A 104,204-nucleotide genomic window follows, 5' to 3' on the forward strand; every position below is an offset into this window, starting at 1 on the left:
GGCCGATCATATGATACTCTAAACAACTACCACGGAACTCTAACTTTCGGCGGTTCTATATTCTGAAACTGGGCAATATTTTGTGATATTTGCCCTCCCTATTGATCGATTATAGGTCAACAGTTCCACTTTCTAACCCTGGCATATTATCCATTTTTTTCTTGAAGTGAATTTTTATGCCATAAAATAAAAAAAAAACTGGTCACTTTAGGTTTTGGTTGATTTGACCCTCGGAATATTGACCAATCATCATCTAAACAGCCGCTCTATGTATTTGGTCACATCCCCTTCATCCTTGCCGCTTTGTTCAGCATATAATAATTGCCTCTAGAGCGACTAGAAAATCAGACAAAATTAAAGTTTTCCGTTCATTGCACCACCTGAATGAAATCTCAATTTCACCGAAAATTATAGGCATCGTCATTGACCATAATCGGAACATCCTTTACAATTTCAAAGCTATCAGCGCGACATTTCCGTCCTCTAATGGAGTAATACTATGCACATAGTCACATTTACCTTATTATGCATAACTCCCATATCTGAGCACATCTGACAATATAATTGGTATCAATTTAAAGGTCAACCAATCCTCTAGGATATACTATCAACTTCTCGGATCTATGTCCTTCAGGGGTAAATATATACGCTATAGAATACAAATTTTCTCATTTCTCACACAAAAGTCAGGGTCCATTTGACCCGCTAAATATTAAACGATCTTTATCAAAACAGGCATGCCTGTTCTTTTGGCCCGATGGGTCGTAATTGCCACCTCTGGAGCGACCAGAAAAACCGACAAAAATTAAGTAGTTGGTCCATTTCATCCACTAATTATTAACCGATCTTTAGCAAAAACAATAGGGATCTTCATTGGCCAGAACCCATCCTACATGCAAAATTTCGTGAAGATTGGTCCATAACTGTGGCCTGTATCGTGTTTACACATTATAATGAACATACGGACGGAGGGACACACATGTCTAGATCGATTCAGCTAGTCGAGATGGGTCTAGGACCAATAATTCGCGGCATTACAAACTCTTGGGGCTGCACAAAGCTATAACACCCTGACAACATAGTTGTGTAGGGTATACTTACGTTTATTGGTGGATGGTTCACGCATTGTAAAATGTCAAATGCCTTTAAGTTTGTACTTGAATATCAATACCCTGACTCTCAACATTACCTCCCTCCCCCCGTATCTGTTGAACTTGAATATTATTTCCCCATACCCTGACTGCCAACATTACCTCCCTCCCCCCGTATCTGTGTTGTTGACAACAATAAAATCTGTTTTGAATATTACCTACAATAACGTGATAAAAAATTCAACAACAAAAAAAAACAAGAACGATGTTTTCATAAGAATCCCCTACCAGTTCTTCCACATCCACACTATGTGTGTGTGTGTGTGTGAGAGAGCGTGCGGAGATGACTAAAGGTTTTCATGTTTTTAATTTCATTTTAAGTGCCTGGAACGCCTCTAAAAATCTCAAAACATAATGGTATGGTGTGAGGCATGTTATCTTTGGAACACGTCGTCCTCGTCGAACTCTTCTGATATTGGCTTAACTCATCACAAGGTAAGTTAACAGAAACCATGAAATATAACAAAATTACACTCACTCACACACACACACACACACATATGCATTCTATCATAATACGTGTGACATACGCACTCATTAAGCGTTTAGCATACAAGATGCTACTAATGCCGCAAGTTTGTTGTCTTGGTGTTGGTGGTGGGGGTGTGGGTGTTGGTTGGGCTATAGGTAAGCATGATAAAGATATAGATTTTCTTTGGTGGTTGTAAGAAGGTCGATGAACAACGTGTGTATGACTTGACTGGAGGGGGTTGGCCACACAACACCACGCCACACACAATGTCATCAAAAGATAAGAAGAATTATTATTCAGCAAATGTTAGCAGCCAGGAAAAATAAGAAAAAAGGATATATGACATTGTCATTTACGGAAGCATTCTGTTCTGTTGTTGTTGTTGCTGCTGCTGCTGGTTGCCGCTTTGTTCAGCGGTAAGTGCCAAAAAAGGGGTTGTATGTGGTATTTGTGAGATTTGTAAGACTTATTCCATCATCAACGACGACTCACTCCATCAGTTTGTTTTTCTTCTTCTTACGTTTCTCATCAATTCGTTTTACCTGCCATCTGTAGCAGAACTTCATTCGCTTTTATTATTAAAAACGAAACGAAAAATAACATTAAGACTGTGTAGTAGCTGTGTAAACGTTGTCACAGCCAAAGGTGTCACGACTAAAGTGCTGGTGGAGGGAGTTTTCTTCTTGCATAAACGACTGGCTGTGGTGACTAAGATTAGAAGAAACGAACAAATAAGTGATGGGAAATAAAAGAAATTTTATGAAGAAAGAAAAAAAATGCTGAAGAATAGCTGATGAAAATATTGAGTTAAGCGATTGTTTGCATTTGTTATCCGTCCGTCAACGGAATGTCGTAAGAAAACCAGTAAGGAAAGTAGTAAAGTCGGATTGGGCGGACCATATGATACCCTTCTCCACTTTGGGTATATTCAACAGGTGTATTCTAACATAAGATGATCTATATATAAATATAAACCGACTTAGATCAATCCATAAACATGTCATTCTGATCTGAACTGATTTTTACGAAACTTAACACATATCATTCTAGACCAAATTGAGTACGCTATGCCAAATTTCGTACAAATCGACAGATATATAGGGACTTTAGTGCACCATTTATTTAAATCGGAAGAAAATATATATGGGAGCTATATCTAAATCTGAACCGATTTCTACGAAACTTAGCACACATCATTTTAGACTTAATTCAGTACGATGTGCCGAAATTCGTGCAAATAGAAAGATGTATAGGGACATTGGTGCACAATTTACATAAAATCGGACAAAAATATATATGGGAGCTATATCTAAATCTGAACCGATTTTTACGAAACTTAGCACACAGTATTCTAGGCTTAATTCAGAACGCTGTACCAAATTTCGTGCAAATCGAAGGATATATAGGGTCTTTGGTGCACCACTTACATGAAATCGGACGAAACTATATATGGGAGCTATATCTAAATATGGACCGATTTTCACGAAACTTGGCAAACATCATTCAAGACCTAAATGGTTAGGCTGTACCAAATTTCGTGCAAATCGAAAGATATATAGGGACCGTTTACATTAAATCGGTTAAGTATATATATGCGAGCTATATCTAAATCTGAACCGATTTTTCCCAATTTAAATCATAGGTATACTATAATCGCACTGCATATGCTAAATATTAAAACTTTATCTTAAAATATTGTGAACTATGTCGTACCCTAGCCAAAACGACATATAATTGCAAACCACACCAAACCACATGGTGAAGGTAGAAAAAATATTGTATTGAATCTTCACCTCAGGGAATATTTTTTTAAACAAATTCCTGACTTTTATTTAAATATTCCTAGCATCATTACTAAAGCTTAACGTTACTGAAATGGCACTAATTCCCACATTAACCAAAAATAAAACAACAAAAACAATAAAACTTTTTTTCTTCCACTTTCAATTCCATTACTCAATTAAAAAGCAAACTGAAATGCTTGTTCAGTTACTGGATTTAAGTGATTAATTTATGATTTTATGGTCTGTCCACAAAAGGTGACTCGTCCCCGACCTGACTACCAACCAGCCAGTCATCCAGAAAAATGTCACATAATTTTCAGCACTTAAAGGAAAAGTCCACTTAAGTGTTGGTCAGTAAAAACAAAAAAACGATGTTGATGTTGGCCCACAATTGTCTAAGCCAACATTTATGAAGAGCCGCAAAAAAATGAGGGAAAATTAAGAATACCAGCCAAACACTTATCTCCACTGTTCCAAAAACAACAGTAAAAAAAAATATCCAAAAGCTGCAAAGTCATAATCACCTGAAGCTAAAGTGAATGACTATAAGGTGAAGTGTACTTTATTATGACTGTTTTGTTTTTGTGTCTTTTTTTTTTGGTTATTATAATGAAAATGGACACAAGCAACAAAAATAACAGCAACAAAATGAGAAACAGCTTGTGAGAAAATAAAACTTTGGCAATTATCAAACCCCAAAACAAAATTCCATAGAGCCAGGCTAAGTGTAAAAGCTGATGATGATGATGATGGTGGTGTTGGAGATCCTTAAGAAAACCAAAAGTATTTTTTTCCTACCAAAATACCAAAAGAAAAGTTATATTTTTAATGGCCCAACATCTAATCTGTTCTCATATAGTACCAAAGACCATCATCAGCATTGTCATTATCATCAGCAAATTACCACTTTAGCTTGAAGGACAATGCAATCCTTACATTTATGGCGAATGGAATGTCATTTTATGAGAAAGCCAAAAAAACCCAGAAACCCCTCTCAAAAGAAAGATTTTACGGATGTCCTTGCACGGAGAGGCAGATAGAGGCAGAGAGGTGTTATCATCAACAGCGGCATTGTTTTTATTGTTTTACCAAGCTATGCACACATACATAAATACATACATACACACATTGAGGAAACTTACCAATTTCCAAATATTTCTGATGTAAGGGATCATAGTTATCCCAGGTGATGCTGCGAAAACGGCTACGTTCCTTGGAGGCTGGCAGCACAGATTCTTGGCGATGATGTTCATTTGGATTTCTGCAAGAAAAAAAATCATAGAATGACATTTTTTTAAGCGTTAAATTGTTATGGTGTGTTGTTTTTTGATGTTGTTTTTCAGTTTCTTTAGAATGATTTTCGCATTGGCTGTCATTTGGATGTGACCTTTTTTTAACCCCTTTTTGCCCATTATGTTTTCGTACTGTAATCCTAAACATTATCTCATGTTACACAAAAAAACAAATTGAAATGTTTCGTTAACGTTGGGTGGAATGTTTTAAATTTCCTGTCGGTTATTTTTTTTTTTTTTTTGGATTAGATACGAGTAATGGAAAGGGTTGTAACTGAAGGACAACCGGTTTGCCCTCATTTCTTTTTTTTCTTCTGGGGACGAGCGGATGCAATATTTGAATACAGGTTAAGTAATATGAAGTTTCGTTAAACACTGAAAGGTAACAAAAATCAACACTCTATGCCAGAAACAAATTTAAACTTTCACAGGGCCGCTCATTTTATACATTCACCATGAGGGTAGGGGGTTTTTATGGAGGCTATGCCACTTCCTTATGGCAAAACACTCAGTCCCTTCGATTGGAAAAAACGCCTAAAATCATCAAAGTACATACAAGTGTTAGAACTTGAACAATTATTGACCCATATGAATGCTTCGTTTGCGACCTGAATAATGCACACTTCTATTATTTCTTAAAAACTAATTTAAAAAATCGGCCCTTCAAAGAATTAATGAAAACATCCACGTTTCAATAAATTTATGAATTATAATTTTTATAAAATAATAATTTTAGTAAAATCCACTATTCTATTTATTCTTGAAATATAATAACAAATAAAAATTCAGTTTTAAATCAGTAAGGAAAGTAGTAAAGTCCTACGTGGCCGACTATATGACACCCTTCACCACTTGGGTATATCAAACAGATGAATCCTAACAGACGTCGAATTTTTGAAGTACCAGGGATAAAATTATGAAAATCAATTTAAAGCATATATATATATATATATACATATAAATTATAAGATATATCGAACTCTAAACCGATTTCAACAAAACTTGCCACACGTTTTGTTATAGTAACTTCAGCACGTAGTGCAAAATTCTGTGCCGATTGGACCCACTTTGGTAAAGCATTTATATCCAACATCTAGGTTATACCAACTCCAGTACGATGTGCAAATTTTGCGTCAATTTTGTGTAAAACCGGACGAAAATATATATGTAGAAGCCATATCAATATCTGAACCGACTTAAATGAGACTTGCCAGAAATTGACTTATATTAACAACCGTGCATTGTACAAAATTGCGTGGCAATGGGACAAACGTTGGATTTTTAGTGCACAATTTACATAAAATCGGAAGAAGAAATATATAGGAGCTATATATAAATCTAAACCGATTTTCACGAAACAAAACACAAATCATTCTAGACTTAATTCATTACGCTATGCCAAATTTCGTGCAAATCGAAAGATATATAGGGACTTTGGTGCACCATTTACATTAAATCGGACGAACATATATATGAGAGCTATATCTAAATCTGAACCGATTTTCAGGAAACTTAACACACATCATTCAAGACTTAATTTGCCAAATTTTGTGCAAATCGAATGATATATAGGGACTTTGGTACACCATTGACATTAAATCGGACTAAAATGTATATGGGAGCTATATCGAAATCTGAACCGATTTTCAGGAAACTTAACACACATCATTCAAGACTTAATTTATTACGCTGTGCCAAATTTCGTGCAAATCGTAGGATATATAGGGACTTTGGTGCACCATAAACATTAAATCGGACGAAAATATATATGGGAACTATATCTAAATCTGGACCGATTTTCTCGAAACGTAACTCACAACATTCTAGACGCAATTCAGTACGCTATGCCAAATTTCGTGCAAATCGAATGATATATAGGGACTTTGGTACACCATTGACATTAAATCGGACTAAAATATATATGGGAGCTACATCGAAATCGGAACCGATTTTCAGGAAACTTAACACACATCATTCTACATCTAATTCAGTACGCCGTGCCAAATTTCGTGCAAATAGAAAGATATATAGGAAATTTCGTACACCGTATACATTAAATCGGACGAAAATATATATTGGAGCTATATCTAAATTTGATCCGATTTTCAAGAAATTTTACACACATCATTCTAGTGTTAATTAGCATGCTCTGCCAAATTTCGTGCAAATCGAAAGATATATAGACACTTTGATGCACTATTTACCTAACATCGGACGAAAATATATATGGGAGCTATATCTAAATCTGAACCGATTTTTATTAAAATTTACACACATAATTTTTGACCTAATTCACTACGCCATACTAAATTTCGTTCAAATCGAAAGGTATGTAGGGACTTTGGTGCACCATTTACCTATAATCGGACGAAAATATATATGGGAGCTACATCTAAATCTGAACCGATTTTCAGGAAACTTAACACACACCATTCTAGACCTAATTCAGTTCGAATCGAAAGATATGTAGGGACTTTGGTGCTCTATTTACCTTAAATCGGACGAAAATATAAATGGGAGCTATATCTAAATCTGAACCGATTTTTCTAAATAGATGAGCTGTGCCAATTCGGATCATAAATGCGACCTTTAATTTGTTTACAATTTAACATGGACAGACGGACGGGCGGACCGACATGCATAAATTGACTTAAAAAGTGATTCTATGCATATTCTCAAAAGGAACCATGTGTCTACTTCGTTTCCTTTTGGCTGTTACAAACATATGCACAAATACAAAATACCCTGAAGGTATAAAAATTAAAACCTCAGATATGCCTTTAAAAATAATTAAAACAAAACTACGCCTGAGGTTATGCTCTGAAAAAAAAATTAAAAATCAATGTCGGGGATTATGCCTAGAAAAATATTTTCTGAGGACGGCATTGGAAATATTTGGTGTGAAATTTATTCAATGAAAAATAATTTCTTAAATATTCACGCCTGAGAAAGAGTATTAAAAATTTGCATCTAATTTAAAGAAAATCTTAAAAATCCTTGAGTATCCTCTCTTGTAAAATATATATTTTTTAAATCGATGGCTTTAATGCCCAAGCACCACTTTACCTGATTTAAGTTCATATTCAATGTTATAAATTTTCTATATTCAAATATATATATTTTTATCTTTTATGATTTATTTCTTTGCCACTCTTCAAATTCATTCACATCAACATATCTTATTTTCATTATTTAATAGTAGTGTACCGGGTTTGAAAACCCCACCTGAACATGCTGGAAAAAATCGCACACTTAAAGTTGTTAATGTTTTCCACTTGAAATGGATATGAGCAGGAAAAATTGCCACACATGTTTTCACTTCACAAAAAGAACAGCGAACATGGTGCAAAATACTGATATAAAAAAAGAAACGGAAGAACGAAAAAAATATGTGAACTGACATCAGTCCCATCAGCCTCACTCACACACTCACACCAGACACACATGCAATGGAATTAAAAAAACGAACCTATGCTCTAGGTGGGCTTCATTCGAACATGCCAAAACAAAGGCAATAATTTTCTGAAATGCTTAAACAGCCATGAAAATGAAATGAGCAAAAGAGGTGAATAATTCTATTTAAATCTAACGACACTTAAGTAGGTCATTACATGCTGTCTGAGATTGAAAACGATTTTAGAAAATGTAATTTCCAGGGCATAAAAGCAGAACATGGGCACAAAAAAGGTTCCACTAACATATACGGCCTGCTAAGCATACGAATGAAAAAAAGGGTTTTGCAACAAATCTCTACAACATGTTCTAATTCCTTTTTTTTCTATTCTCTTTTGTCAGAGAAAGTAAAAACAAGGACAAATGAGTTAAACTGCCAGTAGCTAAGGGGGAGATGGGATTTTTTATGCACACAAAAAAAAAATGGGAATATGAAAGGATAATGTCTTCATATATTTCTTTTGTTAATGTGTTAATGAAATTTTAAAAGTTTTCAAAGTAAATTAGAGAGTTTAGGGAGGGAAATTCAAGCTGAATATTTTAGGGCCAAAATAACTTTTTTTGTTACAAAAGGTGACTGGCGTTAATAAAAAAACATTTAAAAATGGATATGTGATAAAAAATAATGTTTAAAAAATCCACGCCTAAGGATATGTGATAAAAAATAATGTTTAAAAAATCCACGCCTAAGGATATGTGATAAAAAATAATGTTTAAAAAATCCACGCCTAAGGATATGTGATAAAAAATAATGTTTAAAAAATCCACGCCTAAGGATATGTGATAAAAAATAATGTTTAAAAAATCCACGCCTAAGGATTTGTGATAAAAAATAATGTTTAAAAAATCCACGCCTTGTCTATGTCCTTAAAAATAATGTTTAAAAAATCCACGCCTAAGATATGTGATAAAAAATAATGTTTAAAAAAATCCACGCCTGAGGATATGCGATTAAAAATAATATTTAAAAAATCCACGCCTAAGGATATGCGATAAAACATAATGTTTAAAAAATCCACGCCTAAGGATATGCGATAAAAAATAATGTTTAAAAAATCTACGCCTTGTCGAAGGACCCAAAAAATAATTTTTAAAAAATCTACGCCTAAGGATATGTGATAAAAAATAATGGTTAAAAAAATCCACGCCTAAGGATATGTGATAAAAAATAATGGTTAAAAAAATCCACGCCTAAGGATATGTGATAAAAAATAATGTTTAAAAAATCCACGCCTAAGGATATGCGATAAAAAATAATGTTTAAAAAATCCACGCCTATAGGGGGTATGCCTTAAAAAATAATGTTTAAAAAATCCACGCCTGATGGATATGCCCTTAAAAATAATATTTAAAAATCCACGCCTGAGGATATGCTATTAAAAAGTAATATTTAAAAAATCCACGCCTGAGGATATGCGATTACAAATAATATTTAAAAATCCACGCCTGAGGATATGCGATTACAAATAATATTTAAAAATCCACGCCTGAGGATATGCGATTACAAATAATATTTAAAAATCCACGCCTGAGGATATGCGATTACAAATAATATTTAAAAATCCACGCCTGAGGATATGCGATTACAAATAATATTTAAAAATCCACGCCTGAGGATATGCGATTACAAATAATATTTAAAAATCCACGCCTGAGGATATGCGATTACAAATAATATTTAAAAATCCACGCCTGAGGATATGCGATTACAAATAATATTTAAAAATCCACGCCTGAGGATATGCGATTACAAATAATATTTAAAAATCCACGCCTGAGGATATGCGATTACAAATAATATTTAAAAATCCACGCCTGAGGATATGCGATTACAAATAATATTTAAAAATCCACGCCTGAGGATATGCGATTACAAATAATATTTAAAAATCCACGCCTGAGGATATGCTATTAAAAAGTAATTTTTAAAAAATCCACGCCTGAGGATATGCGATTACAAATAATATTTAAAAATCCAGGCCTGAGGATATGCGATTACAAATAATATTTAAAAATCCAGGCCTGAGGATATGCGATTACAAATAATATTTAAAAATCCACACTTGAGGATATGCGATTAAAAATAATATTTAAAAATCCACGCCTGAGGATATGCGATTAAAAATAATATTTAAAAATCCACGCCTGAGGATTTGCGATTGAAAATGATATTTAAAAATCCACGCCTGATGATATGCGATTAAAAATAATATATAAAAATCCACGCCTCAGGATATGCGATTAGAAATAATATTTAAAAATCCACGCCTCAGGATATGCGATTAAAAATAATGTTTAAAAAATCCACGCCTAAGGATATGCGATAAAAAATAATGTTTAAAAATCCACGCCTGAGGATATGCGATTAAAATAATATTTAAAAATCTACGCCTCAGGATATGCGATTAAAAATAATATTTAAAAATCCACGCCTCAGGATATGCGATTTAAAATAATATTTAAAAATCCACGCCTCAGGATATGCAATTTAAAATAATATTTAAAAATCCACGCCTCAGGATATGCGATTAAAAAGTAATTTAAAAAAAAATGCACGCCTGAGGATATGCTATTAAAAATAATGCTTAAAAAATCCACGCCTGAGGATATGCGATTAAAAATAATATCTAAAAGTCCACGCCTGAGGATATGCGATTAAAAATAATATTTAAAAATCCACGCCTGAGGACATGTCTTGAAAATTATTTTTTAAATAATTCACGCCTAATGATATGCTAGGAAAAATATTTTTTCAAAAATCCACGGCTTTTATAATATTATCGACATGTACCCCTCCTTTTCTTCATAGTTTCTCTTTTTTTCTCTTCCACTTACCCCGTTCTAGCAAAATTTGTCCAAAATGTTATGACAGCTTCTGACAGAGCAATTTCCGATTTGGTATAATTTTGTGGAAAATGACTAAAGCCATCGACCAAGGGTGCCCCAAAAATATATGGCAAATCTTCACCATGCACTGTGCCCATTCGTTGTGGATAATCGCCGTCTTTTGTCTGATAATCGAAAACATAGAAATAACAACGACCCGATTGGCCAGGAAATTGTGTCGAGGCTGATGCTGTTCCGCCGCCAGACGAACTGGACATTGGTGGTGGTGAATTGGCTGCGAAAATGTCAGCCGTTCGTATGAGAGGTGCAACAAATTGGGCATCAGAGAGAGCAGCCACGGCAGTATCCCTCGTGTTGATCGGATGCTGTGAGGCACGATCCCAGTCCGTATATTCATTAACAATCTGAAAAAGCAAGCATAAATATGGATTTAATATTATAGATTTTTCCAGAGGGATTTTAAATATATTTTGAGAATGTTTATATTAATGCAGAGTTATTTTTAACCTGCCATATTTACGACCTGTGTCGAACATTGAACTCGCTTTAAATTGGTTATATTGAAAGCCATTACCATACACACATACTTAAAAGTACACAACCAAACTTCCTCATATTAATAAAACTCATTTTGTCACTTCGAGGTAAAAATTCACTTCCATGCAAGCAGTCACCCACACACGCACACACAATGTCATATTACCAAAGTTAAAAGGCATTAAGCCTGTAACAAGTTTAATGAAATATTCTTTACAAATTTTTTTTTTTTTTTTGATTATCGTAATTTGTACTTTTTTTTATTATCATCGAAGCGTATTGTTGTGGTTGTTCTCCTTGTTGGTGCTAGATAGCATATTACTTAATGCCAGCTTCAGTACATTATGTTGGTCCTGATGTTTTTGACTCACATTGTTAACCTTACAATAACAAAGGCCAACACCCAAAATAACATAACACCTTTATATGTGTGTATGTATGTGTGTCGAGATACGCATGATATATAAAATAATACGACAATATCACACCATTGTGAATTGCCGTTGTATAATATTCAGTGCAGGAATGAAATATTACTACAACTTCTATATGAAATGAATCTGGTTTTTGTTTTCTTTCATTTTTATTGTTGTTGTTGTATTTTATATACAGATATTACATACAGAAAAATACCCACGCATTGTATTTAAGAACACAAAGAGACACTTTAACACAATGAAACCAACGAAAAATTTGTGTCTTGTCATTATCATGTCACACATGGTCACATACATACTTACACATTTATGATGAGATATGGGCTTGGCAACAATAATAACTATAAAAAATAATGAGGATGGTGTGATAATGAATGAAGAAAAGTAAACATATTTTTTTTAATAACATCCATGGCCAAAAATATGCCTTGGAAAATATTTTGTTTAATCCACGCCTAAAGATATACTTTGAAAAGTACTTTTAAAAAAATAAAAGTACTTTTAAAAAATCCACGCCTGAAGATATACTTTGAAAAGTACTTTTAAAAAAATAAAAGTACTTTTAAAAAATCCACGCCTGAAGATATACTTTGAAAAGTACTTTTAGAAAATACCACGCCTGAAGATATACTTTGAAAAGTACTTTTAAAAAATCCACGCCTGTCAAGATATACTTTGAAAAGTACTTTTAAAAAATCCACGCCTGAAGATATACTTTGAAAAGTACTTTTAAAAAATCCACGCCTGAAGATATACTTTGAAAAGTACTTTTAAAAAATCCACGCCTGAAGATATACTTTGAAAAGTACTTTTAAAAAATCCACGCCTGAAGATATACTTTGAAAAGTACTTTTAAAAAATCCACGCCTGAAGATATACTTTGAAAAGTACTTTTAAAAAATCCACGCCTGAAGATATACTTTGAAAAGTACTTTTAAAAAATCCACGCCTGAAGATATACTTTGAAAAGTACTTTTAAAAAATCCACGCCTGAAGATATACTTTGAAAAGTACTTTTAAAAAATCCACGCCTGAAGATATACTTTGAAAAGTACTTTTAAAAAATCCACGCCTGAAGATATACTTTGAAAAGTACTTTTAAAAAATCCACGCCTGAAGATATACTTTGAAAAGTACTTTTAAAAAATCCACGCCTGAAGATATACTTTGAAAAGTACTTTTAAAAAAATCCACGCCTGAAGATATACTTTGAAAAGTACTTTTAAAAAATCCACGCTTGAAGATATACTTTGAAAAGTACTTTTAAAAAAATTCACGCCTGAAGATATACTTTGAAAAGTACTTTTAAAAAAATTCACGCCTGAAGACTTTGAAAAAATATTCTTAAAAAAATCCACGCCTGAAGGCCGTGAGGATTCTTTAAAAAAATCCACGCCTGAAGGCCGTGAGGATTCTTTAAAAAAATCCACGCCTGAAGATATACTTTTACTTTTAAAAAATCCACGCCTGAAGGTCTTTTGAAAAAATACTTTTAAAAAATCCACGCCTGAAGATATACTTTGAAAAGTACTTTTGAAAAATTCACGCCTGACGATGTACTTTGAAAAGTACTTTTAAAAAATCCACGCCTCAATATATGCATTAAAAAGTTCTTCTCTAAATTCCAAGCCTGAGGATATGCTTTAAATAACTACACCAGAGAATATGCCATGAAATATAAATTTGTGGAAATATGTCTTCAAAATATTTTTCAAAGAATCTTGAAAAGTACGTTTAAAACATCAGCGTCTGAGGTTATGCCTTTAAACGTATGTTTAAAAACATCAGCGCCTGAGGTTATGCCTTTAAACGTATGTTTAAAAAACATCAGCGCCTGAGGTTATGCCATGAAAATTACGTTAAAAAATCAGCAACTGCGGTTATGCCGTGAAAAGTACAATTAAAAAATTCACGCCTTAAGATATGCCCTGAAAAGTAATTTTAAGAAATTAACGCCTGATGATATGTCTTGAAAAGTACATTTCAAAATTCACGCCTGAGGATATGCCTTGAAATAACATTTTAAAAAAGTGTACGCCTGATGCTTTGAAAAATAATTTTAAAAAATTCACGCCTAGGGATATAGATTAAAAGATCATTTTTAAAAAATTCACGCCTCTTTAAAAGATTTTTTTTTTAAAGATCCACACCAAGGAATATATCTTCGAAAGAGTTTGTTTTTTTCAAATTCACACCTACCGATATGCATTGAAAAATAATTGTTATAAAATTCGCGCCTGAGGATATGCCTTTAAAAATAATTGTTAAAAAAATCAACGCCTAGGAATAGGCTTTAAAAAGGACACGCCTTGAAAATAGTTTTTATGAAATCCCCACCTGAGGATATGCCTTAATTTGTTATACCCTTCACCACACTATGGTACTGGGTATTATGTCTTTGTGCATATGTTTGTAACAGGCAAAGGAATCGAGATAGACACATGGTCCCTTTTGAGAATATGTATAGGATCAGTTTTTAAGTCGATTTATGCATGTCCGTCCGTCTGCCCGTCTGTCCATGTTAAATTGTAAACAAAGTACATGTCGCATTTATGATTCGAATTGGATGAAATTGGGACAGCTTATTTATTTGGCCCAAGGACGAACCCTATTGAAACTGGGAAAAATCTGTTGAGATTTAGCTCCAATATATATTTGCGTCCGATTTAAGGTAAATGGTGCACCAAGGTACCTATATATTATTCGATTTCCACGAAATTTGGCATAGCGCACTAAATTAAGTCTGGAATGATGTGTGTAAAGTTTCGTGAAAATCGGTTCAAATTTAGATATAGCTCCCATATATATTTTCGTCCGATTTAATGTAAATACCGCACCAAAGTCCCTATATATGCTTCGATTTCCACGAAATTTGGCATAGCGTACTGAATTAAGTCTAGAGTAATGTGTGCTAAGTTTCGTGAAAATCTCTTCAGATTTATATATGGCTCCCATATATAATTTCGTCCGATTTTACGTAAATGGTGCACCAAAGTCCCTATATATGCTTCGATTTCCACGAAATTTGGCATAGCGTACTAAATTGAATATAAAATGATGAGTAGTGAGTTTCGGGAAAATCGGCTCAGATTTAGATATAGCTCCCATATATATTTACTACTCCCACATATAGATATATATTCGTCCGACCTTACCTAAATGAAGCACCAAACTCATAATGTGTGTCCGATTAACACAAAATTTTATACAACGTATCAAAATTGAGACTTGAATGATGTTATTTAGTTTTTATTGAAATTGAAATTTTAACAGTGCGGCGTACCGAATTGCATGTATCAACTTTGCTTTAAATCGTTTTCCATAAATTTGTCCCATGGTACGCAGACTACTCTAAATCTGCCCGAATGAAATTAAATTTATCATAGGTTGCAGAAAGACATGAGTATGTTCCTTTGCAGGGAACATTGGCATGCAATTCTAAGGATACATATGTACCATATGCCCAAAGTGTTTAAGGGGTATCATATAGTCGGCCCATTCCGACTTTACTACTTTCCTTACTGATTTTAATTGACACCTTTTTATATTCATTGATAAATATTTTTTGTAACATGTAAATTTTCCATTTCCATTACATGTTTACCTACTATTTTTTCAAAGACAAGAAATTTTTAATCCGACTTCATATGACAATCCTCCTTTCCTTTTCCGTTCCCCTTACCACGTACGATTTCTTTAAATGCCATCATAAAAATGTTGCTCATCATCCATTTATTTACAGAGATTCGACAATAATGCAGACGTGTCTCATGATGTTGTGTGTGTGTGTGTGTGTGTGAGCGACAGACACGCCGACCGGCAGCGTGTGTTCTTAAGTGCGTATATATTTTTTTGATGTACCACTAATAAGCTTTTCCGCTTGCTACAATATAAAACACGTATTACTTCGGGCCAACCATCAGTGAGTGGTAATGTTTTGTGGGCGTTTGGATGGTTGGCGGGTGGTTGATGGTTGATGGCTTCAATATTTCTTCAGTTTTGCCGGTTATTATAACAATTGCGTAAATTTCGGTTTTAAGCTAAAATTATGGACGACGACGACGAATGTCGAATGTGCCGCAGAACCAAAGGTTTGTTTGCATGCATTCGCGCGACTGAGTGAGTGTGTGTGTGAAGGATTTTTTGAATTGTTTCCTAACTACAGTCTTCTGCCTAAAAGTATGCATGTTCTATATTAGTGTTGATTAGTATAAATGACTAAGTATGAGTAAGTGCCTTTATGCATACACGCTCGTATTAATTCCCCCCCCTTTCACATAAGTACCTGTTTTGTGGCTGTGTCTGTGTATAAGTTGTGTAGTGTGTAAGAAATGACTTTAGTCATCATAAAGTAGGGTATTATGTAGCATTTCCAAGGTTCTACATGAATTGTTTATGTGCTAGTGTACTATTGTACACTAACACACCATCACCATATCATCATCATTTTACACGTAAAATACTCTTTATGCGTTTACGTTACAAGGGGAAGGAGGGAGGTGGTCTTAGAGGCTTATGTGCATGCGTGTATGTATTAAAGTAGCTTAATTTTGGCAATTCATGTTAATTTCTCAACGAGTATTTATGTTGCTCGGAAAATATTGCGCGGCATATAGACACACACACATATACATGAATGTATAATAATACATACATATAAAACGGGCATGGTAATTTGAATGGAAGTCATTGCGTATGCCATACACAAAAATTTTAGTTAAGCACTCTCTCTCACACACACACACACTTTCCAAGTTAATGCATGTCTACAAAGCAAGGAACTGACACACATACAGACATACACTTCCATTCATACATATTTATTAACCAAATGCATATAAAGGCAATTAAAGTCAATTGACTGTAAATCACGGTAATACTCGTTGAACTTGTGTTGTGGGGATGAAAGCCACAACAACAACAACAGGCAAAGTTTGTCAGTTAATTTAGGAAGAGCAATATTTCGTAAAAGGAATGGAGAAAATTGTTCTATGGAAAACGAAAATATACAGAGTTTCGTCATTAAATTTTTAGAATTTGCTAAAGCATATTTCTTCAAGGACCAACACAAGGCGTGGATTTTTTAAAGGATATTGCTTCAAGGACCAACACAAGGCGTGGATTTTTTAAAGAATATTTCTTCAAGGACCAACACAAGGCGTGGATTTTTTAAAGAATATTTCTTCAAGGACCAACACAAGGCGTGGATTTTTTAAAGACTATTTCTTCAAGGACCAACACAAGGCGTGGATTTTTTAAAGACTATTTCTTCAAGGACCAACACAAGGCGTGGATTTTTTAAAGACTATTTCTTCAAGGACCAACACAAGGCGTGGATTTTTTAAAGACTATTTCTTCAAGGACCAACACAAGGCGTGGATTTTTAAAGAACATTTCTTCAAGGACCAACACAAGGCGTGGATTTTTTAAAGAATATTTCTTCAAGGACCAACACAAGGCGTGAATTTTTTAAAGAATATTTCTTCAATGACCAATTCAAGGCGTGGATTTTGTAAAGTATATTTCTTCAAGGACCAACACAAGGCGTGGATTTATTAAAGGATATCTCTTCAAGGACCAACACAAGGCGTGGATTTATTGAAGGATATCTCTTCAAGGACCAACACAGGGTGTGGAATTTTTAAAAAATTCTTCTTCAAGGACCAACACAAGGCGTGGATTTTTTAAAGACTATTTCTTCAAGGACCAACACAAGGCGTGGATTTTTTAAAGACTATTTCTTCAAGGACCAACACAAGGCGTGGATTTATTGAAGGATATCTCTTCAAGGACCAACACAGGGTGTGGAATTTTTAAAAAATTCTTCTTCAAGGACCAACACAAGGCGTGGATTTATTAAAGGATATCTCTTCAAGGACCAACACAAGGCGTGGATTTATTAATGGATATCTCTTCAAGGACTTTATAAGGCGTGGATTTTTTAAAGAATATTTCTTCAAGGACCAACACAAGGCGTGGATTTTTTAAAGAATATTTCTTCCAGGACCAACACAAGGCGGGGATTTTTTAAAGAATATTTCTTCCAGGACCAACACAAGGCGGGGATTTTTTAAAGAATATTTCTTCCAGGACCAACACAAGGCGGCGATTTTTTAAAGAATATTTCTTCCAGGACCAACACAAGGCGGGGATTTTTTAAAGAATATTTCTTCCAGGACCAACACAAGGCGGGGATTTTTTAAAGAATATTTCTTCCAGGACCAATACAAGGCGGCGATTTTTTAAAGAATATTTCTTCCAGGACCAACACAAGGCGGGGATTTTTTAAAGAATATTTCTTCCAGGACCAACACAAGGCGGGGATTTTTTAAAGAATATTTCTTCCAGAATTTCTTAAAGAATTTTTTTCAAGGACTTTTTAAGGCCTGGATTTTTTAAAGAATATTTTTTCAAGGACTTTTTAAAGATTTTTTTTCAAGGACTTTTTAAGGCCTGGATTTTTTAAAGAATTTTTTTTCAAGGACTTTTTAAGGCCTGGATTTTTTAAAGAATATTTTTTCAAGGACTTTTTAAGGCTTAGATTTTTTAAAGAATATTTTTTCAAGGACTTTTTTAAAGGCCTGGATTTTTTAAAGAATATTTTTTCAAGGACATTTTAAGTTCTGGATTCTTAAAGAATATTTTCTCAAGGACTTTTAAGGCCTGAATTTTTTGAAGAATATTTGTTCAAGGACTTTTTAAGGCCTGCATTTTTATACCCTTCACCACACTGTGGTACAGGGTATTATGTCTTTGTGCATATGTTTGTAACAGGCAAAAGGAAACGAGATAGACCCATAGTTCCTTTTGAGAATATGCATAGAATCACTTTTGAGTCGATTTATGCATGTCCGTCCGTCCGTCTGTCCGTCTGTTGGTGTTAAATTGTAAACAAAGTACAGGTCGCATTTATAATCCGATTTAGATGAAATTTGGCATAGATCACTTATTCGGCCCAAGGACGAACCCTATTGAAATTGGGAAAAATCGGTTCAGATTTAGATATAGCTCCCATATATATATTTAACCGATTTAATGTAAACGGTCCCTATATATCTTTCGATTTGCACGAAATTTGGTACAGCCTAATCAATTAGGTCTAGAATGATGTCTGCCAAGTTTCGTGAAAATTTTTTAGATATAGCTCCCATATTTATTTTCTTCTGATTTCATATTAATGGTGCTCCAAAGTCCCTATATATCTTTCGATTTGCACCAAATTTGGCATGACGTACTGAATTGAGCATAGAATTATGTCTGCCAAGTTTTTTTTAGATATAGATGTATAGTTTTCCGATTTCATGTAAATGGTGCCCCAAAGTCCCTATATATCTTTCGATTTGCACGAAATTTGACAGACATAGCCCAACGGATGACCTATTTGTATTTGTTTGAAGTCGATTTACATACTTTATGGATAGATCTAGGTAGATTCACATTTAGATAAATGTCACATATTTTATTTCATCCTATTGCATGTTAATAGTCCTGTTTAATATACCCATAGTGGTGAAGGGTATCATATAGTCGGCCCCGTCCGACTTTACTACTTTCCTTACTGGTTTAAAGAATATGTTTTTAAGGTCTGTTTAATTCCTGGATTTTTAAAGAACATTTTTTCAAGGACTTTTTAAGGCCTGGATTTATTAAAGAATATTTTATCAAGGACTTTTTAAGGCGTTGATTTTTTAAAGAACATCTTTTCAATGACTTTTAAGGCCTGGATTTTTTAACGAATATTTCTTGAAGGATTAGTACTTTGAGGATTATTAAGAATATTATTTTTGTGACAGTTTTTTGTTTTCTTGTACACTGCCTTGGTACACTGAGATTTAGTGATGGTAAAATTCCATCTATTCGCACATGGACATCCTACTGAGTCAAAAAGACACAATGAATGAACACGAATAGCATAAGTGACATAAGAAGCACAGTGTAAATATAACTGTTTCTTTTTGTTATTATTGTTTGAATATAGTTTACAATGGTGTTTGTACATTCTATGGTTTAGGATATAGCCCGATATATGTGTCTGTATGTGTGCGAATGTGTTACGAAAGCAATAAGTTTATTTAAGTGCTTTTAACTGTGCGCGTAGTATATTCCGGTTTTCTTTTTGTTTGCAATCTCTACTTAGTCTTCATATTCTCCTCCATCGCAGTCGCCGTTGTCGTCACCGCCATCATTTTCCTTTTGTATTCTTTCAACTGTCATTTCCATTTTTCAGATTTCTAACGGGTTGCCACTAATTTTTCCACAATACTTACGTGTATTTGTAATGCCTTTACTGAGCTGAGCTGTTAAGGCAGCGGCATTGCCACCAATACAACAATACGTATTTGTCTTCGACAAGGACATTGTAAATAAAAGGACTGAACAACACCAACAAAAAAACGTTGTGCTAATGTATAACAGCTTCAGCACCGAAGAAGGCCACTTAAATGAAATGAATTCGCTCATTCTGCTTTTGAAATGTGAGAATTGAAAAATTATGTTTTTCAGTTTGGCGTTTATTTGCTGGTCTATGTTTTTTTTGTTTTATTGTTTGTCGAATCTTTCGTTTATTCATTCAATAATTGGCTTGTTTGTGTTGTCCTTGCTTAGATAGAAACAACAAAAACTACAATAAAAACGACGATTTTAAGCTCAAGTGTCTCAAATGCAGTTAATTCTTTACAAAGGAAAGCTTTTAGGATCTATTGTTTTTTTTTGTTTCATCGCCATGTAGTGAGAGGAACAAAAAGAAAGACTAGGAAATAATACTTGAGGATATCTCAAAAAAAAATGTTTCTTTATACAATCCTTGATTGCCTTAGTCCTTAAAAATATCCTTTAAAAAATCTTTGCTTATCTTGGTCCTTAAAAAAATCCTTGCTTATTTTGGTCCTTAAAAATATTCTTTGAAAAATCCACGCCTGTGGATCCTTTAAAAAATATTTTTTTTAAATCCACGCACTTGCTAGTCCTTGAAAAATATTCTTACAAAATAAACGCTTGTATTCGTCCTTGAAAAATATTCTTTAAAATATCCACGGCCGTTTTAGGCCTTTGAAAAAATATTATTTAAAAAATCAACGCCTCTTTTAAGCCTTTTTAGGGCTTTGAAAAAATATTCTTTAAAAAATCAACGCCTCTTTTAAGCCTTTTTAGGGCTTTGAAAAAATATTTATAAAAAAATCCACGCATGTTTTAGGGCCTCGAAAAAATATTCTTTAATAAATCCACGCCTTGTAGAATACTTAAAAAAATAATTTTTCACAAAATTCTCGCCTTGTATATGAAACAAAAATATTTCTAACAAATCCACGCCTGTTTTGGTCCTCGGAAACATTTTCCTTTAAAATATCCACGCATGTTTTGGTCATTGGAAAATTTGGTATTTAAATCAATTCCACAACGTGTCTTAAATCCTTAAATCTTTCGCTTAAATACCACCCTGAGAGTAATGGCTTACATGTATGGTGCTGATCCCAATGTTGGTGCCACTGATGTTAATGATTTTTCATGTTGTTAACGGATTTTGTGCTGTTAAACTGATTGATTTTTCAAAATTAATTGGAAAAAAAATATCTCGAAATAAATTCCAATCATTGTTGAAAACTGAAAAAAAAATACCTCAAACACTTGAAACCTTTTAACAATAAAATTTACTTGATCAAAAAATGCATTTATACACACATGCATAAACATACAAAAGCATTTTGGATACGTTGGTTGGTGTGTGTGTGTCCGTGGTCATAAAATCGTGCACACATTAACATTTACACTGGTAAAATGGTTTTGTGTGATTCAGAGCTATTAATGTAAATGAGTACTGAATAGTTTAATCTCAGGCGGATTCGAGTATTATCCGAACAACATACAGATATAGTGGAACCTCAATAAAAAACCAGTAAGGAAAGTAGTAAAGTCGGACGGGGCCGACTATATGATACCCTTCACCACGTTGGGATGGAATCCTAACAGACGTCGCATTTTTGAAAGACCATTAACATGAAATTTTGGTCGAATTTCGAGTTGGGACAAACTTATGTAAAGCAAAATATCGAAATCTAAACCGACTTCATCGAAACTTGTCACATGTTAGGTTACACTTATTTCCGTAAGTTCTTGCATTCGGCCATATTTTGAGTTCTTCATTTACTATATACATAAAATCGGACGAATATATATATGGAACCTATATCTAAATCTGAACCGATTTTCACGAATGCAATATTTACCTAAAATTGGACGAAAATATATATGGGAGCTATAACTAAATCTGAACCGATTTTCACGAAATTTAATACACATCGTCCTAGGTTTAATTCAGAATGTTACGCTAAATTTCGTGCAAATCGAAGGATGTATAGGGACTTTGGTGCACTATTTACATAAAATCGGACGAAAATATATATGGGAGCTATAACTAAATTTGAACCGATTTTCACGAAATTTAACACACATCGTCCTAGGTTTAATTCAGAATGCTATGCCAAATTTCGAGCAAATCGAAGGATATATAGAGACTTTGGTGCACTATTTATCTAAAATCGGACGAAATTATATATGGGAGCTATATCTAAATCTGAACTGATTTTCACGAAATTTAACACACATCATTCTAGACTTAATTCAGTACGCTGTGCCAAATTTCATACAAATCGAAAGATATATAGGGACTTTGGTACACCATTTATATTAAATCGGACGAAAATATGTATGGGAGCTATATCTAAATTTGGACCGATTTCCACGAAACTTAACACACATCATTCTAGACTTAATTCACTACGCTACGCTAAATTTCGTGCAAATCGAAGGATATGTAGGGACTTTGGTACACTATTTTCCTAAAATCGGACGAATGTATATATGGGACCTATATCTAAATGTGGACCGATTTTCACGAAATTTAACAGACATTATTATATCCTTAATTCAGAATGCTATGCCAAATTTCGTGCAAATCGAAGGATATATAGGGACTTTGGGGCACTATTTACCTAAAATTGAACGAAAATATATATGGGATCTATATCTTAATCTGAACCGATTTTTACAAAATTTAACACACATCGTCCTAGGTTTAATTCAGAATGCTATGCCAAATTTCGTGCAAATCGAAGGATATATAGGGATTTTGGTGCACTATTTACCTGAAATCGGACGAAAAAATATATATGAGAGTTATATCTAAATCTGAACCGATATTTCCCAATTTCAATAGGGTTCGTCCTTGGACCAAATAAATGAAGTGTGCCAAATTTCATCCAAATCGAATCACAAATGCGACCTGTACTTTGTTAACAAAAATACAAGGACGGACAGACGGACATGCATAAATCGGCTTAAAAAGTGATTCTATGCATATTCTCATATGCATATTCTCTATCTCGTTTCCTTATGACTGTTACAAACATATACACAAAGACATAACAACCTGTACCACAGTGTTGTGAAGGTTCTAATGAACACATTAATATTGGAATGCATTTTTAAATTCATTCTCAAAAGAAATATTTACCTTTATTTCCACACAACAGAGTGGTTTTGTTTGTGTTATTATAGATGGGTTCCACTGTCCGATCCCTTGTATATACATCCACCAATTCGTATACAGGCATCAAATAATCATCATTACTTTTCTGCAAATCGGTACTGTTCAATAGTATGGAATGTTGTATACGAATGTATGTATGTATGTTTGTAATTGTATTGATGCTGTCCGCGTTCATGTATGCATAACGTAAATGTTGGTAATCCGACTGTTTGGTAGTTCTCTGTGTTTGTGTGTGAGTTTGTGTTAAAGAGTAAGTGTGAGTAGTTGGTGACATCTATATCCGTGTTAAACACAAATGTGTAGCCACACACACATACACACTATAAAACATTCACACTAGCATAGACCTTTGGTACAAACACACACACACACACACCCATAAATATCACATAAGCTTTTCACTCCATTTGCGGGCGTTTTTATTTTTTGTAGGGGTTCAAAAGCCGTGTATTTGTTAATATTTTTGCATGTTTTCGTAGTTTGTTTTGTTGTTGTAGTTGCTGTTTGCCACTGTATGCTATAGAGTATTATTTACGATCATAAATAAAAATTCGTTTATTTAATGATATAAATCTGATTTCTCTTCTCGTTTTGTTTGATTTTTTTTTCGTGGAAATAACCATTTGCTGGTATTTATTTATGCATGTATATGCAACGATTGATGCTGAAAATGTGTATATGTATGCATTTAATTATGTATGTATATGTGTGTGTGTGAATTATTTGTAGTTGTAACAATACAGCAAGTGTGATTATATGTAGGAAATTCCATCGAACCCATGTATATTTAGTTATGTATGGGTGTGTGTGCCTTTATGAGGATATGTACAAATGGTTGTAATGCAATTTATGATCAATGGATTTGATTTACTCTTTGCAATTTATTTTGTGAATTTAAGCTTGGGAAAGCCTGATTTAAATATATCCATAAAGAGATTTCAGATTTTCTGTTCTTGTTACAAGGAGATTTGTGGAAGTTATAATGGAAAGTGAGATACATGATAATTTAGGGCCTTAAACAAATTATTTGATCTTTAAGTTAAGAAAATATAAAAAATGGGCCAGTTTTATATTGTAAGGTCTTCACAAAATCATTTTAAAAATCCAATCATAAGTGGTTCTTTCTTTGAAACACACATTTTTTTTTAAATGCTCATCTATAGATGTCCCTTGAAAAGTATCATTATTTCATTTTCAAACATATTCATTATATATACAATGTTCTTTTAAATATGAACATTTCTTGGGAAGAAATATTTTCTTTGCCAAATTACAGAATTGGGCGCTATGTCAAAAATTCAGCTTAATAAAAAATGCACGCCCCTTTTGGTCTTTGAAAAAAAAATATTTTATATATTGTTCTTTGAAAAAATGTTTTTTTTTTATTTTGGTCTGTGTTAAAATATTCTATAAACCAGTAAGGAATGTAGTAATGTCGGACGGGGCCGACTATATGATACCCTTCACCACTTTGGGTATACTCAACAGATGAATCATAACCGATGTCTCATTTTTGAAGGATCATTAACATGGAATTGGATCCATAAACATGTCATTCTGCAACCTATACTAAATTTGTCATTTGGTCAGATATAGAGTTGCTTCTTACAATGGGATCAAATTACGTAAATCAATTTAAAGCAAATATCAATCGAACACCCGTTGACTATTTGGGAAAAATATCTGAGAAACATGAGGAGTTTGGTGTACCATTTACTTATATAAAAGCTATATCGAAACCTAAACCAATTTCATCGAAACTTGTCACAGGTTAGGTTATACTAATTTCAGTATGGTTTGTGCATACCGCCCACATTTTGAGTTCTTGGTGTTCATCATTTACTTAAAATCGGGAGAAAATATATATGGTAGCTCTATCCCAATTTAATCCGATTTCAACAAAACTTTCCACATGCTAGGTTATATTAACTTCAGTACGTTGTTCCAAATTTTTTTGTCAGTCGGCCTAACGTTGGACGTTTTTGTACCATTTAACTAAAGTCGGACGAAGCTATATATGGGAGCTATATCTAAATCGGAACCGATTACTACAAAAATTGGCAAAGGTTATGTAGCAAATGGCCTAACTTGGGTCTTTTGTGCATGGGAGCCTTTTACTTAAAATGGAATAAAACTATATCTAGGAGCTATATCTACACCGATTTCAATAAAACTTGCCACACGTTTTGTTATAGTATCTCCCGTATTTTGTGCCAATCGGACCCACCTGGGGAGTTTGGTGAAGAATTTATATCTAACTTCTGGCTTATACTAACTTCAGTACATTATGAAATGTTTTGTATTAATTTTGTGTAAAATCGGACGAAAAAATATATGGGAGCTTTATCTAAATCTGATCCCTTTTCAGCGAGACTTGCCAGAAATAATTAATATTAAATAATGTTCATTGTAAAAAATTGTGTCCCTTTGGACAAACTTTGAATATTTAGTTCACAATTTACATAAAATCGGACGAAAATATATATAGGAGCAATATCTAAATCTGAACCGATTTTCACGAAATTTTACACTCATCTTTCTAGATTGAATTTAGTACGCTATGCCAAGTTTCGTGCAAATTGAATGATATATAGGGACTTTGGTGCACCACTTACTTTAAATCGGATGAAAATATATATGGGAGCTATATCGACATCTGAACCGATTTTCATGAAATTTAACACACATCGTTCTAGATCTAATTCAGTACGCTATGCCAAATTTCATGCAAATCGAAGGATATGTAGGGACTTTGGTGCACTATCTACCAGAAATCGGACGAAAATTTATATGGGAGCTGCATCTAAGTCTGAACCGATTTTCACGAAATTTAACACACATCCTTCTAGACTTAATTCAGTACGCCGTGCCAAATTTCGTGCAAATCGAAGGATATGTAGGGACTTTGGTGCACCATTTACATAAAATCATACGAAAATATACATGGGAGCTATTTTTAAATATGAACCGATTTTTCCCAATTTCAATAGGGTTCGTCCTTGGGCCAAATAAATGAGCTGTGCCAAATTTCATTCAATTCGAATCAAAAATGCGACCTGTACATTGTTTACAATTTAACATGGACAGACGGACGGACGGGCATGCATAAATCGGCGAATATGAAATCCTGTAAACGTTGCTGGTATGATCCTTAAAAATATTCTTTAACAAGTCCACACCTTTTGGAGTCCTTAAAAAATATTCTTTAAAAACTGTACGCCTATGGATGGTCTATAAAAATATTCTTTTAAGTACCCTCTCCTTGTAGATTCCTTGAAATATTCTCTAAAAAATCCACGACCTGTAGAGTCATTATTATTATTTTGTTTTTTTTAATCCACTGCTTTTGGAGTCTTTGAAAAAAATTAATACTTATGTATGGTCTTCGAAAAAGCTATTTTTATACCCTACACAACTATGTTGACAGGGTATTATAGCTTTGTGCAGCCCCAAAAGTTTGTAACGCCGCGAAATATTGGTCATAGACCTACCTTTAAGTATACCGATCGTCATATCTCGACTAGCTGAGTCGATCTAGACAAGTGTGTCCGTCCGTCCGTCTGTCCATTATAATTTGTAGACACTATACAGGCCACAGTTATGGACCAATCTTCACGAAATTTTACATGTTGGATGGGTTCTGCCCAATGAAGACCCCTATTTTTGGTAAAGATCGGTTAATATCTAGGGGATGAAATGGACTAAATACTTAATTTTTATCGTTTTTTCTGGTCGCTCTAGAGGCCGCAATTATGACCCAAACATCGCGAATTTTTGCATAGAGAAGGGGATCGTGCCAAACAATAAGCATGCCTGTTTTGATAAGGATCGGTCAATATTTAGCGGGTAAAATGGACCCTGACTTTTGTGTGAAAAAATACAACATTTGTATTCTATAGCGTATAGATTCACACCTGAAGGGCATAGACCCGAAAAGTGTTTGGTATATCCAAGGGTAGTGGTTGACCTTTAAATTGATACCAATTATATGGTCGTATGTACTCAGGTGTGGGAGTTACACTTAAACATTTACAGGTGCTTATGTATTCAGATATTATTTAGTAACCCTTTACCACACTAGTGGGCGGAAATATAGCGCTGATCGCTTTGAAATGTCCCATGAGGTTCCACTTATGGTCAAGGATAACGCCTATAATTTTCGGTGATGATCAGATAATAATTTTGGGATGAAATGGACCGAAAACTTAATATTTTGTGTTTTTTCGAGTCGATCTATAGGCCGCAAGCGAAAGCCGAACATCACAACACAACCCACTGTGAAGGGAATCTGGACAAGTAATTTGAAAGGCAATACTGAATATTAGTAATATTTGTTCACTTCTAGTCGGTCAAGAGGGTGCAAATATCGCGAAATATTGACCATGCTCAGAATATATAAACACGGAAAGTTAGATTTTTGTGGAAGTTGTGTAGGGTATCATATGATCGGCCCGTCCGACTATACTGCTCCGCTCACTAGTTTACAATTTAACTGGACAGAATTAAGTATAAAGCATGCATAAATCGACCAACCCAAAAATGAATTTTTTCTTTGAAAACATTTATATTTATGTATGGTCCTTGAAAAATCTATTTTTGAATTTATAAATAGTTTAAAAATTCACGCCTCTATAGCTGTGGATAGCCTTGGAAAAAATTACCAGTAGTTGCTGCTTTTCCCGCCATCAAAAAAACTCATTGTTTATTTAACGCCAGCTAAACTCATGTGAGTGGCATGTGTGGAAAATGGTCTATAAATTTCTAACCAATGCTATTAGCACAAATTTCAAAAAAATACATCATTGTTCGAAAGCGTCAATGGATTCCCACTTTTTGTGCTTTGTTTGCAATTAAATCAGATTGTATTTAATTTTATAATTTAAATTTAACAAATCAGAAAAAACATTAAATTGTTATTTAAACTGTTTTTTTTGTTCATTTGAACAAGAAAACCAGTAAGGAAAGTAGTAAAGTCGGACGGGGCCGACTCTAGGATACCCTTCACCACTATGGGTACATTAAACAGGACTATTAACATGAAATTGGATGAAATAAAATATGTGATATTTATCTAAATGTGAATCTACCTAGATTTGTCCATAAAGTGTGTAAATCGACTTCAAACAAATATAAATAGGTCATCCGGTTGACTATGTCTGTACTTCTAGAAAACGCAACTACGTAATTCTATGCTCAATTTTGTACGTTGTGCAAAATTTGATGTCAATCTGACTAACATGAGGAGTATGATGCCCAATTTGCTTGATATCGGGCGAAAAAATATATGTAAGCTATATCCACATATTAAGCGATTTCAAACAAACTTGTCACAGGTTAGGTTATACTAACTTTAGAACGTTTTGTTCCTATTGGTTCCTTGGTGCGTCAATTACATAAAATCAATCTATAATAAAATGGAGCTATATCTAAATCTGGACCGATTTTCACGAAACAAGGCAGACATCACTCTAGGCTCAATTCAGTACGTTATGCCAAATTTCGTGCAAATCGAAAGATATATAGCGACTTTGGTGAACCATTTACATGAAATCGGACGAAACTATATGTGGGAGCTATATAGAAATATGGACCGATTTTATCGAAACTTGGCAGACATCACTCTAGGCTCAATTCTGTACGTTGTGCAAAATTTCGGGCAAATCGAAAGATATATATGGATGTTGGTGCACAATTTACATGAAATCGGACGAAACTATATATGGGAGCTATATCTAAATCTGGACTGATTTTCACGAAACTTGGCAGACATAACTCTAGGCTCAATTCAGTACGTTATGCCAAATTTCGTGCAAATCGAAAGATATATATGGATTTTGGTCACAATTTACATGAAATCGGACGAAACTATATATGGTAGCTATATCTAAATCTTGACCGATTTTCACGGAGCTTGGCAGACATCATTCTAGACCTAAATGATTAGGCTGTACCAAATTTCGTGCTAATCGAAAGATATATAGGGACTTTGGGGCCCCATTTACATTAAATCGGACGAAACTATATATGTGAGCTATATCTAAATCGGGACCGATTTTCATGAAACTTGGCAGACATCATTCTAGGCCCAATTAAGTACGTTATGCCAAATTTCGTGCAAATCGAAGGATATATAGGGACTTTGGGGCACCATTTACATGAAATCGGACGAAACTATATATGGGAGCTATATCTAAATCTGGACCGATTTTCTTGAAACTGGGCAGACATCACTCTAGGCTTAATTCAGTACGTTATGCCAAATTTCGTGCATATCAAAAGATATATAGGGACTTTGGGGCACCATTTACATGAAATCGGACGAAACTATATATGGGAGCTATATCTAAATCTGGACCGATTTTCACGAAACTTGGCAGACTTCATTCTAGACCTAAATGATTGGGCTGTACTAAATTTCATGCAAATCGAAAGTTATATAGGGACTGTTTACATTAAATCGGTTAAATATATATATGGGAGCTATATCTAAATCTGAACCGATTTTTCCCAATTTCAATAGGGTTCGTCCTTGGGCCAAATAAGTGACCTATGCCAAATTTCATCCAATTCGGATCATAAATGCGACCTGTACTTTGTTTACAATTTAACATGGACAGACGGACGGACAGACGGACATGCGTAAATCGACTCAGAAAGTGATTCTATGCATATTCTCAAAAGGAACCATGGGTCTATCTCGATTATTTTTGCCTGTTACAAACATATGCACACAGACATAATACCCTGTACCACAGTGTGGTGAAGGGTATAAACATCCTAGATTGGTACTGTCACAATATAGATGTTGGCATATTAATTACATTAACCGTTAACAAAACAAATTAAAAAGGCTTAATAATAATAAAAATTAAAGTTTTTTACCATAATTGTATTTGTTGTACACACACATATGCGGGTAATATTATGTGTGTGTGTTTGTATTTGTCTCCCCCTCAATTAATTATATATTATATATTTTATTAGGGACAACAATGGCTTAGCTGTTAATTATTTGCAGCAATGCAATGTTAATTGGCGTCCAATAATGGTAAACAAATTAAAATGCATTTCTATACACACACACACACACAAATATACATGTATGTGTATGTTAACATACGCCTTAATGCAAAATTATCATACACACATACATACAATTTTAATATTAAACAAATTAAATTAATTAATTAGTTGTTATGTTAAGGATATATGAAAACAACAAAAACAATTCAATTTTTTAATGTGATTTTTGTTAAGATTAAAAACATATGTATGTGTGAGTGTGCCATAAACAACAATAACAACATTATTATAAACATCAATAACATCCTTGTTTGCTGAAATGGCTACAAAATCACAAACACCCAATCTCACTAAAACACACACACATACACCCTCTCTCGCTCTCTCGCCCTCCCTTCTATATGTGTATATGTATATATTTACAGATTATTGCCAACTGATTTATCTATGACGATAAAGCCAATAAATGAATGAATGATTGACTGACAGCTCAACCGACAGATATACAGACATACACATAGACAACCAGACGGACGTTGGGACGGACAGACAGCCATCGATCCAGCCTGACTGACTGAATGACATATGATTCCGTCGCTGAATAACGTGATATAACGCAATAGTGAATACATACATAACAGTTTCACATTTTATCTGTCTACCCGGCAGAGAGCAGGAAGCCAGCAGCGAATTGAAGAAGAATTACAGCCGTTGATAGTGAAAAATAGAATAAAAAAAAAAACAATAAATTATTCAATTCAGACGCTTGTAAATAGACCATAATAAATCCTCACGAGATTTAAATGCTGAAAATACTAATTTGCACTAAAGTCATCACTGACATCAAGGCCTGACGGGCGGATTGTCGAGGCTGCTGATTGCCGGACAAGTATTTATTATAGCTTTACAAAAAAAAAGAGAATAATAATATAGTTTAGTTGCCAAGTGGATTTTGGAATTGTAGGTAGAATAATAACAGAGGTCAATAAAAGGAATAATTTTTTAATTAAATTTAAATTAAAACCAGTGAGCGGAGCAATATAGACGGACGGGACCGACCATACGAAATCAACAGCTATTCCTTACACTGACATATTTTCCGAATATTTCCAATATTCGGCACATGTCCATATTCCACTCCCCGTGGGTTATGTTGTGATGTTGTCTTATAATTGTGGCCTATATATCGACTTGAAAAAAAAAAATAAAAAAAGTTTTCGGTCCACTTTATCCCAAAATTATTATCTGATCATCACCGAAAATTATAGGCGTTGGCCTTGACCATAACTGGAACCTCATGGAACATTTCAAAGCGATCAGTGCTATATTTCCGCCCTCTAGTGTGGTAATGGATTACTAAATAATGTCTGAATACGTAAGCACTTGTAAAAATTTAAGTGTAACTCCCGCATCCGAGTACATACGACAATGTAATTGGTATCAATTTAAAGGTCAATGACTACTCTTGGATATACTGTCAACTTCTCGGGTCTATGTCCTTCAGGGGCAAATATATACGCCATAGAATATAAATTTTGTAATTTTTCACACAAAAGTTTGGGTCCATTTGACCCGCTAAATATTGACCAATCTTTATCAAAACAGGCATGCTTATTCTTTTATCCGATTCCCTTCTCCATGCAAATTCGCGATATTTGGGCCATTATTACGGCCTCTGGAGCGACCAGAAAACCCGACAAAAATAAAGTTTGTGGTCCATTTCATCCCCTAAATATTAATCGATCTTTATCAAAAAATAGGGTTATTCATTGACCAGAACCCATCCTACATGCAAAATTTCGTGAAGATTGGTCCATAACTGTAGCCTGTATCGTGTTTACAAATTATAATGGACAGACGGACGGACGGACACACATGTCTAGATCGACTCAGCTAGTCGAGATATGACGATTGGCATACTTAAAGGTGGGTCTAGGACCAATATTTCACGGCGTTACAAACTTTTGGGGCTGCACGAAGCTATAATACCCTGACACCATAGTTGTGTGGCGTATAAAAAGTGAAAATTATTTTATTTTTGAAAATCCATGCTTATTGCTCCTTGTATAAAAATATGGCTATTAATTCCCCTCCATAACGACCTATATTCCGGAATCACATCTAATCTTTTCGATTATCATGCCCTGTTGTATTTATTTGTTGTCGTGTGATAATCTTTATGATCGAAATTATTTCCCATTTTAATACAAAATAAAATAGCTGACTAAGTTCTATTATTATTTCTATTCCGTTAGATCCATTTATTTGCTTCTGATTCCATTTTTTTTGCCATTCATTTCCGTATTACAGCTACAAATCCGCATAGTATAATCTCCCGGGCACAATATTCATAATACCACAAGCTATTGTTTCAGTTTCGCCTTTGTGTGAGAGTGTGATTGTCGTAAATAAATTAAATAATAACTATTTTATCGAACAGCTATATTTGTCACAAATTTGCACTCGATGCAATAAATTGATTGTAGATTGAATCCGGAGAATCGAGATAAATGCTATACAAATACAAGCAATAAACGCAGAGAGCAACAATAAGGAGCAAATAATATAGAAGAAAAAACAATATAAGAAATAAAATAATAAAATCATCATTATTGATGGTTGATTTAACACCAGAGCTAACAAACCAAGCAACCAACCGAACGAGCGACCAACCGAACGACAACAATCATCATAAAAAAATAATCCCACAGAATATTTTTATGGCAGTATTAACACCCTGCCACAGCCACCACCACCACACATACCCATAGATACTGTCGCATCTTTAACACATACTTTAACGGTCATATAAATATGGCAACAACAAGAACAATAAAATGCAATAAATCGTAAAGAAAATGAAGCGACTTTCTATGCGGAACGCTGGTTGTCAACCCATACACGCATGACATTGTCCTGTGCTTTGATGTGGTTTGGAAGCAAGCACCAGTCCGCCAGAAAGCAACACAGGACAAACAGTGACAAATAATAAAAAGAAATGACAGTGGTGGTGGTGATGATGGTGGTACCCAATCGATGAAATGAAAATGACCGTAAAATACGTATTTATGATAACACATACACACACACACAATGCAATAAAAGTCACCGCAAATACCACATCCCCCTATTCTATTATTTGTCTATGTTATTTGTTCACACAGAGAACGAAACTTCATGTTTAGAAGAAATGAATTTTGTTAATGTGTGTGTTAAACACATACACCCATATACGTATATAGTAAGCGATACAGGCATAAGGGGGATCACTGTTGCATATCCAGCCATACGTCTATTGGAAAATTATCTTCAATTCTTAATGTGAAGGAATGTATGAGATACAGTCAACGGTCAGGTGAAATTGTTCAGGAATATATTTATACACTTCACCACACTGTATTTTTTTAGATCATTCTTCAAATCCCTATCCTTTATATCCTTCTCTCTTCACATTTCACTGACCAAGGGATATACATATGTTTAGATGTGGAGGAACACATATACACTGTTTTTTCTCTCCATCACACCATTGCAATTGTAAGATTGACATTTTAGATAGGTGGGTATAAATTTCAGCAAATCCATTTGCTTGCCATAAACGGAAACCAGTTCTCACACACACAAACGTATCAAGCCAACTTTCAAATGCACACACACACTCACACATATGTATGCATGCATAAATAAAAAGAAAGTCATAAATTCAAAACGGAAGTCACAAGAATAGCATTCAACCATACTATAGCATGGCTCATCCGCTTTGTCCATTGTTCACTTTAATCTTCTTAACGACCAAAAGACAAGAGTAACATCATCAGGACAGAAAAAATAACAACAGCAGCAGCAACAACAACAAAAATTGAAGAATAGAGACAATTTTTTTGCGTGTGTACACTCGGTTCCACATGTTGAAATTTATGTCAATGTTGGCCTACTTGGCGTATTAGATACTCATAAAATTTGCAATGTTTGACAAGGAAAGGTGGATAGATAGGTATGGGTGTAGAAAGGAGCTGGCTGAGAGGATATCCTAGAGTGTTCTGTTTGTACGTTTTCTCATTATTTTAATATGAATTTGAAATAAAAATGGATTATTTTAATTAGATTTGCTGGGTGGAAAGACAATAAATAAAACTACATATAATTTGGTTGTGTACATAAAGCTTAGTGTCATTACGATATGGGGTAGGGAGTTAGTTCAAAATAATGGAATTGAGGTAATAGGGAGGTGTCTTGAAAGTACATGTATATATATATACTCTGTAGTTATATATACCTACCACAAATTCTAAAAATTGGTCGATTTTTGGGCGTCATTTTTAAGATGGACTATATTTTTGGATTTACGAAGTATATGTAATTTGATATTCCAGGACCTAGTTGGGTAAGTAAATTATTTACAGAATAAGTCCATGTATTTAAATAGCTCCATATAAAGATCATGCGTCATTGTCGGTACGTTCAAGGTCCTAACCCCAATTTCCCAACCTGTGTTTCTGTATTTCGTTTTCTTCTGAGAATAACTTTCTATGACATAATCTCCATAGAAAACTTCCAATCAATTTGTTTGTATTTTGAATGTCCATCTTATGGCGGAGGGAATACACATTTCGGTACGGTGGAACTTTAACTGACGCTTAGAAAATCTAAAAAAAAATCTATATCTACACCGAATCATTTCTGCATAGCTTTTGAAAAATTCTTTAAAAACCAAAGAATATCATATAATAAATCTCATCCTTCCTTCTAACCTAACAACTTCATCTTTATTAATTAATAAATTCTTCAAAGATGATATTTCTCAAATTTATAATTTCTCTGACAACTTTTCGGGGAATGCGGTTACAGAATTTGTTAAAATTAACTTTTTAATTGTTTTGTATGTCTTTGTAGTTATAATCATAATTTACAAAAATCATTATTTCGAATTTGTTTGGTAAATTAAGGTAAAAATAAAAAAAGCTCAGCGTACAGTGGTTAGAAATAAAAAAATAACTCCACATCTGAAGAGCTATCCACAGCCTTTGAAATATTATCGCATTTGAGCTATACATTGCCTCAAATATCTTTCGATTTGCACGAAATTTGGCAAAGCGTACTGAATTCAGCCTAGAATGATGTGTGCTAAGTTTCGTGAGAATCGGTTCAGATTTAGATATAGCTAGCTCCCATATATATTTTCGTCCGATTTACATAAATAAACTCCTAATGTTTGTTGAAATTTATGCAGGTGCAGCCATGGCTTCCATATGTTTTTTGAACGGGTGTCTGATTGAGATTAAATTTTTAACAGTGCGGCGTACCGAATAGCGTGTATCAATTTTGCTATAAATCGTTTTCCAGACTACTCTAAATCTGCCAGAATGAAATTAAATATATCATAGGTTGCAGAAAGATATGAGTATATTCCTTTGAGGGAACATTGACGTGCTATTGTAAGGATACATATGTACAATATACCCAAAGTGGTGAAGTGTATCATATAGTCCGACTTTACTTCTTTCCTTACTGGTTTTAATCCACGCTTCTGAAACAGGCTTTAAAAGTCCACGACTATCGTGGTATTCTTTGCCTCCAAAAAACTGTTTAAAAGTCCACGACTATGGTGCTATCCTTTGCCTCATGAAAATTCTTTAAAAATCTACGACTATGATGCTATCCTTTGCCTCGGAAAAAGAGCTGTAATTTGCCTCTGATTTTTTTTAATCTTATGTCTTAAAATTCCATAAAATTTCACATCATTTGGGCTATTCGTGTCTTCTGAAATATTATTAAAATATCCATTACCAAAGATCTATCCTTGCCCTCTGAAAAATTCTATAAAAATCTACCCCCGAAGATCTATCTTCGGCCTTTGAACATTTTTTTAAAAAATCCTCTCCAAACGAGTGGATGTCAATTTGGTCATCATTGGCCACGTCTCTTGGACTATCTTTGGCCTGTAAAATTGCTTAAAAAATCCCGGCGATCTTTGACCTCTAAAAATTCTTAAAAATCCATACTTTTTGTACTTGCATTGGGATCTGAAAATTTTTAAATAAATTACGCCTCTTGGACAATCTTTGACCTCTGAAAATGTCTTAAAAAATCCCGCCTCTGGGGCTATCCTTGGTCTGTAAAAATGTTTTAAAAACTGCATGCCTCTTGGGCTATCGTTGGTATCTGAAAAATTATCTTTTGTCTTTTGAAATTTCTTAAAAATTCATGCTTTTTGGGTTATGGTTAGCCTGTAAAAAATTCCTAAAAACGGCACGCCTCTTGGGCTACGGTTAGCCTATGAAAAATTCTGAAAAAAATCCAAGCCTCTTGGGCTATGGTTAGCCTTTAAAAAAATTCTTTAAAAATCCCCATCTTGGGCTACGGTTAGCCCGTAATTTTTTTAAAAAAATCCACGCCTCTTGGGCTACGGTTAGCCCGTAATTTTTTTTAAAAAAATCCACGCCTCTTGGGCTACGGTCAGCCCGTAATTTTTTTAAAAAATCCACGCCTCTTGGGCTACGGTTAGCCTATGAACAATCAATAAAAATCCACGCCTCTTGGGCTACTGTTAGCCTGTAAACAATCCTCAAAATATCCATGCCTCTTGGGCTATAGTTAGCCTGTAAAAGATTGTTAAAAAAATCCACGCCTCTGGAGCTATGGTTAGCCTGTAAAATATTCTTAAAAAAATCCACGCATCTTGGGCTATGGTTAGCCTGTAAAAAATTCTTAAAAAATCCACGCATCTTGGGCTACGGTTAGCCTATGAAAAATTCTTAAAAAAATCCACGCCTCTTGGACTACGGTTAGCCTGTAAAAAATACTTAAAAAATCCTCGCCTCTTGGGCTACGGTTATCCTATGAAAATTTCTTAAAAAAATCCACGCCTTTTGGGCTATGGTTAGCCAGTAAAAAAATTCTTAAAAAACCCACATCTCTTGGGCTACGGCTAGCTTGTAAAAAATTCTCAAAAAAATCAACCCCTCTTGGGCTACAGTTAGCCTGTCAAAATTTTTCAAAAACTCCACGTCACTTGGACTATCGTTGGGGTCTGAAAAATTGGTCTCTGAAAAACCATGTCTTAAAAAACATCGTCTTGGGCTATCATTGACCATTGAACAAATATATCGTGGTCCTTTATTTTGTTTTTTTTTTCAAATCCAAATCCTAAAAATTCTATAAAAACACACGGCCAAGGATAGTCCTTGGCTCTGAAATATTATTTTAAAGTTCGCGCCTATTGAGCTATCTTTGGCCTCTAAAAAAATCTTTAAAGTCCCTATTGCCCATGATAGAGTCTTTATTTAAAGATTCTATTGGGCATTAATAGGCTTTTGAATTTTTCTTTAAATTCTTAGACCCTGAAAAATTCAAGTTTTCAATTTCAAACCACTGTCTTGTTATTCCTCAGGACAAAGGCACGCCGGCTGCTAGCCAGGCAAACCTTATTAAGGACATTATTAATAAATTGCAGTTTAATGTTCTAATTGTCAGCTGTGGTAAAACTTATTATATTTGCGTTTGTAGATTGTTTTTAAACTTTTTGGCTTGACTAGCAAGCATAAGGCTTCTTCTCACTCCCTCTTCCCAGCCAACACATTACGACTCTGTCAAAGGAAAACAAATTTAAATTAATTACTTTTCTGAGTTTATATTGAAAATGTACTGAAAATATGTTGTTGTTGTTGGTCATAAAGAAAAATTTATTTTTGTTGAAAATTTTACCAAAACTTGATGACCAATATTTCGAAAGAAACGAACAACCCAATATGTTTTCCAAACAAACCTTGTAAGCTTCTTAGTATTCAATATTGATGTTATTATGGGCAGCTGGGTATTGAAAGTTTAAGCATGTGTTGCACATTTGTTTTACTTTTTTGGGGGGGTGGAGGTTGGTTTGGAATGCGAAAGAAACAACAAAAAAGCGACTTTTAAGGAGAAAGTTCTAATTTTTAAAGAAAAGAAAAATTACACAAAAACTTATTTTAAAAAAGACAGGGAAAAACTTCTTTTAGCAGTGGTCATCTTTTCTTTCCTATACTTCTTCTTCTTCTTTTGGTGTCTTTTCTTTCTTTCGTTCGTTCTTTTTTATTTTTAAGTTAAATGTTTTGAAAACTTAATTAATGAATTTTATAATGGACGTTGAAAGTTGTGCGTATGTCTTTGGGTGTTACAAAAATTATCTTGACGGTTTTTTGTTGTTGCTGCTATTATCCAAAGTGTTTTCTTTTTGGGTGTGTTTTTTACTTTTTTTATTTTTTTGAATGTGGGTATTTGTCTTAATTAATCATTGATGAGTTTTATGTAAATCCACTTAATGTTATTACGTGATCTGTCTTCGTCTACAAAATGACCAAAGGGGACAGTTCCAACAAAATGAAAAAAATACGAAAATTGAAACTTAAATGGGAGGGGTACATTTAGAACATTAATATTCTAATCTACTACATTATACATCAATGTCATTTGTAAACGATATGTTTTGCTTAAATGCCAAATGTGTGCTATAACTTATGAAATTTAGAAAAAATAAAACTATTTATTGGCTTTAAAAAAATGCTTAAACCAATAAGGAAAGTAGAAAAGTCGGGCTGGGCCGCCTATATGATACCCTTCACCACTTTGGGTATATTCTACATATGTATCCTAACAGACGACGCGTTTTTGTTATATATCTATATCTGAACCGATTTCGGGGAAACTTGCCAGAGACTAATTTATGTTACATCAGTACGTTGTGTCAATCGGTCTAGATATCGATCTTTTCACGAAGCTTAGCAACAACATTTTAGACGCTGTGCCAAATTTCGTGCAAATCAAAAGATTTCCAGGGACTTTCGTGGACTATTACCCTAAAATCGGGTGAAATGGGAGCTATATCTAAATCTGAACCGATTTTCACGAAACTTTGCACACATCATTCTAGACCTTATTCATTACGCTGTGCCAAATTTCGTGCCAATCGAAAGATATATAGGGACTTTGGTTCATAATTTACCTTAAATCGGACGAAAATATATATGGGAGCTATATCTAAATCTGATCCGATTTTTCCCAATTTCAATAGGGTTCGTCCTTGGACCAAACAAGTGAGCTGTGCCAAATTTCATCCAATTCGGATCATAAATGCGACCTGTACTTTGTTTACGATTTAACACCAACAGACGGACGAACGGACGGACGGACATGCATAAATCGACTCAGAAAGTGATTCTATGCATATTCTCAAAAGGAACCATGGGCCTATCTCGATTATTTTTGCCTGTTACAAACATATGCACAAAGACATAATACACTGTACCACAGTGTGGTGAAGGGTATAAAAAGAGTTAGAAATATTTTTGAAAATTCAACTCCTGTGTAGCTTTCTTTTGACTTTTAAAATTCTTTCCAAAAATCTCGACTTTGCCTCTGAAAATTATTTAAAAACTCACATCATTGGTTCTGTCCATTGGTTCTGTCCTTTGTTTCTGAAAAAAGTTTTGAAAATCTTTGCCAATACTTCGCTTCTAAAGCTCTATGTAGATACTCCTAACAAGCTATGTAGAGTCAGTGAAAAAGTCTTCAAGAATCCACGCCTAAACAGCTATGTAGATACTGTGAAAAAGTCTTTAAGAATCCACGTCTAAAAAGCTATGTAGAGGCTGTGAAAAAGTCTTTAAGAATCCACGCCTAAAAGCTATGCAGAGGCTGTGAAAAAGTCTTTAAGAATCCACGTCTAAAAAGCTATGTAGAGGCTGTGAAAAGTCTTTAAGAATCCACGCCTAAAAGCTATGTAGAGGCTGTGAAAAAGTCTTTAAGAATCCACTCCTAAAAAGCTATGTAGAGGCTGTGAAAAAAGTCTTTACGAATCCACGCCTAAAAAGCTATGTAGAGGTTGTGAAAAAAGTCTTTACGAATCCACGCCTAAAAAGGTATGTAGAGGCTGTGAAAAGTCTTTAAGAATCCACGCCTAAAAAGCTATGTAGAGGCTGTGAAAAAGTCTTTAAGAATCCACGCCTAAAAAGCTATGTAGAGGCTGTGAAAAAGTCTTTAAGAATCCACGCCTAAAAAGCTATGTAGAGGCTGTGAAAAAATCTTTAAGAATCCACGCCTAAAAAGCTATGTAGAGGCTGTGAAAAAGTCTTTAAGAATCCACGCCTAAAAAGCTATGTAGATGCTGTGAAAAAGTCTTTAAGAATCCACGCCTAAAAAGCTATGTAGAGGCTGTGAAAAAGTCTTTAAGAATCCACACCTAAAAAGCTATGTAGAGGCTGTGAAAAAATCTTGAAAAATGCAAGCCTAAAAAGCTATGTAGAGGCTGTGAAAAAAATCTTTAAGAATCCACTCCTAAAAAGCTATGTAGAGGCTGTGAAAAAGTCATTAAGAATCCACTCCTAAAAAGCTATGTAGAGGCTGTAAAAAAGGTCTTTAAGAATCCACGCCTAAAAATTCTAAGTAGAGGCTGTGAAAAAGTCTTTAAGAATCCACGCCTAAAAAGCTATGTAGAGGCTGTGAAAAAGAATCCACGCCTAAAAAGCTATGTAGAGTCTGTGAAAAAGTCTTTAAGAATCCACGCCTATGTAGAGGCTTTGACAATTTATTTAAGATACCACGTCTAAAGAGCTATGTGGAGACTCTGAAAATTTATTTAAGAATCCAAGTCTAAAGAGCTATGTAGAGGCTCTGAAAATTTATTTAAAAATCCACGCCTAAAGAGCAGTGCAGAGGTTGTAAAAATTTTTTTGTAATCCTCGTTGAAAAAGCTATGTAGAGGCTCTGAAAAATTCTATAAAATTTCACACCTATGGAGCCATGCTTTGTCTCTGAAAAATTGCTTCAAAATCCACACCTATGAAACCAAGCTTTGTCTCTGAAAAATTCCTTAAAAAGTCAGGACCATGGAGCATTGTTTTGTCTCTGAAAAATTTTATAAAAATCCACAACTATAGAGCCATGCTTTTTCTCTGAAAAATTGCTTTAAAATCCACACCTATGGAGCTATACTTTGTCTATGAAAAATTCCTTAAAAATTCAGGGCCATGGAGTTTTGCTTTGTCTCTGAAAAATTCTATAAAAATCCACACCTATGGAACCATTCTTTGTCTCTGAAATATAGCTTAAAAATCTTAATTTTTTTTTAAAATCCACGCCTATGGAGCCATGCTTTCTCTCTGAAAATATCCTTAAAAATCCAAGCCCCTGAAATTATCCTTAAAAATCCAAGCCCCTGAAAATATCCTTAAAAACCCACGCCTATGTCTCTAAAAAGTTCTTTGCCTCTGAAAAATTCTTTTAAAGTCCACGCCCATAGATTCATTCATTAGCTCTGAAAAATTCTTTAAAAATCCACTCCTATAGAGCTATCCTTGAACTCTGAGAAAAAACCTAAGAAATCAATGCCTATGGAACTCTCCTGTGTCATAAAAAAGGTCGTTAAAAAATCCACATCCATAAAGCTAAACACTAACTCGGATTCTTACACACCTGTAATAAAATCCATTCTTAGTCTCCAAATCTTTTAGTATTTATTTCGGTTTCAGGCGACCAATATTGGAATGGGTCTTTGTCACGTGACGAGCTTCACATTTGGAAATATTAACTCCCCCATCCATTTTTCCATATATTTCATTTAAATCATTTTTCCCTTAGTTTCAAACGCCCGTCACAGGTGAACCATCAACCATTCTCACGACATATCAAGCAGAAAATAAGCATTCAAGTTAAAATCAATTTAGAAAATTTTTGGACGATTGATTGGCTGTCAAAGTTTCAATAAAGAAACGAAAAAATGTTTTAAAAAAACCCATAGACAGCAACAATATTACATGACTCCTTTTTTCAGACTTCAGGACAAAATACCAAAATAAAAATCTCCCTCACGAAATGTAGTCAGCGAGAGGGTGGGTGTTGGACCGCCAACATGTTGACTTAAATTTGCCTATTGATTTGATTGCTTAATAGGAAAAGAAACGTTTTTGACAGTTATTACATTGAACGAGAACCACAAATAATGGCAGCCAATGAGCAAAAGAAAAAAAAATAAAAAAAGAACTGGGACAACAGCCACTGAATGAATAAGTGGATCAAAATTGACAGGATGCCTAAAGGCATATTGACTGATACAAAAATTTATATTCCACCCCACACAACCCACTTATTTCTATTATTGTTTTCTTCTCTTTTTTTTGTAGCAGTGAACAAATGAAAGGGAATCGAAAAAAACAATTTTCGTTAGTTATAAATTTTGTACACAAAATTTCCTTATCCTGTTTTATTTCCTCTCACGAACTTTGCCAAACACAAACACATACACACATACATGTGTTCAAGGAAAAAATAATTGCCAGCATGGATAATCAACACATATACACACACACACACAAAAACAGCAATTGCAAATTGTATATATTATGAAAGAGAACAGAAATACGTGAAACGAAGTAATTGAAAATCGCCTGGAATATGTTTAAAGATTCATTTATAGGCCATATTAAATGAGGCGGTAGAGGGGTACAAAGTTAGACTATTTTTTGGCGGCCGTTAAAAAAATAATAAAATATTAAATTAAAAAACAAAAACCTTAAAAAATCCACTCTTACGAAAGGTATTAAATAGGTTTTTAAAAATATCCAAGGATACTCTTAAAAAATCCAAGGACTATTCGAAGATGAACCTCAAAAAGGTAGTCTCAGAAAAAATATTATTTAAAGACTCCACGCCTGTTTTTTGCCCTTTAAAAAATAGACTTATAAAAAACCACGTCTGATTATGTATCTTATTTTCTAACTCTATTCCTGATTTTTGTCCTTTAAAATTATTCTTTAAAAGATCCATGCTTATATTAGTCCTTGATAAAATTTTTATTAAAAAACACGCTTGATTTATGACCTTGGTAAAAATTTTAATTTCAATCAGACACCCGTTCGAAATAAATATGGAAGCTATGGCTGCACCAATTTCAAAAAAAAAAAAACCAATAACGTCATTCAAGACTCAATTTGATGCGATGCGAAAAATTTTATGTTAAGCAGACAAACATTTGGAGTTTGGAGCACCATTTATGTAAAATCGGACGAGAATGTATATGGGAGCTATATCTAAATCTGAATGGTTCGTCACGAAATTTAGCACACATCATTCTAGACTCAATTCAGTACGCTATGCCAAAATTGTTTTATTTATTATTCGAATTGGATGAAATTTGGCACAGCTCATTCATTTGGCCCAAGAACAAACCCTATTGAAATTGGGATAAATCGGTTCAAATTTAGATATAGCTCCCATATATATATTCGTCCGATTTAAGGTAAATGGTGCACCAAAGTCTCTAAATAGCTTTCGATTTGTACGAAATTTGGCACAGCGTACTGAATTAAGCTTAGAATGATGTGTGCTAAGTTTCGTGAAAATCGGTTCAGATTTAGATATAGCTCCCATAAATATCTTCGTCCGATTTAAGGTGAATTGTGTACCAAAGTCCCTATATATCTTTCGATTTGTACGAAATTTGGCACAACTTACTAAATTAAGTCTAGAATGATATGTACAAAGTTTCGTGAAAATCGGTTCAAATTTAGATATAGCTCCCATATATAGCTTCGCTCGATTTTAAGTAAATAGTCCACTAAAGTCCCTGGAAATCTTTTGATGTGCACGAAATTTGGCACAGAGTTATGAATAAGATCGAGAATGATGTCTGCCAAGTTTTGTGAAAATCGGTTCAGATTTAGATATAGTTCCCATATATATTTTCATCCGATTTAAAGTAATTGGTGCACCAAAGACCCTGATGTTAAATAAATTAGTCTCTGGCAAGTTTCCCTGAAATCGGTTCAGATATAGATTTATAACAACACGCGTCGTCCGTTAGGATACGTATGTAAAATATACCCAAAGTGGTGAAGGGTATCATATAGTCGGCCCCGTCCGACTTTACTGGTTTTAATTCCAAACCTTTGAAGATACTCCTCAAAATAAGGTACCATTTTTATATCCCTCCAACCATCTTATTGGTATTAACAGCCAATCGGCAACATCATCGATATAACAAATGAAAAAAAAAATACATCAACAAGAACAACAACATGAATAAATAATAATGTTTGATTTTTTAAGAGCTTTAAAGGAAATTAAATTGTTTTCCTTCATTTTACTGACGCCGTTGCCATGTTCTTTTGATTATTTTTTTCGGTTATACCCAGCGACATATGTACATGTGTGTGTGTGAGGGTTCCTGGCGGGTGTTTAAAGGGGGAACATATGCACAAAAAACGTGACTTTTATGGAAAATCGAAGGAAATTTCCAATATTTTCTTATGTTTACGCACCAAAAACACGTACACGAGGACTTACGCACACACACACACACACGTACACATGCAGGGATTTACTTAAAATCACACAAGAAAATAAAAAAAACAACGAATAATAAGAAAAAGAATAAGCGGCATTAAGTGGGTGGTGGTGGTAATGGTTGTGGTGTTGTTGGAGGTCTCGTTGTGTGAGTGTGGGTGCGAGTGTGATGGTGCTGAAGGAAAACATTTACCATGCATGACACTTTGTCATGTTAAATGTTTTTCGGGTTGTGCTTACGCAATTATTGTGCGGGTTTGTGTGTGTGGGCAAAATTCAGCCTGGGGGTAAGCCACTTGGCCCTGGCTGAAGAAAACCAAACGAGCAGAGCCACGCATACACACAATCATGTACAGTGGGGCTTTGTGTCACGGCTCTATAATTGAATGTTTATTAAATTGTCATCGAATAAAAACCAATTTGGTTATACAATTGGGAAAAACGGATTGGTTGGCTGCCACGGTGACTGGTGGTGTGGGTTGACTGGTTGGTTTTGAAAATAATTTTTGGAAATATTCCCCTAATTTTTTTTTTTTTTTGAAAATTGCCAAATGATTACGACTTCTTAGATTGAAAAGCCAGGCAATTCCAAGAAAGATTTATGTTAATTCAAATTCAAATTGTTATACAAATGTGTTGGTGGGGTCGATGATGGTGGTGGTGTTGGTTATAACTGTAAACATGTGTAGCTGTTGCTGTATGGCTTGTGTGTGGAAGCCTTTTTTTTTATTTTTTCCATTTAATAATTATTTGCTTTTATGCTAAATCATGTTTTGTGGGAAATTTTGCACATTTTATATGTATTCGTAATTGTTTGGGGGAATTTTGTAGAACACATGAGCATATGTACGTACATAAATAAGATTAGTCTAGGTAGAATGTGTAACAAAAGAGGTGTTTAGGGGAATGCAGTTCGTTTGTGAAATAGTTTTGGATATTTGTTAAAACAAATAAATGTCCTTGAATAATATTTCTAAAAAAATCTACGCCATCTATAGTCCTTGAAAAAAAAATTATTTCAAAAATCTCATCTCATTTAAAAAATCCACGCCTTAGAAAGTCCTTGAGGAAATATTCTTTACAACATCTCATTTCATTTAAAAAATCCACGCCTTAGAAAGTCCTTGAGGAAATATTCTTTACAACATCTCATTTCATTTAAAAAATCCACGCCTTAGAAAGTCCTTGAGGAAATAAAAATCTCATTTATTTAAAAAATCCACGCCTTCTATAGTCCCTGAAAAAATAATCTTTAAAAAATCCACGCCTTCTATAGTCCCTGAAAAAATAATCTTTAAAAAAATCCACGCCTTCTATAGTCTTTAAAAAATCCACGCCTTCTACAGTCCTTGAAAAATATTCTTTAAAAAATCTAATTTCATTTAAAAAATCCACGCCTTCTATAGTCCTTGAAAAACATTCTTTAAAAAATCCACGCCTTAGAAAGTCCTTGAGGAAATATTCTTTAAAACATCTCATTTCATTTAAAAAATCCACGCCTTAGAAAGACCTTGAGGAAATATTCTTTACAACATCTCATTTCATTTAAAAAATCCACGCCTTAGAATGTCCTTGAGGAAATATTCTTTACAACATCTCATTTCATTTAAAAAATCCACGCCTTCTATAGTCCTTGAAAAATATTCTTTAAAAAATCTCATTTCATTTAAAAAATCCACGCCTTCTATAGTCCTTGAAAAATATTCTTTAAAAAATCCACGCCTTCTATAGACCTTGAAAAATATTCTTTAAAAAATCCACGCCTTCTATAGACCTTGAAAAATATTCTTTAAAAAATCCACGCCTTCTATAGTCCTTGAAAAATATTCTTTAAAAAAATCCACGCCTTCTATAGTCCTTGAAAAATATTCTTTAAAAAAATCCACGCCTTCTATAGTCCTTGAAAAATATTCTTTAAAAAAATCCACGCCTTCTATAGTCCTTGAAAAATATTCTTTAAAAAATCCACGCCTTCTATAGTCCTTGAAAAATATTCATTAAAAAAGCCACGCCTGTTTTAGTCTTTGAAGAATATTATTTAAAAACTCAACGCCCTCTGCCAAATTTCGTGCAAATCGAGAGAGTCCCTATATAGGGACTTTGCTGCACCATTTACATTAAATCGGACGAGGATATATATGGGAGCTATATCTAAATCTGAACCGATTTTCAGGAAACTTAACACACATCATTCTAGACCTAATTCATTACGCTGTGCAAAATTTCGAGCAAATCGAGAGTTATATAGGGACTTTGGTGCACTATTTACATTAAATCTGAACAGATTTTCCCAATTTCAATAGGGTTCGTCATTGGGGCAAATAAGTGACCTATGCCAAATTTCATCCAAATCGGATCATAAATGCAACCTGTACCTTGTTAACAAAAATACATGGACAGACGGACGGTCGGACGGACATGCGTAAATCGGCTCAGAAAGTGTTTCTATGGATATTCTCAAAAGGAACCATGTGCCTATCTTGTTTCCTTTTGCCTGTTACAAAAATATGCACAAAGACATAATATCCTTTACCACACTGTGGTGAAGGGTATAAAAACTGTTCGCTTTCCAATATTAAATTCCCTTTCATTGGATATTCAATATTTTGACATAATTTATATTCAACGACAAAATGTTTTCCCCTCCGTATCAAACCAAAAAATCATATTATCTCTCTCACAGAATTATTATCAATGACTGTTATCTATATGCAAAATTTCGAAAACCAAAAAAAGAAAATTGAAATAAAAATTATATTTTGACATTGCTGTCCGTCGCTCGGTCATTGCATATATGCATGAATAAACCTATTTTTAATGTTATCGGACGAAAAACAAATGGAAAACTTCACAAACTTTTTTTTGCACTATATTCCGCAAAACGACAAGCAGCAGCAATTTGACGTTTAACGTAAGAGCTAAACGACTGTTCAGAGAGAGAGAGAAAATGTCGAACAAAAATTATGTATGTATAAAAGTTTCACAACTTTTTATTTCCTACATTTTTGGTTGAAGCTCACAGAAAGCCTTTGAAACCGCAAACAAAATTGTGTTTTTCGCGTACAATAAAGATATGAAATTTGTATGCAAATTAAAAATCATGGTCATATTTAAAAAAAAAAATATATATATGCAACAACAACATAATTATCAGAGTTTCAAAAGTGCTAACCATGGCTGCGTTCTTGAAATTAAAAAAAAAATTAAAGATAATTTTTATTTTGTTTATTTTTTTAAATATCCCTCTGCCATAAAGTGGAGAGTCGGAATGACAAATTTCATTCCGTTTGGAACATTTCAAAATATTTACTGAGATTTAAATATATCTTGGTTTTTGCATTTTTCAATGTAGTTCCACTTTTCGCTATAGTTTCATTATAAATTTAGCTCTACAGCCGCTTCATTATTTCAACTTTTCAATTAATCCAATACTCATCGTATCAAATTACATCACTTATGAATACATCATCAATGCAACTCCATATCCACAAATGCTGACTAATAATTATCCAACACTCACAACTCGAACAGGACAATTCATCCTAACGATATAAAAAAACCTAAAATAGTAAATCATCAACTTACCGTAAAAAAGATCTCATTCAAATGATAATTGTAGGCATTGCGAACATAAGTCCTTATAATTTTATCACGTCTCTCGCCCTCGAATCCATTTTGGATGTCATGGGCACTAAAACGCCATATCGATTCGCCAGTTACGACACCGAAAAGGACATCATAATGACCGGCAACCATGCCGCCAAAACCATTACCGCCTCCGGGACCATTGAAATAACTGCTGCCGCCGCTACCGCCACCTCCACCATAATTACCGCCGCCTGAAGAGCCACCACCACCGCCATCCGATGATGAGCGTTTCATATTGCGTGCCATTAAATCATCGATATCGAGATTGGAGTGACCAGGACGTATAACGACACCATCAACCTAAATTGGAATAAATAGAACAAACAGAGAAAACGAAAAGAGAAATAAGACAATCGTATAATGCTGATGACGTACATGATAGACAAGAAAATGAATATTGTGTAATATAAATGTTGGAAGATGTCAAGAAAAAGTAAGAAGAAGAAGCCAAATAAATACAAAGCAAATCTAAATGAGCATAGTTTATGTGAAAACCCAAGGAAAAAGAGGGAGACATTTTGCTGGAGCTCATTTAGGTTTTATCGTAATATGAAAATCTTAAATAATTTGAGGGTTTACTTAGGAATATTTATGGTGATTATTTTTGAGCTTAAAAATTATATTTTTAAAGATAAGAAGATATGCCTAGAATTTTAAAATATCCCCTAGACATATTTGTTTATGCTTTAAAGTAAAAAAGAGATTATCTTCGACTATAAAGTATCCCTTCGGCTCGTCTATGAAAGACTACCTTCGGGTCATCTAAAGAAACTCCAATCAAAGGCTTGGATTTTTTAAAGAAAAGGCGAGTATTTTTTAAAAAAATATTTTTCAAGGATCATCCATAGGCGTGTATTTTTTTTAAACCTTCCAAAGGAGTGGATTTTTTAAAGAATATTTTTTAAAACCTTCCAAAGTAGTGGATTTTTAAAAAAATATTTTTAAGGGCCTTCAAAAAGAATATTTTGTGAAGACCTTCCAATGGCGTGAAATTTTTAAAGAATATTTGTAGCGACTTTTTAAAGACTTTTTTTGTAAGGACCTTCCAATGGCATGAACCTTTTAAATAATTTTTTTACCGACCGTCCAAGGTATGGATTTTTTAAAGAATATTTTTAAGGACCTTCCAAAAACGTACATTTTAAGGACATTCCAAAGTCGTGGATTTTTAAAGACCTTCCTAAGATGTGAATTTTTAAGGATTTTCCAAAGATGTGGATTCTTTTAGGACCTTCTAAAGGCGTGGATTTTTTATTGATTTCCAAAGGCGTGGATTTTTTAATGACCTTCCGAAGGCGTGGATTTTTTATAGAACATATTTTTAAGGACCTTGGAAAGGCGTGGATTTTTTAAGGAATAGTTTTTATCGACCTTCGAAAGGCGTGGATTTTTTGAAGAATAATTTTTTAAGGACCTTATAAAAGAGTGGATTTTTTAAAGAATAATTTTTTAAAGACCTTACAAAGGAGTGGATTTTTTAATAAATATTTTTTTAAGGACCTTCCAAAGGCGTGGATTTTTTAAAGAATATTTCCTAAGGACCTTCCACAAGCGTGGATTTTTTAAAGAATATTTCTTAAGGACCTTCCAAAAGCGTGGATTTTTTAAAGAATATTTCTTAAGGACCTCCAAAAGCGTGGATTTTTTAATGAATATTTCTTTAAGTATCTTCCAAAGGCGTGAATTTGTCAATGAATATTTTTTCAAGGACCATGTGTTTTAAGACCTTTCAAAGGCCTTGATTTTTTAATGAATATGTTTAAAGGCCTTCCAAATACGTGAATTTTTATACCCTACACAACTATATTGGTCCTAGACCAACCTTTAAGTATACCGATCGTCATATCTCGACTGGCTGAATCGATCTAAACATGTGTGTCCGTCTGTCTGTCCATTATAAATTGTAAACACGATACAGACCACAATTATGGACCAACCTTTATGAAATGCATGTAGGATGGGTTCTGGACAATGAAGACCCCTATTGTTTTTTGAAAAGATTGGTTAATATTTAGGGGATGAAATTGACCAAAAACTTTATTTTTGTCGGTTTTTCTGGTCGCTCCAGACGCCGCAATTATGGCCCAAACACCGCGAATTTTTGCATGGAAAAGAATAAGCATGCCTGTTTTGATAAAGATCGGTCAATATTTAGCGGGTCAAATGGACCCTAACTTTTGTGTGAAAAATGAAAAAAATTGTATTCTATAGCGTATATTTTTACGACTGAAGGACATAGACCCGAGAAGTTGATAGTATATTCAAGAGGAGTGGTTGACCTTTAAATTGATACCAATTATATTGTCTTAGGTACTCGAATGCGCGAGTTACACTTAAATATTTACAGGTGCTTACGTATTCCTATATTATTTAGTAACCTATTACCATACTGGAGGGCGGAAATATAGCGCTGATCGCTTTGAAATGTTCCATGAGGTTCCAGTTATGGTCAAGGACAACGCCTAAAATGTTAGGTGATGATCAGATAATATTTTTCGGATGAAGTGGACCGAAAACTTAATTATTTGTACTTTTCGAGTCGAAAGCCGAACATCACAACACAACCTACGGTGAAGGGAATCTGGACAAGTAACAAGAAAGTTCGATTTTCATCAAAGTTGTGTAGGGTATTGTATGGTCGGCCCCGTCCGACTATACTGCTCCGCTCACTGGTTTTTTAATAAATATTTCTTTGGAAGCGTGAATTTTTTAATGAATATGTTTAAAGACATTTCAAAGGCGTGGATGTTTTTATGAATAGAAGAAGAATATCTACAGACTCTCTTGAGCTCGTTTACAGAAGACTCCCTTGAGCTCGTCTACGGAAGACTCCCTTGAGCTCGTCTATGAAGACTCCTTTCAGCTCATCTATAGTAGACTCCTTTCAGTTGGTCTCTAGAAGACTTCCATCAACCCGTCTATAGATACTCCCTTCAACTCTTTTATAAATTCTCCCTAACTTACATCACTGTTATTAGCGTTTCTTAAAATTTTGCGAATAATTTCTTTATGAAGATAATTGCTTAACATTGTCTCAAAAAATAAATACAATACAAAAGTCAAAAAATTTACCTCAATTGACAAAAAATGTTTACAGAGATAACAACAAATATTTGAAAAGGAAGAAAAAATCAGAAATGCTATAAGAGGCAATATTGTCATTTACTCAACACCTAGCATATTACAATTCTAATAGTAACTTTTTTTAAACCCTAGAATTTCGTATTTCTTTCTGTTGTATTTATTGTTGCTTTTTTCTATCTACAAAACAATGCATTTATTCAGGGCCATAAGTTCATTTAACCATACAACCTATGATCTATCCAACAGCTGCTGTGGCTTTTGTTGTTGTCAGTGATGCATTGAAAACACCCCCTCAACAAAGGCCTACACACACTCACACACATATTGAGATGATTTCATTCTTGACACTTGCCACTTTTTCATCATCATCTTCTTCTTCTTTTTCTCTTGTGTATTTTCATTTATTGTCTACTATTCATTGTAGCTGTTGTGCAGTGTTCAGTTGATTTTTTCATTGTTAGTTTTTCAGGGGCTTCATGCTGCTTGATTTTCTACTTCTTCTTCTTTTACTCTCTGAAAAGTTTTTTTGTCTGGCCTTCGAGGAACCATGGAGAATAGTAAAGCTACCATTGTAATATTTTTCTATAGAAGTAGACTTTTTTCTATTATTGGCATTTGAAGTCATAATATGGGATTTTTTTTATTTTTGAAAAAATATGTCACAAAAATTGATAAGAAAAGAAAGTATCAAAACAATGAGCAGCTCTGTTAGATGAAAATATGTCATCATCATCATCTTCAGCAATTGAGTGCCACACTTTTAACATTTTCGACCACCCTCAGAGCATCTGAGTCATACATATGCTTCATACAAATTAAAATCTTGATAGTAGATGGTGTTAGAATTTTTAACATTTTTGATGGTCGATTGGTCGTAACATTGGTCAGAGAAAGGAAGTTGTTTTTTATTTTGTATTTTTATTAAAAATATCATTTTTTTGGTTATAAACGTGAATATTTTTTATGATATTTAGATTGTGTGGTAGATTGTTGTGGTATGATAGAGGGTCCACGGAGGTGGTTTGAAAAATCAATGTCAAAAATTGTATTAAATAATTCAATAATTTAATTAACTGTATACCGACCTAGTCTAACCAGAGTATTTTGGGGAAACACTAATACGAAAATTGTAGCCAAGAACGAAAACCATTTCCCCGAAGCATTTTCCAACCCCGTGACCTTTCGTATACCATTAAGTATTTAATTTACTAGCCTCGATCCGACAAATGCCTTTTCCAATACAAGATGTTTATCGTCCAAACATTAACATAGTCTTTGACCTAGACTTCTGCAATGGATTAGATTTAATCGAATGCAAACAACAATGTAAATATACATATATTTATGACAATAATATCCAACAACAACAAGAACGACGACAATTGTATTTACATACATATTGATTTAATGTTTATCATCGAAGGCAATATTAAATGTTAACCATATTTACGATTGACCTTTACTATATCCATTATTGTCGTTGTTGTAGGCAATTGTGGCCAACAAAATTCAATTATTTTGACATTCATTGGACACTAGAACAGACACACACTCACACACACGTACACAATCAAACATTTAATATTGTGGCCTTTGTCGATATTTTTTTTTTGGTTAGAATTTCACAAACGACTAAATGGGAAATTATGAGGTTCGTGGTATTTCTATTTTTGTTGATGTAGTTGTTACTGTTGTTATTGTTATTGTTGTTGTTGGTAACACATGACCTATTGGTTTTTGGCTTCAACTACAAATGTAATATTCTTTTGATCTTTGATTTGTCATTTACATATTTATTTGTGTCATAATCAATATAAATATGCGTCTGTGTGTCCCAAAATATGATTTGCATCAATTTGATTGTCGGAACAATCGAATTGTGTGACATTGCCAACAAATTATTATGAATGGGAGTAATTGAACGGAAGTGTAGTTTTGATGGTCAATCAAATTTGAAATACACAAACATTAATTCATAGACGAAGTATTGAACATTTTTAAGGGATGAAGGGAAACATTGAAACAAATATAGATTCACCAATCAAATAACACACAAGAGACATACTGCAGATCGTTACAAGAAACTGTAATACGTTACCTAACTTCCCCTCATCTATTAAAATATTCATCAGATGGTATAAAGATAACACCAACCCACAAAAAGCAGTAGGACGAATAAGACATTCAGCTCTTCTGTAGGAAGTATTAGACCTCCAGCTCTTCTATAGGAAGTTGAAGACCTCCAGATCTTCTGTACGAAGAATAAGACCTCTAGCTCTTCCATAGGAAGAAAAACACCTCAATGTATTCTACTGTGCCGACTATATGATACCCTTCACCATATATTGTACATATGTATCCTAACAATTTCATTTCAATGTTCCCTTGAAAGCACAAACATATGCCTCTTTGCAATCTATGCTAAATTTAATTGCATTCGGACAGATTTAGAGTCGTTTGCGTACAATGGGACAAAATTATAGAAATCGATTTATGGCAAACTTATTACACTCTATTCAGTATGCCGCACTGTTAAAAATTTAATCGCAATCAGGCACTCGTTCGAAATATATAGTTGTGCAAAATTTCGTGTCAATCGATCAAACATTGAGACTTGGGTGCACCATTTATATTAAATCGAACAAATATGCCCATATACGACGGACCCATGTTTTTTTTATCAAAGAAAAAAATAAAAATTTGGCGGTTGGCAATGTTAATCATTTAATTTGTTCCAAGTAGATTTGTTTACATCAATTTTTGAATATGATATCTCTCAAATGGCCGCCTCTGGTGTTGATGACGTATTGTGCCCTTTTTGCTGCATTTGCATCGTTTTTGCCAACATTTCGGCCGGAATAGCGGCTATTTCTTCACGAATGTTGTCCTTGAGCTCTTCTACGGTCCAGTGGCTTGTTAACGTAAACCATTGACTTCAAATATCCTCACAAGAAGAAGTCAGGCGGCGTCAAATCGGGCGAACGCGGTGGCCAGTCCAAATCACCACTTTTCGACATCAAACGGCCCGGAAACAAATTCTTCAGAAAATCGATTGTTATGCGAATTGTGTGCGGTGCAGCGCTGTCTTGATGAAACCAGAACTGCCTCACACGCTTTCGACGAATAATTGGCATCACAAAATTGGTCATTTTATTTTTTGGCCCATTCCAACGAGGCTTGTCCGCAGGCAATATTCTTTGCGTCAATTAAATTTTGTACGGGAACAAATGCAAATCAATGCGAATAATCCGTTGTAAAGTGGACCGAGCCATGCCCAACTGCTGAGAACGGCGTTTTTGGGATGTTCTTGGGGAACTCTCAACACTGGCTCATACGGCAGCGATATTCTCGGCCGATCGCCTTGGTCGACTTTTATATGGCCTCTTCGTATTAGAAAGAGCCTTACCAGTCGAAATTTTTTTCTATAAAGGCTTAATGGTGTTCTTAGAAGGCGCACTTCTCACATTTTTTAATATTTTAAAAGCACGTTGAGTTTTCATAATAGACTTCTTCTGTTGAATGTAAATTTTAACTATTTCAGAGTGCTCGCGTGGCGCGTATTGGTTCATGGTAATAATCTGCTTGGAGTGACGCTTCAAACGTGGTATGTCATTAAGCGATGTGACATCTCTGTCAAAAGTTATGGCGTTGCCAGATGGGTCCGTCGAATATGGGCAACCCTGAATATATCTGGGCTCAAGTCAGAACGTAGTTACATGGGTGCACCAGTTACATTAAATCGGACGAAATTATATAAATCTAAATCTGAATCAATTTACACGAATCTTAGCACACATCATTCTAGGCTTAATTCCGCACGCTGTGCCAAATTTCGTGCAAATCGAGGTGCACCATTTACATTAAATCGGACGAAAATATATATGGGAGCTATATCTAAATCAGAAACGATTTTCACGAAACTTGGCAGACATCACTCCAGGTTCACTTCAGTATGCCATGCCAAATTTCCTGCAAATCGAAAGTTATATATGGGCTTTGGTGCACCATTTACCTTAAATCGGACGAAAAAATGTATGGGAGCTATATCTAAACCTGAACCGATTTTTCTCAATTTCAATAGGGTTCTTCCTTGGGCCAAATGAATGAGTTGTGCCAAATTTTTGTTTAAAATTTTAAATGCATAAATCGATTTAAAAAGTGATTCCAAGAATATGCATATTCTCAAAATTACCCTATGTCTATCTCGTTTTCTTTTGCCTGTTGAAAAACGTATAAAAAAATTCTTCAACTACTGGTTTTTCCCTTCAGCTGATATATAAAGGGTTCATCAGCTTCCCTATAAATTATGGCCTATTTCAGCTGAAACAGACCTCTCCAGCTCGACAACAAAAACTTACTTCGACTAGTGTAGAAAGTCTGACTTCAGCTCTTCCATAAAAATATTTAGTTCGTCTTCAAAGACTTCAGTCAGTTCGCCTATAAGCACCACCTTCAGGTCATAGAAAAATAATTCTTCAGCTTGCCTAAAAATTATCCACATCGTTCCACATCGTCTATGAATGACTGACCAGGTCTTATAAATAGAGAATGGGTTCAGCTTGTCTATAGAGACTCTCTATGGAAGGCCTATAGTTTTAGCTTTGAGATTTATCTCTGGGTACTCCCTTCCTCTCTTGTATAGACACTTCCTTCAACTCATATCTGAATATCTACACAAGTTCGACTCTAAAGACACCACAGCTAGTCTACAAAAACCCACTACAGCTCGTCTATAAAGACCCGCCTTTGTCTTTAAATTTCTTCTAACCTTCGTCCTTAAATACCTCTTCAATTAGATTTATTGGCATTCCCTTAGTTCATTTATAGGACTCCCTCAGGCTCAACTATATCACTACTACCTCAGGCCCATTTATACAGAGTCACTTGAACACTCTATAAAGTCTCCACCCGCTTGTCTTCAGCGATATCCCCTCATTCTCCAGATCGCCTATGAATTAATTCCTTTAGGTTGCTCGTATACAAGACTCCCACCAGATCATCCATACAGACTCCCTCCAACTCGCCGATAATGAGTTGGAGGGAGTCTTTATGGTTCGTTTACAAAGACTCCCTCGAGCTCATCTATATGACTGCCACCAGCTAATCTATATAGACTCCCTCCATTCCTTCCAGTCGTCTTCAAAAACACCCTCCAGCTAATCTACAAAGACTCCCTCAAACTCGTCTACTAACACCCCCTCATACTCTTCTATTAAGGCACCCACCAGCTCTTCTCTCTATTCATTATCAAAAAAAAAAAAAAAAAAAAATTATCCCACGTCTTTACTTACCGACGGTCCAAACGATGTCAAAAATGTCGGCGCCTGTATATCCGCCGCATACAAATCCTCCAATGGTACTTCACGCAAACAATCCACAATCTGTTCATGATCTTTATCCAAATTTTCAGGAATAGAACAATTCACCTCCTTGGCCAATTTCACAGCAAACATTACCGGATCTTCAACCAAAGCCCATGATGAATATGCCGAACCAGACATTAGAATTGCCCTTTGGAAAAGGCCACGAACCATTGTGGGGGTAGACATTAAATAATTTATGCAAGCCGCTCCGGTACCATGGCCGGCCAAAGTGACAGCATTTGGATCACCACCAAATTTCTGAATGTTCTGTTGGATCCAATGTAGGGCGGCAATTTGATCCATAAGACCATAATTAGCAACACGAGCATGTTGTTGAGGATTAGGATTGGCATTGAGAAAACCTGTTGAAAAAAAATGTAGAAATGTAGGAATAAAGCGAGAAATAAATTAAAATGTGGGTTGGGGGGGTGAAACAGGTAATAAAGATAAATGTAGTCTATGATGAATAGCTTTTGGCCAGGCAGCCGGATAGACAAAAGCCCTTAAGATATTTTATTATGTACATAAATAACGCGAAGTTATGTTGAAGCTATGGAATGTAACATTCCTGATGAGATTTAGTGGATTTTGTTCGGAATGAAATAAACGAGTGGAGGATACAACGGTTCACACAGTATTTTATTGCAGAATATTTTGTTTTATTTCTTTGGCCTTCTTTCTTGTCTTTTATTTTTCTTGGAGAATACTTTATATTGCTGCCCTCCAAAGTAGGCCACTTAAATGTAATAATTTATTATCGCTGTTGTTGTGAGAAGCCACGATGGAGATATTACAATCACGGGGGCAGGAATTGTAATGGCTTATGCATCGCCCAAAAATACTATCTTCAGCTCGCCTAAAAAATACTCCCTGCAGCACTCTATAAACCTATAGATACTCCCCTACAGCTCGTATATATAAATACATCCTCGAAAACGTCTAAAAAGACTCCCTGCAGATCCTCAATAGATACTTACTTTAGATACTCCCCTACAGCTCGTATATATAAATACATCCTCGAAAACGTCTAAAAAGACTCCCTGCAGATCCTCAATAGATACTTACTTTAGCTTGTGTGTAGAGTCTGCCTTCAGCTCATCTGTAGAGGCTCCCTTCAACTCTTCTGTTAAGCCCCTCTACTGCTTTGTAGGACCCTATTTTATCTTCTTACTAACCTTCCCAATATATTTTCCTTTGACTGTTGTTCCAAATCCTATATTGAATTTTATGTGAACTCGCCTGCACTCGCTCTCTTATCCTATCCTAGCTCAGCTATTATTATTGTCTTTAGCACTTACCTAGAATACCTAAACGGTAATTAAGCGTTACTACCACAACTTCACCATAGCTGGCTAATACACTGCCATCGTAGGGATTACCGCTGCTCCATTCGAACGATTCGCCGTGTATGAACACAATAACAGGCAATTTCTTTTCACTGGCTCCGGCTGAAATAAAAAAAAAACAAAGCGGGGAAAAATCCATAAAATAGAAAGTACGAACAAAAAAAATACATATACAACAATTAAAGCTACAAGCACACACACACACATACGAACATACATAGTGCATAGTTGAAGGTTGAAGTGAACGAGAATGACAATGAAATACAACCGAATGGTGAGCGAAAAAAAAATATGAAATAAAATAAAAATACATGACTTGATGTCAGAGTAAACGCGCTTTTAAACGCCATTAAATGTTTCCGTTTCCTGAGATACTGAAATACAGTGGAACAACGTAACTTTGTAATTTAAATATTTGCAATGGTCTGTTCATTTGTGACTGTGTTTGACTGTACCATTCATCTGTAGTTTGTGGCTTGATTTGTGAATAGCTTTTATAGAAGACATTTTCAATGGCTGAGCGCATATTTTATTTCCTTTTCACACTCAAACTAAGAAGCTTAGCAATCATAAAGAACGAAAAGCGATGTAGATGCTAACATTAGTCCCTAGTCATTGCAATTGTGTGTTAGATCCTGAATAGTAGTTAGTTTAGAAGAATTATGGAGGTAATATAATAATAGAATGGTTCTAGGGTCGGTTCATCAGAAAAGGATCACTTCGTAAAGATACATTTCAGTATTTTTTTTTTTTTAATTCACGCCTTGGGTTATGCCTTGAAAAAATATTTTCAAAAAATCCATGCCTGCTCTTATGACTTGAAAACATATTTTTAACCATTAAGGAATGTAGTAAAGTCGGACTGGGCCGCCTATATAATACCCTTCACAACTTTGGGTATATTCTACATATGACCCGATTACACGAAGCTTATCGCACACCATTCATAAAATGCAAACGGACTTGAATATATGGACCTTTATGCCTTTACATAAAATCTATGCTAAAATATATATAAAGAGCTATATCTAAATTTGAACAAATTTACACGAAGCTTATCGCACACCATTCTACATGCAAATCGAAAGTTATATATGGACTTCGGTGCACCATTTACATAAACTCAGACAAAAAATATATATGGAAGTATATCCAAATCTGAACAAATTTTCACGAAACTTTGAACACATCATTCTAGACTCAATTCAGTACGCTATGCCAAATATCGTGTAAATCGAAAAATATATAGGGTCTTTGGTGCACCCTTTACTTTAAATCGGATGAAAATATATATGGAAGCTATATCTAAATCTGAACCGATTTTCATGAAACTTTGCGCACATCATTCTAGACTCAATTCGGTACGCTATGCCAAATTTCGTGCAAATCGAAAAATATATAGGGTCTTCGGTGCACCATTTACATAAAATCGGACGAAAATATATGTGAGAGCTATATCTAAATTTGAACCGATTTTCATGAAACTTTGCTCACATCATTCTAGACTCAATTCGGTACGCCATGTCAAATTTCATCCAAGTCGAATGATATATAGGGACTTCTGAGCACCATTTACATAAAATCGGAGGAAAATATATATGGGAGCTATATCTAAATCTGAACCGATTTTCATGAAACTTTGCACACATCATTCTAGACTCAATTCGGTACGCTATGCAAAATTTCGTGTAAATCGAAAAATATATAGGGTCTTTGGTACACCATTTACGTAAAATCGGACGAAAATATATATGAGAGCTATATCTAAATCTGAACCGATTTTCACGAAACTTTGCACACATTTTCTGCTCAAAAATGCCAAATTTCGATATATAGGGATATTGGTGCACCATTTACATAAAATCGGCCGAAGCTACATATGGAAGCTATATCTAAACCTGAACCGATTTTCATGAAACTTTTCACACATCATTCTAGACTCAATTCGGTACGCTATGCCAAATTTCGTGGAAATCGAAGGATATATATAGAGACTTTGGTGCACCAATTTAATTAAATTGGACGAAGATATATATGGGAGTTATATCAAAATCTGTACCGATTTTTACGATATTTAACTCACAAATTTCAAGACTTAATTCAGTACGATGTGCCAAATTTTATGCAAATCGAAAGATATATAGGGAATTTTGTGCACTATTTACCAAAAATCGCACGAAAATATATGTGGGAGCTATATCTAAATCTGAACCGATTTTTCCCAATTTCAATAGGGTTCGTCCTTGGGCTAAATAAATGAGCTGTGCCAAATTTCATCCAATTGGAATCAAAAATGCAACCTGTACTTTGTTTACAATTTTACATGGACAGATGAGTGATTATATGCATATTCTCAAAAGGAACCATGTGTCTATATCGTTTCCTTAAAAAATAGGCCTTAAAAAATATTTTTAAAAAAATACTTTAGCTCGTCTATAGAGACCAACTTCAGCTCTTCTATAATTACTCTCCTCAGCACGTCTATGGAGTCTATCTTCATCTCGTCTATGGAGTCCCTCTTCAGCTCGTCTATAGATACTCTCTTTAAATCCTCTATGGAGACTCTCTGCAGCTTATCAAAATAAACTCTCTGATTCAGGTCATCTGACCATGTTCTTCTCTCCTCTAAATAACTCCATTTTGACCCTTTATGCCTTGATCTCATATAAATCACATTTATTCACTATCTCGTGAAGTTCAGACATTCATTATAGGCTATGTGATTTCGCCATTATAGCTTAAGGTCATATCTAATGATTATGGCTATGTCATGTTACTCTGTTATTCTGAGATACTCTGCTATGGTTTCCTAAATAAACAACTTTAAATCTTCTAGCCAAAGAAGCTGATTTAATGTTGCGTAGCACACAGCAACAATAATGTTTATTTTTATTGTCGTTTTTTTCTTCTTCTTTTGATTTTTTCTATTCAATATACAGTTGTTGTTTTTTTCTTTATATATTGGTCTGCTGCCTGCATTAATACCCTCACCATATTGGAGGCAGTGGCTCGTGTACGTATGTATGTTTTGTTCATGGGTTTCATTATTGTTGCTACGTGACGTATGATTAATTTTAATTAATTACATTGAAATTCTCTAATAAATGAGGGTGTATGTTTGTGTGTGTGTGTGGGTGCGTGCGTCCGTGTGTCCCTTTTCTAAATATACAGCTTCTTTATCTATGGGTAACATTTGTTGGTATCACTTTTTTTCTTAGCGGAGTCGTCGTCGTTGTTGTTGCTTTTTATACCGTCCACGCTTAGCCTATCGAAAGAAATGATTGGCTGCAATCAAGAAGGGTGTTATTGAAATAAATGATTCAGAAAATGTTTTTCATGTTTTTTTGTGTGTTTTTGTCTTCTACTTCTATTTTGTGTTGCCTTTGCTAACAGTTGGTCCTTTGAGATGAGTTGGCAAAAAATAAATAAATGAAAAAATAAAATAATAAACGTATAATTTAAATTACTAAAACATGATCTGTACGCCTGAATAAATTTCTCAGGGTTAAATCCATTTTTTGTTGTGGTGGTTAGTCATATGGTCGTTATGTTTGCTAAACACCTTTTCGAACAAAAATAATGAAAACAAGTGAAAAAGCGTTAAGTTCGGCCGGGCCGAACTTTGGATACCCTCCACCATAGATATACTGACAGCTAATAGAATTGAAAATATAGAGAACATACCAAAAAGTGGACCTATAACGACATTTCTAACCAGTAAGGAAAGTAGTAAAGTCGGACGGGGCCGACTATATGATACCCTTCACCACTTTGAGCATATTCAACAGATGAAATAGAAGCTATATCTAAATCTGAACCGATTTCAACGATTTCAGGAAACTTAACATACATCATTCTAGGCTTAATTCAATACGCTGTGCCAAATTTCGTGCAAATCGAGAGATATATAGGGACTTTGGTAGACCATTTACATTAAATCGGACGAAAATATATATAGGAGCTATATCTAAATCTGAACCGATTTTCAGGAAACTTAACACACACCATTCTATAACTAATTCATTACGCTGTGCCAATCCTTTGGTGCAAAGAAAGATATATAGGGACATTGGTGCACCATTCAGATTAAATCGGATGAAAATATATATGGGAGCTATATCTAAATCTGGACCGATTTTCAGGAAACTTAACACACACCATTATATTCCTAATTGATTACGATGTGCCAACTTTCGTGCAAATCGAGAGATATATAGGGACTTTGGTGCACCATTTAAATTAAATCGGACGAAAATATATATGGGAGCTATATCTAAATCTGAACCGATTTTCAGGAAACTTAACACACATCATTCTATACTTAATTCAGTACGCTATGCCAAATTTCGTGGAAATCGAAAGATATATAGGTACTTTGGTGCCACGTTTACCTTAAATCGGACGAAAATATATATGGGAGCTATATCTAAATCTGAACCAAAACGAGCACACACCATTATGGACCTAATTCAGTATATGCCAAATTTTGCAAATTGATATATAGGTACTTTGGGGGGAAAATATATATGGGAGCTATATCTAAATCTGACCCGATTTTCACGAAACTCAGCACACATCATTCTGGACCTATTCAGTACGCTATGCCAAATTTCGTGCAAATCGAATGATATATAGGTACTTTGGTGCCTATATCGGGTGAAAATATATATGGGAGCTATATCAAAATCTGAACCAAATTTCCCAATTTCAATATTCGTCCTTGGGCCAAATAAGTGACCTATGCCAAATTTCATCCAAATCGGATCATAAATGCGACCTGTACTTTGTTCACAAAAATACATGGACGGACAGACGGACAGACGGACTTATACGGAGGACGGCTAGACGGACAAAAATCAGAAAGTGATTCTATATATTCAAAAGGAACCAATCTCGTTTTTTTGCCTGTTACAAACATATGCACAAAGACATAATACCCTGTACCACAGTGTGGTGAAGGGTATAAAAACGGATTATGTAATCCATAATGTAAACCATAATACAAATTTCAGAAATTTTTAATGGATAATTATACCCTCAGACTTATGGCGAATGAGGGTGTATGCACTTTAACACGGTGAAAATGTGCCTCATCGAAATATTGGTTCTAGATCCCATGTTTCTTTGGACCAAATCCGTTTCAGAAAATTAAAATTTCATCCAAACTTTGCCAGTCTTATTATTTCTTCTAAACCTACTTCAAATTCGAAGATGAGGAATATCGGTCCACTCCGTCTGAAACCTTCACATAGGGACTAGGTCTAAATTCGGCTATAGTTCATTATCGAACCTTACGTTCTAATTTTTTATCTTGCTATCCTCCGCAGGTGAAATGATTACAACAGAGACTTAGAACCAAACTCAAAACGAGGAACAAATCAAATATCTATTTTAATATAAAAAAGGGGGTTATATGGGGACTACCCCAAAAAGGGGACGTATATTAATAATTTTTGGTAAGGAGATTTATTACCATATACGACTACAAAATACCAAATTACAGCGAATTCGGTTGAAAACCGTGCTCAAGAACCCCAAAATACCGAAAATTGGAGGGTACCCTTATATGGGGGCTACCCGAAAAATGGACCTATATTTATAATTTTTAGTGGAAAGATTTGCTACGCAATAAGAACTCAAAGTACCAAATTTCAGCGAATTCGGTTGCAAAACGGGCTCAAGAACTCCAAAATACCAAAAATTTGGGGTACCCTTATATGAGGGCTACCCGAAAAAATGGATGTATATTTATAATTTTTTGTGGAGAGATTTGATACCCAATAAGAACTAAAAGTACTAAATTACAGCCAATTCGGTGAAAATCCGGTCAAAACCCCCCAAAAACTGAAAATTAAGAGGTATGGGGGCTACCAGAAAAAGTTGACCTATATTTATAATTTTTAGTGGAGAAATTTGGTATCCAAGAAGAACATTTTTTACCAAATGTTTACAACAGACGGACAGACAGACATGGCTATATCGTCATAGAATTTTACGCTTATCAAGAATATGTATACTTTGTAGGGTCGGAAATGATTATTTCGATGAGTTACAAACGGAAAAACTAAATTAATATACCCTCCACCATAGTATGAAGGGTATGGAGGGTATATTAATTTACTACTTTCCTTATAGGTGTAAACTTTTTTTAAGTAGCCTCTATATGGGTGATTTAATAACTCTTTACAGGCGTTGGTTTTTTAAAAATATTTTTAAAACACATTGTAGCCTCCGATTTTTATATCCTTCACCACACTGTGGCACAGGGTATTGTCTTTGTGCATATGTTTGTAACAGGCAAAAGGAAACGAGATAGACACATGGTTTCTTTTGAGAATATGCATAGAATAACTTTCTAAGTCGATTTATGCATGTCCGTCTGTCGTCCGTCCATGTATTTTTTGTGAACAAAGTACAAGTCGCATTTATGATCCGATTTGGATGAAATTTGGCACAGTTCACTCATTTGGCCCAAGGACGAACCCTATTAAAATTGGAGAAAATCGGTTCAGATTTAGATATAGCTCCCATATATAGTTTCGTCCGATTTTATGTAAATAATGCACCGAACTCCCAAAATTTGTCCGATTGTGACAAAATTGTGCACAGCTCACTGAATCATGTCCATATATATGTATGATAAGTTTTTTTTTTTTTTAAATCCGTTCAGATTTAGATATAGCTCCCATATATAGTTTCGTCCGATTTTTTGTGAATGATACACCAAACTCCCAATATTTGTCCGCTTGGGACAAAATTTTGCACAGCGCACTTAATCAGGGCCATACTTATGTATGCGAAGTTTTGTTGGAATAGGTTCAGATTTAGATATAGCTCCCATATATAGTTTCGTCCGATTTTTTGTGAATGATACACCAAACTCCCAATATTTGTCCGATTGGGACAAAATTTTTCACAGAGTACTGAAGTAAGTCCAGACTGATGTATGCGAAGTTTTGTTAAAATGGGTTCAGATTTAGATATAGGTTCCATATATAGTTTCGTCCGATTTTATGTAAATGATGCACCGAACTCCCAAAATTTGTCCGATTGAGCAAAATTTTGCATAGCGAATGCAATTGCGGAAAAAATGATGTGTGATAAGATTTGTTGAAATCGGCTCAGATTTTGATATTGGTCTTATATATTTTTTCGTTCGATTAATGTAAATGGTGCCCCGAAGGGCCTACGTTTGTTCGATTTACACGAAATTGAATATAGAATGATTACAAAAAACAAATTGTGTATGCAACGGTTACTCAATTAGGTCTATGTGTTTATATAGAGCTCCCATACATAATTTGACTCGATTTCATACAAATGGTACACGAAAGAATCCAAGTCTGTCTGTTTGAAATGACATTTTACATTTATTTCACAATGGTATGTGTAGGGGGTTTATTTCAATTGGTTCAAATATCTATCTAGATATCACATTTAATTTCGCCCGATTCCATCTCAATTATCCTCCAAAGATTATATGCCTTTTCAATCTGCAGGATATTGTAGATATTAACATCTCTTGTATGTATCCAAAGTGGTGAAGGGTATCATATAGTCGGCCTCGTTCGACTTTTGAACTTTCCTTACTGGTTTATATTATTTATAACACCTTTGACTTTGATTTTTTATATTGTAAACCCCTTTCATATACTTTAAATTTTTCTAAGGCTCCGATTTTTTAAATTTTTTTAAGTAACAATAATATGCATAGATTTGAATTTATTGCTAAATAAATTTCGCAGGTAATTAAGCGTACTCAAGCCCTAAATTCTTTTTTGAAAATATATCCTATTACGGAGCGGAATAAGGCGATTAGACATTAAAAAATCCGCTACCCAAATTTAAAATTCACCATTTCCACTTCACGTGCCTCCAAAAGTACATCAACGAGTAATCGAATTTATGAACTTAAACATATTTTCAATTTATATACTCCAAAAAAAGATGGATTTACTTTACTTGTTGACCTAGAATATTACCAACGAATATGACGAATAAACGAGGGCAATAGCTTTGATGAATTGTGGGAGCATTGACTTTTTGTTCTGTCAATAGATGTGTTTGGCATATCATTGAATTAGACAGGTATACATACATTGCCCTGCCATTGATAGATTTTTGCTGATGCAGCTCTGTGTGTGTATTTGTGTGTTCAACGAGCATTGAAATAATCTGCTTAGACACAAAAATGGATTTAAAATAAATGCTTCCACATAAACGAACATATTGCCATATTCTCAAAAATTAATATTTACCAACACAATAGACCATTACGCACATACACACAGACACAAATGAATATGTACCAAGTATACAGATACTTATTCGTAATGATATCTACATTTACACATACTTCAATGTGTATTTGTGTCATGTACACACATACACACGCACAGATGTGTATACAATCCCAGGCAAACAATATCCTGTATTTGAATGCCACAGATGTGTGTCGTTCATCATAAGGACTTAAATCAACAAATATGGAAAATATAGTCAACCGTGCTCAAAATCTTCTGGTTACTTTCTTTTGGGTGAGCACATCAAAATTGTCTGTGTGAGTGTGTGTGTGTGTGTGACAATATTTGTTTGTAGGTTGAATGTGACAGTTTTATCAAATATTTGTTTTTGGCAAAAACCACCAGACCCAAATTCAACTCATACATATATACATACACACACAATGGTTTTACTTGAATTTCTTCACATACACACACACATCCTTGAAAACAAAAGGTGTATATGTGTATGCGCCTTATAGCATGTGCCTTTGTATGCGAAGATACTAAAATTTATGGATATTTGTTAGTATATTCAAATATTTAATATATGGCATGCCGAGTCGTTTGTCAAATAAAATTATTTTGTCAAAACCACCAAAATCAGCAATGAAATGAAAGGACTCGTGTTAAGATTCCTATGGGTTGCTGTATGGGTGTTTGTGTGTGTGTGCAAAATGTGGCATGTGTCTTTAAAGACAATATTTATTCGAAAGATCTTGAACGTGCTTTTAAACTAATTTGGCAAATTTTGTTTGGTTCTGGAAACAGTGGTTTAAAAATAAGAGGATATTCCTAAAGGACAGTAATTATCGGCATTATTGCAAGGAATGCCATCGAAACCACTTTTTAAATGCAAAATATTTAAGGCATCGGAAAAACTTCAATTGAATTTTTTCCAACCCCACCACAGCTATTGTTCACTTTTAGTGATGTTTTATATTCTATTATACATTTTTGTTCGCAGTTATGCAAATTTTAATTTTATTTCTGGCGGAATTGCGTACATGAAACTGTGTGCACATAAAACAATACAACTTCTCTCATATGCAAATATGACAAATGATGACGTTGCCGATAACGATGGCGTGTTGTTGCACACAAACACGGTGGTTACAATTCGGGATTTTTGATATGTTTTTTTCAAAGGACCAAAGGATTCTTTATGGACCCTTAATAGGCGAGATAAAACAAGGAGCCCTTAATGTGCCATTTGATGTCATGCAGCTTTCATAAGCCCCTTTTAAGCAAATAAACCTTTCACAGGCAAAGGGTACATTTTCATAGGTCATCTGAAGTCTGACCTTCAACGGATCTATACAAGAAATCCGTTGAAGGTCAGGCGGGTTTTTATGGGCGAAACGATCAGAGCGCTATCTGAGACTCCCTCTCACAGATGTAGGACTAACTGAGGCACAACATTAAGGTGAGTAGGCAGTCGCTGTCTGAAACAAAAAGCTTTTCACGAATGAGATAAAGGCTATCATAGGCCAGCTTAAAGTTCCTGGCCCTTCATAGGCCAGTTGGAGCCAAGGGTCTTAAGGGGATCTTCAGGACGATCTAAAAAAATTTTCATAGACGACCTGCAGATCCGCAATATTTTTATCTAGATCTGAAGCAAGAATGCGAGCTGAATGGTAGGACGAGGTAACTCTTCATAGGCATAGAAATGAAGCAAGGAACCTTCCATAGACCAGTTAAAGTCCGAGATTCTTTCATGGGCAATTTGAAGGCTAAATGAAGGTCATGGACCCTTTCTGAGGCGAGATGAAACAAAGAGCTTGTCATAGGCCAGATGGAGCTTGATATTCTTTCATGGACTCTTTGAAGATCATGGAAACTTTCATGGGTCAACTGAAGCCGTGGTGTCTTTCATGGGAAAATTAAACGCCATGTAGCAAATAAAGGCCAATGGCCCCTACAGTAGCAAGAAAACTTTAATAGGCTAGTCAGGAGTTAGAAATTGTTCATGGACAGGGTTAGGAAACCTTTCATAGGCATGCTGAAAACCAGTTAGCCTCTTAGAGACGAGGTATCTCTTCATAGACATAGAAATGAAGCAAGGAACCTTCCATAGGTCAGTTAAAGTCCGAGATTCTTTCATGAGCAATTTGATGGGTCATGGACCCTTTCTGAGGTGAGATGAAACAAAGAGCTTGTCATAGGTCAGATGGAACTTGATATTCGTTCATAGATTTTTTGAAGATCATGGAAACAACTGAAGCCGTGGTGTCTTTCATGGGAAAATTAAACGCCATGTAGCAAATAAAGGCCAATGGCCCCTACATAGGTTAGTCAGGCTAGTCAGGAGTTAGAAAATTGTTCATGGACAGGGGTAGGAAATCTTTCATAGCCATGCTGAAAACCAGTTAGCCTCTTAGAGACGAGCTATCTCTTCATAGGCATAGAAATGAAGCAAGGAACCTTCCATAGGTCAGTTAATGTCCGAGATTCTTTCATGGACAATTTGAAGGCTAAATGAAGGTCATGGACCCTTTCTGAGGCGAGATGAAACAAAGAGCTTTTCATATGTCAGATGGAGCTTGATATTCTTTAATAGATTTTTTGAAGATCATGGAAAATGTCATGGATCAACTGAAGCCGTGGTGTCTTTCATGGGAAAAGAAAAGAAGTGGCTAGTCAAAGCTATTAGCTCTTCATACGTGAGATGAAGCAAGAAAAATCTAATAGGCTAGTCAAGAGTCAGAAAATTGTCCAAGGACACTTTGACGGCCAAGTAAACTTTAATGGGCCAGCTGAAGTCAAAGAGCCATTTGAAAACCATGTAGACTTTAAAGGCTAAGTGAAGGCCAGGGTAACTTTCGCGGACAATCTGATGGTTAAGGACCCTTTTTAGATGATCCTTTCTTGAAGCTGATGGTCTTATAGAAATATTAAATACGATTGCGTATTTTTTTTATAAAACGGACTTGACATTTGTGGATAAAGCATATAGACCAAGGATATATTTTATGGAGCGTTTAGAACTTGGAGTAGTTTATGTAATAGTTGAAAAATTAAGATAAATATGCTTGAATTTATATGCAAACACTCTTATAAGCGAGATGAAACGCAGAATTTCATAGACCATCTAAAGTTAGGAATTCTTGCATAGATCCGTTGAAGGTCAGGCGGCTTCGTATGGGCGAAACGATTAGAGCGCTATATAAGACTCCCTCTCACAGATGAAGGACTAGCTGAGGGACAAAATTAAGGTGGGTGCATCATTTTATAAAGGGACTGGAGAATATTGATGAGGTATTGTTTATGGATGAGTTGGAAAAAGTGAGATATTTATATGTGGACATATATGGAAAAACTTGTATAAGCTAGGCGAAACTCGGGGAATCTTTTATGTAATATTTTGCAGATGAAAAATCCAAAGAGCTTTTAGCATTAGTGTGGATTTTCTATCAGTAATTTTCTGTTTAATAGTTTGACCCCTTTTTAATATTTATGCCCCCATGTTTTTTTTCCTAAATAAAATTCCCTTTTTCAATTAAATCCTCTACTTATATTCCTCTCCCTCATTTTGTTTATGGAACACTGTACTGTGGTAATGATGATGATGATTTAAAATTTCAATTTATTTCCTATAATTGCTTTATAGTATTGGTTTTGTATCATAACTATTTATTTATTGATTCTCATTTGTTTTTCACTCTCAGTTTCCGACCATTGAGGTCGAGATATGAACATGCAAAATGTATATGAGTGCGGTTATGGCTGCCACTGCTGCTGCCATTATTGCTGTTGTTTTATTATTATTATTATAATTATTTCCATCAAAAACAGAACAATAAATGTGTTGTTGTTATTTGCAAATGTATTTAATGTTGAACATGCAACAGCAACAACAACACCACAACTAACCATTCACTTTCATTTGGAAACTTTTTTACAACAACAAAAATAAACCAGAATCAGAACACTAACCATTATCAAAGAGGCCAGTATTACAATCAGGATAGCCAGGCCAAGTATTCATGCAGCCAGAAATGAAAATGGGGAAAATGGGTCTCACAGATCAATGAATGAATGGAAGGATGGATGGATGACTGGATTTATAAATAAATAAATGAGGCTAACTGAACTGAGCTGTGCTGATCGCTTGTAAACTCCACTCTGGCACTTGTCCTGACCCCATTGCATTTTCCAACTGTGATTTAACTACAGCTAATTGATAATTTGCTTTGCTGTAAAAGTGCGTATATTCCCACTTGGTAAATGGGTCATCAGTTCATTTGTGTTCGTACCATCGATTCAGTTCACTTCACTTTGATTTTGTTCTCCTTGTTATAATTTTCCCCTTTGTGTGTGGAGGCATGTGTTCGGCTGTGTGTTGGAGGTGTGTGCGTCAGTATTTTTTGTGCTGAGAAATATTCATCAAAAAGGAAATCCATTGAGAATATGGTTGCTCATGTTCATCCATAAGGCGGCATCTCTCTAACCAATACCGAACCCACCGACCGACCACCAACACCATTACCACCAACAGCCACTTCAATTAAAGGCAAAACATTAATCCAGACAAATGTTTGAAAGTTCATTTTATGTGCGCCAGGCCACAGCAATGGGAACAACACGTTCCAATGAAATGGATTTATGGATTTCTTTTTCTGTTGTTCTGCTCTTGTTTTTCAGTTCATTCGATCCTGTTTGTATTTGTTTTTGTAATCACAGTTTATGTGGGGTCTCCCAGACTCATTTGGTGGCGAAAAAAAAGAATGAAAATATCTGGTTTTTAATCCATCATCTGGGAAGGAATATGACAAATATTCTTTCTTTGCTTACGATAGTGGTTCTATTTTTGGTATTTTTCTTTTTTGTTTTATTAAACTCTAGGGGGGCAGGCAGTGAAATGTGATTAAGCATATTTTTTGGGGGCTACAAAACTAAATAAATTTTTCTCTTAAATTAAATATTCCAAGAAAAAAAAACTATTCCTGATTTTCTTCTTCCCTTCTTTTCCCCATGAAACCTCAACAAAAATAGTTTCTTGGCCTACGCCCTTGACTATCATATCGCTATCACATAACATTCCTCTTAGGGGCATCGGGTATTTCTTGAATTAATAGTTTATGTTTGTTTTGTATTGTTTGATTTATACACGTGACAGTGTGTTTGTGACATTGAGAACACACACACGCACCTACGTTATACAACATACTTTCGAAAATGAAGTGGTTCCCTGAAGGGGTGGAGGACCAAGTTAATTGTGATATCATCACTCATAATAGTTGAAATAAAATAGAGTGTATGTGTGTGTTTGCGTGTGGTAGACCAGAATAACCAGATTTTCAGTCGAGGTATAACTATCACCACTTAACCTGTCGGCATGACACCAAGTTTTATAATTAATTGTCTCGCAGTTAATGTTTTACTAAAGGTCGAAAAACGAGGACGGGGGGAGGGTGTGCTAAATATAGTGCATAATTGTACCCTATGAGAATTTCCGATGTAAGCCAACTGAAAGGAGATGGTGAGTGGAGACTGGACTAAAAAGAGTCTTTATAGATGGGATAAACAGGATCTCTAGGGAATAGGTAAAAGGGAAAAGTTGAAGATAGTTCTTCTAGACGCATGAATTGAGTTTTTGGAGACAAGTAGGAGGGAGTCCTTAGGTCTCTCTCTCTCTCTCTTTATAGAAAAGAGTCAAGTGATAAGGAGTCTTTGTAGATGAGTACAAGGTAATATTTCAAGGCGAGCCAAGGGTAGTACTTATAGGCAACCTGAATGGAGTTTGTAAAGCGAACCTCTGGAGTTTTTTTGTATAGAGAATCAGAATGGAGTCTTTTGTAGAAAGTGGAAGGCATGTGTGGGAATTAAAAGAAAGATTATTTTTATTAGAGTTGAGGGTAGCAAAGGTGTATTTATGAGATATCTGAAGTAGGCTGTCGCTGTCTGAATCAAAAAGATTTTCACGAAGGAGATGAAGTGTGGTCTTCATAGGCAAGCTGACACCAGGAGTTTTTATAGACGGCCTGGAAGAAATGTATAGACGACTCAAGATTTTCGATCTTTTACTATAGATCTGAGGTACCAATGCGAGGGTGGGATTCTCTATAGAAGTCATAGTCATGTTGGTCATAGAGGCTTTTATATGCTACGATGGAGGAAATGTAATTGCTAAGATGTCTTTCAGATGATACCTGAAGTAGGCCGTCGCGAGATGAAGGCTATCATAGGTCAGCTGAAAAATTGTGGTCTTTCAAAGGCAAGCTGACACCAGGGATCTTTATAGACGGCCTGGGAGAAATTCATAGACGACCTGAAGATTTTCGATCTTTTACTATAGATCTGAGGTACCAATGCGAGGGTAGGATTCTCTATAGAATTCATAGTCATGTTGGTCATAGAGGCTTTTATACGCTACGATGGAGGAAATTTAATTGTTAAGATGTCTTTCAGATGATATCTGATGTAGGCAGTCGCTGTCTGAGTCAAAAAGCTTTTCACGAAGGATAAAGGCTTTTTGATTCAGACAGCTGAAAGTTTCTGGCCCTTCATAGGCAAGCTGGTGCCAGGGGTCTTAAAGGGATCTTAAGGGCGATCTGCGAGAATTGCATAAAAGGATCTTAAATACGATCTGCTAGAATTTAATAGACGACATGAAGATCCGGGACCAATTTAATGTATGTTTGAAGCTTTCAAAAGCATGCTGAAAACCAGTTAGCTTCTTAGAGAGCTCTTCATAGCCATAGACATAAAATAAGGAATCCTCCATAGACCAGTTAAAGTCCGAGATACCTTTACACACCCTTATGCAGGCTGGCGCCCGGGGTCCTTACAATCAGAGAGAAGTACATAGTCGACCTGAAGATTCGATATTCTTTTAATTTAAATCTGAAGCAAGAATGATAGCTTACGGGTAGTGTTATCTATAAAAGAACTGATGGTCAGGAAGGCTTTATACACGACGAAAGGGAAAAGCTGATAGCCAAGGTATATTTTAGATGATATCAGAAGTAGGCAGTCGCTGTCTGAATAAGAAAGCCTTTCATTAAGGAGACTAAGGCTTTCATAGGCTAGCTGAATGTTTGTGGCCTTTCATAGGTAGGCTGGCGCCAGGAGTTTTTACGACCACAGAGAGAAGTTCATAGACGACCTGAAGATCCGATACCATTTTTATTTAGATCTGAGGCACGAATGCGAGATGAGTCGTAGGATTCTCTATAGAAAAACTAAAGATCAAGGAGCTTTTATGTACTACGAATGAGAGAAGCTGGCCTTTCATAGGCAAGTTGGTGCCAAGGGTCTTAAAAGGGATCTTTAAGACGATCTGAAAGAATTTCATAGACGACCTGAAGATCTGGGATATATATTTATCTAGATCTAAAGCAGGAATGCGAGTTGAGGGGTAGGAATACTTTCATAGACATGCTGAAAACCAGTTAGCCTCTTAGAGGCGAGGTAACTCTTCATAGACATAGAGACGAAGCAAGGAACTTTTCATAGGCCAGTTAAAGTCCGAGATTCTTTCATGGGCCAGCTGAATTCATGGAGACTTTCATGGACAATTTTAAGTCTAAATGAAGGTCATGGACCCTTTCTGAGGCAAGATGAAACAAAGAGGGTCAGATGGAGCTTGATATTCATGGACTGCTTAAAGATCATGGAACTTTCATGGGTCAAATGAAGCCGTGGTGTCTTCCATGGGATACTTAAACGCCATGTAGCAAATAAAGGCCAATGGCCCCTTCAGTGGCTAGTCGAAGCAAGAAGCTCTTCATACGTGAGATGAAGCAAGGAGACTTTAATAGGCTAGTCAGGAGTCAGAAAATTGTTCATAGACTCTTTGACGGCCATTGAAACTTTCATGGGTCAGCTGAACAGCCATTTGAAACCCATGTAGACTTTAAAGGCTAAGTAAAGACCAGGGTGTCTTTCGCGGACGATCAGATGGTTAAGGACCCTTTTTGAAACTTTCATGGGCCAGCTGAAGAGCCATTTGAAAACCATGTAGATTTTAAAGGCTAAGTAAAGGCCAGGGTGTCTTTCGCGGACGATCAAATGGTTAAGGACCCTTTTTTAGATGATCCTTTCTTTATGCTGATGGTCTTATAGAAATCTTAAATACGATTGTGTATTTTGTATGAAAGGGTTTTACATTTGTGGATAAAGGCTATAGACCAAGGATATATTTTATGGGCGGTTTAGAACTAGGAGTAGTTTATGTAATATTTGAAAATTTGAGATATACATGAGAGATGAACCGCAGAAAATCTTTCACAGATGAATGGGCAATGTGATGTTGGAAGTATTTCATCAAGAAGCTATGGCCAGGGATTATTAACGGGCAAGTTAAAGGCCACAAAAGTTTTAGAAATTTGTACTAATGTGTACTAAATTTGGTACAATTTGAATTGTGAATGAACCGATAGAGTTGGAATCCTGAAACTTGGATTTGGGATCACTGTGGGGTATGTAGGAAGTTTTAGAAATTTGTACACTTAGTACAAATTTGGTACAATTTAAATTGTAGGTGATTTAGGATCACTGTGGAGGTGTTGGTTTGGGTTAAGTAGGAAATTTTGGAAATTCGTACTACTGTGTACAAAATTTGGTACAATTTGGATTGTGGGCCAACCGATAAAGTTGGAATTCTGAAACTTCGATTTAGGATCACTCTGGGTGTGTAGGTTTGGGGTATGTAGGAAGTTTTGGAAATTAGTACAACTATGTACTAAATTTGGTAGAATTTGAATTATGGGTGAACCAATAGTGGGTGGGTGAATTTTGGCACTGCTGTGTATAAAATTTGTTTGGGTTAAGTAGGAAGTTTTGGAAATTTCAATTGTGGGTGAATTATTAGAGTTGGAATCCTGAAATGTGAATTTGGAATCATTGGTTGAGGAGGGTACTTATGGAAATAATGTGTGCCAAATGGAAAATTTGTTAAAATTTGGATTTGGGTGAACCTTTAGAGCTCGAATCATGAAATTTGGTACAAAATGGTACTCAAATTTAATTTATGCTCGATATTAATGTGTGGATTGTTTTTTTTTTCAGACATATGCAGTTTTATCTAAAAATAAAATAATATGTTAATACATTATTAAATATTTCCTACATTCGCTAACGAAATTGCGGGCATATGCTAGTGATGAATAATTTTCTGTAAAACCAATCCCTTTCGATTTGAGAATTTCTTGATTCTCCAACAATAGTAAATTTGGAATAATGTATTTATATACTAATAACGTTCGACTTTTACTCTGGAATACATTGTGAAGCTCCATCTATATAATCGATATTAGTCCCCTTCCTTTGTACAAATTAATTATTTATAACAATAAATATTTCCAGGTAACACATTAATACAATTCCTCCCCTTTTAAATTTACTCGCCAAAGCACACACACACGCTCTCTCTCGCTCCTTATATTCCCTTAGGCTTACATTAAAATTAAATATATTAAATTGAATTGCGTCCTATTCATTTACGTTACCATTTTTTTTAATTATAGTAATTTTAATTGTATTTAGCGTTATTCGATATTCAATTGTTTGGTTCTGGTTTTATTTGGAAATTTAATTGAATTGGTCTTTTATTATTTGTGATCATGTTGCTGTTGTTGTTGTCATTTGTTATACACCATTTGCAGTTTAACCTATGTGGGCAGCATTACAACAACTTGACACTAGTTAATTTTATATAATTGGGTGGCGGAACGGCAGATGTGGAGGTGTTTGTTTATTTTACATTTGATATATTAATGAGATTTTGAAACTTGTTTTATTTTATTTTTTGTGGTAAATTTTTAATTAAATTTTCTCATATAAATTTACCTTGTTACGGGTTTAGTTGTTGTTATAATAAATTATATAAATATAGAGAAAGAGCGAGGAAGAGAGAGTACATTTTATAATAATTTTCTAGGGTTTTCAATTGGAGTTTGGTGTAATTGTAAATTTTGCAGAGCAGGATGCCAATTGGCGCCCAATAGTTCATGTTGTGAGTTTAATTCAAATTTTATCACGAATTGAATTTAAACAAATTAAATTATTAATTTATTTTGTTTATTAGATAATTGTTCAAATGAATTTGTAGATGCCAGAAAAAATTCCACAAGGCAAAAATGTGAGTAGGCAAAATAATTTAAAATATTTAAAGGAGAAAAAACATTCTGGTAACTATGTATGTATACATATAATACATATATATTTGTTCCACATTTTATGTAGATGTAAGTGTGCTTGCCACATAAATTACATAGATATTTGTATTCGTCTTCTTGCTACTACTTACCATTTATTGGTGAAAATATATTTAAATATAGACAGTCTTCTGATTGATTCTCTAGGAATGGCAATAAACGTTTCAAATATTCCAAACGACCTTTTGGCATTTTCTCCAATGCCGCCGTTTCATTTTGTATATTTGGCAAACGTTGCGGACACACAGGACTATATTTATCCGATATGCGTATACCATCCCATGGCGCTGGGGCACGTGTTGGACTAAATCTGAAAGAAAAAAAAATTGGGGGTAAAAAAAGTGAAAAAAAATGTTGTGAGAGACATAAGTCATAAATGAAATGAAACGAAACAATTTATTTCTTTTTTAACAGGCATGCAGTAATTTTCGGCAGAAACGAATTGAAATTAAATTCTTGGAATGTACTTAATTGATATCATGGTGTATTTTGATGTCAAGGAAATATTTTAATATTCAAACATAAAAACATTCGAAAGAATTCTTCTAGTTTAATATATCTTCAATACAAAAGCTGAAAGTTGTCTGAAGGAGAAGGTCTATATACAGCGGAACAGGAGAGTGAATTGTTTAAAGAGGAGCTGAAAGGAAAGTTTTTTTTTTTTGCAATTCGAAGGCATTCTTCTAGTTTAATGGATTCTCAACACAAAAGCTGAAAGTGGTCTGAAGGTGAAGGGAGTCTCTTCTATAGACGAGCTGAAGGGAGTCTCTTCTATAGACGAGCTGAAGGGAGTCTCTTCTATAGACGAGCTGAAGGGAGTCTCTTCTATAGACGAGCTGAAGGGAGTCTCTTCTATAGACGAGCTGAAGGGAGTCTCTTCTATAGACGAGCTGAAGGGAGTCTCTTCTATAGACGAGCTGAAGGGAGTCTCTTCTATAGACGAGCTGAAGGGAGTCTCTTCTATAGACGAGCTGAAGGGAGTCTCTTCTATAGACGAGCTGAAGGGAGTCTCTTCTATAGACGAGCTGAAGGGAGTCTCTTCTATAGACGAGCTGAAGGGAGTCTCTTCTATAGACGAGCTGAAGGGAGTCTCTTCTATAGACGAGCTGAAGAGAGTCTCTTCTATAGACGAGCTGAAGGGAGTCTCTTCTATAGACGAGCTGATGTAAGTCTTCTACAGACGAGATGAAGGGAGTCTTTATAGGTGATAGAAGTGATTTTTTATAAACGAGCTAAATGGAGTCTCTATAGACGAACTGAGGGGAGTATCTATAAACGAATTAAAGAAAGTCGTTATAGACGAGCTGAAGGGAGTACCTATAGACTTGCTCAAGGAAGTCTTCTATAACCGAGCTGAAGCGCGTATTTAAAGTCGACCTAAAGGGGTCTTTCATAGACGAGCTGAAGGGAGTCTTGCATAGACGAGGTTAAGGGAGTCTTTTACAGATGAGCTGTAGGTAGTCTCTATAGAAGAGCTCAATAGAGTCTTTTATAGACGAGCAGAAAGAGTATCTATAAACGTGTTGAAGGTAGTACCTATACTCGGGCTGAGGGGTATATCTACAGACAAACAGAGGTAGTCTCTATAGATGAACTTAATAGAGTTTTCTAAAGACGAGCTGAAGGCATTCCCTATAGATGAGCTGAAGGGAGTCTTTTTCAAGTATAGATAAAATAAGTCTTTTTAAAGGAACTGAAGGAAGTATTTTTTAGGCAAGGTGAAGAGACTCTTCTATAGGCGAGATTGAACATAGTGCTGGTAGGAGTCTTCATAGACGAACTGAAGGGACTCTATTTGGACGATCTGAAGATAGTATTCTATAGTCGAGCTAAGAGGGCCTCTATAGAGGAGTTGGATGGAGTCTCTATGAACGAACTATGGAGAACCCTTGTAGACGAACCCTTATTGGCGAGCTGAAGAGAATCTCTGTAGAGCAGAGAGTCAGAGGCATGTACAATTTAAGGAAACTGAGACTATATAGACGAATTGAGACAAGATAGCTGAAGGTAGTCCTTTATAAGTAGTCTTTATATGCGAGTCAATACTTCGTAGGGCCAGGTCTTCAAGACCTGAATTATTGAACAGAAAAACTGAAAACCATTTTTTTCGGAGATGGGTTATCGGGGTTGGGAAGTATATGGAGGAGTGAGAGGCCTACGAATTTTCAGAGAGTATCTGATGCCTTCGAAGTCTTTCAAAGATAATCTGAATTTGAAATAAAGGCCGGGAGATACTATGGTGTAGAAAGTAGGCTTCCTGTCATTCTTCCAGAAGGCTTAGCTGTCCTTTGTTGATGAATTCAAGGTCAGACATGCTTCCAGAGAAAGCCAGAAGATGAGCGCCGTAAATTCTTTCAGTTATGAGCTGATGATCTGTGAGAAGTATTTTGTTACGACGTTGAAATAAAATGTAGAGAAACTACGACCAGGAAACCCATCATACATATGTCGAATTCCAGACGAACTGAGTTTTTTGTGTTTTCCATATATTCGAATGAGTTGAAGGTCAGGATATTTTCTATATAGGATATGTGGTTCAAAAACATATAATTTTTTATAAAAGAATTGAATGAAGAGATTACATTTAGACATGCTACATAGGTCCAACCCTTTTATAGGTATTTTGATGGACTAAAGAAACTATAGCATTAGCAGTGCGAAATGGCTGTAAATTGGGGATTTTGGTGGATAAACAATGTCTTCACAGAACTTTTCTAAGGGCAATTTTCATTCATTTGATATATGCCCTGGGTGAGTAAGTGTCTTCTTGAATGTACCTTTTCTAAGGGCCTGTTTCATTTTTTCAAAATGAGAGTCCTCAGGCTGAACAATGTCTCCAAAGTGCCGATAAATTTTGGATATTTTAAATATTTACTTCATGGTAAAGCAAATTAAGGAACTTGTTTTTATTCCTCCTCTATAAAACAAAAATTCAAGCCTTATCGGAAAAACATTAATTTCCACCACCAATAATTATTTATCCGTCATGGAAACCTATTTCAATTTACCACAATATTCACCAGTTATTGTTGTACATTTTTGTAATTGCACACTATTTGTAAACCTCAAATAAAAAAAAACTCTCCCAAAAAATCTGAAAGAAATTCCACACGCTCTATCCTCACACCCCAATCAGCAAATTCGCTGAATTCAAATTATGTATGCCTCAATTGCCATAAGAATATCTGTTAGTTTAATTTATTTGCCGCAAAGTTTGTGTGTGTTTTTTTGTCGGAGGTGTTATTTTGATAACATTTGTTCCCGCAGCGACAATGACAACACAACAACACTGGCAAATAACAACAAGACATGATCCGCTTAACATTATATGCTTTCCTGTTTTATATTTCGTTTTTGTTGTTTTGTTCTCCGGAATTATTGGCGTGCAATGGTAGCTTATTTTACGCGCCTGCCCCACCTGTAAGGTTTTGTGTGCGTTTTCAGTTTTTTTTTCTTGAAGTGTTTAAGTTTTTTGTTCTTTGTTTGTTGTTGACAAAAAAGGGAAATAATTTTTTATTATTATTTGTATTTATATTTTTGTATGTGTGTGTTCACAAAATTCCCTTAATTGCGTGCAACACTGAATACCAGCAAAGTAGAATTTTTTCTCACTTTTCTGTTGTTGTTGTGTGTTTTCAATTGCTGGCAATTGTGAATATCAACAACAGGCCAACCAAATAACAAGTAACACGGGGAATTAGTAATAGCAACAGCTGTTGGACTTTGTTTCCAACCCCCTTCCACCATTGTGGGGGAATGAAAACAGTTGCGGAACGCAACGGAACTAAGGACTTAAATTATATTTGCGTGAAGGTTTTGTAAACAAAAATGATAAATGACAGCAAATAATAATAACAATAATCATAAAAAATGATACCGTTTTTTTTTTGTAGATAGTCAAATGGGGTGGGGTGCATATAAAGGTTAGGGGGTACGTCAATATAAAGAAAAAGTATTTTAAAATGTTGATATTTTTTTAAATTAGATGAAAATGTATTTAAAGGAAGGAAAAGTATATAAGGAAAGGAATTTCTCATGGAATGTATGAAGATGAAGTGTATATTAAATTGTTTTTGTTATACCCTTTACCACAATGTGTGAATATGTTTGTAACAAACATAAGAAAACGAGATAGGCTCATGGTTCCATTTGAAAGTACGCAAAAATTCACTTTCTGAGTCGTTTTATGCATGGCCGTTCGTACGTCTGTCCATATTAAATTGTAAACTAAGTGCAGGTCGCATTTATTATCTGAATTAGATGAAATTTGGCACATACCATTTATTTGCCCCTATTGAAATTGGTGAAAATTGGTTCAGATTTAGATATAGCTCCTCGGCACAATTCTGGACTGTCAACTACGATGGAGAAGAAACGTTGAGGAGCGGGCGAAGAGAGGGATGATTGCACTCTATGCATGCAAGAACTCTATTGGGAAAATTTGGGGACTAAAACCATCGACATACACTGGCTGTATAACACTGTGGTGAGGCCCATTTGGTGAAACTGTCTGAGCCTCAAGTCGACATCCAGTAAATTATACAAGGTACAAAGAGACGCCGCAATTTTAGTTACAGGAGCCATAAGGAGTATGCCAGAAGCAGCTCTGAACGCAATGCTGTACTTCAAGCCTCTGGGCCTCAGCCTCAGTGTAGCGCCCTAAGGCTGCACGAACCAAAACTCTGGCGGAACTGTACCTTTGGGCATAGTAGTATTCTGAATGAACCAGATATGGCATTGGACCAACGCGCTAAACTAAGCGACTATATATCACCAATCCTGAGATTTGACGATGTAGATGTCGTTATTCCTAGTAGAGACGACTGGAAACGAAGTAACCCTCCTCTGGACGGTCTGGCCTTCTATACGAACGGATCCAACATGGAAGAAAGTAATGGGGCAGGCGTCTACTGTGAAAGGTTAGGCCTTGTGTTAACCTACAAGCTGGATTGCAACTGTTGTGTTTTTCAAGCTGAAATCTTCGCGATCTGGAAGGCAGCGGAATTGATAAAAAGTCTGGATGCATAGGTCGTTGAACCGGTCCCAATCTTTGTGGATAGTCAAGCGGCTCATAAAGCCATCAAATCTTGTTACATCAAATCCGAAGCCGTCCTCAAGTGTAGAGCAGCTCTGGAAGAACTTACCTATAGCTATCGGTTGTGTTGGCTACCAGGACATTGTGACATCTTGGGTAATGAAAGAGCGGACGAACTAGCTAGACGAGGATCTCAATCTACCGATCTAGAAACTGATGACTCAATCAAACCACCCATATGTCTTTTTTATCGGAAGGCATTCTTTGGCAGGCTCTTTCGTCAAAGAACTTTGGCACAACGAACCTAGGTGCAACGTGTTAAGATCCATTTGGCCGACTCTGTCTACCAAAAGAACGCACTCACTGTAGAACCTGAGGAAAGCAAAGATGACGGGAATCATTACTGGTCACTGCAACATCAGGGCTTTTACTAGTAAATGGGATCTTGATGCAATTGATTACTGCAGACTTTGCGTTGACGAGGAGGAAACGGAGATAATTGAGCATCTCCTGTGTTATTGTCCAGCCCTGGCTTACAGGCGGCACAGACTAGTGGGTGCTCATTTTCTACAGTATCTCAACAACCGAACCTGCTCTAATCTACAGCATGATCAGAAACATAACGTGGTTAGGAACATACAACCTTGACATGTAACACATCTTCTGTCTGACTCCTAGAGCCATCGACCTTCATTAATCCTTCATTTAATTTTGTAAGATCAACTCAACTCTCCTTTAATTCCCTAATCTTCTCTCCCCTACAGATCTGTCTTTGTCTCTTTTCTTCACTATATCTCTTCGTGTGGATGATCACAACGGACATAACCGGCCTCAGAATGCTGCAGCCACATAAGTGACTGTACATCCCCAAACCTAACTTAACCTATTTTCATCCGATTTTATGGCAAATGATGCACCAAAAAGTCAAATTTAGCCCGATTGGCACGAAATTTTGTACAATGTACTGAAGTTAGGATAGTCTAACGTGTGTCAAGTTTTATTGTTATCGGTTCATATTTAGATATAGCTCCCATATTTATTTTCGTCCGATTTGTAGCAAATCGTCCACTAAAAAATTAAATTGTGTCCCATTGCACAAAAAACGAATCAAAATCTGTCCAAATGGCATGGAATTTGGCATAGGTTACCGAGAATATGTGTGTGGATTGATGTATCAAAGATGATCTCATTGTATCAAATGTAAGCGAATTCGTTTGAAAAGCACCCTAAAGAACTCCAAAATACCGAAAATTTAGACTACCGTTATATGTGGGCTACCAGAACCCATTGTACCAAATTTCAGCGAATTCGTTTTAAAAACGCGCTCAAGAACCCCAAATTTGGGGAGTAGCCTTCGAACTTAACCTGTTTGCAGACAAAAGACAACTCTATGCACTTTTTTCGATTTATCTCAATTCGTTTAGAGGCTAGAATGATGTCCACAGACAGATGGGCATGTATATATATATATATATATATATAGTTTATAGGGTCGGAAAGTATTATTTAGATGAGTTACAAACGGAAAACTAAATTAATATACCCTCTAACATAGTAAAGTACAAATATACCCGGTTATTGATCGTACGGTTAAGTCGGTTCACATTTAGACACAGATCATATAATGTAGTTCACTTTTATGTCATGCATCTCTTGAATATAGTAAAAATTGGTAAAGCGTATCATATAGTTGGCCCAATCCGACTACATAACTAACTACCTCCAAAAGGAACCATGGGTCTATTCTTTGTTATTGCTATTCAATTAATTCACCTTCAATAATAGAATTTATATACACAACTACAACAACAATATCTGAAAACCAGTGAGCGGAGCAGTATAGTCGGACGGGCCGACCATGCGATACCCTACACAACTTCCACGGAACTCTACCTTTTTGCGGATGTTTATTTCGAGCCTGAGAAATAGTACGTGATATTTTCACCCTCTTGCCAGATTAGAGGTCAAGAGCACCACCTCTTCCTTACACTGACATATATTCCGAATATTACTAATATTCAGTACAGCGCTTCTAATTACTTGTCCAGATTCCTTTCACCGTGAGCTGTGTTGTAATGTTCGGCTTATAATTGTGGTCTATAGAACGAATCGAAAAAATACAAAAAAAAATATGTTTTCGGTCTACTTCATCCCAAAATTATTATCTGATCATCACCGAAAATTATAGGCGTTGTCCTTGACCACAGCTGGAATCTCATGGAAAATTTCACAACTACAACAACAATATCTGAAAACCAGTGAGCGGAGCAGTATAGTCGGACGGGGCCGACCATACGATACCCTACACAACTTCCACGGAACTCTACCTTTTTGCTTATGTTTATTTCGAGCTTGGGAAATATTTCGTGATTTTTGCACCCTCTTGCCAGATTAGAGGTCAAGAGCACCTCTTCCTTACACTGACATATATTCCGAATATTACTAATATTCAGTATAGCCCTTCTAATTACTTGTCCAGATTCCTTTCACCGTGAGCTGTGTTGTAATGTTCGGCTTATAATTGTGGTCTATAGAACGAATCGAAAAAATACAAAAAAAAAAATATGTTTTCGGTCTACTTCATCCCAAAATTATTATCTGATCATCACCGAAAATTATAGGCGTTGTCCTTGACCACAGCTGGAATCTCATGGAAAATTTCAAGGCGATCAGCGCTATATTTTCGCTTCCTAAATAATATATGAATACGTAAGCACCTGTGAATATTTAAGTATAACTCCCACATCTGAGTACATAGGACAATGGTATCAATTTGGTATCAATTTGAAGGTCAACCACTCCTCTTGGATATACTATCAACTTCTTGGGTCTATGTCCTTCAGGGGCAAATATATACGCCATATAATACAAATTTTGTAACTTTTCACATAAAAGTCAGGGTCCATTTCTTTACGATTTGCACGAAATTTAGCATAGCGTTCTGAGTCTACAATGATGTGTGCTAAGTTTCGTGAAAATCGGTTCAGATTTAGATATAGCTCCCATATATATGTTCGACCGATTTTATGTTATCGGAAAACCAAAGGCCCTATTTACTTTCGATTTGCATGATATAAGCTAATGTGTGTCAAGGTAAACTGAAACCGGTTCAGATTTAGATGTAGGTCCCATATATATTTTCGTCCGATTTTAGGTAAATGGTGCACCAAAGACCCTAAGTTGGGTTGATTGGCACGCAATTTTGTTCGTCGTACAGATGTTAGTGTAGTATTTTGACACACCTTAGGCTAATAAGGTGTGTCAAAATATGTCCGATATGACACGCTAAATATTGACCAATCTTTATCAAAGCAGGGGAGCTTATTCTTCCCCATGTAAAATTTCACGATGTTCGGGCAATAATTACGGCCTCTGGAGCGACCAGAAAAACGAACAAAAAATAAGTATTTGGTCCATTTCATACCCTAAATATTAACCGATCTTTAACAAAAGCAATATGATGGGTTCTGGCCAATTAAGACCCCATTGGCCAGAACCCGTGATACATGCAAAATTTCGTGAAGATTGGTCCATAACTGTGGCCTGTATCGTGTTTACAAATTACAATGGACAGACGGACGGACACATATGTCTAGATCGACTCAGCTAGTCGAGATATGACGATCGGTATACCTAAAGGGGGGTCTAAGACCAATATTTCCCACAAAGCTATAATACCCTGACAACATAGTTATGTAGGGTATAAACACAAATTTAATTAAATCATGTCGACAATTTCGATAATATGTTTATGTCTTCAATAGACACACTGTCGTCATATTCATCTCCAAAACGCCACAACGAAACAAAAGGAAAATGAGAGAAACTGAAAAAAATCATAAACTTTTTTTTGCAGGCAATAAAAATTGACGTCTATTTATTTGTGTGTTGTGTTCGAATCAAAGGCTATAAAGCGAATTGTGAAAAATGCCTAAAAACTTTAACATTTCAATGTCAGCTCTTGTTCGACTTTTTTTTTGACAAAGTTTAGAAAAATATCGCCACGAAACAGAAACAGTCAAATAAAACCATAACAAAAAATTAAGGACCATAAAACGTGCTGGCCATGCTGAGAACATGAGAAGCACATAAAAAGCAAAACAAACAAAACTCAATAATATTTTATGACTTATGACCAATATTTTTGTTGGTGGCTGGATAAATGTACCCAGAATGGCAACAGCAACAACGAATGTTAACATGAATAGTCGAAGGCCATATCGAGAGAGGAAGGATGTTAGCCTAAATAAATGTTTCGCATTCATTAACACTTTGGGTTATATCCATTGCCTGTTTTTTTTTTTTTTTTTTGAAATATGGTTTTGTCCTTTTGTGGTATGTACTAATATGATTCCGAAATAGAAGGAAGGACGAAAAAGGATAAAACCATAAACTATAACATTAAATCATGTATATGGGAAATGGTAGGCGGAATTTTATAAATGTATCTATATTTGAAGGACGTTGAGTATTAGCTACATAACCTCCATCACCAAAGTTAGTTTTAAAAGATATAATTGCTGAGAGTCCATTGTTAGGATATAACATCTGAACTTAGTTTATTACGGTGGAATATTTTGGAAAACGCTAATGACCAAATAAGGTTTAAATGCTGTAATGGGATAATAAATAACAACAAACTATAAAACAAACTATCGTGGACTATAAGTCGGGTATTATCTTTTAGGAAAAAGGATGTTCTCTATAGAGTTAAGTAATTTCGTTCCTGATACAGTTCGATCTTTTGCGGCTCGCTCCACAAAAGGAACTAGGCCTGCCTTTTAGTTCCATAGTTGATTATATTTCAATCGTTCATTGGTACATTCGGTCAATGAACGGTACAATCAAAATGGACGATTGGATCAAAAGGAATTAGGTGAACGGTAGTAAAACTAACTTGATCAGTATGGGTCAGGAATTCAATTTTCTGGCTTGTAGAGCCGATAAAGCGTTATATATGTATACTCTTCACCACACTGTGGTACAGGGTATAATGTCTTTGTGTCGGTTTATGAATGTCCTCCATCTTGCAAACTAAGTCCAGGTCGCATTTATGATCCCATTTGGATGAAATTTGGCACAGCTCACTTTTTTGGCCCAAGGATGAACCCTATTGAAATTGGGAAAAATCGGTTCAGATTTTGACACAGCTCACTTATTGATATAGCTCGCATATATTTGTTCGTCGGTTTTTCTGTAAATGGTGAACAAAAGTTCCTATTTTTCTTAAGATTTGCACGAAATTTAGCATAGCGTTCTGAATTGAGTCTACAATTATGCGTGTAAAATTTCGTGAAAATCGTTCGATTTCCATGATATTTGGCATAGTGTACTGATTTGAGTCTAGAGTAATGTGTGCTAAGATTCGTGAATATCGGTTCAGATTTAGATATAGAGTCCATATATATTCGCGCGATTTTTTTGTAAATAGTGTACCAATGGCCCTATATTTTTTCGATTTGCATGAAATTTAGCATAGCGCACTGAATTGGGTCTGGAATGATGTGCGTTAAGTTTCGTGAAAATCGGTTCGGATTTAGATATAGCTCACATATATATTTTCGACCGATTTGAGGTAAATAGTGCACCAAAGTTCCTATATATCCTTCAATTTGCACAAAATTTGGCATAGCGTACTGATTTGAGTCTAGAGTAATGTGTGCTAAGATTCGGGGAAATCGGTTCAGATTTAGATATAGCTTCCATATCTACCAAAGGCCCTATATTTCTTTCGATTTGCAAGAAATTTGGCATAGCGCACTGAATTGGGTCTGGAATTATGTGCGTTATGTTACGTGAAAATCGTTTCGGATTTATATATATTTTCGTCCGATTTTATGTTAATGGGGAACCAAAGGCCCTATATTTCTTTCGATTTGCTCGAAATTTGGCATATCGTACTGAATTGGGTCTAGAATGATGTGTAGTAAGTTTCGTGAAAATCGGTTCAGATTTAGATATAGCTCCCATATATATTTTCGTCCCATTTTATGTTAATGGGGAACCAAAGGCCCTATATTTCTTTCGATTTGCTCGAAATCTAGCATAGCATACTGAATTGGGTCTAGAATGATGTGCGGTAAGTTTCGTGAAAATCGGTTAAGATTTAGACATAGCTCCTATATATATTTTCGTCCGATTTTTTGCAAATGGTGTACCAAAGGATCAAAGTTAGGCCAATTGACGCGATATTTTGCACAACGTAGTGAAGTTAAAATAGCCTAATGATTGCCAAGTTTTATTAGAATCGATTCTGATTTAGATATAGATTTTAAGTAAATAAAACACCAAAGAGATAAACTTGGGACGATTGGCACAAAATTTTGTACAACCTAGTGAAGTTTGTACAGGCTAATGTGTGTCAAGGTATATTGAAATAGGTGCAGGTTTAGATGTAGTTCCAATATATATTGTCGTCCGATTTTAGGTAAATGTTGCACCAAAGACGCTAAGTTGGGCCGATTGGCACGTAATTTTGTTCGTCGTACAGATGTTGGTATAGTCTAAGGTGTGTCAAAACATGGTCGATAGGAAGAAAACGTACTGAAATTAGTATAAGCTAACCTATGACAAGTTTCGTTGAAATCGGTTCATATTAGGATATAGCTTCTATATATATTTTCGTCCGATGGTGTCAAACTTCTCATGTTTGTCAGATTGATATGACATTTTACACAACGTTCAAAATTGAGCATAGAATGTCTTAATTGAGTTTTGTAGAAGAACAAACATAGCACATATACATTTCTGATCGACTTCGTGTTAATTGCGCACCAATTATTCAACAGGAGTCCAATTGATATTTGCTTTAAATCGATTTACATAATTTTGTAACATTGTGGAATTTTATTGAACATAGTTTTCCGGTCTGATATCTGAGTTTACATCTATTCTTTTTTGTTTTCTATAAAAAAAACCTCTGATCATTAATTGTCTATAGAAAACTCTATGGTATTTTCTTGTTCATATGCGGCCCTGGAGTCTACTGCTTTTGTTTACCCTGAGGTCTATTGATATTGCCCTGAAAACTTCTATTTTCAATGTAAGGCCCTGAGGACTCCTATTTCCTATATAAAATTCTATTTTTAACTTTTTCCTCTAATATTTTATTCTAACCCAACATAGTTCCGCCACCCACTGGTTTGGTCTTTAAAACTTTAATTATTCCGACATATTTCACTAAATATTAAAATTATGACCGAACCCTTTCATTGCTCGCCTTAATACCCATTTGTTTGTGATTACATTAAAGTATGCCGTTGTTGTTGTTATTTTTGCCGCTGCTGGTTTTGTTTTTGTTACTCTTGTTTCTCTCTCCCGGTTGATGTTATTGTTATTGTTGTATGCCACAATGTTTTTGTTTACAATTGGGGCGGAGAAGGCCTGTGGGTGTGTGTCTTTCATAAATATTTAACTTACCTATTTTGTTTGGTCGGTGGCGTGGCATAGGGTACACCCAAAAATACCTCCACCGAACGCAGATATCGATAGTTGTCCAATGGCAATATTAGGCCATGCAATCGTCCGTAACGGGTCTGAACGATGCGATGACCCAATCGGGCATTTTTATAAATATCCAATGTTGAGGCATTGACAAAAGCAGCGGGCGGCAGTGTGACGAGCGTGACGAATATAACCAGTAGTGCAGTTGTGGCGGTGGTGATGGTTATGTGGCGGCTGTTGCTGCCACATCGATGTTGTAGGAATTGTGGCAAGCTGAGAAGATGATGAGGTTGCAGTGAGCCCAACCACCAGCATGGTGACGATGCTGATGAGGATGTGGATGAGTATCCTGATGCCGTAGATGCCGTTGTTATTGATGTGGGAGGCGTTTTACTGCATGGGGCGGGAGTGGAGGTGGGCCTGATTGTTGTAAGTGCCGCCAAGCTATGACAGCTTGTTGAGGCGGCTGCTGTTTTGGCTGTTGGTGTTGCAGTCTCTGTTAAATTTGTTGCTGAAATTATTGATGGCATGTGGTTGGTTGTTCCCGCTGCAGATGCTACGGACAATGTTGGTGGTGATGTTAATGCACCCGCCGATGTGGGCCACGTTGACTCTGATCCGGTCGTTGTCAATGATTTTCTGTAAATTGACAATGTTTTTCGTTTCGATAAAATAGTTGATGCTGTTGTGGTTGTTGTTTTTGCTGATGGTGATGTCAACGTCTGTGTTGCCTCATGGCATTTTTTGCAGGCTCTAATAGTTGTGGTGGTTTTTGTTGTTGTTGTTGTTCCTGACGCTGTTGTTATCGCCGTTGTTTTCGTCGTCGTTGAATTCGACGCCAACGCCCCCATTGTCGTTTGTGTTGTTGTTGCTGTTGGCAGTGATGTTGCCAATGTTGACGAGGATGAGGACGACAACGACGAGGATGCCAATGATGCCTGACTCGTTGTCAAGCAATTGCAGTTATTCAGCCACATAATGTTGATTATTGGCGTTCTGTGTTCGTGTTGTTGTTGTTGTTATTTCTTTTGCAGTGCGTTGTTGTTGCAGTAGTGGTGTATTTATTTTGTGACCCTCTGGGTTTCATTCAGTCTGTCTGTCTGTCTGGATTAGCGGGGTTTCGTTTCTTTTCAATTTATTTCTATTTTATTCTCTTTTCATTTGCTATGTGTGTGTGTGGGTGCATTGATGTACAAAAAACTGCAGGCAATTCCATTCATTTATTGTTACAAATTTATACTAAATTCTTGTAGTTGCTGTTGTTGTTGGCGGTGCTGCTGTTCTTGTCCCACTTGCATTGAGGCAATTGACAAAACAACAACAACAACATTTGTAACAGATTGCTGGCTGTCAAATGCAATTGTTTTCATAGAATCGAATACCAAATTGAGAATTTGTAACCACTAAGTGCTGGGTGTTGGCTTCTGTGGGTATTGAGTTCTGAGCGTTTTACCACGTTTATTTTGTTTTTCTGTGAGGCGACCCACTGATGATGCTGCAGCTGCTGATGGGAAATACGATTCGTATTAAACGAATCTATTGTAGCACTGCTTGTGTTTTTTATTATTGTAATTTCGTTAAAGGTTTATTAAATTTCATTTCATTCGATTTTTTTTGCCTCTGATTTTTTCAAGTGGCTTTCTTTGTTCGTTTCTTTTGTAAGCATTTAATTTTTTTTGGAAACAAACTGCGATAGGGTTTCTCTCTCTGTGTATTGCAGTTATTCAATTGTTTTATTGGTAACTCGCTCTCTCACCCTTTCCTTTTCCCTATTTTCGTTTTGTGTTGTGAATTTTTATTGGTTTTTCATTATTGTTTCAAGTTTTTTACATTGTAGCAGTTTGTTGAAAATCATCAAATCAGATCTGTAAATAAAAGAGGGAAAGTTTTTTGTTGCTGTTAATAAATTGTTATTAAATTGCTTGTAAATAAAATAGAAAAACAATTGCAAAAAAACGAAGGGGAAAATGAAATTTTCCATTTGATTTGCTGGCAAATAATAACCGCGAAAGGTTATTGGGTAATAAATTACAGTTCGGATCGAGGAAAATTCAAAGGGGCTGGTGTTTTTTGTATATATTTCAAATTAAAAATTTATTTTGTTATGATAGAAATTTCTATAGACTTATAATAGAGTGGAGAGTACATCTAGGATGTTGGTCATTAAAAACGGGATATTGAATGCTTTGAGGTAGCCTCCGTATAAAATGTCAGTCCCAAAATTTTTGTAAAATAATAATGTAGGTCCTCGCCTCATTTTCCAACAATACCTTCTCCCAGAGAAATTTTGAAACAACTCGCTGTAGATACCTTCTATATAGTTCTAAATATTCTGAAATTTCTCACATTGCAATATAGATCAATGGTTAAAATACCCGCTAATGGGATTTTTGGAGGGAAAATGTTCAGTAGTTTTCAATCGTTCCACACAAGAATACAAGGTCTTCTTAGTAAGGAACAAGGATATTTTTTTAAATGGTTGGGTAATTTTTTGGTTGGTACAGAGAAAGTCTCCCATAAGAAAACCCGTAAGGAAAGTAGTAAAGTCGGACTGGGCCGACTATATGATACCCTTCACCACTTTGGGTATATTCTACATATGTATCCTAACAGACGACCCGTTTTTGCACACATCGTTCTAATTCAGTACGCTATGCCAAAATTCGTGCAAATGAAAAGATTTCCAGGAACTTTGGTGCACCAATTAGCTAAAATAACTATATTTGGGAGCTATATCTAAATCTACCGATTTTCATGAAACTTAGCGCACATTATTATAGACGCAATTCAGTACGCTGTGCCAAATTTCGTGCAAATCGAAATATATATAGGGACTTTGATGAACCAATTACCTTCAACCGGATGAAAATATATATGGGAGCTATATCTAAATCTGAACCAATTGTCACGAAACTTTGCACACATCATTATAGACTTAATTCAGTACGCTCTGCCAAATTCCGTGCAAATCGAAAGATATATAGGGACTTTGGTACACAATTTAACTTAAATCGGACGAAGATATATATGGGAGCTATGTCTAAATCTGAACCGATTTTCACGAAACTTGGCAGACATCATTCTAGACCTTATTCATTACGATCTGCCAAATTTCGTGCAAATCGAAAGAGATATAGGGACTTTGGTATACAATTTACATTAAATCGGACGAAACTATATATGGGAGCTATATCTAAATCTGAACCGATTGTCACGAAACTTTGCACATATCATTCTAGACTTAATTCAGTACTCTCTGCCAAATTTCGTGCAAATCGAAAGATATATAGGGACTTTGGTACACAATTTACCTTAAATCGGACGAAGATATATATAGGAGCTATATCTAAATCTGAACCGATTTTCACGGAACTTTGCATACGTTCTGCCAAATTTCGTGCAAATCGAAATATGTATAGGGACTTTGGTACACCATTTACCTTAAATCGGACGAAAATATATATGGGAGCTATATCTAAATCTGAACTGATTTTTCCCAATTTCAATAGGGTTCGTCCTTGGGCCAAACAAATGAGTTGTGCCAATTTTCATCCAATTCGGATCATAAATGCGACCTGTACTTTGTTTACAATTTAACACCAACAGACGGACGGACAGACGGACGGACGGACATGCATAAATCGACTCAGAAAGTGATTCTATGCATATTCTCAAAAGGAACCATGGGCCTACCTCTATTATTTTTGCCTGTTATAAACATATGCACAACAAAATAATACCCTGTACCACAGTGTGGTGAAGGGTATAAAAATAAGACGTTGGTCTTCTGTAAAGACCAGGAGGTATTTTTCAAAAGGTACCAAAAGTAGTTCCTTTTCTTTGAATTTGTGGGAATATTCGAAGATTATCACGACTTATTTATAGATGAAAATAAATTCAGACATATAGAAAATGAGGGGACCTTATTTGTGGAAGATCAAGAGGTCTACTATATTGACTATGTGGTATCCTCTATAAAAAATACGAATAAAATTCTCATAAAGACAGCAAATAAGACCATGATGTTACTTTATAGAAAATCAAAAACGTTCTTCATGAAGAACTAGTAGCCCTCTCTATTGGCTACCAGGAGGACTCTTTCATGGAAGATTAAGAGATTCTCTTGTTAGATATCCCTGAGGCTAATAATCATACTTTTTTGAAAGAGAGGAAATCGACTTCATATAACACAACATATTTTTTATAGAAACTAAGACGTTTTTTTATAAAATACCAGACCAGAATAAACCTCCAGAAACCCAAGAGGTCTAATTTATAGAAGAATATGCTAAACCCGGTCTATTTCATAGAAGGCGAAAAGATTCCCTTTTCGGGGCATATCAGGACATCTTGATAGTAGAAGGCTAACAATTTTCTTAGTAGAAGTAGAGGAAGTCAACTTTATAGAAAAACGATCAGGTCTTCATAATAGAACACAAAGATATATATTTTTATACAAGACTACGATGACTTCTTGATAAAATACCAGAAGGACATCTTCGCCGATTAACATACGGTATTTATACCCTTCACCACACTGTGGTACAGGGTATTATGTATTTGTGCATATGTTTGTAATAGGCAAAAGGAATCGAGATAGACCCATGGTTCCTTTTGAGAATATCCATAGAATCACTTTCTGAGTTGATTTATGCATGTCCGTCCGTCCGTCTCTTGATGTTAAATTGTAAACAAAGTACAGGTCGCATTTTGGTACAGCTTATTTATTTGGCCCAAGGACGAACCCTATTGAAATTGGGGAAAATCGGTTCAGATTTAGATATAGCTCCCATATATATTTTCGTCCGATTTATGGTAAATGGTGCACTAAAGTCCCTATATATGTTTCGATTTGCACGAAATTTGGTGTGGCCTACTAAATTAAGTCTAGAATGATGTGTGCAAAGTTTCGTGAAAATTGGTTCAGATTTAGATATAGCTCCCATATATATTTTCGTCCGATTTTAGGTAAATGGTGAACCAAAGTCTCTGAAAAGTATTCGATTTGCACGAAATTTGGTATGGCCTACTGAATTAAGTCTAGGATGATGTGTGAGAAGTTTCGTGAAAATCGGTTCAGATTTAGATATAGCTCCCATATATATTTTCGTCCGGTTTAAGGTAAATTGTGTACCAAAGTCCCTATATATCTTTCGATTTGCACGAAATTTGGGAATTTTGGGAGGGAGCCCTTCTACAAACATAGGCATCAACCATTCTATGCCGAATAGAGATTTTCTATAGGAAATTAAGACCTCTGAGGCTTCTCTGGACAATAGTATACCTCTGGGTTTAGTATAGAAAATACAATATTTCCAAGTTCATAATGGCCACTAAGAAGAATCAAGTTCTTCTATAGAAAATACAAAATATCAGGGCCTTGTTCATGTCAATCTGACAAATATGAGAGATTGGGTCTTCATTTTCCTAAAATCAGACGAACATATATATGGGGTCTATAGTTAAATCCGAACCGATTTTTACGAAAATAACACACGGATAACAGACTCAATATGGTATTGTCTTTTGAATTGGTCTTAATTGGGCAAACTTTGCATCATTTACATAAAATCGCAAGAAAATATATATGGGATCGATTTTTACGAATCATAGCAGACATACATCTGGACTCAATTCAGTACGCTTTGCAAAAATTCGTGTATGCGGAAAATATATGTGGGAGTTATATACACATTTGAACCAATTTCCAAACAATTTAGCACACATCATTCTAGACTAAATCCAGCTCGCTATGCAAAATTTCGTGCAAAACAAAAAAATATGGGGACTTTGGTGCACCATTTTCCTAAAATCGGAATTTCATTCGGATCATAAAAGCTAACTATACTTTAATTACAATTCAAGATTGAGATATAGACGGACGGATGGACGTGCCTGTTACAAACATATGCACAAATACATAATACCCTGTACCACAGTGTAGTGCAGGGCATAATGAGTGGTTAATGATTTTTGTCGCTAGAAAATGCTATGGAAGCGATCAAAACCCATGTTCTTGTGGTGTCTCCATAGGAGTGGAAAAAGTATTTCTACATATGGTTTGAGAGTATTTAAAAGTCTGTAAATCATGCTGGAGAAAATAATTGAACCATCAAACAGAGGGTGGGTCTTCGATAAAAATTATAATACTTCAGACCTTTTTTTTGAAAATATAAATCTTCAGAGCCTCATACAGAAGGACCCACACATTCCAGAAAATAAAAGGCAGATACATGTTTTAGAAGCTACCAATTAGGTTTTTATGGGAAATAAGACTACATTTTCCTAAGACAATTTTCATTGTTAAAAATTGATACAAACGCCTTCCCAATTCTATAAGAAACTAAAAAAATCGATTTGTTTCCAAAAAGAATTATATTTTTTTCACACTAAAGTTTCGCAGAGCCCTAGGGTTGTTAAAAATACCTTGACCATGCAATTTGCATATTTCATTCAGGTGTGATGGTGAAAATTAATCAATTAGACTATAAAAGTTCCTTCTCATCTGTTATTAATTCAAGCCCCAAGGACTTGGTCCTATCGCATTTCTTGAGTTTAAAGAAAATTTCTAAGAAATTTATGGCAAATCATTTGCACAGCAATATTTATACTATGAACCAAAGTTTGCTGCTTAAATTAACACTTAAAGTGTCAATACGAGTTTTACAATGTGTGTAAAGTTTGGCAGCTGAAATGATGATTTTCAAAAGTTTTTGGCGTAGTTGTTGTTGTTTTTTTTTAAAATAATAACAATATATTGATATTAGAAAATCAAGGTCGGCAAGTACGTACAAAGTATATGACACCATATATATATATATATATATATATATTTATTTCAGTTGTTTATTTCATTGACGCAAGTTGACCAGTCAGTCCCGTTATGAAACTTAGTCATTAACGTTGATATATTGAACACCCACAGAAATCAGAAATTGCTTTATTAACGGGGTTTTCTTGTAATTAATTTGAGAAATAAATTTAATAATAATGAGAATTCGTACAATTATTAATTAATTTCACAATTTTTCAAACGAAACTAAAATTTATTAATAATTTCAGCTATTTGCTCGTATGTCAATAATGGAAAATAATTTTCTGCTAAAAATATAACCATGATCCCTACTAATATAAAATTACCAACACCATCATTCCCATAACGATATGATTCCTTCGAAAAAGAACTAATTACTATAAATTAATTTCACCTGTGCTGAAAATACACACACACACACTTCCAACGAAAATCGAGCTTCATTGGTTACCACAAAACGATTTCATTAGTTAACACTCACACACACACCCATTTTATACCCGTTGTTGTTCAACTACTACAATTATAGTTTCTGCTGCTGCTGCTGCTCCTGCTTAAGACTAATTTAGAGTAATTTTTTTCTTTCCTAGCAAAAACGAAATCACATTTGCAACATATGCCATCAAGCACCGTAACAAACTCTTTAGTACTTTTTTTGGGGGATAGTTTTTTTTGTTTTTAATTTGTATTCCTTACTTCACATTAAACTTTCTTTAAATTAACAATAGTTTGCGTACAAAGTGCCATTAAAATTAACTATAGTGGTGATAAAAATTTAATGTCGAATACTTAATGAAATAAAAACTTGCCAACAAAACAAGTGTCGTACAAATAGGATGAAGTTTTGTGTATGTGTGTGTGCTTTTAAATACTCTTTTGGAAAACTAATGACAGATGTTGTAGATGGATTTAAGAATCATGTTGTAGGATACTTCGAAGTGTATGTCTTCAAAGTATATATGATTTTATAAACATGATTGTTTGTTAAATTGCTAGAATATAATCACAAGAATTTTATTTAAATATGTATTATAACCTAAATTAAAATATATATGGGAGCTATATCTAAATCTGAACTGATTTTCAAGAAACTTAACACACATTATTCTAGACTCAATTTAGTATGCTATGCCTAATTTCATGTAAATCGAAGGATACAAAGGGACTTTGGTGCCCCATTTACCTAAAATCGGACGAAAATATATATGGGAGCTATATCTAAATCTGAACCGATCTTCACGAAACTTAGCACACATCGTTCTAGATTCCAATCAGTACCCTATGCCAAATTTCGTGCAAATCGAAAAATATATAGGGACTTTGATACACAATTTACATTAAATCGGACAAAAATAGATATGTGAGCTATATTTAAATCTGAATCGATTTTCAGGAAATTTAACACACATCATTCTAGAACAAATTCAGTACGCTGTACCAAATTTCGTTCAAATCGAAGGATATAAAGTGACTTTGGTGCACTATTTACCTAAAATCGGACAAAACTATATATGGCAGCTATATCTAAATCTGAACCGATTTTCACGAAACTTAGCACATATCATTCTAGGCTCAATTCAGTACTTTATGCCAAAGTGCGTGCAAACCGAAAGATATGTAGGGACTTTGGTGCACCATTTACATTAAATCGGATGGAAATATATATTGGGCGCAATATCTAAATCTGAACCGATTTTCGTCTGATTTAAGGTAAATGGGACACCAAAGTCCCAATATATCTTTCGATTTGCACGAAATTTGGCATAGCGTAATGAATTATGTCTAGAACGATGTGTGTTAAGTTTCCTGGAAATCGGTCCAGATTTAGATATAGCTCCCATATATATTTTTGTCCTATTTAAAGTAAATGGTGCGCCAAAGTCCCTAAATATCTTTCGATCTGCACGAAATTTGGCACAGCGTAATTAATTAGGTCTAGAATGATGTGTGTTAAGTTTCCTGGAAATCGGTCCAGATTTAGATATAGCTCCCATATATATTTTTGTCCGATTTAAAGTAAATGGTGCGCCAAAGTACCTATATATGTTTCGATTTGCACGAAATTTGGCATAGCGTACTGAGTCAAGTCTAGAACGATGTGTGTAAAATTTCTTGAAAATCGGTTCAGATTTAGATTTGCACGAAATTTGTCATGGCCAACTGAATTAAGGCTAGAATGACGTGTGCTAAGTTTCGTGTAAATTGGTTCCGATTTAGATATAGCTCCCATATATATTTTCGTCCGATTTTATGTAAGTCCCTATATATCTTTCGATTTGCACGACTTTTGGCATTGGGTACTGAATTAAGTCTAGAATGATGTTGCGAAGCTTCGTGAAAATATACATAGCTAGGCCGATTTACACAACGTACTGTTGTAATATAAATTAGTCTCTGACAAGTTTCCCTGAAATCGGTTCAGATATATTCTACATATGTTACGATACATATGTGGAATATGCACAAAGTGAAGGGTATCATATAGTCGGCCCAGTCCGACTTTACTACTTTCCTTAAAGGTTGCTTATTACAAACATATGCGAATAAAAATAGGCTCCTCGTGGCACCAGTTGCATAAAATTGCAAGGAAATGTTTAAGGGACCTATATCTAAATCTGAACCGATTTCAACAGGATTTCAACCAAACTTCGCATACATCTATATGGATCTATATGGACGCTGTTCAAAATTTTATCTCAATCAAATAAATTGGGAGTTTGGTGCACCATTCGCATAAAATCCGACGAAACTATATATGAGATCTATATCTAAATCTGAAACATTCTTCTCCAAGGGCGAACCCCTTGTGTGTGTGCAAGTGACCTGTGTCAAATTGCATCCAATTTGGATCATTAATGCGACCTGAACTTTCTGTACAATTTAACATAGATGAAGATCGATCAATATTTTGCAGACCAAATAGACCCAAATTTTTTGTGTTAAAAATTTTTAAATTTGTATGCTACGACGTATATCTGTTCTCCCGAAGAACATGGACCCGATAAATTTATGATATATACGAGAAGAGTGATTGACCTTCAAATTGATACTATATATTGATATATTGCTGTATCAACTTGGATATGATTAAATTCTTACTGGTGTCTACGTATTTCGAGCTAATGTCTAGGAAATTTTGCATGAGATTCCGGTTTTCGTCAAGGACGACACATATCATTTACGATGACGGGCAGATGATATTTCGATGATGAAATTGACCGAAAAAATTATTTTTTCGGGCTATCTATTCACTTTATATGTCACAATTACAAGTAATTTTCCCATGGGAAAGGCGATCCTACCTTCTAATTTGAATGATTGTAATTATAATAAAACAGTCAATATTTAACAGAGTTTGAATGTTGTGGAGTGAAACAGAAATTTTTGGGAAACAGAAATTTTTACTCCTTTCCTCCCATATTGTATTTCGTCTACCTTTTCAAACTGTATATTTCCTATTTTGTTCTAAAACTGTTTTTAATTACTGTACTGACTTTTCACTTCAACTAAACTCCTCCTAAGCAAATATATGTAAACTTTGGCAACTGAACTCCATAACGTCATCTGCATCATGTCCCAAAAAATACAACTCCAGTTTTGTTACTGGTGCTAAAAAAAAAACTGTCCAGTAGCATTTTATGAGAGTTTATAAAGTTCTACTACTCTCTTCGTTGAAAGTGTTAGCGTGGTTTGTGACCAGTTATTTTTTAAATCGCTTCTGAAGTGTATTTTTTTGCTGTAGATAGATTTGGGCCATCAGCAGCATAAGCGGTCAACATAACAACAATAGTGGAGAAAAAAATGAAAAAAAGAAACAACAACGAAATTCTAAATGGGTAAAAACTAATCTAAACCTGCTAAAAGAAGTAAACCGGTAAGATAATCGCACATTAACCTAAAATGGTACCTGAATGAAACAAAAGCTCTTGGTAATCTGTAAACGGGGGATTTTCTCGTTCATATTACAAGGTGGCGAACTATGGAACATTGGAGATTCAAAAAGAAAAACAAAAACAAAGGATGAAGTAAATATGAAATTGAAAAAAATATTCTAACAATGCAGTAGCACCGTTTAACGGTGCTATTGAATATATCAATATATTATGTACACGAACTACCTATTTTTTCTGGATTGAGAATTCTGCACCAAATACCCCATTTTTTCTGGACACATTTTTTACTCTTCACCACACTGTGGTACAGGGTATTATGTCTTTGTACATATGTTTGTAACAGTCAAAAGGAATAGAGATAGGCTCATGGTTCCTTTTGAGAATATGCATAGAATCACTTTCTAAATCGATTTACGCATGCCCGTCCATGTATTTTTCTTAACAAAGTACAGCTCGCATTTATAATCCGATTTTGATGAAATTTGGCAATATTTGTCCGATTGGCACATCGATTCATATTTAGACATAGCTCCCATATATAGTTTCATCCGATTTTATTTGAATGAGGTACCAAACTCCCAATATTTGATTGAAAATTCTGCACAGAATATTGCATTACATCCAGACTGATGTCTGCGAAGTTTTTTTGAAAATCGGTTCAGATTAAGATATAGCTCCTATATATAGTTTCGTCCGATTTTTTGTGAATGATACACCAAACAAGCAATTTTTCATTGATTTCAGAATGGTATGTGAATGTAACAGGCAAAAGGAAACGAGATAGACATATGGTTCCTTTTGAGAATAGGCATAGAATCACTTTTTAAGTCGATTTATGCATGTCCGTCCGTCCATCTATTTTTGCTAACAAATTACAGGTCGCATTTGTGATCCGATTTGGATGAAATGTGGCACAGTTCACTTATTTGGACCAAGGACGAAATAGGGAAAAATCGGTTCAGATTTAGATATAGCTCCCATATATTTTCATCCGATTTGAGGTAAAAATGCACCAAAGTTCCTATATATCCTTCGATTTGCTCGAAAATTTGCATAGCATTCTGAATTAAGCCTAGAACGACATGGGTTTAAGTTTAAGTTTAAATCGGTTCAGATTTAGATATAGCTCCCATATATATTTTCGTCCGATTTTAGGTAAATAGTGCACCAAAGTCCCCATATATACTTTGATTTGCACGTAATTTCGCATAGCGTACTAATTTAAGTCTGGAGTGATGTGTGTTAAGTTTCGTGAAAATCGGTTCAGATTTAGATATAGCTCCCATATATATTTTTGTCCGATTTTAGGTAAATAGTGCACCAAACTCCCTCTATATCCTTCGATTTGCACGAAATTTGGCACAGTGTACTGAATTAATTCTAGAACGATGTGTGTTAAATTTCGTGAAAATCGGTTCAGATTAAGATGTAGCTCCCATATATATTTTCGTCCGATTTTAAGTATATAGGGGACCAAGGTCCCTATATATCCTTCGATTTGCACGTAATTTGGCATAGCGTACTAAATTAAGTCTGGAGTGATGTGTGTTAAGTTTCGTGAAAATCGGTTCAGATTTAGATATAGCTCCCATATATATTTTTGTCCGATTTTAGGTAAATAGTGCACCAAACTCCCTCTATATCCTTCGATTTGCACGAAATTTGGCACAGCGTACTGAATTAATTCTAGAACGATGTGTGTTAAATTTCGTGAAAATCGATTCAGATTTACATATAGCTCCCATATATATTTTAGTCCGATTTTAGGTATATAGTGGACCAAAGTCCCCATATATACTTCGTTTTGCACGTAATTTGGCATAGCGTACTAATTTAAGTCTGGAGTGATGTGTGTTAAGTTTCGTGAAAATCGGTTCAGATTTAGATATAGCTCCCATATATATTTTCGTCCGATTTTATGTAAATAGGGCATCAAAGGCCCTATATATCCTTCTATTTGCAGGGAATGAAGAGTTCAAAATGTGGCCGAATGCAAAAACATACTGAAATAAGTGTAACCTACCATGTGACAAGTTTCGATGAAATCGCTTTAGATTTCGATATTTTAATTTAAATTTATTCACATAATTTTGTCCCATTGTAAGAAGCAACGGAATGAAATGTTTAATTTAATGTTAATGGTCCTTCAAAAATGCGACGTCCGTTAGGATTCCATCTCTTGAATATACCCAAAGTGGTGAAGGGTGAATCAATCGAGGCCCACTGTAAATTGTTGCACATCACGTATTATTGTCTATCCTCCTGTGCACTTTCACTGAGCTTGCAATGGCTAATATTTGCTCACCGTTTTTTGTTTGTTTTACTTTCCCGTATTTACGATATATTTTTTTCCTCTATTCTTAATTCATTCAATAACGTTGCTCTTTAGACTTTTCTCCACTCAAGTGTTCATTTAAGCCACGTTTATAACTTATGCTAATGCAACAACAATTGTCTGCAATATTACAATAATAATGGCGTAGTGGCTGTTGTTATTGTTGATGTTGTTGATTCTACGTCTTTGCAATTTTATTGTTAACTGCAGTGACGGTTAACGATAAAAATTTTGCTAAAGCTACCATAAAATTGCCAACAACAATAGCAATAACTGTGATATTGTCTATATATTGTTACACACAATTTGTATTGTTTGAAAGCCAGAATAGAAATTATTGAAATTATAGGAGTAGGTATTAAAACTCCCGGAATTGGAAGATCTTTATGGGCGGAATGAAGTTCGTAAAAAGTCAAAGTTTTCTTTAATAGCCCTTAAAAAATAAATGCCTGTACTTGAGAAAATATTCTTTAAAATATTCACGCCTGTTTTGGATAGTTGAAAAAAATGTTCTCTGTGTACTTGAAAAAATATTCTTTAAAAAATCCACGCCTTGTGTGTACTTGAAAAAATATTCTTTCATGTTTTGGGTACTTGAAAAAATATTCTTTAAAAATCCACGCCTGTTTTGGGTACTTGAGAAAATATTCTTTAACAAATCTACACCTGTTTTGGGAACTTGATACAATATTCTTTAAAAAATCCACGCCATTGAACCCTGAACCCTGTCCTTTTAATAGTCATTGAAAAAAGGTTTATTCACAAAATCTAAGACATTAATAGTCCTGGAAAATTATTCCTTAATAATTCCACGTATTTAATAATCCTGGAAAAATGTTTTTTTTTAAATCCACGTAGTCCTTAGAAAACCAGTAAGGAAAGCAATAAAGTCGGACTGGGCCGACTATATTATACCCTTCACCACTTTGGGTACATATGTATCCGAAAATACATCGATTTTTGAAGGAATTTTGACATGAAATTGAACGAACTTAAATGTGTGATTGTTATATCTTTGTGGAACCTATGCTAAATTTCATTTCATTTGGGCAAGTTTAGTTTGTGTAAATCGATGTAAAGCAAACTTGACGCACGCTATTCGGTATGCAGCACTGTTTAAAATGTAATCTCAATAAATAAGTCGAAATTATATATGGAAGCTACGAGATATCTATATCTGAACCGATTTGAAGCAAACTTGCCAGAGATTAATTTATACTAATTTCAATACGTTGTGTCAATCGGCCTAGCTGTGGATTTTTAGTGCACAATTTACTTATAATCGGACGAAAATATATATAGGAGGTGTACACATCATTCCAGACTTAATTCAATACGCTATGCCAAAAATCGTTCAAATCGAATGATTTTCAGAGACTTTCGTGCACCATTTACCTAAAATTGGACGAAACTATGTATGGAACCTATATCTAAATCTGAACCGATTTCCGGGAAACTTAGCACACATCATTCTAGACCTAATTCAGTAGGCTATACCAAATTTCATGCAAATCGAAAGATATATAGGGACTTTGGTACACCATTTACCTTAAATCGGACGAAATTATATATGGGAGCTATATCTAAATCTGAAACGATTTTCAGGATACTTAGCACACATCATTCAAGACCTAATTCAGTAATCTATACCAAATTTCATGCAAATCGGAAGACAAATAGGGACTTTAGTACACCATTTACCTTAAATCGGGGGAAACTATATATGGGAGATATATCTAAATCTGAACCGATTTTCACGAAATTTAGCACACATCGTTCTAGACTTAATTAAGTATGCTATGCTAAATTTTGTGCAAAAAGATGGATATATAGGGACTTTAGCATACCATTTACCTAAAATCGGGCGAAAATATGTATTAGATCTATATTTAAATCTGAACCGATTTTCACGAAATTTAGCACCCATCATTCTAGGCTTAATTCAGT

The 104,204-nt window shown here is 35.0% G+C and overlaps 1 protein-coding gene across 1 annotated transcript; it reads right to left on the reverse strand.

Moving 5' to 3' along the window:
• Positions 1 to 4,549: 4,549 nt before the first annotated feature.
• LOC133323107 (neuroligin-3-like) lies at positions 4,550 to 89,396 on the reverse strand (the record flags this gene model as incomplete). Its single annotated transcript, XM_061532063.1, has 7 exons — positions 89,192 to 89,396; positions 76,830 to 77,047; positions 58,248 to 58,397; positions 56,878 to 57,311; positions 48,440 to 48,802; positions 10,988 to 11,403; positions 4,550 to 4,668 (listed from the first exon to the last, which is right to left on the reverse strand). Coding segments are annotated over exons 2-7 (1,582 nt in total), but the record flags the coding sequence as incomplete, so codon positions are not given.
• Between the last annotated feature and the right edge of the window lie 14,808 nt (positions 89,397 to 104,204).

The sequence above is a fragment of the Musca vetustissima genome, unplaced genomic scaffold (genome assembly GCF_032173495.1).
Source record: "Musca vetustissima isolate MV318-11 ecotype Yass unplaced genomic scaffold, APGP_CSIRO_Mvet_v1 utg11962, whole genome shotgun sequence".
NCBI classification, from domain to species: Eukaryota; Metazoa; Arthropoda; class Insecta; order Diptera; family Muscidae; genus Musca; species Musca vetustissima.